The following is a 144,179-nucleotide window of genomic DNA, read 5'->3' on the forward strand; positions in this document are numbered from 1 at the left end:
TATGGACCTGGTAGAAGGTAAAAAAAGGTGGTCCTAGGGGATATTTAAATGCAAGTGTAAATTACAGATGGATGGTGACATTTCATTCGTTTGCAACCCGATTAAAACAGAACTGACATACAAAAATCCAGTGGGCATGTATCAAAGAGATTTGACAAGGCCACTCCAAAACATCACTAAAAATAGAGAAATAGAGAGAGAGAGAGAGAAAGAGAGAGAGAGAGAGAGAAAGATGGAGAGAAAGAGGGAGAGACAGAGAGGGGGAGAAATTGAGGGCGAGAGAGAGAGAGAGAGAGAGAGAGAGAGAGCAAGGAGGGGGCAGGGAAGAGTAACAAGAAAGAAGGAGGGGATAAAGAAACAAATAGGGAGGAAGGGACGGAAGAGAGAACAGATGGGAGAAAGTGAATAAGAAAGACACGGGGAAAAGGGAGAGGGAGAAAGAGAAAGGGAGAAAGAAAAGGAAGAGACAGAAAAGGATGGGAATTAAAGAGAAGGGAAGAAAATGAGTGAAAATAGAGAGAGTAAGAAAGATGGAGGGAAGGGAGAGGTATGGAGAGGAGAAAAGTGGGAGAGAGAGAAGGAAAGAGAAGGGGGAAGGGGAAGGGGGAGAGAAGGGAGGAGAGAAGGGAAGGAGAAAATGAAGGGAGAAGAATGTGAAGGGAGGGGAGAAGGTAGGGAAAGAAGATAAAAGGCTTTGCACTTTGTCAGAGTTTTGAACTTGGCATGAGATTGATGGTGTAATCGTTGGGCAACAAACACAATCGACAATTGAGGTAGAACTCTAAATGGGTCTGGCAGACGGTCCTCTGTCCTTGATTGACATGTCAACCATAATTCAACGGAGGGACGGACTGCCGCGCCCTGTCCGACCCCATCACATTCCCCATCCCTCACAATACCCCTGCGTCACACAAGATGGACGACGGTGTCAATCTCAAAGGACCTGCACAAAAGACCAGGCTGATCTGATGAGGATGTCAGCGGTGGGATGCTCCACCATCAACACAGACTCACAGAGGCACCATTTGTTACAATCAAAATCTATTTATTGCCTTTCCCCTAATTTTGCAACCCGAATCAGGCCGATTTAATCATAGAGAATGAAACTGAACTATAAAATAAAAAGAGCTATAATTGACGGACAGAGTTCATTAGTTCATTACTTGAAGATCTAACTTTGCTGATGTCCTGATTCAAAGCCCTTTCTCTTTTGCCTTTGACTATAATTGAGAATTCTAATCTCTGGTTTATAATTTCATTTCCATATAAATGAGAAAAACACAGACCTTTCTCTTGAGGGCACCTTTGATAGGTCGAATCATTAACATATTAATACAATGTAAGTTTAGGGACTGCTGAGGGCTCAATGCCACTTTGCTCTCGGTTCAATAGTTACTGCTGATATTAAATCCCCACCGCACTACTTATAGCTACTTGCGCCCTCTATATAGCAAACAATGCCTAAGCGGTACATGTTGATCCCCCATGGTTCCCTTTTTCTTATGTTAATTGAGAGCTTATTTGATGAGATCACCACCTGCCAGTGACCATGCTGAGGGGTCTAATCCCTCCTGGACAAACTAGTGCAGATAGGCTTTAAGTAGTCAATTGCATTGCTACATGTAAGTCAATCAGTGGGACCAGTTATTACAAATATTGACATTAGACATTCCACAACAAACATTTAGGGGACATGTCCTTTCCTTCAAGGTGTATATAAAATATGATGAATTAAGGAAATCTAACTTTTTAATCTTCAACTTCACCAGACCCTGACTCGTCTTTAACAAACCCTTAAGGCTCGTTCATATATGATGCGGTACAACGCTGTACTTTTGAATGAATGGAAGCTGCGTGCATCAAACGTCTTACGCATTTTCACTCTTTATCAATTATAGCTCTGTTCTATACGATAAGAATGTGAAGTGCATTACTCTTTAAGTCATCATAACTTTTTTTGTGGACAACCTGGTGGTTTACCAATGCACATCTGAACAAGGCTTTAATGGAGACATCCAGTCTACAAACTTGTATAACTACTAAGATTAACCTACTTCAATTTCAAGATATAAAACAAGCTTTCTTCAATTTCATGTATTACAAGATATTTATCAGAATGTGGGTTATGAAAACCACCTGCGATACTCCCAGGGTTAACTATTGCTTCATGCATTGTAGTATCACAGAATGAGTGGGTTAGGAGCATATCCATCAATATATCCAAGACCTGTCATGATAATATAAAAGTCTACCATTTCAGTTTACAACTTAAATTACCAACAATGATTATTTATAAACTCCTCATATAAAATAACACCTTGCTCTGTGCATCACTCATTTCAAATGAAAAAGAAACATAATTAGAAAAATATTAGATTGAGCTGTAAGGATTTTACGAGTTTATGTGTAGGGTTTGACATACTTGGATATACAGCATTCACATTTGGGTTCTAAGTTGTCAAGGAGTCTGTGAATCATACAAAATACTTAGTTAGCGAATGGAGGTGTATAAAATAAAAAATGTAACCTGGTGAATATGCTTTGATTTTGTTAAATCTGGCTTTTTCATAAGTAAAACTATGTATGTTACGACACTTTATTCCTTCCACAAGCACAGCTTGAAATGCTAGTACTTTGGAGAAACTATTAACAATTTGGCTGGGAAAAAAATTAAGGTACTTTACTGTCTGAGATCCATACATTACACCACATTATCCTCCATAATGCACACCTCATAACACCATTATCCTCCAAGATGTACACCAAATAACACCTTATACCACAACACTCTCTAAAATGTTCCGCTCAAAGCACCTGATCCTTAAAAAAAATGATTAATACCTACTCATACTGTACATGTATGCTCCATGATGTTCCTGCTACATCACATCTTTGGAGGTCTTCCTTCCACATACAAGCCCATTCAACAAAATAATACTAACCCACCGGTAATAGAGGGCCCCATACCTTAATCTATAACATACTGCACCCAAACAGGCTGCTACAGTGTACAAACATGCTAAGCATTCATCTATATTTCAGTAGTTACCTCTGTTTCACCTCTATGCTAATCTTGCCTTGCTCGGCTAAGCCTCAAACATTACCAAAGCATGTGTGGGTGTCCTCCCCCAAAGCCAGAAATATATATCTGGATTAATACGACCAGGGACCTGTTTCACAATGCCTTTTTTCAATGATAAATGACAAAAATCAGTGACAAACCTGCTGATAACCAATCAGAAGCAAGGATTTCACTAGCTTTTAACAAAAAAACTGTCATTTGTCACTGATGACAAGTTTTGTGAAATAGGGCCCAGGGACATATCTATGATGTAAATTGACTTCATAAAAGGAATGCCACTTGGCAGTATTCCTCTGCCCATACTATGATAAATGTGTCTTTACTGATAATAAAGTCATCTTTTAACACATCCAATATGACCTTGCTATCTAAACAGATCAAAGGTATATTGCGACACAATTTCAAATGAATGGAATGCCATGACTGTAACTTGTCCTTTAAATGGTTCTTGTGATGAATATGGTGAGACTACTTGAATGGACACACAGATATTCATTCTTCCAACCAGGGCCGTAGCCAGAGTTTGATGTTTGGGGGGGGGGGGCACATACATGTCATTGATCGACGTCCTGGGGAGGGGTCTAAAAAATGTCAACCGATCTTGAGCTATCTCAAAGCTATCATTAACAAAATCTTCGGAAATAAATCATCATTTGATTTCATTTAATATTATCAGGATGTTTTGTAAAGGTCTTGGGTACCATAAATGTTTGCTGAATAGCATGGGCTCAAGTAAAGAGCGCTACAAACTTGCTCAGTAATAAATGATCTTGCCATTTTGAGAGAATGTTATTGGTAACAAAAATATTTATATTTGGGTGTGTCCTTAGGATGTTTACATAATGCAACAGAGATTTCTTTTCAATAATTTGTTTCCCAGGCAAGCTAATTTCAAACCAGATGGGATTAGCTACATAATTTAAACAGTGGAAGGTTATTAAGTTCCAATATTTTTCTCCCCAGGCAAGCTATTTTCGAGCCAGACAGGAGTAGCTACATAATTTAAACATTAGCAAAAGATTATTGAGTTCCAATACTGATTGCAATCTTGTATCCGACCGATTTGGCATCCAACCCAAATACCCACAGACACAAACACATGCATTCCTAATTACAAAATTTCTTCTGAACCTGTAATAGGTTCTGTTCACAAACAAACGATCAAACACTTAGAATTTGCATACTAGAAGGAGTATGGACTGATGTGGGTGAAGTGTGAAATCCCGAAGGCTGGCCTGTAGGGTTCTTGATGTTCTCTGGTGCAATCTGAGCTATAAACTGAAGCATTTTCAAACAATTTCATGACTTACAGTTAATTTACATTTTTGCTTGAAAATGAATGCTAACCTGTCACTGTTTTTCAAACCTGTCATTTCATGACTAGAACCTGACGTTGCTATATGTCATAACCTCTTGTATACCACGTTGCTAGTGCTAGCCTTCGTTTACCATTTTTTCACATTTCTTCTCTTCTTACATTGACAGAGATATATTTTAAAGCTTCACTGTCTGGGCAGTATCATTGCAATAACATCCTGCTTGGGATATGCATATTTAACCAAAAGAACAAAAAAAACTTTGCAAGGACTCTTTACCAGTGTTGTTCTTCTATATCTAAATCTGAATCTTGAGACGATTCTCCAAATATACACAACAACATGTTTCAGTCATCAAAGTATTAAGCAAATTAACGCCCCAATACTCGCCAAAAAGTGTTTTGCTGAAGGGTAGTTACAGATTGCACCCAAACTTTCAAGATACAGGTCAAATAAGTTTCAAATTATTCAACCTTTGGCATTGGCATGTCTATATTGAACATACAACATTGAAGGTATCTTTAATTGAGAACATGGTTAGGTGTATGCTTCTATAATCTAATAGATGACTTCCAAAAGTAAATGCACACTTCTTCAACAACTGGGAATTGAGCAAACTTTGAAATTGAATAAAAAAATAATGAGATGTTATCTGACACTTCTTTTTCCTTGACAATGGTAAGGAAGCATCCCTGAGTTCATGGTCTGGACTTTCCTTTCTTCCATTCCGTTTTGTGCATACCATCCCGGGAGCTGGTGTCTCAGATCATCATCTAGCCCACCATCTGTTACCATGGCGACAACATCCCTACTAAGAAGTTCATCCACAGTTTGTTGCAATCCTGTGGGCGAGCCGAGCAGCCATTAAGCCTGAAGGAGATGATTATCGCCCACTTGCTGCGTGGAACTTGACGAAGGCGACGGCTGCTAGCTCCTTACAAAACTCTTCTAGGACAATGACACCTTCTAATAAATCAATGTACGGCAAGCTGAATGAGAGAAGGAGAGACGGAGAGAGAGAGAGGGTGAGAGAGAGAGCTTGGTGGTTAAATAATTGCCTGGGAGATAAATCATAGCATCTGGAACACAAACAAAGAGGGGAAAGAGTCAACTTGAAATCGTGCCATGACACCCACCTTACAAGGTGTGTGCTGGCTCGAACCATTCTCAGCCAGGCAAGTTTATGCAATGCTCAGGTATGACACTGAAAATAATAGTTGCTGTGACTTATCCTTCATTGTCTGCTGTGAGCCACGAGGGAAGTAACTAATATACTCTAACCCAGAGTTCATGCCCTTCTAGATATCAACAGATGATATTTGATGATATTTTGATTTCATTATGGATGCAGATGCGTCTCATCTCTTGACCTACAGGGACGTGGTTATGACACAGCCATATCTGTTTTTGTTTTTTTACATAACACGAAACCATCCTCAAGAACCCTACCTGTATCAATGTGTATCGCTGAACTGCCATTAAACTGTTTGCGTTTTAGGATTATTTCTAATCATTGTATCCAATCCAGGTGCTTGTGCTCATGTAATATGTGTGAAAAATGAAGTAAGGTGAACTTGCTCTAGAGAACATTCCAACTTGTTAGCCATTATTTCTGCAGTGGTAGATTTGGAGGGGGGATGGGGATGAAACTCAGTTTAATTTTCTTTTAATAAAGTACAAAACAAAAAATTGCCCCTTTTCAGAATTGTCCCCCCTTGTCCAAAATCCTAGTCCATCCGTACTTCTGTAACCTATTTAAGACCAAAAGGTTACTTCTATTCAGGCTTGGGGAAAACCTTGGACAAAATAATACCATGTATGTATATCAACACACATAAAGATATGTAAACTATACATGTAATATGTATGCCAGTATGTGTGTACAAGTAATGGCTTCATATTACACGGAGCTCATTTTAGAAACTTGGCTGTATTACAAGGTATATACACTTCCCACACACAGCTCTTTATGTTGTGCTGGATGAAGGTTGAATACCTCTTCAATAAAAAGAGCAAAGTAGATTGACAGAACTAGGAATGTTGTTTCTATCAATTTCATTCATCATAATAAACTTACCTGTTTCATTTTGCCATTGCATTCCTTGAATTTATTAACATTTATTAGGATATCAACATTATATATACTTGTATATATATTCTAAATTGCAATACGGCCTATGGAAAATGATTTTTAAAGACTGTTTACTTTAAAACAAAGGGCCAAAATTACTTAAAAAGTACTTAAACTTCCTTAGGAATGAAGTTATAATTTATGGTCGGACTGGTGAATGGACAACCTGAAGACATAATCATCTTCATGTCCCTTAACAGTACACAACTGCATCTCTCCAAAACATTTATAATGAACTTGCCTCAGATACAAGTACAGTACCTTCTTGATTGAATTTGATGACGAAGGCTATTAAAATCATACAAGATTCAAATAAAACATGAGCACTATATCAATACTATAACACAAAACATTAGATCACCTAATTCTTGTCAATCTTGGTAAATATATGCATGCACACGTTATTAATTCAATCATTTCAGCTTCTCATAAATGTACATGCTTGGACATATATCATATTTATTTTAGTAGTAAAATATATACACATGTTCATTAGTTGCATCATTTGATTTCCCTAAATTAAGTAGATAGCATTTCATAATCAGCAAAGCCTTATTACATACTTATCTTTCATCTTCAGTTTCACTTATGGTATAAGTGCTTAGTACTGACAATACTAGGTGATTTCCAATTTTTTTCATATTTCATTAGTATTTCCTCAAAATAAACTAACATGTATATATCTTTATAGACAGTACTATTTTCTTGATCACTCTCCATGCTCCAGACATGCAAATCATGAAACAAAACAAAAATTGACGATTGATTCTAATTCAAGTAATCACGATAGTACAGAATCAACATCTCTCCTTACATTCCTAAGCAAAATGCAGTGGCTTGCGAGTGAGTACCTGGCATGCAAATGGTATGATTGTTAGAAATCATAAGTACTATCATTGCAAAGAGGCATAATAAAGTTACATATACATGTATACCAGGATCTAGCCTACAGCTAGAATACACGCAAATCTCAACTTTAATTAGGCTAATAATGTTTAAACTGTTATTCAGATCAGTAAGACTATTCCCCCCCCCCCCCCCCCACTAAAAAAAAAAAAAAATTATGCCTCTTGCATTTTGGGTATTCCTTTACATACCACTGCACTTAACTCAGTTCTACATGTTTTAGATAGTTTATTCTCTGAATGCATGCATGAGCAGGGCTGTTATAAACGGAACAAAATAAAATCCTCAAAAGTTGTCTTTTTTTAACTATATTCTTTGACATTGGTATGATTAAAAAAGCCTGTTTATTCCGCTTTACAATGATGCCCCATTTATAATGTTTATATAATTATGGAAGGTGCAGTACATCAGAATGGAGTTACATCAAAAGTGAAATCTAGCAAAATGCATTGTTATTCCTTCAAAACACAACCCATCCTCCAAACGAATAAAGAAAGAATTTACAATTGACAATAACAATGCATCTTACAATATTTCACTTTTGACTTGACTCCCATATTCAGATGTACTGCACATTCCATGATTACAATAATCATTACAAATAGGGCATCGTTGTCAAGCGGAATAAACATGCTTTTCACTGATTTCAACGTCAAGTATGATAATATACTGACAAGAGAGATATCAACAATAAAACTTGAATTCCAGAACTATGTTGAGGGGCTTATATAATTCCTACATCTTTGTGATTGTCATTCTATTAAAGAGATGATCATTTTAGTGTTTGATATTATAGATGGATTCTCTTCAGATTCTTCGTTAACCATGTCTAGATCAAATTAAACAAAACAAAACAAAAACAAACAAACACAAAAATAGTTTAGGCTTTGCATACATGTATTAATGCATTGGCACAAACCATTCCCCATATTTCACGTATATTTGACATATCAATATGTATACAAATATCAATTATCAATCGTGTGATGTTTTATGAAATAAATACAAAAGATATAAATGTACGTAAATATATTTAAAGATGGTCTATGTGCATATTTTGTTGTTGTTGAAATAAATGAAAACAAATAAAAAGAAAGAATATAAAAGATCATGTTAGCATTTTCCAGCATTTTAAGCAACTTTTCCCATAAATATCAGTTTAAATTTGTCAATTAAATGTGTTGTTAGTAAAATGTTTTGATGCATATCAAATGGTTTTGAGGTGAGGGTGGGGTGAGGAGGGATACGGGCAAACACAAAGTGGGGGTGGGGTGGGGTTATGGATATATCAAAGGGATGCAGTATATTGTTGATACACATATAGTGTACATGTCAGGCAAGGTCTGACACTTACTTCATTATGGCACTTGCTCCACTCCTGTGTATAAATATATCACACATGTTCATAAGTCAAAATTGTATCAAATATCTTAAACACCTGTATAGTTTGACTTCAAGAATGCCTACATGTCCCAGCCCTCTCTCAGCCAATAGCACCAAAACATATAATATAATTACACAACCTGTATCTGGATTTTTGCATGTCATGATTAGAGCAACTTCATAATCTTGATCTAATTGTCTATTTTCAAATAAAGAACACCCACAGCTAAACAGCCTTGATAAACTTGTAATAATCGTAACAATTCAAGAAATACACAGCTAACTACCAAACATCTTTCTCAAATATTACATATTAGTGGAACTTCTGGAATATCCAGGAAATGAATGAAAACCAACAAAGAGACATTGCACATGGCAGGGTGCAAACAAATTGCACTGGTAGGATTAGTTAAGGAGAGAAAAGTCAAATACTTTGGTCATGTTAAAAGGCAACAAAGCCTCTTAAAGGATGTGTTGGAGGGAAGAGTGGAAGGAAGTAGACCGAGAGGGAGACCTAGAATCAACTGGGAAGAGAATGTCAAGAACTGGAGTGAACTAAACTGCAAGAGTGCACCAGAATGGCAGAAGATAGAGTGAAATGGAGAGATGTTGCAATCAACCTCCGAACCTGGAGAAATAGCAATTGCACTGAAATCCTCTTTTTTGTATTCATCTTCTCTTCCTTCTGCTATTTCTTCTCCTGCCATGCCATTTCTTCTTCCTAAAAGTTTGACAAGTCTCCCACGACATTACACCCATTGGATACAAAGTGATTTTTAATACATATTTTCCAAGGACCCCAACACAGGTTATCTCTCTCTCTCTGTTTATTCTAATTAGTGATTACTTGCTCATTATTAAGCATATGTTAATTAAGTTTACCTGTCTTGCTCCTCCACAATGCCCATGAGCTGCTGCCTGACCAGGAACAGCTGCTTCTGAAACTCAGGGATGGACCTTACTCTTACACTAAGATCATTCACAACCTATAACATGGGAAAATAATTGAAGAAAAAACAAAGAAAAAAATGAGAAACCATTAATGTTCAAGGTTGACATTTATATCTTCATTTAACTTACCGGTAGCTGTTAAGAGAGACAGAATACAGTTGTAGATAATCAACCAGTGGGCTTATCAAAGTTACATGTAAGTATCATCCATTTGCCTTGGCAATTGATGATAAATGCTTTACCAACGGACACTAACACCTTGATTTGGGTTTGAAGGAGGAAGCTACCAGTTCTAAGACCACTTCTCTATCTGTTGAGCTGTCACACCTTGTCTGTGGAAAACAGGAGGTCAGCTTTGCAACCATATGACATTATCAAAGATTTCATCAAGGTAATCACTTTCTTGAAGATACTGAAGATTCTGACCTCCTGGAGTGGCGGATAAGAAGGGATCTAGGAGATACTCATGGATGTGAACAACCATACTAGTCAACAATTTTATTGAGGCGCTTACCTTTTCGAACACACTATGTAGATTCCTACATCCTGTAGCTGTAGTTAAGAAAGAATCTGGGAGATACTCACTAGTGCGAGGGAAAGAACAACCATACTAGTCAGCATTTTCATGGAAGTACTTACATTTTCCAACACACTATGTAGATTCCTACATCCTGGAGCTATGGTTAAGAAGGGATCTAGGATAAACTCTTGGATGTAAGAGAAAGAACAACCATACTGGTCAAGATGTTCACTGAGGTACGTACCTTTTGCAACACACTATGTAGATTCCTGCATCCTGGAGCTGTTGTTAAGAAGGGATCTAGGATAAACTCTTGGATGTAAGAGAAAGAACAACCATACTGGTCAAGATGTTCATTGAGGTACATACCTTTTGCAACACACTATGTAGATTCCTACATCCTGGAGCTGTATTTAAGAACGGATCTAGGAGATACTCGTGGATGTGAGGGTGAGGAAAGAGAGCAATCTTGGCCAGTAAAGATGTCACTTGGAGGTTGACTTCGTATGTCTGCATCGGTAGAGGGGAAAAATTAAAAAGAGAGAGAAGGTTAGAGAGTTTTACGATATTACAACAACAACAAAAAATCAGTTTGGATGCCATCATCTATTCATTTGAACTTAACAAGCGCGATTAAAAACTCTAAACATCTACAATTTTTTTGATTGTTCTAAAATTTAGTAATGAAATATGGAAATTCGAAAAACAAATATAACAGATGGTTACAGTGTTATGTAGATTTTATCTTACTTTGACGATCCCATCACTGCACATAATGTTATTTGAAATTGATGGTTAACTTCAGGAATTACAGAATCCTGGGCCCCGTCTTACAAAAGAGTTGATATCAATCGCAAATATGTACATAAGAGATCGGAGACTGCAAACTTGCTTTGATTGGAGGACTTACGATTGATTTGGATCAATCGCAACTATTTGTAAAACGGGGCCCTGATACCAGAGTCAGATCACAAGTTAATGCCCTTCTGGCCCTGAACTGACAATATATTGTAGGGCTGTTGGAACCAGCAAAATTTAAATCCAATTACAAATACTTACTAATAAAAACTCAAAGAGAGAAAGAAAGGCCAACACAAAGATGCACATTTGGGAAATATATTCTCGACTCTGATATCTTGAAGTGAACTTGTTAGGCTTATTTAAAGGCCATCTGTACTAGTTTGGCCAGAAGGGATCAACTCAGCTCTCAATTAACATAAGAAAAAGACGATCACGGGGCACCAACAGGCACCGATTAGGCATTGTTTTATATATAGAGGGAGCAAGTAGCTACAAATAGTACAGTGGGGCTTTAAATTGTAACATGTACCTGGTCCAGCATCCTGGAGAGTTTATCAAAGAGGATCTTGATGAATCCTCCCTCGTAGAAGGGGTCAGACTCAGGGCATCGCTCAAGAGGGGTCGGGTAGTTCGGCCAATCATATGGAAGACTGTTCACTGTACACTCACGGAACTGTCATAAGAAACAATTAAATTTAAAATGGGTAAATTTACAGTTATTACTAGTATTGCAAATTTGCACCTGATGATAAATAAAATACATGCTCTCTCTAGCAAACCGAATTATCATATAATATGCTTAAGGCACCTACATTTGTGAATATGATGCTTTTAAACACCTCATAAACCCAGTTATTTTTGGACAATACATAATCGTTTTTAAAGTTATATATCTTATACATAAAGGAATCAGAAGAAGGGATTCACAAGAGTATTATTATCAAATACAATGCAACCAGGTTATGTATACTAGAGGTATGAGAATATCACCACACAAACTTTCTGTATTACCAGTGCCAAGGTACTACTGACATAGATGATATTCATAATATGGAAATTAAAGATTATGAGGTGCTATTGGCCACATATTTATTTATTTGCTTTTTGTTTTATTTTTACAGGGTAGCATTGTCAGCTTCAATGTAAATTATCTGTAAAATTGAAAAAAGAATTATTCGTAAAGTTTAACCTGCTGACAAGTGAAATCTCTAATTCCCAAACACATAACACGGGAGCAATGTGGTTCTCTAAATTAACTCGATGAATACCTCATTCTCTAATTCCATAGGCTTAATACAAGTAACACTCCATTCCCGTGGACAAAGGGTTAATGTGTTTAAACTATAGATAAACTTACATTTCGATGTGCCTCTCTGAGATACATGTCGTACCCCGTATCACCGGTCAGATAGGAAGACTTGTTCTCTTCTGGTATCAACCCTAGAAAACTGTGATGACAATCATGTATCAAGAGGACAAACATTAATTGTGTAGCTAATAGGTCAACATGTTTGGGGTGTGTCGTGTGAATTACATGTATATTCCTCCAACATCTATGCCCAAGGAGAATAGAAGACGGCGAGACCATTAAAACTCTTTAATATGATTGGAGAATAATGACTTATACACTGTAAGTGTTGGATGATAAGAACATATATAACACTTCACTGTAGTGTTACTTCAGTATATCAAGATTTCCTTCAATTTGGCAGTAGGCAAATAATCATAATTCAAATACTGGAATGATAACATACTAATGCTCTTCTGTTCTTGGGGGTTCTACATAAATTCCTACATCTAAATGGAAAAATAGAGAAAAAATAAAGAAATCAAGGAAATTGTTCATTAATTATGGATACCCAACTTTTTAAGAATGTAAGTTGGTAATTGGATATCAGGTAAATTAAATCAGCTGCTATCCAATTAAATGATTACTTACCAGCTGACAACCCTGTGCATATTATGGTCTGTGTCCTCTCCTCCTTCCCCATGAGATGTAGGAGAACCTGGTGGTGACCCTAGAGATCTAGGCGACGTCAAAGATAACGACGGTGATGTCCCTAACAGCATGGTCGACGACAGCGGGTCTGGAGTTGATGATAGCAGTTGCGTTAACGGTGAAGGCACATTCGTTACAGCCGAGCTCTGAGACACAAGTGTTGGAGCTCCTCGTGGAGGAGCGGGACTTAACAACAAGGGTACCACCCCGATGAGACTGGGGGTAGCTCCAGTCGCATCAAAGGGCGTGGTCAGACTTATAGCACTGTTTGTATTGGGTGTGTCGGATAACGGGGGTAGAAGGGATGTTGGTTGAGGCACTGAGTTGGGTAGACCTGAACGTGAAGTGTCTAGCCCTAAAGAACTGTCACTAAATGAATCAGGGTTTGTAGTATCAGGCTCTTGATCACTAACAGGAGGAGTTCCTCCCCCTTCTCCCCCTTGCAGCAGCGGACCCTCCGGTATATGGTTCTCCTCATCATCCTCCGGTATATGGTTCTCCCCATCATCAGCACCGATACTTGTCGGACCATTTGTTAAGAACAAGTCACTGTCTACTGTTAAAGATTCTTCGGCTGTCTCCCCCCGGTCTGCCTCAAGATGAGATCCAGGGCTAAGTGGAGATTGAGGAGGCGATCCAGGGCTAGATGGAGATAGAGGAGGCGATGCAGGAGCAGGTGGAGACGGTGTGGGAGGGTGGCGGTCAAAATATGATCTTGTCTTGAGATTGCGTAGCACCAAGTTATTGACGATGTGGACGTGAGATTTCTGGAGGAGTACTTCGAAAAGTTTCAGTGACATGATGCAGATCTGAAATACAACAGAAGAAATATTGGACTTTTCATACCTACCTTTAAATATACCTTAACGAAATGTAATTTTTCTAAAAGTACTTGGAGTTTGAAGCAAGAATCAACTAGTTATAGTTCACATGTTTTTGATAAATAATTTACACATAACAATATCTGGTAGAAGGATTGCTCAAAATTGACCTCTATGTCATAATATAACTCAAGATGGAATACATCTAACTATGGAATTCAGAGGGTAATTTTAACACGTGTTCATGTTGGGGACTGAAAAGAGTCTTCAAGATTATCAACTACACTATTACTTGCCTCATCTGATAAATGATCGCATCTCTCAATGAGTCTATGTCTAATCTTATGATCCGCATCACCAGGTTTCTCTGGGCTCGTGTTATCACCGAGGATGAAGTAGACAAACTCATTCAGGAGCTGAGGAGATGAGGTCATCTTGACAAACTTAGCCAGGTGGGCTGTACTCGTTAGAATACCAACTTCTGACCTGAACATTGTAGTAAAACAAAAATAAATATGAAGAAAGTTACCAACTCATGTTAAAGGACCTGAAAAATCTCAATTTGAAGACATCTGAATTCAGGAACATGATTAATAGGGATTCCACAGCTGTACCTTTGGTTTAAACCTAAGGACAGAATAGTCAATGTCATGCAAGGAAAGTTAATAAAATGAGGATCATTGACATATGACAACCACTTGCCTTTCAAACATTATGAAATAACTTTAATTCTGAAATGTTAGACTGAATAAAAAATATTATGATAGTCTTCCCAAACGTCATATCTCTGGATTAAACCAAGGAGATACACTTTATATGTTCGTCTAAAACCAAAAATATAATCAGTTATCATCAGTTAGATTTGAGATCTATACACAAATAACTACAGTCTGGGTCATTTTGGCAACTGAATAAGTAGATTTTCCACTTCAAATATGAGTTGATTCCTGTTGATGTGCAGCGCTGCATACAACTCATATTTTGTTATTCAAACATCTAAATATATTTCATAGATTTAAAAACATTTTTAAAGTAATTTTCTCAGCTAGCCGCCCATGCATGAAGCACACCTTAGCAATATGGAGGCTTTCTTCAAACATGCCACCCTAAGATTTGAAGAAATGATTACAAAACCAGTGATAATCTCATCACTTTAAGTAGAAGCAACATGAGGAAGGTTTCAGTGCTTCTCTCAACCACGAGAAACAGCAAGCTGACAACATGCTCGCAACACTATGCTTGATAAACCAGTCATTCACTTCTTTCAAATATCCCACAATCTGTGAGCAAGACTAACTGAAATGAAATCTGATGACTTACGTCTGGAGTAGGAGTTGCTCGATGATTGGCACGAGGAAGTTTTCTTTGACCTGGGTTGATAGAGCCTTGCCTATGATGGGATGTCCTTCTTTGATGATCTGATCACAGTAGTCAAACCACGACAGGAGAGAGATCAACTGACGCTTACCACCAAAGTTATTGGTGTCATCAGAGTCACTGTTCACATCAAGGCTGTTGTTGTGATATAAAACACAATCTCATTGTTTAATAATAATAAAATTTGTTTTTAATATATCTAGTACTCTTCGTAAAAAATATTAAAAAAATTAACAATTTTAATATCAATTTTGGAACGTTTTCCATTTTTTGGAAAAATAACTGTATATAAATGAAAAAAAATTTTTAGATCTGAAGAAAAAAATTGTGATGCATATATTGGAGAGAAAAAAATTGTTTCAAAATCTGCCTAAAGTTTAAGTAGAAACTACAAACTACAACTACTTGTCCCTTCAAATAATCAATGTTAAACCTGGCATCGGCTGTTTTCACTTACCCCCACTTTGCCTCGACGCTCTCAATATCCACAGGATCCATAGAGAGAGGAAGTGCGTTGTAGAGTGAGCAGAGTCGTTCAGCTAGTAGAGTACAGAACTGAGTGTTTCTCACCATACATTGAGCTGCTTGGCTTTCTGGTAAACTAGCACACAGCATCAACCCCTCACAGGCCTTCACGGCTATCCTAGAGTCCTGGTGATACATACAATCATTAGAAAGTGACAGTTTTGTCTTTTTGACATCTAACTGAAAACAGAGTACAGAGTTTAAAAAGTCCTCTCCATCACAACCGTGAGGGTTGGGATAGTTTTCTTTTCTTTTAGATGTTTAATAAACTGAAAACAATTGTACAGTTATACAAAAAAAACGGACTTCCTATTCATTACAAATTGGGATTGTTTTGTCTTTTTGACATCTAATAATCTAAAGACAAGGTACATAGCACATTAACAAGAAATAGATTTCAGGCACTACGGAGGAACTATCAAAAAATCTTTAATTGTAGAGAAAACCATGCAGTTTTAAAGTGAAAGCTGTATTCCTTTACTTTCCTAATTCAATACCCCCTCCTATACACCCAACTATCTCATCCTTACACCCATTAAGTTCTCTTGGAAATACATAATCCCCATCTCTAAAAAGGAATCATCTCCATCAAAACCATTAGAGTTGGGATAGTTTTTTGTCTTTGAGACATCTAATAAACTGAAAACAATTGTACAAAGTCAATTAAAACAAGTGATTTCCTGTTCATTACAACCAGAAGAATTTGGATAGTATTGTCTTTTGGACATCTAATAATCACAAGAAAGGGTACAAAGCACATTAACAAGAAACAGATTTCACACACTATGGAGGAACTATCAACAAATCTTTAACTGGAGTGAAAATCATACAGTTTAAGTGACAACTTTATTCCTTTACAGTCCTAATTCAATACCCCCTACACCCAACTATCTCATCCTTACGCCCATTAAGTTCTCCTGGAAATACACAATCCCATCTCTACTCTTATTTTGAAATTGTTATACCCTATGGCATACTGGTACAATGTTGACAGAGGACTAGGTATTAGGTACTTACTGGACTCTGCACCAGCTTTAGCAGAGAGTCAACCACACTGAACTCAGCTTGGCTTGGGTCTGGTTTGGTTCTATTAGATCCTCTCTGCCTACTGCTGCTTTGCCTGGGATCCTATAACACACAAGAACAAGTGTTAACCACAGAATCATAGACATTGGAATCAGATTCACATTTATATCTCCTCGTACATGGCAAAACGAATTATTTTATCAACGCAAATCACAGAAACTGAATATATGCTATGGTTTTAAATCTTTATAATTAGAAGTGACAAATTTACTATAAAAAATTCCTACACATGAGAGAGCAATTTCAAATTCATTAATTCTACTTTCAGTTTCATGTACACTGTATATTTCCAAATGGTACCAAAAATATTATCTTATTTTCCTGCTCTGATACATTTTTGTCTTTTCCCCCCACTTTTTATATTACCCTCTTTTTCTATGATCTATCATTCACTATAAATCATTGCAAAAGTCATGAGCAAAGTCAGCAAACATTACACAAATTCCAATACATGTTTTTTTTATATACTGACAAAATCATAAAATTCACAATTGTTACATGATCTAGGGTTTATGTAAGAGTAGGGTCCTCTCATATTCTTTCACATTTCAATGATCAATTGAATAGATATAGTGGGTTACAGAGGTCATGTTTTTATATAATCTATAGATATAATAAAGCATCAATATCAGAGTTTAGTTAAACCTACCTCGAGGAAGAAGTTTGCCAGATATGGGGCTTCTCTGAGCTTGAAGCAGACGACACAGAGGAACTGGATCTCTTCCTTCTCGGTTGGACCGGCTCTAGTCCCTCCACAAACCTTGACCAATCTCTATCAAAATAAAAATTATAACAAAATAATGAAAATATTTAACATTAGAATTCATCAATTAGACAACACTCAACCAGACAAGAGCACTCCTATATATGTAATTACTTTGAATAATGCTCAGTTGGGCATCAGTGCCTACAAACATTCTCTAAATTCTGTATTATTTTGTTTGCTTCATGCGAAAGGTCTAAACACTCTCCCAATGGAGTGGAGAGTGTGCAAAGCAAATCGCAGAGTAACAAGACACTGCAGATTGCTTTGATTAGTTCCTGTGCTACAATACTAAAACTATGACTACATATATACTCTGGGCTACAGGGAACTACTTCCACAGTGCTGTCTGACTTAGATTTAGTGCTTGTTCAACTTAGCTCCAGGTGTACTCACATGAACAGGTTTTTAGACATCGATATGAGGTAAGAGAGTGTACTCACATGAACAGGTTTGTAGACATTGATATGAGGTAAGAGAGTGTACTCACATGAACAGGTTTGTAGACATTGATATGAGGTAAGAGAGTGTACTCACATGAACAGGTTTGTAGACATTGATATGAGGTAAGAGAGTGTACTCACATGAACAGGTTTGTAGACATTGATATGAGGTAGGAGAGTGTACTCACATGAACAGGTTTGTAGACGTTGATATGAGGTAAGAGAGTGTACTCACATGAACAGATTTATAGACATTGATATGAGGTAAGAGAGTGTACTCACATGAACAGGTTTGTAGACATTGATATGAGGTAGGAGAGTGTACTCACATGAACAGGTTTGTAGACATTGATATGAGGTAAGAGAGTGTACTCACATGAACAGGTTTGTAGACATTGATATGAGGTAAGAGAGTGTACTCACATGAACAGGTTTGTAGACATTGTTATGAGGTAAGAGAGTGTACTCACATGAACAGGTTTGTAGACGTTGATATGAGGTAGGAGAGGCTGCTTGATCCTTCCTAAGAGGTTGGTGAAGAACATCAGAACCATCTGCTTCATACCTGGTGGACACTGGATCAATCAAAGGTAGAAAAAATACTCACATTTAAATCTTCCTCAAATATATTCCATCTCTTCAAATCTTGGTTCATGTAAGTGGTTTGTGGGGGGCGGGGGGCTGGTGTTACTAGGCAATCTGTAGTCATACTCCTGGGGAGGGGGTGAATCCCTTTCAGAGATAGTCCTCATTTGATTGCATTTACATCAACAAATCCCAAATGCTACAGATATCCTTCAATAAAACTTACATCAGCCTTTCCTAGAGTCCACAAGGTTTCTAGGATCTTGTGTTGCAGGAGATGCTCCATACATGGCCCTGTTTGGTTATCTTCCATCTGACCCTCTTCTTGGGTCAGAATCACCAGCATGTTGTCAAGGTGATTTGGGATGTTGCTGTCCTGTACCGGTTGCTTGTCATCTGGAGAAAAAAAAATTGTTCCAGAAGTTGTTCAATGAACTCTACATAACTCTACACATTTTTAATAGTTATTTTAATGGATGTTTTTGTTAAATCAATCTGCTTGCCATCAATTTCAATATCCTGCAATAGTTTGACTCACTCTGGGTATTTTGTACGATCGACTCTTTAAGATTATTGACTCCTTAGGGTTAATTAATCAACTCCAAAAATGAAGCTCACATAGTGTCTTGCATTTAGACTTGACGATGGTTTATCATCAAAGCATGTATAGAAAGCCATATGGTAAAGAAATCTCCAAAAGTTATACCCAATGATCCTACATCAAAATCTTCTACTATTTTGTTTGCATGTTTGAAAGCATCTTGTCAATTCTTTTTCAAAATTCAATACAAAATGAAACTCAGAAATTAAGAAATTCTTGTAATAATTTTATTATGTGCAAAGTTTATTTGTATAATTTCTTGAAAAAATTAATTATTTATGAAATCAAATGTTATATCTTTTTTTACATTTCTGTTGGAAATGAAATAAATATGAATATATGAATACATGTAAGTGGGTGTACAACAAATCAGACACCATACTAAATGGCTCCATTGCACTTAATCATGCAAATGATCTTATAACAGAGAAAATATCATTTACATTGTGTTAAAATTACCTTTGTTATTGATGAAGTAGTGTGTGATTGCTTTCCAATGAAAAACAAAATCCTCCAACAATGTCTGCGTTGGAGCAATCTGAAAATAGACAAAAAATAGACAAGAGTATTTAAGTTATGTATAATCTTAAAAACTAAATGCAAACACAAAAATCGTCATGATTGCTTCTTTCAACAAAAAAAACAGGTCCCCTGAATGATGACCTCCACTGGTGTATAGAACCTTGAAAATTGTGTTCTTTGGTGACCAAATTATCCATAAATTCAGACAAATTTGGAAATTAGCAGCTGTGATTATCTTCCCGCGGAAACATATTCAACATTTCAAGTGTTTTTCCAGCCAGAGCTAATATATTATATTGTCAAATCCTGGCGATGAGCCGCTTCATATTCATTGTGTACACTTCTTAGTCGCCAAGAGCGTTGAATTTCCATGTTTACTCGATGTACACAAATTCAGTCTTTAAAACTTGATCCATATCTTATAATTTTGATATACCCTTAGGGCAATTCCACGGTAACGGAAGGACACTCAGACAAGATTTTTGAACTTCAGGTTCATACTAAAAGAACTGTTTTATTAGTATAAGATGTGAAACAGTACAGATATGATACCTATATAAGTGCCTTTAATTCTCCCCCCAAAAATGTCATTATAGTTAAGTAGTTTAAGAATGTGCATATTAATTATCTCGGTAACGGAAGGACATAAAAATGGACATGGTTTTTCCAGTTAATTAGTGTTTATCCAAACTTTGTGAAGTTGATGAAGCTTTCCACTTGACTGAAACACATTTTGTTCCCCATAGTTTAATACATACTAATAAAACATTTCTTTTAGTATGAACCTGAAGTTCAAAAATCTTGTCTGAGTGTCCTTCCGTTACCGTGGAATTGCCCCTTACCATGTCACGCATTTGTAAAAATCTGTAAATTTAAGATGGTGCGAAATGGTCAATACCTTTTCTAATGTTAGACCTCATGTAATGAAATATTGTCTACGACTATGCTGAATTCTCATTTAATCTAGACTATAGACTAGACTGTAATCAGTAGGGGCGCTGGTACGAGAATAAGGATCGTCTGCATAAACAAAAATCGTCTTCGTACAAGCGGATAGTAAGGCTGTGCATAACCGTGTAATGAGATACTTGAGTACACTCCCAGGCTTACAGGCGAATACTCAAATATTCGGACACCATGTTTTGTTTTTTAATTAAAAAAAAAAAAACATCCCGGTCGACGCTTACCGTGCCATAATTAATTAATAGCGTAAGTTTTCGGAGACGGACCTGGGATATTTCTACCGTAGTAGTATGGTGGTGGCAATTTTTTTATTGTTTTTGTTTTTGTTGCCAACACCATACTACAGTAGAAATATCAGGGAATAATTTTCCTCAAATTTTTTGATTAGCAATTTCAGCCGATGGATAAATATTTCAAATGAAATTCTGTACATTTCTATGGAAGAAAACTGCTACACAAAAGATATTTTGTATAGCAGTCATGCAAAAATGCATAGCAAATTGCGATGCGATACCAGGAAAATTATTCCCTGAATATCCCAGGTCCGTCTCCGAAACTCACACTATTTTACTTCAAGAGGACACTTTTTTTTTATATTTCTGATCCACCCGTTGGCGATGCAAAAAACACATCCTGTGATTACTTTCTTGAGGCATTTCTTCTTCTTCTTCTTCCTCTGTAAATGTTACTTCATACAACGAAGATTACGCACTGCAGTGTGGTGTGTGCCATGTGAATTTGTAGAGAGACTTTCACTTTAAGAGCAATAAGTCCTCGGGGAAAACTCGGGCAACCCATAAAACTAAAAGTAGACAGTGAACTGGGGCCCTTTTGGGGGTATTTAATTTCGCGTAATCCGCTTTTCGAAGTGCCAGCGCTGGGAACCCTAGTCCCTACACCCGCAGAGCACTGAAGAAAAAAACAACAACGATCCTTATTTTTTAGGACACAATTTATGCCCGTTTACAAGGATATAATTTTTTTAATGCGTACGACCCTCATTTTCGGACCAGCCCTCTTACTAATAATTTATTTTTTCAATAGTCTAAAAGTTAATACAAAATAAAAAAAATAAAAACAAAAACAAAGTCTGCACAACTTTGCTTTGTGACCAAGTCTGACTAGGCACATTCATGGGGCACTAGAGGGCGCTTCGGTCGCGTACGAAAATCTGAATGGCCTTGCTGCGGTGGGTCGGCAATAATCAGCCCAAAACTTGGATATGGGAGGTTGGAAGGATATATCTTTTTTATAATGTTATCCGGTCTGACCCTTAACCATCCTATGTTTAATCTATGTAGAAATAACATGCGAGTATGATAAAAGAAACATCGGGACCATTACTGAAGTAACTCTTAAAATATTAGCCTAGAAATGACCACCAAACGGAAAAAATTGACATTTTTTCCCGACAAATCTTCATAAAATCTGAGTTATAAACAAGTCACATCTAGGTACACTAATAAAAATACGATTTTCTGAAAATTCAGGTATGATTTTTGAAGTTTCTTTCAAGTATATTTCTGCGCATTGCATCGCCAATATTCTTCACTGCTTCAAAATCACCCTTGAATTTTTTTTTACAACGAATTTGATACGAGGTCCGCGAGTGTTCCCCGTTCCTTGCGTGTTGAAAGTTTGGTAATACATAGTTTGCATTGACTCGCGCACGAAAAAATGGTCGAAAACAAAATGTCAAATGAAGAAATAAACAAGCTTTTGTACAGTTATAAGAGTTCTACCGAGGTTTCTTTGTCAATTTAATTTATTATATAGTCTCAATTAGAATTCAGAATTATCTCCCTGAAAAGTTAAGAAACCGACGATGTTCTCGATCGTAGTTATTTTCATTTTGCCAGCAGCCGGTCTAGCGTTGTTTGGGCAAAAAGCTAGGCTGCTGCCTTCCCACCACGAACCTTTCCGAGTCCCGCTAAAATGGGGCGCTGCGGAGCTCCGAAGCTGCGTTGGTATCGCTGCAAACTCTCAGCCGGCTAGCTCCCCACGACGGACCATTCGCGGTATGGCGAGAGTGTGTGTGTGAGGTATGATTTTGGATTCGAGAACGCACGTAACGCAACCGTGCGCGTCATTTTCAGCTGTCGAATGTGTACGACCAATTTTACATGTACGATTTTTAGTACAGATACTTGGTCAGTTTTCTTCTTAAATCTTTGGTTTTACAACATTTAAAAATATAATTTCTTCAAATCTGCTCCTGACTCGGTTCAGACTAATTGTCTGATGTGTTTTCAAGTCAATTTTTTGAATAGACTAGATCTATATTTTTTTGCATGAATTTGCCTAGTCTGACTGAAACTTAAAGACAGAAATAAACCACCAAAACACAGTCAATATCACACACTGAATAACATTACCCCAAATATGGCACACGTGTGAGTGGGCTAGCACATAACTAATGCGTTTTTATACATTTTGATCTTAATCTGTTGCTTGAGGTTTCTAATATGAACTCAACAAATCTTCTGATCACCGGGGACTTCAATTATCCTCACATTGATTGGGGGTCCTATGCTGGAAGAAGTGAGGTAGATCAAGAGTTCATGGAAACTGTAGCCGACTGCTTCCTATATCAACATGTCAGTTTTCCCACTAGACAAAGGGAAGGTCAGAGAGACAGCACCCTGGATTTGGTGTTTTCAGATAATGAGTTCTTGATTGATGAAATTGTTTCGTTGCCCCCACTGGGGCTGAGTGACCACCTTGGGCTCTGTTTTACTATCACCTTATCGGCTCCAGAAGCAGACAGACGACCTCCAAAGTTTCAATACAACATTGGGAGATATGATGACATTTGTGAGGAGCTTGAGGAAGTCAAGTGGGAAGAGACTATGAAGGATATGGATACTGAACAGGCCTGGTTGTTCTTTCACACAACATTAATAGAAAAGATGATGAAATGTATCCCGCGTTCTGCTTCACGCCGACGAAAGAAAAAGCACTGTTGGATGAACAAACAAGCGCTCAAACTGCAAGCACAGAAGCATCGTGCTTGGCGACAAGCCCAAACTACCAAGCACCCAGCAGACATATCAAGAGCTAGAAGACTGGCAAAGTCACTCCAATCTTTCACAAAAGAGCTGCGCAGTAACTTTGAGAGGGATCTTGCAAAGAATGTTAAGAAAAATCCAAAAGCATTCTGGAGATATGCCAAAGATAATCTGAAAACAAGAGGTGGGCTACCTGACCTCAGAAAGACAGATGGAACCTTCGCTACATCAGATGAAGAGAAAGCAGATATCTTGAACACTTTCTTTGAGACAACCTTTACTGACGAGGACACTTCTGCTATACCAGTTCTGGATTCTAGGCAACCTCCCGAATGCTTATCAGCACTTGTCATTACTGCAGATGATGTACATCACAAACTTAGTTTGCTTTCCAAGTTCAAAAGTGCTGGACCGGATGGTATCCATCCCTGTGTTTTACATGAAACCGCAGCATCAGTGTGTATTCCATTGGCCATCATCTTTACCAAGTCATTTCAAGAGGGCAAGCTTCCCTCAGCATGGAAAATTAGCCACGTTGTTCCTGTGCACAAGAAGGGGAGCAAGTTGGATGCTAACAATTACCGCCCAATAAGTCTGACATCAGTCCCCTGTAAGATCATGGAATCTCTCATCAGAGATAAGGTGGTTGAACATTTGATGTCACATGATCTTTTCAGTGATTCTCAGCATGGATTTGTCCCAGGTAGATCATGTGTTACACAACTGCTCCACACTCTTGAGGAATGGACTACCTGGCTAGATCAAGGAAAAATGTTGATGTTGTCTACTTAGACTTTCAAAAGGCATTTGACAGCGTGCCCCACCAACGACTGTTGTCAAAACTTGATGCTTACAAGATCCAAGGGAACTTCAAAACATGGATTGCTGATTTCCTTCATGGCCGAACACAGAGGGTGGTGGTAAATAATGCCAGATCTCAGTGGTGCAACGTGAAGAGCGGGGTGCCCCAGGGCAGCGTACTCGGCCCAACACTGTTTGTTCTCTACATCAATGATCTTCCTGAGGTGTTGGACTCCACTGTAAGAATTTACGCAGATGACACCAAGGCTTTCTCATGCGTCTCTACTCCTGACCAACGCAAACTTCTCCAAGCTGACCTGTGCTCATTGACAGACTGGTCCTCAAAGTGGCAACTCCAGTTTAACGCAAGAAAATGCTGTGTTTTACATCTTGGATCTGGAGACTGTCAGGAGCGCTACACAATCGGGAGTTCAGCCCTGAGTACAGTTGGAGAGACAAAGGATCTGGGGGTACTTGTTGATGACAAACTGAAGTTCCACAGCCATGTGTCGTATGCCATCAACAAGGCCAACAGGGTTCTGATCAGCATCAGATGTGCCTTTCAGTGTCATGACACATCCACCATTCCCAAGCTGTTTAAGGGACTAGTGCGCCCCCTCCTTGAGTATGGAAATGTAATCTGGTCGCCAAGGTACATTTCAGACGCAAAAGCTGTGGAGAGAGTACAGAAGAGAGCAACAAAGATGATCTCCACAATGAAACACCTACCTTACATAGAGAGACTTAAATGCCTAAACTTGCCATCCCTTGAGTACAGGAGAAGGAGAGGAGACATGATTCAGGTGTACAAGATTATTTATGAGCATGACAGACTCAACCCTGACCACTTCTTCCAACTAGCAGACACACCAACAAGAGGGCATAGTCTCAAGCTTTCAAAGCCGAGGTGTAGGACAAATGTAAGGAAGAACACATTTAGTCACAGAGTGATTGACGACTGGAACTCTCTGCCTGAAGAAGTAGTTCAGGCTCCCACCATAGACGCCTTCAAAACCAGGCTTGATCGTTGCTGGAAGGAACAGTGTTATATCTCTCAATACTCGAACTGATTTTTTCAATTTCTTTGCTCCTGGTAGGGAGGCCAATGCCCGGGCGTAAGGCTTCTACACCTACGATTTGTGCGCTCGTCGCCCACTTCAAAAAATTAGCAAAGGGAAAAAAATGATGTAAAAATAAAAATTGAAGAAAATATGAAAAGAAAATACAATTATACATTTCACAACATACCTATAATCACGGATCTGTAACAGTCTTTCACCATTTGTTGACAATCTTGCAGATTTTGACGTTTTTTAATCCAATAATTGTGGTTGCAGACGACCTTGACGCACTCGCACCACCGACTAAGAAAATCCTAGAGGGCGTAGAGGTTTGCTCACTAAAAACCTTCTCATTGGCAGAAGGTAGACCCTAAAAATATGGGATCCGTTTTGAGTAAAGAACTTTTGATAGAGATCAACATTTCAGATGTTCACAATTGCCACTTCTAACAACTAGAAAATATAAAGAAAAAAGATTATATCTTTTTAAATAGATATTTTTACAAACTGAACATTCGAAAGTAGATAGAGTACGATGTTTCTGTCAATCTTGCGTTGGTTTGAGCCCTATAGCTACATCCATCTCAAAATGAGAAGGAAAACAGTGAACAGTGACGTCATTGTTCGCGCCAAAAATAAAGGGTATTGCGACATAATCTGAGCTCCGGTCAGAGCGTGCCCAAAGCGTAGTCTTATTTATAGACCCTAGTACCTTATTCTCACAGCACTAGATACGAGTGTCGTGCAGTAATGTATGAGAAGTGTTAAAAAAGATATTTCAGTAAAAAAAAAAGTCTACGTGAGCAGTCTATACTCCAATTGAGAATTGAAATGAAAGCCATGATTTGAAGGTGTGTGTTGTATATGATACATGGTTAGTGAGTGTGTATGTTACGTATAGCGAAAGGGAGAGAGAGAGAGAGAGAGAGTGAGAGAAATATTAGTACACGTACGTTGCATGCATGGATGTGCGCTATGATTGTGTTCGCTGCAAGATGGATTTTAATTGGACCTCGTAACTTCTCGATCGTTGATAATAAGGAATACTCATGAGGAAATCAAATTATTGGAATACACATCTAAGGTAAATATCAATGAATTATATATATTTCTTTCCTTTTTTGAACCATCGTCTTCGGCTCGTAGTAGTAGAAGATGTAATCGTTCGCACATTGATGGCTGGACTTCAGCCTGCATCGGGGCTTGCCTGTGTCGGTGGAGGGATCAACTAAGAAGAAGAAGGTGTGTACGTGTGCGACCGATTCAAGGCTAGCCGCTGTTGAGTGATTGCACTTTCGCGCGAAGTTTTAAACTTCATCATGAACTTTGTCCCTCGGGCCTGTCTAATTATGAACGTAACTTTGCGACATGAAATATAATTGTTTCAAGGCTCTTACGTACGGAAAGGCGTAGAAGGAAATGGCTACAAACCAGCTGGATATCTCCTATTTGATGGAACCTATGGAGTCGGCAGATGGGTGGATTTTCTTAGTGAAAGTAAATGCTTTCTTTTAATCTTAGTTTTAGTATAAACAAATTAGTAATTAAAAAGTTAGATTTGGGCATTGGCCTCCCTACTCCTGGGACATTGTACATGGTACATTGTCCCGTCAAGATGCAACCTCTTGCCCCTCTGCCTCCCTTGCATATAATGAGAATTATTATTAAAGAGTATGAGTACAAGAAGATAGACCAAGAAGATAGACCTGGAAGCTCGACTGCTGTCTCAGCATTCTTCCAGTATTTGCGGTAAAGAGGTAAAGGTAATATAAAAACACATGGAAAGGCCAACACAGTAACCAGCAGGTGGGACTGGGCCTTGAAACCTTCGGCACAGGATTGAGAAAATGTAACAAATGCTTTGGGCTTACCGCTTCTACTGCTTGATGTAGAACCGCGGCAAATCGATTGAACATCTTTATAGCTTGTATTTACTTCTCATAAGAAAGAAACATATTCTCCATTAAATGAAAAACTGTCACACATAAACAAGCGGATGTTTGTCGTCATTCATTCTCAGACTGAGAACTGCCAGCTGTCAATTTGCACTGCGCATGCGCCAAAGGTGTTTTTTTTTTTTTTTTAGGGGGGCGGGGGCTGTTTATTTATTGTTAAAAAAGAATCGTCATTCATGTCATTGCAATATGTTGGTTGAGTTTCTCATCATACCTGACTTTATTTGATTTATGGGGGGTATTGGATCCTTTGGCTTAATTAACTTGTCTCCCTCCGCTCCGGCTCTACCTATATCTCCCTCTCTTTCTCCCTTTTTTCTCTCTTCTTCTTCTTCCATTGGAGTACATACCTCTTACAGAGTATTGTCGTACTCTCTCTCTCTCTCCCCTATCCCATTTTCTGTCCCTTTCTGTCCCGTCTGTTCGTCCTTCGCTTTCTGCATGACATAAATCTTACAGGTGATGATTTATATATTACCTCTTGAGAGCCAGACAAAAAATATAGACAACTAAATTATTCATACCCTTCAGTACAAAGAAGTTATAATTTAAATCCTAACTCCTTGCCCTAACCAAATGTTGTATTTCTATTTTACAGTACCGGTATGTGAAAAATTGATTTGTCCCGATTTTCTAAAGAATGTGACATATTAAAACGTACATTTAAAAGTATTCAATAAAGGCCGAATTTCAACCAGTTCACGTTTCATTCTTGAGTTGGGGAAAACACTAAAAACATCAAATTTACAATGGGTAAGATTAATTTAGTCGTTAACTGTATATAAATAAATGTATATATATAATATGCACTTTTTGGCACTCAGCAGTAAGGTAAATTCAGACCAACGACTTATTTTTTAATTAGTAGAAAAATGTAGCAGAGAGAGAGAGAGAGGGGGGGGGGGGGGGGGGAGAGATGGGGAGAGAAGAGAGAGAGACAGAGAGAGAGAGAGAGAGAGAGAGAGAGAGAGAGAGAGAGAGAGAGAGAGAGGTGGGGAGAGAGAGAGAGAGAGGTGGGGAGAGAAAGAGATAGAGAGAGGGAGAAATAAACAAACACAAATAAAGAGATCAAGTTCAATTAAAATGTGTTGAAGGAAATAGTTCTTAAATTTAATAAAATTGTGAAACAATTAAGCATTGGAACGTTTTTAACAGAAGGGTAATTGGAGGAGATATATCATCAACATTGCAAATACATGTACATTTAAATGTCAATAATCCTAAATTGTTCTGTCTTATTATTTTTTTTTAAAACTGTTAATCCCAGACAAGTATAAGTATAATTGGTGTAATACAGAACGAGTCACAAGGGAGACCCAAATTCAAAACTAAATATTGTTGCGATCAGAATATCTTCAATTATCCAACTACACTCATATTGTAGCCTATCAAGTTTTCTTTTATTTGACATCTCGATCACTGAAAACCCTGCATTTTCCTGAATCACGTACATCAAATTTGCCTCTGCCCAAGTTTTTAATAGAATAGTTGGTCAATCAAATGTTTAGTTGAATGGTCTCTGTTTCATTGGAATGTACTCACATACAATGAAAGTACCAGATAATTCTTGAACACCATCATCCCAAATTTGAGCAAAGATAATTTTGGCATACTTAAAAAAAAAAATGATCAGCCGAAATTGCATTGCAATTAAAGAAGACATTAACAACTATCATACCACTATTACATACTTCAGCTTTTTATACAGCTTTTATGATATTGGAGCTTGAATACAATTTTTTTTTCTTTTCACAGAACTCACAATGTAGTTATGCAAATATATATCCTCATTAACACACCTAAAGCTATCTTTGTTATACAAAAATTGTCAATTTGGTTTAAAAGAAAGGACGGAATAAAGTTACTGGTAAGGTTTACACTTAAGCGATGCTCATAATTTAAAAAAAAAGTAACACCAGTAATACGATGAACATATGTCCCAAAAAGATGGTAAACATATTTTTTTTGTATTTCTTCAGTAACAAATCAGAACTATGACATTTCTTGCAACATTAATGCACAATTTGAAGATTCTCCTCTAAGTAACATCCTTAAATCATCATTCTAATATCAACTGGCTCATTTATTGAGATATTAAACTAAAGTGCCCGAAAAATAATCAAATTGCGCCGTAATTAGGGTTGCAATGACTAATATGATTTTTCTTTAGGATTAGTGTCTCCTACAACACCCCTCAATAAGCCAGTTCGTAAATAGCTTTGGAATACATTACCTCCAAATATCCACAGATCTTTTACACTATGGATACATCCCACTTGTGCATTTTAGAATAATCACTGTCGAAGTGATGGAGGTGCTTCATGAATACCTTTTGTTTGCCCTCTTGAGAAGAATACTTCCACCTGTGTATCAGATAATTGTACTGTCAGTACATAAATGAATACTAATTACATAACTTTCATGAGCACGATACAAGTATTCGTCTCAATGGTTTTACAATTTGGCAATGAATGACCTTTATTTGCACATGCACAAATCCTAATTACGATCTCGCTTATTTAGACCAGTCGTTATCTCATTAATAATGAAGGGTTCGAGCTCTGTAATTATACAGCTGAAGTGGAATTCATATCATGGAATTTCTGAGTAAAATTGGGGAATTGGGGGAAATTAAGTATTAACAATGCCGAATTCACAATTAACACTTTGGATGGATTCGAATGTAAGAAGACTGGACAGAGAATAATGAAATTAAAAATGAAATGAATGTGATAAGACCATATTTATACTCTCTACACAGCAGACCTACATGGATGGAGAACATTAGTTGGCTGATTGTTTGTGCAAGGTCTCTGTCTCATACAAGGTAATTTTCTACACACATGTTTCACTTCAAGTTTGTCAAAATGACAGCACAGCAAAAACTTTTACAACACAAAGCAAACAGATGGACAGAAATATATCTATATACAAAGTAAGTGCAAAGAGAGAAACCTTTTAAAAATAGATTACATTTTTATATCAAAAGAGAATTAAAACATACATCAAAAGGCAGACGGTCAATGAAAAAAAAATCAATGTAAATTGTGTGGATCAAATATTCAAGTAATAAATTTCAAAGTCAAAATATGTACATACCAACCACCTGGGAAGGTATTCTGAAAACCACATTCATGTTAACTTTCATGTTAGTGAAAATATGTTTATTATCATAACAAACTGAATTAGGACAAGTCAATGATAAATCTGTGCGCAAAGCTAGCAGTATACGTATAGAGTTTGGACAAGCATCTGTGCAAGCATCAACGGTTTTACTTCATACACTTTCAAATTTCAATTTTGTGCAACAATTATTAAACATACTTTCCACTATTGATAGAAGACACTAGTTATGTAGTTTTCAGATTACAGACCCTGCGTAATTACAATAGTCACAACATTTCTATCAAAGTGATTTTACAGATCATAAAATGAATCAATATCAATTTAAGTTATTTCCATTAAAAAAATACACCAATTCTACAAACTACAATAAACCTTTATTCAATTACAAAAGAATAACTGCATTCAACACAAACATGATGTACTAATATGATATACAAATTAGAATGTATAATCACTATAACAAAGCAATGATGAGTGCAGCTAGAATATTTCATCTATATATATCTTCATATCTCTTTCACATATTTTTACATCTCTTTCAAATATCTTTCTTATATATCTTCATATCTCTTTCACATATTTTTACATCTCTTTCAAATATATCTTCATACCTCTTTCATATCTTCATATCTCTTTCATATATATCTTCATATCTCTTTCATATATATCTTCATATCTCTTTCATCTAAAGCCTCACAACTCTTTCATATATATATACATATCTTTCAATGAAATAGATTTAATAGTTGAACATGAAATATCATTCAAGGCTACGCCATCACAGGTTTGAAAAAAATAGTAAAAATCTATAAATTGAAAGACTTCAGGTTTTATCTATTCTAGTTTTCATAGTATTATCTTGGTATGCCTGTATATCAATATATCAATATGAAAAATGAAATATCATTCAAGGTTACGCCATCACAGGTTTGAAAAAAATAGTAAAAATCTATCAATTGAAAGACTTCAGGTTTTATCTATTCTAGTTTTCATAGTATTATCTTGGTATGCCTGTATATCAATATATCAATACGAAAAATGAAATATCATTCAAGATTACGCCATCATAGGTTTAAAAAAATAGTAAAAAATATATCAATTGAAAGACTTCAGGCTTTTTCAATTCTAGTTTTCATAATATTATCTTGGTATTCCATTCACATCCTACATTGGATGAACAGTATCTCTAGAGGAAACCAGAAGGTCAAAGGTCCTTCTATTCTTGGTTAATGTCCTTTCTTTGTTTGGTCCACTCCGAGCACGGCATGGTGTGTCGAGGCCAGTCGGTCGATTGACATTGAGGACTGCAGTAAGACTGCTTATCACACAGAGAGCATTGGAACTGACCAACCAGACCACATACGCACAGGTCAGTAGAATCTGAAATTCAATCGATCAAACTTGATTCATTAAATTTTTATTCCATATTGCAACAACTGTACACGAAATACATGTAAAGCAAGTAGGGTACCAGATAGGATGAAGAACAAGCAATTTAATTTAAAAAGTAGGAGGGGATTGACACTGAGGGATGCAGACAGACTGCTTCTCATTCAGAGTACAACAAAAGTGATCGACCAGATTACACGTGCACAGGTCAGAGGAATTTTAAAAACAGTCATTTAATTTTAATTAATTAAATGTTATAAAGAATTAAAGATAACACAAATCAGGGGCGGATCTAGCTTTTTGCTAAGGAAGGGGGGGGGGGGGGGGTTGGACCAGGGTTTTCCAAAAGGGGGGAGGTCAAAATTTGAAAATCGCGCCAACCAAAATTTTGCTTGGGGGGGGGGGGAAGTAAATTGAAAATGCATGTGGAATAGGTTAGAGAAAGGTCAACATGCCTTTTGAAAGCACTCATAGTTAGAGTGAACAGCGAAGAGGTCAAGAAAGGAGGAAACAAATAGACAGCAAGGCAGAGAATATCAAAATGAGGAACAGTATAGGGAAAGATTTAGAAATATATGATATGAAAGAACAGAATTAGGAGAGATAAAAAGAGGAGAAAATAGGGAAAGGACACCTACTGGCCCCCTGGACATCCACCCCCGGATAACCACCCCCTAGGACAACTATACCCTCTAGAGCAACCACCCTCTAGGACAACTACCCCCCCCCCCCCCCCCAGACCTGCCAAACTCTGGAGTTCAAAAACTGTATTCTTTAATCCCAAAAGTTGTATTTTGCTGACAAAAGTTGTATTCTTAAAAATAAACACGGATTGTTACGCGGATCAATGCCTCTTACAGTTCCTACATACAGGAAGAATTTTTTTTATGGATCATTGGTTGAATATGCATGATTTTGTCATGACTGGTGTGTTCGATGAACCAATGAACATCCCCAAATTGCCGATGTGAGATGCTTTAAAGGACAGAATGGGCAATTTGCCATTGAAAATGGCACTCACACACACAACATACCAACAACAACAAAATATATATATATTTTTTTTGTTGAAAATCATATTTTATTGAGGAAAATCGTACTGTCGTATTTGCTTCTAACAATCGTACTAAATATGACTAAATCATACTGGTTGGCAGGTCTGCCCCCCTAGGACAACTACCCCCCAGACAACTACCTCTAGGACGACTACCCCCCAGACAACTACCCCTAGGACAACTACCCCCTATGACAACCATCCTCTAGGACAACTACTCCCCGGACAACTATCCTAGGGGATAGCTGCTTTGGGGGTAGTTGTCCAGGGAGAAGTTGTCCTAGGGGATGGTTATCCGGGGGTGGATGTCCAGGGGGTAGGTGTCCGGATACAGATTTTGACATTACCTTGTTCAGTGTACCAGCGAATCAGGATGAGGCCGCCAGTTGAACCATACGCTTCAGAGACAGATACACGCTTCTCTTCCAATGTCTCATAGTCTGCCATATCCTCTACCTTCAGGAACACAAACGGCTTCTCTTGGACCTGCCAGAACAAAAGATAAAACATCTCAATTTTTACTTTTTTTGTCCAATTGTTGCATTGCATCAACATAAATCATATTATCTCTTTGTTGAGTGTGAAATTTTGCTATAGACATGTATGTCTGCTTTTGCATCAAATACTGTAATAAAATATCAAGCTTTCTGCTTGAAAGATTAATGATGCTAATATCTGTTACTTGGCTTGCACGACTTACTGGATTTTCTGACAGTCCGACAAATAATACAATACATTTGATAATACCAACAAAGATGCATACCATTATACAGTATTTGATTTTGACATATCAACAAACTCTACATGAGGTGCTATAATGATTAACTACACACACAGAGAAGTGTAGGGAAGCAGCAGTAATTATTAATGCTGGTGTCCCAAGGGGACTGGGTCCTTTTTTAAAGTTATGACAGGGTTGAAAGTGAGCACTAAAAAAAAACTATGGCGTTAACCCTGGCGTAAACTTCAATGTTAACCAGGATGTAAACCACGGCGTTATCTATGGCGTAAACTACGACGTAACGTCCGCTTAATTCCCATGTGCACTCCAATACCCGAGGTGTCGAGTGTACAGTAGTCTGCCGAACGTCGACGAAGATTTCGACCACATTAGACAGTCAACAAGTTGACTTCGGTGTTCATCACCACTTCAAGTTTTTCAGACCAGGTTCCATATTTAAGCAGAGTTAAGGAATTGAACTGAAAGAACTTTTGGACTTAAATTTGATTTAAAGCAGTGAACTGTATTTCAATGCATATATGGAAGTTGCTATTGGGATGTATATCATTTGAATGCTTGATCCATTTAATGTTATGTTCCGTAGTGAACGCTAACATTGATATTTCTGTACTTTGACCATGTAAATATTGTTTGGAGACTGGAATTAAACTTAATTCCCTTAAAATAATGTGTCACTTGTTACTTTGTCTGAGTTCTGTATTTAAGCAGTTGTCACTGGACCAACAAGCCATCACCTCCTTCCCTTGGTTGTGAGTAAAATTTAAAAAAAGGATTCAGGGAGAAAAAAATGGCATCTAACAACATTCCCGAAAAATCAGGAAGAAAAATAAAATCTGGAGAAAAAAATCGGGGGAAAATTTTTTAAAAATCAGGAAAAACCAATTTTAATTGTGTAATTATCAGACCCGTTATGATTAATGACTTTCAAATAGATAATAACATACACATTTTAAAATATGTTGATGACCTAATTAACAATGATCAAGTGCCGCAAACTTGCCCAAGAATCTCAAAAGCAGGAAGTTGCTGATAACCCATCTGTCTGGGCTAAGGTTAACAAAATAAAATAAAATCCTATAAAATGTTTGAAAATGGATATATTTGTTTCTCTAGGGCACCGGTTATTCAAACTAGTATAACATTAGAGAATTGTCTATTGGTAACAGTGAGTGAAGTTAAATTGTTAGGAATTACTATACACAATGATTTAAAGTGGGATGCTCACAAAAAAGACATTGATAAAAGGGCAAGTGCAAAACTATACATTCTACGTTCTTTGGTGAAATATGGTCTTCCAAAGGATGACCTTATTACTGTTTTTGTTGGTTATATTCGCTCCTTACTTGAATATGCCAGTCCTGTTTGGAGTGGAGGACTCACGCAAAATCAAATCAAGAGATTGGAGAGAATACAAAAGAGAGCGTTGCAGATAATTTTTTGTAGTGATTATAATAACTATACAAATGCACTTGCACAATCTCAACTACAAAGATTAGATGAAAGAGGCCAATATTTATATGTTATGTTCTTTATCAATTCAAACAATTTCTCCCACAAAAAACATTGTACTAGAACACTTAGAAATTCAAAGAAAATTTCGGATTTTAAATGTAAAACCAGTCGCGTGCAAAATAGTCCTATTCCAAATTTGATTCGCCTGTATAATAACAGTTAATTTGCTCATGTTTATATCGTATCTATTGTAATGATTTATCATTGAAATGTCTTGATTCCTGTACATTCTATTAATTATTTTGTATATCATACCAGTATGTTTGAATGATATTGAATTGCTATTTACTTTTAAATTTGAATAACTATTTCAAATACTACTAAATGTTCATAACACTGCTCTTGCCTCTATCCTTGATTATTTTACCACTATACCCACAACTGCAATATTGTAATATGAAGAACTGATGTATACTTTGTCTTAGTCCATATGTTTGCTTATAATTATGTTTATACATTTTTATTTTGTTTTCATTAACTGTTTTTTAATTGTTTATGGTATTTAGGCAGTAATAACATGACACGATTAAATAATTTTCAACTAAATGTTCTGTAAGTTTTTTTTACAATGTATATATCCAATTCGTGTAATTCATGTGCAATTCAGTTGTGAAACTGCCATTCATGAAAGATGCAATAAAATACCATTAATCTATCTATTTATCCATTATCTCACTTACCTTTGGAGGCAGAGAGTGGGATTTCTTGAGGTCATGTCGGAGGTCACTGAGCGTGCCCACTTTGTTTGTGGATACCTGACCTATCTTCTGAAAGGTTCCATCAGAGTTCTTGATGTTGACAGGCATGTCGGTACGATCTTCTTTCTCTGGATGGTATCAAGAACAGCAAATATGTTTCAGTCTTTGATAATCATTTGATAATCATAATAACTAATACTACAGTGTACACAATACCGGTAACAATTTTACTATAATACACAACAGTTATAAAACAATTTATAATAGTAATGACAAATAAAAGAAGACAAATTTTACGTAGCTAAGCAAAATGTGGTGTCCACAAAATATATATGCAGTTAAATTTTAAAATTCTGTTTTTGTCTTCCTCAAATGTATAAATTAATATTAATATTTGTTTATTACAAATGTAACTATGTTTTGTATACATTGCACATCGTATTCATTATTATGTATTGTATTTTGTTGGAAATGAAAAATAAAAATGAAAAAATGAAATGAAAGCCATAATCATTTACGATGTTGACGGATTTACAGTTGCAAATTGACAGGATGGAATGAGAGTTTTGATATGATTTAGCCTAATTAAACTTGTATTGTCTAGAATTACTTTACAATCTCCATGTTATATGGTACTATATGTACCTCTCATCAAGAGAATTATTAATTTCTTCAATTAGGCGTTTCACTTTGAATTATTAATTCCTAGAGTTAGGCGTTTCACTTTGTGGATGTGTCTTTTCTTGCCGGTACTACCGGTTTATTTCGCCATTTGACTTACCCCTCTCTATTTGTCCTTCTGTGAATCCTGGAGGTAAAGCAGTCACCTCAATCTCTGGGGTTCGTCTGGGGCTGTTAGGTGATCGGCTACCAGATAAGGAAGCACAGTCACCCTCATGTGCCAACAAATGAACCTGCTTGTTCATGGGTCTGAAAAGGACGAAATCATGGTTCAATTCAATTCAATTCAGTTTATTCAATTCCAATAAAATATACAAAACAGAATATAATCATGACAGAATAAGAGTATAAATCGATCAAATAAACAAAATAAGGTAAAATGATAAAACAATAAAGCAATAAAGCAATAGGTAAGCGATGGTAATCACAAGATTTGTATAAAATCTTTAATTGATAAGAAAAAGAATGATAGGAGACAAAACTTTCTATTGCTTTGTATGTTTTGGGTTCAATACTACAGAGCTCATCAAACTTTTTTCCATTTTATTTTCTATTAGAACTGGAGGTTCCACAGTAATGTTCATGCGAACCTCAGCTGCGCAGGGCCAGCTGATCATGTATTAACTGTGCACAGTAGGCCTACCAAGAACTCCAGTCACTGTGCATGGTGAAACCATGCAGCTACCCTGCACAGCTATTAGGCCTTAAAAAAGATGTTGTATTGCCATTTAGGTGCCAAAACATGGGTCGGTTGGTCAGAATTTTTTAATAAAAAAAAACAAACTTAAAAAAAAAAGCTGACCGTAGATTTCAAGATTTTTGGGTCGGTCGCAAAGGGCAAGACAACACTATTGCCCATAAAGTTGGAATAAATTTTCTTACCTCTTGTCATAAAATAATTGTGAAGTTATATTTTAATTCTTGATAGATACAGTCTACATCTTGTCAGAACTTTAATGATAAATAGCTATGACTCTAGATCTTTAGATTGATCAATAAATTCAAGGGAAGACTAATTAAACTGTGTCTATCAAGCATAAATCATATTGTCATGATGCATTATCAAAAGAGATAAAATGATTTCACCATTAAGGGTAACAATGTATTAAAGCTACATGTACATCGTATGTGTCATTAATTCGCAAAGTCCACCAATGAAATACATGAACTTGGGTTATAGGCAAAGCAAAAATAAGAAGACTAGCACGATATCAAAACATATATGTACATGTAATTATAAAGATTATTGCCATTAACCTGTTATCACTAGTGAACATGAACTAAGTAACATGAAGTAAATGGAATGTTTTACAACATAACTCATTTTAGACTTGTAAGTAGTTTGAAATTGATCATTCATCTTATCTCGTTGATTGAATAAGTCTGGCTGAGAAATATGCTTGATGATGACCACAAAACAGGTCAGATTGATGTACATTTGAATCTACTGAATGCTATTTGAAATAAATTTGAAGCAAAAAGAGGTCACTGTTATTTCAGATCTATTGTAATCTTCTTTTTTTTCATCAAAGTGCAAAGAGACATACATTCTTGCGATATATGTTATACAAGAATTGCCTCTTGATATCATTATTATATATAGCTATATAAAGTAAGTTTGGCTTTTCACTATTGTTATAAAGGTTTGTAAATGTGGTGGCAACATAAGGGTTAAATAAAGCAACGGGTTGTAGTAGGAGACCAGCCTGTAGGTCCCGTGACCAATCTCGGGGAACAAAGGTTTGAAAGCGTTTTTGTGTTCCCTGATGAATACCGAACAATTTTGACTTGGGCTGCCCCCTTGAAAATCCCAGGCATTTTCGTGAGGGGGCAACAAATTAAAGGTCATACAGGGTAGAAATTAAAATATATTCCAATCGTGTCGATATGCATATCAAATTACTCGTCTGGTCATGAGGATTAAAAAAATGTAGTTTGCTATACCTCCGACCTTAAATGAGGGCGCTATGGTCAAAAAGGTCAATGCACTTTAGACTGGTGGTCAAAATCACCAACACAATTAACATCGTCCGATTCTAATGATTTTAGTGTCTAATAATATGTTTTCTGACATAACAAATTCAACTAAGCAACTTTTAAAACCAAAAGTGGTTGCCATAACCTTAAAATTTCCCTCAAACCCATGAAAAGGAAGTTATATATGTTTGTCACCGAAACGGCAGCCATTTTGAATGCACATGGTCAAGGTAAGCACTTTTACTTTTGAAAGTTGTATAGTTGAATTTTGCCATGTCAGAAAACATATTATAAGACACTAAAATCATTAGAATCAAATGTTAACTGTGTTGGTGAATTTGACCACCAGTCTAAAGTGCATTGACCTTTTTGACCATAGCGCCCTCATTTAAGGTCGGAGGTATAACAAACTATACATTTTTGGAATCCTCATGACCAGACGAGTAGTTTGATATGAAATTTGATAAGGTTAACCGTGTTGGTGAATTTGACCACCAGTCAAAAGTGTAAAAGCCACAAATATATTTAATAGTCAAAAGTGTGTTGACCTTTCAACGTTTTTGACCATAGCGCCCTAATTTAAGGTCGGAGGTATAGCAAACTATACATTTTTTGAATCCTCATGACCAGACGCGTAATTTGATATGCATATCGTCACGATTGGAGTATATTTTAATTTCTACCCTGTATGACTTTTGTTGACCCCTCACGAAAATGCCTGGGATTTTCAAGGGGGCAGCCCAAGTCAAAATTGTTCGGTATTCATCAGGGAACACAAAAACACTTTCAAACCTTTGTTCCCCGAGATTGGTCACAGGACCTACAGGCTGGTCTCCTACTATTGGAACAGATAATGAGGGTCGATTGGTATCCACCTGTCAACATGAAACTACTGCAAGCATGATAGGTTGATATCAAGACAACATAAATAGAGGTCAGCAAGTCCAAGGGATTTATTCTTTGGGTGTTCAGCACATAATATGTGTCAAATGTGTAATTTCAATTTATATTTGGCAGGGCTCCACACTAAGTTATTTTGTATAAGGTCCAGATGAAAGTAAATTTTGGGGATCTATTAAGCTCTATTTTTAAAATTTTGAAATTTTGGGGGGTCCAGACCTAGATTTGGGCATCCATGTGTCTTGGGTGCTTGCTAGTGTCGAGCACTGAATTTGGTCTGATAAAAACTGTAGTAGGATATGAACTTCATAAAATCATTGATGTGGCCATTAACGTATGAGACAAAATTACTTGGACTTGCCTATTTTTAGAGTCATATGAGTTTTTATGAGTATAATGTTAATGGTGGATGAATAGTAAGCAGCTGGGAAATGAATTGTGGCTTTTAAGCATAATATAAAGCTCTTTATAAATGAAATATACATGTGTATCGTTGATGTACGTTTCGTTAATATAATTACTTGAAATCGATGCTCTTCTACGGATGGAATATCTAAACAAAGATTGAATGTGTACCAAATACCAGCTAATGATACAATACACATCTCGAACTAGCAAGCAATGGGTAATTAGCAGGGTGTATTGAGCAGCAGGGGCCAGGTTCTCTATACCATCATAAGTCTAAGTTTATAGACATCGCATGGAAACGTGCATTGATTCTATAGCAACGCATGTTTCTATGGGGAGTCCACAAAGTTGGAGTTATGACTGTTTATGGAAATTAACTGCCTCCTGTCTACCTGTAAATATATATATACATAACGGTATACATATATATATGTAGAAATGCAAAAATGACTAAAGCTGATATATGCAGTATTAATGCACTAATTTCTAAAGCTGATATACATGTATGTAGTATTAATGCACTAAATGCTATAGCTACTACATGTGGTACTAGTAACACTCAAGATTACCGGTCTACTTTGCTTGATTTCGGTTTGGGACCTTTTTTCCTGTGAGAAAGAAAGGGTTAATAATAATACCTGTAAAGCGCTTGGAACAGCGTTTCGTATTATGTGCTACAAAAAATCCAGATCTGTTTTTATTATTATAAAAGGTTTCAAGTTTTGAGAGCTGAAAATCATTTTCATTCATTTACCTAGATGTACACTATAAAATATGTACCCTATAAACATTAATCTGCAAATCAAATGTTTTGTAACAAAATTCATGAAAAACATTAGGTACTTTAGGAAGTTCACAGAACATAAAATGTAAATATTTGATTGTCTTAATACTCGAAAGACAATAATGCTTACTTCTTGAAAAATATTTGTTCAAAAGATTGCCATTTAATAAGACCACCACCTCATAAAACATCTGGTTCATTATGCATTGGTTTTCCAAACAGATATGTATACATACATGCCAACATTTGAAAATCAGAAATCTGTACAAATTATGCTATTTTCAAAAAAAAGAGAAACAATCCTAACTCTCCTATTCAATACTACAGACAAATTTGTACAGGAAGAGGAACACCTGCATTAAAATGATAATTATCTTCTCCCAAAAAGAGGAATGTTCCTCTTTAATCTGAACAGTTGGCATGTATGTGTATATGTGAACTCATATATTGCACAAAATGAGGGGGTGGAAGGGAAAAGGGGATTGAGACAAGAAGGGGAAAGGAGTTGATGAAGATTTTGCACCACATGCTAGCATTTCATTGATTTCCTTTTCATTGGGAGGGAGGGATGAAGGAGTTAATATGGCATTTGTTGGATATGCAAGCATCACAAAGTAATTCTCTTGCACACTACAGGACTGAGGAAAGGGAGGGATGAAAGGACTGATATTAACTTTGTTTAATATCCTAGCAATTTAGAGCACATAAGTTATTTCTAAATTCGTACTAAAAACAATGACTAAGACATTTTTGTATTTCATAGATTTCAGACGGTGAGTATGCCTCGGGCCTTTTGCACACAAATTTATTATTCACTCCTCTTGGCATTCATTTACAAGTAAAGCGTTTTCATTTTCCAACTGCATATTTTGAGGCAGTGCACCCCCGGCCCCCCCCACTCCGAGAACGGACGGACCCCATGCGTGTTACCAAAATGTCCGGTAAAGGGGTACTTTTCGTGCGACAATTAAAGTCTGGCCCGAGAGTTGTAAAAAAAAAGTGATGTATTAACTTTTCACCCGGAGATTGTGTCTTCACCAGAACAATACGCTCATCACAAACCCACAAATTAGCCCACTATTTCCCAAATAGCAGAATATTTTGAAAACAAGACCAAGATTTCTCAGGATATTTTCTTGACCAAATATCCAGCTAATTACAACTGCTGGCTGATGAAGACCAAATTAACTGGCTAATATGACATCGGGCTAGTTAAAAAAATAGTGGGTTATATGCAACTTCGGTTGCATGAAGATACCGGTGTGTTGGCTCAGTCAGCACAGCGTCCGCCTTACAACCGGAAGGTCGTGGGTTCGAACCCCAGCCGCGTCATACCAAAAGACGTTAAAAGACGGGAGTTGCTGCTACCTTGTTTGGCGTTCAACAATAAGGGATACAGTAACGTCGATCTGGCGCTGCTCAATGGCTGCCGACGGAGCTCACGATCAATTGGGCAAAAATAATTTCCCTTTTCGGTTCAACTTAATAAAATTTGGAGTGGACTTTAAAAGATTATTATTATTATTATTATAATGACATCCAGATCCACCCTGACTATTCATTAACCAGTTGACTGCTGGGTTCTCCCATTCCCATAGGTTTAATACAGAGACCACCCCCTTCCAGTAGGTAAGGGGTTAATAATGTTGGATGTGAATACTTACTTCTCATCCCACTCCACCCCTTGGGTAGTGAGCAGAGTAGTCCGGCTCCCGGTCGGACTCACATCAAGAGACGTGTGGTTGACAATGGTTGGAGTGTAGGTCTTGTTCTCAATACCATCTACCATTGATAGGGGCAACCTCTCCACCTGCTGTATCTTGGAATCTACCAATCATATCAATCATAATAGTTCATATTACATAACCTCATAGAAATGAATAGTATTTCAAATATCACTAGCTGCATTTAAACTGCAAGTGAAAACTATTGGCTTTTCACTCGCAATCCAGAGTTTTGTCGGAAGTCGCTTTGCAACTACCCATAAACACGACGATATACCCAAATAAAAAATCAACTTCTAGAGTGTAGTTTCTTTTAATGCAGTGTGAATACTCGCTCTCAAAATACCCGTGAACTATTCTGGGTTTTGTGCACATGATTCTCCTTGCTTCCATGCTAATGCATGAAGAGCAGCGACAAGTGGCGCATGCATATAAATCACAAAAAAACAAAAAACAGAATAATTAAGCAAACACTGTTTTTTATGGGTTTTTCCAGTAGTGTGTATGGTAGTTTAATTTTTTTTCAAATGGATGTTTATACAATGCAAATGGCGCTATAGCGGGAGTGTCGTGGTCGAGTGGTTTAAGGCGCTTGACTGCAGATGCGAAGGTCGAGGGTTCGAATCCCGACACGGCACTAATATCCTTTGGCAAGATATTTACCTGCACTTGCTACTCTACACCCAGGTGTTAAATGGGTACCCGGTAGGATGCGAACGTTCATGTGGTTGAACGAGCAAGTGAGCACCTGTAAAATGGCGACTGGCTGGAATGCTCCCCAGGGAGTGGAAAATGTGCACACATTGTGTGCGGGTAAGCCTGAATCCGATGACCGGGGTAATAATATATCTGTAAAGCGCTTAGGTACATCGTTGGATCGGTGTATTGAGCGCTATATAAAAAAACAGATTATTATTATTATTATTATGGGAGTTGTTGTCCTTCCCAATGTAAGAGGAACCTCGATCCAAATATCCTTTAAAACGGTTACAATGTTTCGTAAATACAAGAGTTTAGGAGACAGCATTCATATAGCTGTACACTACAGGATCAACACCTTACCTTTCTTTAGACAACACTTGAAGAAGATGACGAGTAAGATGATGACCAGCATAAGGAAACCAATGATTGCAACAACAATGATCGCCCAGAGAGGGAAACGGCTTCCTGGGGCCTGCATAAGAAAGAACAAAGAACTCATGTACATCCACTCCAATAATCCGCGTTCATAGATAATGACTACACTTAGAGAATCCACTCCAATACGATAAACATAATCTACATTGAAGATGACTGCAATGTGAGACGGAACGTCAGAGAGCAATATTTTGAAAGGGCAAATAAATGCAATGTGAATGCAGACAAACCATAAAGACCAATGCCCTAAGAGAAAAAAATAAACATGTAGTTTAAGTACTGCACATGATGTCTCCTACTCTTTGCAACAAAGAAAAATGAAAAATGTTTAATGATAACTGCACTATAGTACCCACAATCTTTTCTCACCAATATATGACACTAACATTTGATAAAAATAGTTAATAAATATGGCTACTAAAAATTGTATGTGACTTGATATCATAATGAAAATATAATTTGATTGATCAAATGGATTGAAAGAATGGGGATGATATGACCTGTTTTGTTTGCGAAGTTCATGAATCGTTGTAATATCATTAAAAACTGAGATGACAATGCCAACATATTGTTAGTAGCCTGTGTTGATCATCGTGAACAGCTTCTGTAATACCTTTTCCATGCAGTTCTTACTTTTGACATTGTCACTGTATTAAGCGCTATATAAACTCATATTACTATAATAATTATCATCATCATTAAAGCCCCACTGCACTACTACTTGCGCCCTCTATATAGCAAACAATGCCTAATCGGTGACCGTTGGTCCCCTTTAACTTATGTTAATTGAGAGCTGATTTGATAGAGATAACCATGAGTCAGTGACCATGCAGGGAGGTCCAATCTCTCCTGGCCAAAATAGTGCAGATAGGCTTTAAATTTGTACATGGTTAGCAAAAAATATCTTTACATGAAACTTGAGGATGTTGCTTGTAGCTACTCGCGCCCTCTATATACCAAACAATGCCTAATCAGTGACCGTTGGTTCCCCATGGACCCCAGTTTAGCTGTATGATAAGCTGCCATCAGGATTATTTCTACAAGGACTGTGATTTTATCTTGATCTCACCTTCCTGGTGTGTTCCTGTCCATTGACAAGCAAGACAGGATCCGCTTCCAGAGTGGTTCCTTCAAAGACCACAAAGATATCACCATTCTGAAGGTCGTCATAGAGCACCTCCACCGTGCCCTCCGTGTCTCCGGCCATGTTGAAGGTCAACAAGATGGAACCTGAAAAGGTCAAAGGTCAGAGTGTAATCATTTCTCAGGGGGAGTACAAAAATGACAAGTTTCATGCAATGAACTAGCTACGACACCTACTCCTGCACACTATTACTCTGTGGTCAATTTCCTTCATGATCCAAAATCCAAACAAACTCTGAACCCATCCCATACATTATGGGGTTGACTATGAATAGCTGTTAATATCAATGAAGTATGTAGAAATGTTTCCCTGAGATAAGGTAAGGACAAATTTTTTTTTTCTTCCAACATTGAGGACTTTTTTTGGAGGTTCCTTCATACCATATGCAATAATGTGTGTAACTTAACGCAAGAAATATTGTCCACTTATTATTTAAATGTAAAATTGTCACATGACATTCAAGTATACTCCAATAGAGGCAATACACCCTGGAGATCTTTCTATGTAACTGCAAAATACCCCATCATACTAGTAACCTCAAATATATAACCATGGCCCCAAGGCCTCACACAAGGCATCTACATCTAAACATGACCCAGACCATAATCATAACAATTACCCTAAACATGACCCAGACCATAATCATAACAATAACCCTAAAAATGACCCAGACCATAATCATAACAATAACCCTAAACATGACCCAGACCATAATCATAACAATAACCCTAAACATGACCCAGACCATAATCATAACAATAACCCTAACCAATGACAATGACAAATATTTTAATTTCTTTAATGGCCCTTTTTGAGGCATGGAAGAAATACAGTTGAATAGTACAAATATAATGTTCAACAATGATATTTATAAAACAACACAGAAAATCTTTTACCATGACCCAGACCATGATCATAACAATGACCCTAAACATAACTTTACTTCATTCTTGTTCGACAAAACAATGTTATTATGCACATTGAGTTTGATACTGACCTTTAGATACCTTGAAGTCCGAAAGGGATACATTTGTATAACGGTAGCCGACCTTGTTCCTGAAGTTAGTCACAAAAGCACTCTCCTTTCCTTCAACAACGGAATAATCAGTATCGAAGCGGAGGGTGATCATAACAGATTTTCCAGTTGGTGGGACTACATCCCTTGCAGTGACGTCAAATGGATCGAGCTGAACGGAGAAGGAATATTCTTGTGTGTCGACGGCGAAGACATCAACACTGAGAATGTATCCGTAGCCAGTGATGTCAAGGACCAGGTCAGAGAAGGTCGCGACCCCTGTCGAGAGGTCAACAGCCACGGTCTTCTGGCCTGCAAGCTGACCACGGTAGTTAGATGGCAAGTACAGTGAAGCAGTAGCCTTCCATGTGTTGTACCCCTGCAAATGAAACGAAGCAAAGACTTCAATATGAGTACATGACTGGTGATCACTATAAAATCATTTGCATACCATTGGAAGATATAACACCATCACTTAAAGCTATATGTATGTGTAGCACCTTTAAAGTTGGCAAGCACACAAATTTAACTTTTATCAAGTGCAATATTTATTTTAAAATCTTGCATCATCTCTTTATACAGAAATGATACTTTGGAGCTGATATTCAGAACCTAAGACACCAACAAAGAACCCCAAACATAGAGAGCAAAACGGTTCTTTGGAATTGGTGCCATTAAACACAGCTTTGATTGAAGCATAGGTAAAATACAAACAAACTTCTTTGCGTAGTAATTGCAAAGTTTTCCTCTGAGTATTGACTCACCGATTCCTTCAGGTTTGTGACCACCTCTCCTGATGCAGCGTCCCTGACCTCAACCAGAACCTGGAATGCTTCATTGGCATACACCGTGCCTGTCTTGTGAGATTGGGCTCCAGTCAGCTGCCGAGGAGTGATGGGGAAAGCAGTGGACCTGGCAGAAGAGACGGTTGTGCTCTGGGGATGGGTGATGGCAAACTCCAGCTCGTAACCACTGCCTTGCTTTGTGATAGCCAGATTGGTGAAGTTAGCCCAGCCCTCATCAAAGGGAAGCGTGACGTTGCCAATGAGCTGCGCGGTGCTGCCGGCTGGACGCACCGCTAGGGTGGCTGTCACCAACCAGGGGTCTGAGGAATGGCCGAGGGCTGTCACCAAGTTACCCTGAAGGAGCAAAAATGAGATACCAATAGGAGAAGAAACCATCAAGAGAAAAATTGGGATAATTTACTGAAATAATACTGTTGATAACAAGAATACTAAAAGAGCTAGGGCATGATAACAAATTGTGTCTACTTGAGGGACAATTGCAATGAATATAAAAAGCAAACAGAATTGTAGGCATACCTCTTGATCTACGACTTTGACCGTGGGTTGGGTTGGGAAGGGTGCGTACTCACTGCCCTCTGTAGGACTGGTTCCTACTACCAGATTTGAAGGGGTCACATAGACGACAGGTTGGCTCAGTTCTTCCTGTCTCGCTGCATCCACCTCTAATTGTCGCTCAGAAAATCTACAAGATAACAAGAATGAATCGGACATTAACCCGTATGTACTTTACTATTTGTCTCAAGGTCCATTTGTATTTATTCAATATTATCTCCCTCTAGAAAGAAATATACAAGTATGTTGTAGAACCAATAAAAAAGGACTTCCCCCACCACCATTTACAGAGGCTGCTCGATAATATTTGTTCCTTTAAAATGCAAACATGTACCAGTCAGTGTCAAATTTCCTTAAAAGTGAGGAACATTTGTAATGACCTGAATGACTTGAAGCTATTTTGAAATCCACACTTAACAAGATCAGAATATATCGAACAAACAGACAGAACTTTCCGAAGAAAGAGTCAACTTACGTCTCATCTCCCTCGGCAGGCCCACCGGTCTCATTAGTAGCCTTGACCCCACCAGTCGGGTCAACAGGTGGTTCCACCGGGTCGGTCATCGACATGGAGTCGATGGTAATGTTTAGGTTAGCTCCAAGGTTTCCCTGCTGCTGCTCTGTCACTAAAATAGCCTGAATCTCATGGAGCTCCTCCACAGCACTAGTTTGGTCTGCAAGAAGAGATCAAAAAATGTCTGAAAATATGTTGAAAGTACTAGACCAAGAAGAAAACCAAGAACTAACTGGGAGGAGAACATTAAGACATTTACAAAGATTAAGAAAATTACACATTTAATCATGAAAGGAGAAGGATATCCAAACAGCCATTAAATACATGTCTGGGTGGTCTTTCTATACAGGTTTGACTATTGATATGCTTACTGCTTGCTGATGTTGCGTTCCCTGCCACAATCTCAATTTCAACGGCTGCTTCCCCCGCTGCTCTCCTCCTCCTCCTGCTGTCTTCCCGGATGATGTTCACGACTCGGATGTTTTCAGGGCTGATGTTGAGAAGTTGGGCCAGGTTGCTCCTCAGGTTCTCCTCAAAGAATTCATCCACATCGATGGAAGGCACTCCAAAGGTCAAGATCACAGCAGGGGTCGTCTTGATCTCTACGATGTTTGAGCCACGCACCACCAAGTACAGCGTTTGCCGGTCTCGGGCAAAGTAGTTCTCCCCGTTGATGGTGGATGAGACGGTTGGACGGTACTGGAGGGGTGTCTGTGGCCTCTTCCAGGTGAGCCTGTTGTTGTTGTCGTATTCAGCGTTGTTCGGAAGGATGTAGGCATCGTTGCTGTACACATCCAGTCTTTGTGGATTAGCATACCAGATACCTACCACAATGGTCTGATCAGAAACAACAAAACGATATGTTGAAAACAACATAAATATCTATTTCAATGTACATCTACATGTATTCTGAGGTGCATAAAAATGGAAGTATATGGAACATTGTTGATATTATCCTGGCTTTATCAAACAGAGACATAGTTAAGATCATAGCCTTGAGTGGATTTCTCCCAACCAACTTCAATTTATGGAGGTCAATACTACAAACTATATCGGAATCCTGTCTGAACTGTGGAATTGTTTGCCCACAAGTCGTTTATAATGCATAGCTCCATACATCTTCATCAACATCAAAGTATGAGAGATTACCTGTGTGTCATCGGCATTCAAGAAATAAAGCCTGAGTCCCTGTGGATTGGTGCCTGTGAAGTAGAGCTCGTATTCTAACCCTGTGGCTACCAGGGTGTTGAAGGTGGAGATCCTTTCCTGGCAGGTGTACCCCAGACACCATCCATGGTCCTGAGGTCCGTTGATCAGGTCCACATAGCCGTCAGCGAGAAGTGCCACAGGGGATATCCTGCGTGTCTCAGTGTCAGCATCCATGCTCTCTACCATGAACATCATGTGGTCTAGGTTGTGACATTCAAAGGCCTGCCATGACTCTGTCCAGGTACAGTCAGAGCTGCTGGTTCCAACAATACCTGAAGAATAGAACAGTGGTTTATATCTTTATTTCACTTTGTTTATTTATCATTCAATTTTATCATATTCATTTACTTGTAGTTTTATTCATATGGGATAGCTCGAAACCCTGTGGCAGACCTTGCAAAACTTGCGGAAGGAAAAGCCAGAAGAAGATATGAGATCGTCTGGACTCATCCGTGCAGATAAAGAAGATCAGAAGGCTCGGAGAAAGGCCAGAGGCTAAATGAAATGTCTGACCCCACAGCGTTGGAAAAACAGATATTAAACAGACATTAAACAATCATGTAGTATTTTCAGTTACAAGATCATTTTTTTCCACAAGGGCCCTATTGGCCTATATTTAGTACATATCCATAAGGTACAGGATTTGAATCCCTGTCGCATGACATATGTCCTTTGGCAAGACATTAGTCTACATGTGTCACACTCTATCCAGGTGAGGTAAATGAGTACCTGGCAGGGATTCATTCCTTAAAATGCTTCAGTGCTGTAATGACAGCCGTGCTTAAGCCGGGGTAAGAATAATGGAGCACCAGGAGTGGAAATGTGCCAGACACATGCAAGCACTATAAAAGACACTATTATTATTTGTTATTATTAATGTTAACTGCACATAATGACCAGCTGCTTTATATAAAGACCACAAATTTGTTGTTTCCCTAGAAGCAGTGTTCCTATCAGAATATTTACTAAAGTAAACCACACATGATAACCTGCTTGTTTCCCTTGAGTGATCTTTTTCTTACCTTTATTTGGAGCTTTATCAGCAATATCAATTTGGTCGCCAGTGATATGATCAGTAAGAGCCATCCTTGGGATGCGGTAATCTCCAAGTCCTCTCCTTTGATCGCCGTCCCATTCAAACGCAGAGTCCGGGACGACCGTTCCGACGGATCCCAGCATGGACCCGTCAAGATCACGAATGAGCGTCTTCTTCATACCATCACAGTCCATGTCCACACAGTCCGATGGGTTCACCTTACTATTATGGAGAGAACAAGGCAACAGCCATTAGCTTGCTGAGACCGTATTCTTGCCTCTTTTATCAGGTTACGAGATCTCACTCCCCTAAACCATTCCTCGACTCACTACACTGGCTTCCTGTAAGACATCGTATAGTTTTTAAATTACTATTGTTAGTCTTTAAATCCCTTGATAAACAGGTACCTCAATACCTGTACGTGATTGTTTGACCTTATACACCCCTCCCGGGAATGTATGAGCCTCCAGTGATCCACTCCGTCTTACATACAACATCACACGGAAAATAGATGGAGGTAGGACTTTCACTATAACTGCATTTAAATACTGGAATAGGCTACCTTTAATACTCAGGCAATCACCATCTAGCTCTTCATTCAAAAAGGGACTTAACACAATTCTTTTTTGTAATCCACATTTTTAGGATTCTATAAATTCTCATTTTCACTTTTTGTAAGATTCTTCTTGTTGTAAGCGCTTTGGGCCACTCTGGGAAAAGCACAGTATATAAATAATAATAACAATAAATGATACTCTTGTCTCCACCTGTTGGGTAGTATGACAATGATAACTTTGGCTAGGGTATATGCATTCAGTTAACAACTTTTTGTTTGTAAATCAAGAATGAAAGGTGGACTAGTTTAATTAGGGTCTTTGATGAATACTTTAGATTTAAAGGTAAAGACCAGTAATGGTCATGCGATTGCATTGTTAAAGAAACGTTGTGGAATCGATCAGAAAAGGTTGATCATCTAGCATCTAGCATCTGCAAGGTTCTGGAATCATCAAAATAATAAGAAATTTGGCCCATTCTTCGTAAAGTTACAAGCACTATACACAGAAATATGTATATGGGACTACCCTATATCTCTCACAGACCATGAGAGAAACAAATTTACCAAATATATGAATTAGTAGATGGTTTTCCGGCAAATTTTTTATCATCATGTATTAGTCAAAACATATTCTTTCACATGATTGGTAATGAGAGCTTCCATTTCATTTTTTGAAATTGGGGCGTTTCCAATACTGGTCTTTACCTTTAAGCTTAAATATTTCACATTCTCAAGAATAATTATTGGGACAAGTCAATTTTGTACATACTTAAAAAATTACAAAACTTGGTGAGGGTATGAATAATTTAGTTGTCAACTCTGAGCGTTGTACCATTATCAAATCAAGTCTAGCAGGTTAAGTTCTTCCCTGTAATACATCGTCTGGCTTTTAACTATATTCTGAATTTTTTTAAAGAGATAACTGGTATAAACTACGATTTACTTTGAATTAAAAAAAAGTGATCAACAGTATTATGAAAACAAATCTAAGGCCATACTATTAAATTCTATACCATCACCGCTTCGTAGAGACTCTACAAAAACACATCCGTTTTGCTGATTTTTTTCATGGATTTGTCTGAAGCAGGCTGCAGATAAAGCAATTCTCAAAATTGGTGTGACACAATAAATGTTCAAGGAACTTAATTTCCTCAAAAACAAGAGGTGCCTCAACTTACTTTAAGGGTGGTCTGTGAATAAAGATTAGACTCTCCTTGCTTGTCGAGATGAGATTTATATTCTGAACCTCAGTCGGGTGGGTGGCATCATCGCTGAATGCGTTTGTTATGAAGACGCGGCCCTGCCTTCCACAGTGGTCATCAAAATTGATGAAAGACACATCTGCATACAAGATGAAATATTTTATCTCACAGCAGTGCTACAATTATATTTGAATTTTCTTTTTCTTCAAAGGAATTAAGGCCTTGCTTGACATTTAGTCTGTAATGCAGTATGGAATAAAAGGAACAATATTAAAAGGACTGCGCGTTGTGGCATGTGCCTGGAATCCAGCTAACAATGGAAGTTACAAACTGATTCAGCCGAGGACGCAGGTTCGAAACTGAGTCACGTCTTTCGGCTGGTGACGTTTAAAGGTCGGTCCCTAGACGTAAATAATCATATATGATTGATACTCGTCTGTAAAAAATACACATTGGAAGATCAAGACAGCTCTGATAATGTTAGTGGATTGAAGCACCATCTATTGCCATTTGAGTAAAGAAAAATTTGCTATGCTCTCATTTTGGTATTTCTTCAAGTCAATGTCTTTTGTTTACGTGGTCTTTAACTTATGTAAATGACCTCGCAAGACTTAGAAGGGGACACTAAGTTGAGATGAAACGTTCAAGCCAACAGCGTGGGAAAAAAAGGTGCTAAACGATGATGATTCTTCACTAAAAAAAATTAGACATGCTCACCAGAGATTTGGTTGTTTCCGCCAATGGATGGGTAGCTATGGATGCTCCTGAAAGCGAAGAATGCAGCTCCGTTCAGAGCAGACATGTATGTGGTGAGGACAAGACCAGCCACGCCCTCTTCTGGTGTTAGTTCAGCTCTCTGCTTGCTCTCAAAGGAAGCTACTTCAGGGGCCACCTAAAAGAAATTGTAACAAGTTAACGCAAGCGTAGCATCCCCTTGCAGGGTACAAATGGACTATATACATCAGAACAATTACCTCCATTAGACTATACAGTGCGTCCCAGAAAAAACGAAACCGAGAAGTATCGATGTTCTATCATAACTTAATCACAACTAAAATTAATGAATGATACATATTTGGAAAGCTTAGAGTCTCCTCTTTCATGTGATGCTACTCAGATGATGCATATTTCACGCATGAGTGATTTAAAGCAATTTGAAGGGAGGAAACCAAAAAGACATTTGGCGGGCGGTATCTGAATTTCGAAGAAAAATGCACATTTCTAGAAAGTTCATTTCCTGCCCTTTCATATGACACCTCAATCAGGTAAAATGAGCCAGGAATAACAAAGTTCTGTTTGTTTAAAGTAATGCTTGCATTTCCATTATTTCATTAAACGAAATCGTTTTCAATGGCTGCCTGCCGTAGCAACAAAGATCGGCTTGTAAAAGCCATGGGGCTCCTGACTGACCTCAAGGTTTATAATTATCATTGCAGCATGAGCTAAATCCAGGATTTTGTTTCAGAATCTGAGACAAAGTTACCGGATCCCTTTAAATGTAGTAAGGGCTATATCAATGGTAACAATAACAGTAACATACATGTAGGTGTAGAAAATGAGTGTCACTCATGAATGTATGCTAATGATTCCTCAGCATCGATTCTATTTTTATTGTTACTGATATTGTTGATATGTGGCCCACCCTTAAGTCAGTTTGGAGGAACAATCTGCGTATAAGGAGACAAAGGTTATTTGTATCAAATCTTATAGCCAACTACAAAAAAATGAAAATGGTGCACATGGGTTGATTCTTTTCAATGTAAATCTCTCTCTTTAAGGAACTTCTGTAACTTCCAAAGAGCTTTAGATTGTTACCATGTCACTTAATCCATATCTTACGGGAACCTGGTGGTCCCTGTGTTCTAAGCTTATTGGACCTCTACAATTCAGTAGTCAACGGGTTGAAGAGTGTTTTCCTCTGTAACCTAGCCTGCGTCTATAGAACAGGGGAGCGGCATGTTAAAACACGATGCAGATTTCATCAGTCATCTGTCTGGGCTAGATTCGAACCCACAGTCTTTGGTTCGATAGGCTAGGCATTTTATCGCCTGAGCCAACTCGCCTCCTCAAGTATACACATATCTGAAAGTGCTATATTTACCTCATCCAAATCACAGTCAAAGCTACTGCTATGTCCGCTGATGACAGAGTTAGTGAGTTGGAAGAGTCTGTCCTGTTTCTTGTGGGTCAGGGCGTGTGGACTGTAGAACATCGGGCAGATGGCATTCTTGTTATCTGCTAGAGTCACGTTGGTCACATGAAGATCGGAATTAATCTGAACAAGTCAAATTTATCAAATTTAAACCATTAGTTCACATTAAAAATGAAGTGTACATGTATATAGAAAGCAGCATACAAACACAGCAACATTTCCATGGAAATATAAGACATCTATTTGAAGACATGTGACATGCATCGTACACCAGATGTAAAGTGTATATTATATATACATGTATAGTTGTATCACATGCAGTGCACTATTAAATAGGGTATTTGCAAAAGTCACAGTTAATAAATTGTTATGTATGCACGAGTGTCCCAGTGGAAGAACTTTATTTGTGATAAGATACTGTTATTTTCACACAATATTGATTTAGTTCATAAACAACCCGTTTATCATTTATTATCACGGCTTGACATCATATTGTTGGAATTCGTATCTTGGAGTCATAAACGAATAATATGTTTATTGCTATTAACAGGTCCTCGTTTCTATTTAATTATTTCAATTTTGGTTATTTATTGAGGTTTATTTTGCCTTGCAACTTGCATATGAAATAAAATGAACCACAACACAAGGAATGGTGTCACCTGTACCAGTTTCCCCGTGTTACACATAATTATAACATCATCTGAGCTGCAACCAACCAATTTGAAAGTCCTGTTTGTGACTCTCGATATAGGGACTGCTGGTATGACCAGCTGTCAACAATTAGATACATGTATATCTGTTGATATTGAAATGGCTAATGTGGTTTATACTGTACATAAAAATTGAAAAATAAAACCCATAAATTACCTGGACATATATGCCATAGTGATAGCAGCGATATATGAGAAAATTAGCCACTGAGGAACATTGTGGCTGGCTCCTTTTAAACAACATCACACCCTGTAATCAAAGAGAAAGACATCAGCATGAGTTAAAGTTGTTCTGGTTTATTCACAATTATGAATACACAAATATTGACTGCTTAGAGAGGCATTGTTAAAACTATTTCTCAAGATAATCTGGAAACTGTGCTGTTCAAATTTCGATTTTAATGAGGAGTAACAAAAAAAAGCAAGATTATCTGACCAATTTTTAAATATCTGTTTGTAAATTGACAGTTACGATTACAACATGGAACATCCCTTCCCAGCAAAGTGACACTGGTTCCTGACTCACCTGTAAGGCCGAGTGTACAACGTTCTGACTGAATCGAGAGTCTACCCCACACTCTTCTCCATCCATCATGATGCCTGCTTTCTCTGAACCAGCTACGGCATTGTCACGCATCACAAGATTGTCTGCAGAGTCAAATGTAATGCTGCCAAACCAGTTTAAGTTCTCCACCTGCCAGCGGTCTTGGTACGTTGCCTTGGAGATGGATAGCATCACCAGATTGTGCTCTAGGAGGATATCTTCACTTCCCTCGATGATGATGCCTATACATGGAGGATGAGGAAGAGCCAATTAACCATATGATCAATCAACTGACCCAACTAATCAATCAATCAATCAATTAATTAATCAATCAACCAACCAACCAGCCATTCTATCAATCAAAAGATCAATCTATCAAAAGATCTTATCACATCACTCACTTGCTCCAATAGTACGATGAACAACGACGGATAGTCAACCTGTTCGAAACGTCGAGCCACTCCCGCCACCCATCCTCTCCAAGCGCTATAGTTCTCCTTAGAACTATAAGCTAAGAAAGATAACCAACAGTCTTTTTCAAGACTACACCAACAGTCCTTTTCAGGACTATACACCATCAAGAAAGATTACCGAGAGTCCTTTTCAGGACTACTCAATCCTCCCTCTCTCTCACATGGTGCACCCGCAAGCCTACTGTATAATGTTATCCTTGATAATCAATTTGCTTGAGCTGTACGTCCCAATGACCATACTGATCCTATCAACTAACCAACAACAAACCACCAATCTACAAACCGAACTACGTACCAATGTATCAATCAATCAATCAACCAATCAATCAACCAACCAACTAAATAACTAACAAACCATGCTATCAATCAATCTATAAATCAAATATGTCACCTGCTCCAATAGTATGATGAACAATGTTATCCTTGACAATCAATTTGTTTGAGCTGTAGGCCCCAATGGCTGTACTGAACCAATCAACTTACCAACAAAAAACCACTAACCAACCAACTAACCAACAAACTCACTAACTAACCATTTTGTTAATCCATTAATCACATCACTCACCTGCTCCAATAGTATGATGAACATTGTTATCCTTGATGATCAATTTGTTTGAGCTGTACGTCCCATACCAAGAACCAACCAACCAATCAACCAACCAATCAATCGACCAATCAATCAATCGACCAATCAATCAATCGATCAATCAACCAACAACCAACAACCAACTAACTTACCATTTTGTTAATCCATTAATCACATCACTCACCTGCTCCAATAGTATGATGAACATCGTTATCCTTGATGAACAATTTGTTTGAGCTGTAGGCCACAATGGCTGTACTGATCCAATCAACTAACCAACAACAAACCACTAACCAACTACTAACCAACCAACCAACCAATCAATCAACCATCAACCAACCAACAAACTAACCATGTTGTTAATCCATTAATCAAATCACCCACCTGCTCCAATAGTATGATGAACATTGTTATCCTTGATGATCAATTTGTTTGAGCTGTACGTCCCATACCACGAACCAACCAACCAACCAACCAATCAACCAACCAATCAATCAATCGACCAATCAATCAATCGATCAATCAACCAACAACTAACTAACTTACTATTTTGTTAATCCATTAATCGAATTACTCACCTGCTCCAATAGTATGATGAACAATGTTATCCTTGATGATCAATTTGTTTGAGCTGTAGGCCCCAATGGCTGTACTGAATCCATGATGGAAGCTACAACCAGTCAATGACGATGGCAACGTATTAAAGAAGGGGTCACGGAGGTCAAGGAAGGCCACTGAGAAACGAGGATCGTAGCTCTCGACATAACCCTCCTGTCCGGTGTGCTTAAACTGAACATTGGAGATGTAGGCTCTCCCTGAACAAAAAAACAAACAAAAATGAATACAGCAGATTGTATTCATGATTAGCAAAATGTTTGTCTCGTTGTAGAGCTATAATCACATAGGTATATGAAACGAAACCGGCTCGAACTACTTTTGATATTCTCTCCTAAAAAAAAACTAAAATAATGTAACCATTATAATCATTATTCTGTTATAGAATTAAAGTTATGCATCACCCATTCAAGAACTTTGGTGGAGTTAAAAGGGGTAAGGCCGCAGCGCCGCATAGGCCACACCCCCAACTTTGACATTTCGTAGAGGGGAAAAAACAAAAAACAAACAAAACAAAACAAACAGACCAAACAAAATAATCGTAATTTTCTTGTAGAACACTATTTTTTCTACAAACTGATACCAAATTCATCAATATTCTTATAAATCTACAAGAAGTTTACCTAAAAAATGTTTGTAATTTAGCAGATCTTCATCAATTTTTAAGCTAGTACTGTATCGCATGCAGATTCGGCATCCTTCATATACCCCTACCACGATGTGTGATGTAATCCGGAATTGCGACTTCGACCTGCGCAGTTGCGTTGCACGGCAGCTAGCTCCGTAAGTAACGGTCTGTCCCTTCTTTTACTCTTTTGGCGATGCAATGGTACGGACTTATAGATCTAGATCTATCGGCAGATTTTATTAGAAAAATAAGTTATGCTGCTTGTTTTCGTCTTCATGACACTATGCAACATCAAATTGTTGGTAATTTGTGTGGAGTTATTTTAGAATTGTCCTGTACCATTGTCTAGTCATCCTAGTCCCATATTTTCAAATGGACGTGCTGTTTTGAACGCTGAATTTGGTTGTTGTTGCGCAAAGGCCGCACCCCGACTTTTTGATATTTTTCTTCCAAAAATACTGCGGCCTTATCGCCGGCAAATACGGTACATGTATTACATCAATAAAGTACTTTATCTAGGAGTCTAAAGCAATAGGAAATGACAAAAACCAACTGTCATATCAATCTTGAAGTAACTTTCAATAGCATTCTGTTGACACAAAACACATCTCGCAAAGGGTTGCTTGGATACGTTATGACGCACAAAATATATTCATTTGACCATGTAGTCAATATACCCAATGAAACTAACCGGGAGTGATTACAATTCTCACGTAACGGGCTGTGGACCAATTACGCCTTTATTTCAGTAAGAGATATCCAATGTAACCTCGTCCATTGAATATTAAAGTGCAAGTACCTTGAAAGAAATCCTGATCTTGATAAAAACTTCCAACCAACACCCTAGCACCAAACAACTCTGTAAATATGCCATCATAGCTTGCACCCTCGATGACGATGTTCCTCGTGAAGAGTCCAACTTCAGCTGCAATTCTGTACTGATTTTGGGTATTCTCATGTTCAGTTGCAGCTGCAGAGGAAAGAAGAAAGAACAGTGATACAAAACAGCTCAATGCTAATAAAATGGGGTCTGACATACATTGGTGTGGTTTGATGGTTTGTTTTACCTGACTGCTCAGTGGGGAGGCGCGATAGTTCAGTTGGTAGAGCAGTGGTCTCGTAATCCGGCGATCCAGGTTCGAAACCAAGTCAATGCGCTAGTGCCCTTTGGTAAGGCATTAATCTACAGTCTTGGGTCCTCTGGTTGCTTACTAACAAGCTTTTATGCTTTCTTAGCAGCCAGGTAAAATAACCACCACTACTACTAAAGCATGTGTATGCTTGCAAGTAAGGAACCAGGGAACTGACGGCTTTATGTCTTCTCTGAGAGACTTAATGAGGATTAATACCTTACCAGAGGGCACTAGGCGCATTGATTTGGTTTCGAACCCGGGATCTCCCAGTTTTGAGACCATTGCTCCTGTGATTTCAGGGTCCATGACGAAAGAAATTCACACTTAAACAGATGCGATAAAACAAGGCCTCCTATTTAGAAAACATCAATCAAACTGAGCCCATGTATGTATGTGGAGCCTTAATTATAATAATAATAATAACAATATTTAATTTTTATATAGCGCTTAATACAAATGTCTCTATTAAGCGCTTCACAAATATACTATTACCCCGGTCATTGGATTCAGTGCTTGCCCGCACACAATGTGTGCACAATCTCCACTCCCTGGGGAGCATTCCAGCCAGGCGTTACATGATGCTCAAAAACTGTTTGACCAACAATGACGGTCGCATCCTACCGGGTACCCATTTAACACCTGGGTGGAGAGTAGCAATCGCAGGTTAATATCTTGCCAAAGGATATTAGTGCCGTGTCGGGATTCGAACCCTCGACCTTCGCATCTCTAAGTCAAGCACCTTAAACAACTCGACCACGACACTCCCATGCATATAGGGTTGATTCATGTTTTCAAAGAACTTATCTTCAATCAACAATCATTCACATGTGCCTAAAGTACATGTAATAATTTGTTTTTAAAGTACTAGACATCGTGTAAGTCACATGATATCCACCTTCCTCCTATTGTGATAACACTTATTTCATCAATACTGTCACAAAGGAAAGTACTGGAGTTAGTCTAACCTGTGTGTAGATGCTGAAATGTGGCATTAAGGACAAACGTCCTTGCATCGGTGACCTCCTGGATAGCAAAGGTCTCCGTGTGCCAGGTCTCGTAATCTGTGGTTGCCACGGCGATTTCGTCTCCAACTTTCCAGTTTGTGTCCTTCTCTAACGAGATGGAGTTGTCTCCGGGACTGACGGTCATCGCAAGACGCGTCCAGGTGACCTCAGGAGCTTTACCATGAAGATCCAGGACTCCAAATACACCTGCAAGACAGCAATGTAATTATTCCTCCAATACAAATCAGATTCAAGGGCCGAGTGTCCATGATATAATGACAATATTTATCACTGTTTTGTACAGTAAGTCCTGTTATCTGGAAAAGTCTAATTTAAGGGGGTTTAATACATATTTTATCCAGGTTTAAACAAATGCCCATGTTATATGTATGTAGGTGCAAACCATGGATTAAGAAAAGCCTCACTGATGAATGCTACAAGTCTTCATTAGGTAAAATCTAGGACAGTTTTCAAAGGGTAAAGAAAGCATGAACATGACCATCAGTTTGATTTTTCCCATTTTTTACCACTGGGGTATTATGGTTGCCTTCCAGAATGACTTACCTAGTGCCTTTGAGCCAAGATTGAGATCACTAGTCAGTGGTAGGTCTGGTGTGTTATGATTGCCCTCCAGAATGACTTACCTAGTGCCTTTGAGCCAAGATTGAGATCACTAGTCAGTGGTAGGTCTGGTGTGTTATGATTGCCCTCCAGAATGACTTACCTAGTGCCTTTGAGCCAAGATTGAGATCACTAGTCAGTGGTAGGTCTGGTGTGTTATGATTGCCCTCCAGAATGACTTACCAAGTGCCTTTGAGCCAAGATTGAGATCACTAGTCAGTGGTAGGTCTGGTGTGTTATGATTGCCTTCCAGAATGATGTGGACATTGTGGATGAAGGGCATTGCTTCACTCTCACCGATGACCAGATGACCACCCTGTATGAGGATGTAGGTGGCTCTCAGAGTAAAGTCCCTGACATCGGCCAGCTCCAAGGTTCCATAGATGAAGAGCTTGTTCATGACGGGGAGGCTGTCATTCGCAATGATGTATAGTCCTGAGTGAGATATTTATAGAAGTATTTTCAAAGAATTAAACATTAAAGTACTATAGTCTCTCTTCCGTTGTAAAACCCACACATAGTTCATCATTGTTAAAGGACAAGTCCACTCGGCTAAAAAGGTTTAATGATTAGATAGACAAAAATCTAAAAAGCCCAAATATAACTTGGTCTTGGAAAATGGAGCTCGGACTTATTTTAAATTAATTGTTTTAATGAGCAAAGAACAAGTTAGTGATCGAGCCGGTTCTCCCCCACAATGCATCGCGCGACATTTTTTGTGACGTAGGGTCCTCACAACACAGAGCTAGAGCTAGAGCTAGAGACGATGCCCATTCGCGAACGCGAACCAGTCAGACCGCAGCGCTCGCCAAATCGCACGTATTTACTCAAGTCGTATGCACGTTTTTGCTCCTCATGAATACGTAATAAGCAAAAACATGGCACAGTTCTCATCTTTCTGCTATGCTCAGGATTCATTTAATGACATTGAATTCGTCATGAATATTGAGCAAGAACTATAAACATTATAATGTACTATTCAATAAATAGTGAGTGAAGTTTGAAAATGTGAAAAAAACACCAAATAAAACTTGCAAAAAAAAATATTTGAAGAGTCGGATATACTTGTTAAATAACCATTTTTATTGGGGGTGCGTCTCGCTGAATTTTGGCTTACCACATAATGTAGATATTTTCCTAACATAATATTATACTTCCTGTCAATGTTTGTCTCAATACCAGTCAGGAACTAGCAAAGTAGTAGCTGATGCATAATAGACTTCGGCGGAAAATACGACATGGCCGATCGACGAGCGTTTCGCATCGAGATCAACCGGGGGATACCACGTTATATATAACTCTGCGTCGATTCGCGGTCCAACCAGTCTGCGCGCTATACGTGATCACGCACGGAAGATAGACGAAGATTAAGGATATTCATGAATTACTCTCGTGTGCGTAACCCCGGTCGTAGAGGCTTTGCATTGCCCCCACATACTTATTATTGTGTACGATATTCATGCGCTACATACTTGTAGAAGTGAACGGAAAGTACAAAATGGACACAGATACGCACACAAGTACAATCAAGTACAATATAGAATACCAGCTCTAGGGACAGAAGAGGGGATTTACGGTAAGTGTCTATATAGGCTATTTTTGGCCAGGCTTTGATATCATTTTAACAAAGAAGACACATTATTTGTATGAAATGTATGTTTGTGTAAATACAAACTTCTTTCTTTTTTTTGGGGGGGGGGCAATGTGATTTAAAATTGAAAATATGATTGTTCCCATCCCTGCTAATAATTTCATGGTTGTAAAAGTTCTGAAATGTGTTTTTATATTTGTAAACCATGATCTAATGAGAAGAGCCTTAAACAGGAATTTCTTTTGGTAATTCCCAGACATTTGAGGATGGTAATATTTTATTTCATAGTTCTTTTGTCAATTGTGTTACTCCAGTTCATGTGTATTCCTGGAAATAAAATATTACAAAATTCTTTCCCTTATTCTTTTTTCTGTTTGATTTTGTTTTAAAGTGACCCGCGGAATATATATATCTGAAAATTTATTTTCGGGGTTTGTTTGACCCTCGGATAGAAATATTAGTGTGCGGTGGGCTGAAGGGCTCACATATAACTTGCAGAATTCTAATTTTCATCTTCAACATCATTATCACAATCGTCATCGCCATCACAATCATTATCATCATCACCATAGCCATCATCGCCGTCACCACCTACATCATCATCACCACCATAAGCATTGCAATCAATTCACAACCATCATCGTCATCATCATGATCATCATCTCCATCATTATAATCACCGTCATCATCATCGCCATTATCATAACCATGATCATTATCGCCATAATAATCACCGTCATCATTGCCATCACGAATCACGATCATCACCACCACCGACATCACCATTAACCCTTACTGTACTGGGCTATTTTGAGCACCCACTGACTGGGGGGGGGGGCCTGGGAGGCCCCCCCCTATGATCTCGGCCGTCGATTGTCCGATGAACACGAAAATTTGCATGTTCGTAGATATTTACGTAAGGAACAAGATGGTATAATTAGTTTTTTCCGAATATGCAAATTTTTGTCGTTAGCCTAATTAATTATGCAAAATGCGCTAATTTTATGCATTTTACCGAAAACGTGTCAAACTCCACTTTTTGATTGTTGAAACTCATTATTCATATGAAACTTCTTTTCTAACACAAAAAAGTTATTTTAATGTAATTAATAATGATAATTTATGCAAATTTTGATGCGATTTTCACTTTTTTTTTTTTTTTTTTTGATGACATGCGCATACTAATTGTTATGTAACTCCTTACAGGTATATCCGATTTCGACGAAAATGGTATCAAAATGTGCGTAAGACTTGAGGGAAAATAGTCATGAAACGACAATTCAAAATTCCAAGCGGTTGCGGCGCAATCTCCGAAAATGTCGAGGGGGGGGCCTCCCAGGCCCCCCCCCAGTACAGTAAGGGTTAATTGCCATCATCACCACCAACCGTTAACGACCAGCATTGCCATCATAATCACCCTCATCATCACCACCATCAGCATTGCCATCAAGATCATCTTCGCCATCATCACTATAATCATCGTCATCATGATCGCCATTACCACTGACATCATCACCGTTGCCATCATCATAATCACCGTCATCATTATCATCATCACCATAGCCATCATGATCAATCACCTTCACCACTGACATCATCACCATCATCTCCACCGTCTCCATCAGCACCATCACAATCACCATCACCAACGTATCAAAAAATGTCAATGCTTGACTATTTATATTATGTTTACCCTGTGTAGGTACTATTTCTGGATGAAATACAAATCTGCAAAAAATATCTTTAAAAAAAAAAAATTGTTTTTTCTTTTGTGGGGGGCTATTATTTAACAGGTCTGTGTAATTTACATTCTTTAATCAAAATTCATGCTAACTAACCCAGAAGAAAACCAGCTCTGGTTTCTTCTGAATAGCCTAGTAAACAGACAACGGTTAAACAAAAAATGTATTATTTAACACTACTTCTAATAATAAATGCGATAGGACTAGGAATAAAATTTGCATTTTATAATATTTATATTTTATTTATGAACTGACTTTGACATTTATATTGAGACCATCACACGCATAAAATGTGTCGCTGAGAATAAAAGTATTATTAGAGTTCAATATTGTTAAATTGTATAAAGGTGACAGTTCTTCTTTCTTCTTCCTCGGTAAATGCTACTTCATACAACGAAGATTGATGTCTGTCAATGTCCCGCAAGCTTCGATGGTTGAGTGCGTCTGTCAGAAAAACAACAACAAATGATTGTTGTTCAGTCATGTTTCTATTAATATAATAAATGCTTTGTTCGTGTGAAGCTCTGGAATCCCACCTTGGAACTTTGGGAGTATCAGAGATTTTTGTTTTATTGAAAGGATTAAGCTGAACAAAATCCTTCTCGTCCTTCTCCCAAACTCCCCGTTCAAGATTGTTTGTTGCAACGTGAAGCATAACTGCTGATGAGTCTTCAAATTAATAACCATTAAAATGAACAAAGGCCTGGAGTCCACTCAGTCCAGCAAATGTTGATCCAGGAATGCAATGGAGACTGATGTGTGATGTCTGTCAAAGTCCCGCAAGCTTCGATGGTCAAGTGCGTCTGTCAGAAAAACAACAACAAATGATAAGAAGAATAAAATGGCTTAGTTCAATGTATGGGGATTTGAAAAGAACTTATCAAAGTAGCTAGCCATTTATGGTAGCCAAAACTGGCTTGCTCTCAAATTTATTTTTAAATGAAAACAAGTTACAGGTGTCAGATTCATGAAGTTTTCCCTTCATTTTTCAAGATGTGCACAAGTTCTAAAATGTAAGTGTTTAACTTCGGCTTTTTGTTTTAATTCTGCTCTGTTCATAATCATAATATATACAACTCGCACAAGGAATTGTTGCTTATTTCTGTGGCTGGCTGTAAGGTTTGAGTTGACCAGAAGGCAGAACCAAAGTTTGAGAATACCAAAATAATAAAATTAATTATCCTGTAATTTGTCATTCTAATATCCAGCTCAGCTCTGCTAAGGATTCCAGTTCTTTACAATTCGACCACAGTTATCAAACCCCTTCATTACTTGTCTTAACATGTTTAAACCCTTGTAAATATACATTTAAAACATATCATTTGTTCTAGATTTATAATAAATAGCAATGACTAATGAGCAGTCAGTGTCAGCAGTCGATTTATTTACATTGCTGTCGATTTGCGACAACAAAAACTAAAAAGCTGACACAAATAAATACACTTGGGACTACTGTATGCACCACACAATGGAACAGCGACACACAAGAAACCCCGCCATTCCTGACTAAAAGGCCGTAGCCATAGCAATTTCCTGCGGTTTCGAATCATTTTCCGTCTAGTTCCGGTAGATTTCCAAAATATAGCCCAATAATTTGAGCCCAATAATTTGGGCAAAATGTCTATGAAGTACATTATTATTTTTAAATATAGATTCTGAAAGACATTATTTGTGTTTAATATGTTTTTCAAATAAGTTCATCCCTAACTGTAGTGTACTGAACAACAGTACATAAACTTGTGCATTTAGGGATTAGCTTCTTTGAAGAACACTGAACACAAATATTGTTGATTCTTGTGTCATGTTCATAGTGATTTAGTGAATGTGATATTATGTGAAATGGAATCATTTAAACTGGAGGTGAAATAATTAATAATGCATGCAAATAAAATAAACACTCGTCGCCAAAAATAGATGACTAATTGACAGTTGACTTAAAGCTTGTCTTCCAAAGATCAGACATACATCCAAACCAAATATTTTCATCATCTTTGTCATCATTAACACGGTCCTTATTTATTACTAATAATATCATTAATGTTTCAGGTTATTATTACATCTACAGACAGTATTCCACAGAAGTAAGTACACCCTCACAAATAATTTGCGCTTTAGTCTGGAAAACATCTACAATGTATCTCAGGAAAGCTAGTATTTTGTCATCTGTCATCTGTTTTGTCATATTTACCACAGCGCTACTAAGGTCAACCTATAATTTAGACGAGTGTAAATGATCATTTCTGGCGCATTGTTTGTACCGGTAGGTTACTAGCAGCAACATGCACATGGCACGGCCGCACGCATAGACCTACGGCGCTGTAGATCTACGCCTGAGCGGCCCGGGCACGCAGGCATCGCGTACGATACGGTTACTGAATGAAGCCAAGATCTACGTTTGTGGATGTACTTTTTAATTGTTTACTTCATCATATTTTTGTAAGAACATTACCTTTTGACGCTCAGACTCTTCCCGACGTCGTGTTGTTGATTTCCTCTTGGATGGTGGTTGAGGACGGTGGAAGAAGATGGTAGGAATGGCATCGGGTTTTAGTAGTCCTAGTTTCATTCGGGCCTCGTACTTCATCACCTTCGGCCGAATTCCTGAAAACAATCAGCCTCGAAGTGGTCCTCGCAAACGACTATTTTTTTGCTAAATTGATATGTCCGTATATTAAACTTGTTCGTCCCAATATTGTTCAACCACTGAGAACATCTCTCCCTGTCTTGCAATGGGTTTGGGATGCTAAAGAAACTTTTTTTACTCCCATACCCTGGCCGATTGGAACACCCGTATGCCTGGCACAGCGGCATCTTGACTAGTCAGAATGTAAGATATGCGCTTAGTTGTGAGGACCATACGTCACATCACGTGATCAACAATCTGACATCGGTGCGGCAAATTTAAATGTTTTGCTAGAAATAACCGAAATAGAAATCGCTCTTAAAAATCAACCGATTGAAGTACAGCAGTGATATTTGGCAGTTTTAACCTTTGATTTATTTACAACATGCTATGATTTTTGAAAATTCGAGTGGACTTGTCCTTTAAAGATAATAATGCATGTACAGTGTGGCTAAAATGGGGTCAAGAAATAATCTGATATACTTTCCTGATTTTTTGATAGACCTTGGAATGTGATAAAGAAAAAACTTAAAGGTTCTGCTCCAGAATGGCTGCACATTTGAGGAATACATCTTTAGAATTTATATGTCTCCGCTAAATTTCTTGTGTCAAAGTGGACGCACTCAGTTGTTTAAAATTTTAATTATTTTCTGACAAGTCTATGAATGTTCATAATCGCAAACTGTTACGCAAAGTACAAGTAAACAGAACTTATCAACTATTATTTTTCCCCTTAAAGTATTGATCATTGTCATTAAGCTCTCCACCGCACTGCACCCTCATACATACAAGACCTAGTACACCTCTATGAACCACCACGACTCCGCTCTAGCTAGCTGAACATATTATGTAAAGGTTTAAAGATTCCCGTTTTAAAAATTCCTTGGTCTTGATCATACCTGGTAAGATCTGCACATCATCACCATCCTGAGGCACTCCTCCTCCATATCCACCCCATCCCTCAGTCACGTTGGCCCATGCATCTGGGTTAGACCAATAAAGAAGGTCCTCCGGTCGACCAGTAGGAGGCGCTTCAGGCACCGGCGGGATGCAATCATCAAAGTAACAACGATACACATCCAGGTCCACCTCGATGTTTACTGGCGTATCAAGCCCCTTCCCAGATACTATACGAGACAAAAAGATGCAAAGTCAAAACGAGAAGGGCAAGTAAAGGCTTGTTCAGTTACGCCGCAGAAAACTGCAGCAGTTTTGTTTTAATGGCAACTGCGCACAAAAAGGTCCTATGGGTGTTCACTTACCTCTGTGTTATAAGATACACAAATGCAAACATTTCTTGCAATACATCATCATAAACAAAAAGTTGCATTTTACCACAGCATATCTGACCGAGGCTTGACCGGTAAATTGTCCTATATGAAAGATCTGAGTATACCTGATGATTGTATGAAGGCCATATGACCTTGGATTAGATCAGAGTATCGAGGAAAATAACATTTTTTAATGATATTGATCTTCCTTATTCCATGATACTTGGTAGTGTACGTATGGGACATAAATGACCACATAATCTTGGACCTACCAGAAATAAAATACTGAAATAAAAAAAAAATTATGTGTGTTCTTCCAAATCTAACTCACTTTTCTCTCACAAGAAATTCATCATCAATGCAATCAGAAATAAATATGTTTTGAACCCACGACCTTTACAAAACCAGTCAAGTGTTCGAACCACTTAGCTACAACAAACCCACATTATTAGCAATGCATACACTACCAAAATACATGTACTCTGTACTCATACAGGGCTAAATAAACGTTTCTTTCAATGAACTTATGAATAACCTACCCACACAATAGACATTTTGACACAGCATTGGGTTGTATAAAAGTAACATAAGATTCTAGCACCATTGAGGAAGTATGTGTACTTACTCATATACGTCAAATCATTTGTCAAACTATCTATGTAGTAATCCCCATTCTCGTTGTCTTCATACGTCACTAAGGTCTCTGTAGAATTCCTGATCTCTCCTATCACTGAAACCTTGTCCACTTTCTGGGTCAGATTATGAGAGATCAATACATAATCTCCATCCTCAAAGTCATCAAAACGTCCGGTGTATGAAATGTTTGTGAGCTGCTCGTTAGTTAGGAATGACATGATGTAGGTCTCTCCATCTATGAGCGTCACCATCCAACCCTTCGGATGAGTGATCCTCTTCTTGTGGTAGTTGACGGGAGTAGCTCCATGAGCGTTGGTGAAGATGGCATCCTCGTAGAGAAGTGATTCGGGGACAGCATGGTTGAATGAAAAGCGGTGGAGCGCAATGCTAGAATCACACACGGCACCAGGCACAGAACCAAAGTTATATGCTGAATCATCCTTCGTACAGTGATCATCAGGGAGGTTGTCGTTGACTGGTGTTATGCTAGTAGCCCCATCTGTGCCTGACAAGCTGCCATCCATATCTTCAAACACTGCCTCATACAGCCACTGGAAACCTACTTTGTTATCAGCATTAGCAAACTCCATGTTTCGGAACCTTGTCGTGAAACCTCCTTGCTCAAATCTGCACTTGCTGCATGCTCTTAAGGTGGCACAGGTGTCCCGGTCAAAGTTGATGAACTTGACACCATCCAGGGTCACGAAATGGCTCTGTGGAGACACAAAACCACCTATGGTACAGGAAGCATTTTCACCTGTCCCTGATATTCCATCACTCCTCCCGATGACAACGCTATCTTTGATGAGGGCCCCTTCTGCCCCGTCATCACCCAGCCACTGTATACTCGTTACCTTTTGGTATTCCAATCCTGACTGTTCAGTGTCTGAGGTGACAAAGTTATGCAGTTGAACAGCTCCACAATCAACAACTTCAGCTCCTCTTTCTGTATTCCAAACGGTCAAATTGGCAAAGACAGCAGGTGTAGATTCGAAATCATTGCATCCTCCCGTCACCTTTGGATGGTATTTAGGAAACACCCAAAGTCCATACCACCCAAAAGAGTGAGCTGTGTTGTTGTTGAACTCCCCGAGTGGCACATGTCTAGGGCACACCTCTGTGGTGAACGAAGGGCCTCCCGGATGCTCAGGCATGTTGTACCAAAAGCCAAAGTGGCTTCCGCCAGCCGCGGCATTGTGGCGGACGTAGTTGTCGGGATTGGTCACCCAGAAGCTTGCGGGAGTGACATCCACATTGAGAAGGCTGTTACTCGAACGGACAAAGACAGCCAGGTTATACTGGATGGTGTTATTGGTTTCTATGCCATCCTCCATGAAGTAAGCATGGCCCATGATGTTGTAGGCCACGTTATGCTCTACCAAGAGGTTATGTACACCATGGATCGTTACTGCTCTGTTGAATGTGTGATGGACGCTGCAGCCACGAACGTATGACCCTGAGACATCGCCATTCATGTGGTAATGAATCGGGTATCGTCCAAGTCGGAAAGCTTGTCCCACATGAGTCAATTCTACGTACTCCAGGTATCCGTGGACAAGGTTGGCGTCCATCTCCCTGGCAAATATCATGATGTGACCGCCAAATTGATCGCTTGCTGTCTCTTCCCCGAAACGACCAAGGAAACAAGTCTGTGTATCAAACATACCTGTAGTGTAGGAAAGACAACAAAAAGATACAAAGATGGCATTTATTGTATTATCGTAAGAAAAAAACATAAAGTATCAATTGACAGACTGAGAGACTCATAAAAAAATGGTACAATTAAGTTGAGAGTATTCAATGCAAGTGACATTTCATACATGTAGCATTTCTTGCACTTTGAAATTTACAATTGTATATTTAAGTCATCATAAAAACATAGCCGCTGCAATTTTGCCGGGTCATATCTGAATGAGACCTTATTCAGGAGATAATGGGTAGTGGAATTCTGCCTCACCAGTATCGAAAGGTGCCTCACAAGCTTCAATCTCCTCTGTCCAATCCTCGTTGACATTGCCTCTCACTACCACGTTGTGAGTCAAGAGACCAACCTCGGCCCTTGTCTCTAGAATTACACCCGCTATGTCCTGAACGATAGAGATGTGCTGGTATTCGATGGGAGGATCGACGGTCAGGGTCATATTGTCGTCAGAAACAGCTGGTGAAGAAAAAGATAAATTATTGTTTTTGTTTTAGTTTGTGAGCAAGATGGTGCACAGCAGCCATTGTAGTATATATAGAACTTGAGGTGGGTTCTCATTATGGAAAACTACATTGGAATGAAACACTTGATGAGTTTGTATCTATTCTTCATTTGCTGGCTATCAATGAAAAACAGCAAAGACCTGTTTAATCTGTTAATATTTTGTGCAGATTTTGAGCAATTGAATTTTAGTTGAAAGTTCCACATTTGAAAAAAATATTTATTTATTTATATGTATTCATTTATTTATTTATTCATTCATTTATCCATTTGTTTTATATTTCTAATTACTTATGTGTTTATTCATTTTATTATTGTTTATCAATTTTGCAGTTGATGTTGATGTTGTTGTTGTTGTTTTTTGGGGGTGGGGGAGGAGAGAGGGGAAGTGTAGAAGGTATTATGGGCTATATAAGTACCGTTCTAATGTTAATATAGTCATGATCAGTCAATCTACCTGTAATAGTAACGACCTCATTCTGGTCGATGTCAAGGCGCCCTCCTGTGGTTGCAATCACTATCTGGTCACCCACGTTCCATGTGACAGGTCGCATAAGGGAGATGTCAGTATCCTCAGGATCAATGGTCTCTGAGAGGTGTGTCCACATGATGGGTACAGGTTGACCTGGAGGGTAAGAAAGGGGGAATGCACAGTTAAAAGCCCCACTGCACTACTTGTAGCTAATTGCACCCTCTTAATAGCAAACAATGCCTAATCGGTGACCATTGGTCCCCCATGATCCTCTTTTTCTTATATTAATTAAGAGCTGATTTTGATGAGATAACCACCTGTCAGTGACCATGCAGGGAGGTGTAATCCCTCCTGGCCAAACTAGTACAGACAGGCTTTAAAGGGAGTGGGTCGTCAGTATCCATGTGCAGAAGGTCATAATTTGCTGACACTAGACTTGGCGGAAATACCATTAATAGGTGTTTCAAGTCTGCACACAGCAGACCTGTAGGCCAATCAAGAAATACCCCCTTGTCTCTCTGAGAGTCTTTGGGTTATGCAAATGTTAGATAATGACTTTACCATAGGAGAAAAAGTCAGAGTATTACATTAAGCCTGTCGGTCATAGAACTGAAGGCTTACCTTGGTGATTGACAACACCTCCTATTAGGTAAACACTCATACAATTTCAAATTTTCCATGAGACCCCATTTCTCAGTGTCTTTAAAGCTCATGTACAGTAGGTAGCATAAAGTAAAACAGAAAGAAACATGTTAAATATAGCTTCATGGTGTCCACTTTGTATCAAAAGATGTATGTACGAAACGATTCTGTCCATAAACTTTGGTGAATTGTGTGAACACCTGCAAGGTATAAGTTTTACATGTGTGTGTAGTGCCGGTTGGAATTGATAGAACTTACATTTCATGATGGTATCTTAATTTTGTTTTACCTCTTCTCTCATTTCTTTAATATTCCACTTGATGAGGGAAATAAAGTTCACAACAGCTTTATATTGCTAGTATCTTCCTAATTATCGTGCAAAATCAGAGAAATCTGATGTTTCACAGTGACTTTTTCTCAAAGTGTGATGGTAAACAATAACAATATCTCTGTTACAGGATGTACAAATTACCATGCAGGTCAAGAGTGCCATTACGAACAGCCAGGACTTTAGCGCCATAAAATGGCAGTTCTGTAGACCGGACGTTGCCATAGAGTGTGATGATGCCCTTGTGTTGGAACGGCTCCTCTTCGGTTCCTACGCTAAGGTGGCCTCCGTTGGTGACGATAATATACTCTGCTTTCAACTCAACGTCCTTTTCATCAAAGATCAGCGAGCCCCCTTCCAGATTAAAAAGATGATAACAATAATATTACCACAGTTAGAATACTACAGAATGCTGCTGCAAGTGTATAGTGACCTCTCCGACAAGCACACCTGTTCTTAAAGTACTCCATTGGTTGCTTACGCATACTGTGTGAAATAAGATAAAGAACTGTGGAGTGCATTACGCTCATTTATTTATTTATTTATTTGTAGTTTTATTTTTATTTTTTGTTGTCATTAACAAATCTGCTTTCCACCTTGGCCTTATTGACCTAGACAAAATTATATGAATAAAGATTAAAATTATAGACAAATAAATGGCTAAGGGCAAACTTAAAAAATCTGCCTTGGTAGACAGGTGAGATTTCCTGCCTTATACACTGTATGTGACCGAGCTTCTAGGGTCTAGACAGGGGTGATAGTGAGCATCTAAAAAAAAGATTTTTGTTTTCCCTCAAAAAAAAAAAGGGGATTAAGGGGGGGGGGGGGGAATGGCATCTAACAACATGCCCCCTCCCCTTTTGAGTAAGAAAATTGGGGAAAAATAGGAAAAATCAGGAAAAATCAGGGGAAAATCAGGAAAAAAGGGGTAAAACCGGGAAGAAAAAAAATCTGGAAAAAAATATTTATAGAAGATGCTCACCATCGATGAGTAAGATCTTGAGGACAGGTGTATCCGTATCCAGCAGGATGGTCTGCCCCGCCGAGATGGTAACAAATGTGCCTGCACCAGGGGGGTCATCTCCACCCCATGTAAACCTTGAGGACCAGACATCTATGTAGAAGTAGTCTGCTACTCCCTGTAACAAAGTGACAAATAGGTACGATTATCCCGATTTATTCGTATTATTATCATGACATAAGTATCTGGCATCACCTATGCCTGGGAGATGTAAGGCAAATTGAATCACTGTTTCCTTCAGGTCTCTCCTCCCCGTATAACTGCTTGAGGGTGTGCAGGTGGTCCATTACACCGGGTTAACCCCCTACTTTTAATCAAATAATACGTGGGTTCTTAACATGCAGACGACTAGGTCCTGCTTTCTGCATTGATGTACCTCTCCGCTACACAGGGCCATCCTATCCGAGAAACATAGTGTTTTCCACTGTAACATAGCCTACGTCTACAGGGGGAGGGGTACATCGACTTAGTGGTCTGCTTAGGTTGCATTAAAAACCCATGATCTTTGGTTCGACAGACAGACACTTGCTGACTGAGCCAACTAGTGTTCTGGTAATGATAAAAAAATAATTTCTCACAGAATCAAAAACAAACTGTAATCCACACAATAAAATGGTTAAGACTACAAATAAATTACTTGTGATATACAGGTACGACTTTGGCAGAAAATATATTACCGGTAATAGCCGAGTTAGGAGCATAAGACACAACTCGTTTCCCCAAACCACGAAAATGACACACAATCTATGTGTGCAAATGGGATGTGATTCCCAGAAGGTTTTCATGTTTCCTGTATCCTTTTGATATGGGAGTGTCGTGGTCGAGTGGTTTAAGGTGCTTGACTGGAGATGCGAAGGTGGAGGGTTCGAATCCCGACACGGCACTAATATCCTTTGGCAAGATATTAACCGGCACTTGCTACTCTCCACCCAGGTGTTAAATGGGTACCCGGTAAGATACGACCGTCATTGTTGGTTAAACAGTTTTTGAGTGTCAAGTAACGCTTGGCTGGAATGCTTCCCAGGGATTGGAGATTGTGCACACAGTGTGCGGGCAAGCACTGAATTCAATGACCAGGGTAATAGTATATTTGTAAAGCACGTAGAGACATTGTATTAAGTGCTGAAAGCTAAATATTATTTTTATTTATTATTATTATTACCTGTTGTGCAAGGGCTGCTCCTTGTGACCCTACTTCAACTTTGACCTCTGTCATCTCGTTCTGATGAGACTCTGTCACGCAGACGATCTGGGTCTCTGACTCTGTATCGATGATGCATTCTGTCCCTCCTATGGTGACCTGATGGTTACCTGATGAACTGTTTGGATATGATATGGAGAAGTTATGATTAAAAAGAGATCTTGTAAGCATCATTAACTTTAGGGCAATTGATAATACAGATCAATGATACATCTGAATTTATATAGTGCTTAATAAGAAATACCATGATCTCTATTAAATATTTAGATATTATTATTTTCCCGGTCATCAGATTAATTCAAGCTCCCTGTGAGTCTTCTATTAGTGGAGGATATTGACTACAAAGCCATTTTAGTTGGACCATGAGTGGTACAACCGCAAGATCATTATATACATTGTAAATGCAGGGACACCTGCTATGTAGTGACTACCTGCATAGGTTAGAGCATGTACTAAAAGTACTGTACATAAAGACCACCTGCCCATAAAGACCATTTCAGTTGTCTTCTTTGAACGGTATTTATTTAATTACTCTTAAAATTTGTTCATCACAAAATATCAAAGGCGAGCTCATAGTTTTAAACAGTAACTGCATTACTCACAGGAAGCCGGTTCCATCGATGGTGACTGTTGTACCTCCTGCCGTTCCTCCCCTCTGGGGCTCTACAGAAGTGATGGTTGGGGTCAATGACCTCTTGTAGGTGAATGCACCCGTGGAATTGTCCTGTGACCCGCTCGCAAGACTGATCCTGACATCGCACACCAATTCATCAGCTTCATCTAAACATCAAGAATGCATTTCTAACATTACTACGATAGTCTTCTAGCAACCCTCTACGTTTGATGTGATTATCACTCATTATTAAAACATGAATGGGCTGTATACAACCTGTAATAATGCATACAAATGGAAACAGATCTTTCATGGCATCAGCTCCGGTCATGCTCTTTGAAATTCTTTACTCTTATTCCTTACCCTTAGGAATACAGTAAACAACTAAATTATTCACAACCCTTGTAAACTTGATGTTTTTTGTGTTTCTTGTGACTCAAGAATGAAAATTTGACTGGTTCAATGAGGGCCTCTGTTAAACACGTTTAGAAGTAAGCTTTAACATGTCAAAATCTCAAGATATGTTAATCTGTACAAATCACTGTTTCCCTTAATTGAAAAATAATTTAACAATATAAAAAATGCTTACAAATTAAAACAGTGACACTTCAAAGATGATTAATAGCTGTTTGTAGACTTAATGGCAAAATAAATTTAATATAAAACCATAAAACATCAAATCAATTGCTTTTAACTTTTTGAGATTTTCACCACTTAAGAGAGAGGGAAAAGGTCACAAAACGTAAATAGACCCATTTACTTTACATTTTACACATACTTCTTGAAGAAAGGTTATCTACAGAAATGACATTGTGTAAAGCATGTGAATCAAATAGTTGGTCACAGCTGGGTTCTAGAAAGGTGCATATATTTTGATAAATATAGTAGTAAAAAAGGTATATATAGAGTACCTAAGTGCTAACGACATATTCACTCCTTGTCCAGGTTACTGGTTCCAAACAACAGAGCCTGCACATGAGGCTCACCGCAAAATCATTCAAGCAACGGGATGGAGCAGGGAAAATACAGTGTTTGGCGCTGGTATGATCAACATACCATTGTTACGCACCATGCAGCCACCTTGACAACTTGGCCAGTATGACATCACATGACTATTTAATGATCTTACCAAAGTTTGGTGGAACCTCACACATGATGGATGATGAGGTGGCCAACGTGTTGAGACACAGATTATCACAGACATAAACTTCCGTAGTCGTCTCATCAAAACCTGAGCCACCGATTGTTAATGTGAGCCCACCTCCAAAACTTCCTGGATTGAATAGCAGAATAAATACGTTGGTATATATGAACATAGTTTTCTTAAGCTTTATCAATTTGTTTGCATGTGCATTTACAGAGAAAAAAAACATCAACATAGAAGTGGAGTAGTATGGTATTGTAACTATGCATGAAATCACAAATATTTGTATTTTAAAAAAATGTGACAATTGTAGAAGAACCTCAGAAGATATTGACCCCCTAAAAATGGGCAGTACATGTTGTACTGAGCGAGACGGGAAGTTCAATAGCCTTGTTTTCTATCAAAATTTGCTTTAAACAAAATTTGATAACATACTTGCTCATCTATATTGTTTTCAGAGACACTACATTTTATTTTATCAATGTAGCAATTAAAGAAAATTTTATGGTTGCCAATTAGAAGAAAAATATGTGATCTATTTTTTCTAAAACAGTTAAAACTTGGAGAAAGGGAGTTTCATGTGCATATAAAATTGAAAATGTTGACTTTTGAAATATGTCATCTTGGTGCTGACAAAAATAATCTTGAAAAAAAACTTTATAAAAATCATTCTATTTATCCAAGGTAAAAAACAAATTAGGAAATGAATTTGATAATAAAATAAAAAGAAAGTATACTGCGTACACTGTATGTCTGATAATCAGTGGAGCAATCAAGAATAGAAATAGTTATTATTAACTTTTGCATGCAGTTTGAACAAAGATTGAGAACACAGGTAAAGATCTAAGATCATATGAAGGTGTACCAATCGCATAAAAATTGTATAGCTAGAATTTTTGAAATAAACCTCAAAACCTTTTACGTGGCTCTCTATATGGGTTAATGGTCAAAGTGTATGGGAAAAGAAAGGAAGGAATTTTTTTGTTTAAATGCACAAGGAACCCGACTTCGACTTGGGTTCCGTGCGGGCTCTTTTTTATGCAACGGTGTGGGGGTGTTTCGAGAAGTCTACTCAAAAGTTGCTGTTGGGCTAATCTAGGGTATGTTTAAACTTGCAATATCTCTTTAAAGTAATGACATTCAAATTTTAAATTTTGAAAATTTTTATCAAAATAATATCCTTAAGAAACAGAGAAAATGTTTTTGATGATTGGTACAATTTAACTCATAGTCATATAATCCTGGAATACTTCAAAAAGGATGCCTTGTTTTGGAAGGATGTGGGAATCAAAATGAATTATGTGCTTCTTAATTAAAAATGGAAATGCATTCCTTTCAACTTCCAAAGTTATAAAAAAAATTGAAGTGACTGTGTCAATAGTGAAAAAATGTGTAAGTAAAAGGCAATAATTAAATAAATTACCAGAAGTGTGGATGTGAAAATTTCTCAATAGTGGAAATAATCTTGAATCATTATGTGTAGAATTAAAATATCTGAAGCCTTGTTCACTTACCTGACTTAGATTGCATCACTTTTTATAGAAATTATGAAAATAATTACATTCAAAATACAATGTTATTCACCCTCTATTTAATATAAATTAAACGAATGAACACTCAAAGAAAAGATACAGGTAGTATACAAATATATTTCCAAAGAAGAGCATGAAATGATCTTTCATCATTTCAAAAGACTTACAAAGTTCATCTACTTGTCTTGGGCTGGAAGGACGAATCACTTGGACAATATGGCTATTGATTTGAATATCTTGAGACAAGAACATCAATTTATTCACATATTCACAACAAAAATAATAATCTTTTAGTTTTCCTTTTCATGTGAATTTTATAATGACTGTACTAACTAAAACTAGATGAAAAGGTAGGAAATGCATATGGAGAAGACAAACTAGATTAGCTATTGCCTCTTTAGAGAAAATGTTATCTCTCCCAAAGCACCCCGTTTTTGAACCAATATCAGCAAATAACGATTGCAGTCTTATCAAGTCATCCATTGCTAAGTGTTTACTAAGAGATATCAATGAATTTGAACTGGATATGCCTAAAATTAGGCCTTTCAGTGCTCAATTCCATGTCTCTTAATAATGGGCATATGTGATGGAAATACTGTTGGAGTTAATATATATTTATGTTGTTCTGGCAACTTGCTCTGAGCTTTAACCCATTAGCAACTAGAGATTTTGTAAAAATGCCATTTCACTCACTGGAAGATGTTGCGATATTGCTCTTATTTTGACATTGTTCTGAACAATATGAAACATTTATTCTTTTTCTATGAAGAGTCCTACTGTAGACATTGTAAGGATCATGCACGTATAACATCATGGGAGACCCTACAATGTATATTATAGCACGTTGAAAACAGACTAAAACGGACAGGCGGTTCAATGAGTAAAAGGAGGGCAGTTACGGGTGGTTCAATGAGTAAAAGGAGGGGCGGTTTCGGGAGGTTCAATGAGTAAAAGGAGGGCGGTTTCGGTGGTTCAATGAGTAAAAGGAGGGGCGGTTACGGGTGGTTCAATGAGTAAAGGAGGGGCAGTTTCGGGAGGTTCAATGAGTAAAAGAAGGGGCGGTTTCGGGTGGTTCAATAAGTAAAAGGAGGGGCGGTTTTGGACGGTTCAATGAGTAAAAGGAGGGCCAGTTTCGGTGGTTCAATGAGTAAAAGGAGGGGTGGTTTCGGGTGGTTCAATGAGTAAAAGGAGGGGCGGTTTCAGGCGGTTCAAGGAGTAAGAGGAGGGGCGGTTTCGGGAGGTTCAATGAGTAAAAGGAGGGGCGGTTTCGGGAGGTTCAATGAGTAAGAGGAGGGGCGGTTTCATGAGGTTCAATGAGTAAAGGAGGGGCAGTTTCGGGAGGTTCAATGCGTAAAAGAAGGGGCGGTTTCGGGAGGTTCAATGTGTAAAATGAGGGGCGGTTTTAGGTTAAGTTGCTAATGGGTTAATCTGTCAATTATACAGGGTTGTTAGGTGAGGTGTAGGGCTGGGGATGTGGTTCGTGTATGTTATTGACAGTGGAGTGATGTTCGCTAGATCATGTGTTGCAGAACTGTTTTTCTAGTTACATTCAAATCGGACTCCCCAGTCAAACATTATAATGGTGGGGTGTTAAGGAAGAATGGATGAACTTACCTTCATTAGGGGTGACAGAATCCAGATTAAGAGAGTACTCAAATGTCACGCTGCTGGTGGCAATCCCCTTTCCACTGACATGGACTTCCAGGTCATAGGTTCCAGCAGAATGACTACCAGTGGTGCACTCAATGGATGTAACCGATGAAGACGTGACGTTACACTCCACAAAATCAATGATTACTGTCACTTCAGATGCTTCATCAGAGAAAGCAGTCCCCGTTATTGTGATGGTGTCGCCCGATTGGCCGGTTGATGGCAACAACGATGACACAATGGGCGTCATAGCAGCCGTGTATTTGTAAATGAGAGTGGTGTAGGTGTGCAAACCGCTTGTGACGGTCACTGTTTCAGATCCCTCTGCACGGGGTGGTGTAATGCATATGATCTGGGACAGTGTGAGTGATTGGATTTCACATGGACTATCATCAATCAAGACCTGGATTTCCTCCGCGACGAAGCCATTGCCAGCGATGGTGACGGTCTGTCCACCCTCCAAACTTCCCGAGGATGGGTCAATGCTGTCTAGTGTCTTGGAACTCCATACAGTGTTTCCAGATTCAAACTGAGCGTTACCAAATCCAGCAATGTGGAAGGAAATAGTTTGGGTACCAACAGGAACATAGCTGACATCACACACAACAGAGGCATCACTAGTCTGGTTGACAAGGCAATCAGTGCCTCCGATGTCAATTGTAATGAGACCAGTATCATTCGTGTTAAGAAAGGAACCATTGAAATTGATCACAGTGCTTGCCCCATAAACAACGGCATTGGCTGAGGTAAAGGATGTCACTACAGGTGTGCTTTCATCATTGTAATTGAAGATCATGAGATCAGGTGTGTTCCATTCGCTTTCAAATTGGCCCACACGGACCTCTATCTGGTATGCACCCTTTTGATTAGGACTTGTAATGCAACTGAAAGAGGTGTAGCTAGATTCCTGTATGGTACAAGGTGCACCTCCAAGACCTCCCATAGTAACCACTGGCTCTGACGAGAAACCAGATCCTGAGAATAGTATCTCAGTTCCACCGGCAATCGATCCCTGCTGGAGTGACACCGTATCCACTTGAGAGAAAAGAACAAAAGAGCGCTGCACAGGGACCTTCGGCAAGATCTGCGCAAATCCAAGGTTCTTGATGTTAACAGACACTCCCTGCAGGACCCCCGTCTCTAAGACGTCTCCGGCTTCTACATTACACTGGACTAAAGTGGACGATGCCGAATCAACACTGCATGACTGGGTCCCGACCAAGACCTCAACTTGGCAGGACATGCTGCTCAATCCCGTTCCAGTGATGTTAAGCAGAGCTCCTTCTGTTCCGGTGTTGGGACTGATCATGCTCACGGTTGGCGTGTGGCAGGTGGAGTAGGTAAATGTGAAGACGTCCTCAGAGCTGGTATCTCCTCCATCATCGGTGCATCCTTCGATGGCGGTAGTATCTCCTGGACAAACTCCTCCTGATGAAGGATCAGCCACACCTATGTAGGAACACAGCGACAAGAGAAAGATTTATTGATTGGCATTGAAGCACGTTTACCAGGATAGAGATATCATAACAAGGGAAATAATTTTTGAAAAGCCTAGGATCAAATTCTTCTGTCAGCAGAAACATTGACTCAGGGGTGATAGTGAGCACTAAAAAAAAAGTTTTTTCCCCCCCTCAACCAGGCCCCCCCTTGAGTAATAAATAAAACTAGATGGAATTCGACTGCGCGCAGTCGAAAATGATGCCTCCTTCATAGACCAATTTTACAAACCGAAACGGAAGAAATTTTTCAAATTCAAGTTCAATTGTAATCCATTAACATGTTCTCAGAATATTGTGATTACAAGCAATTTCTCATATACATATATGACCCTTTGATCTTTGACCTCATGACCCTAAAATCTACTCAGTTCATTGGCTCTGCAAGATGTCCTGAGTTAAATAGTAATCTATCTGTCAGTTCTAATGAGAATGCTTTCACAAGCTATTTTTGCATACATAATGAGCCCATGACCTTTGATCTTATGAACCAAAAATCTACTCAGTTCATTGGCTCTGCAAGATTCATAAATGATCTAAGTTGGCAGGAATCCATCAATCTGTTCTAATGATAATACGATCACAAGCTATTTTTGCATACATAATGAGCCGCATGACCTTGACTTTACCTCATGACCCCAAAATCTAATCAGTTCATCAGCTCTGCAAGTAACATACATGACCTAAGTTTGGCAGGAATCCATCAATCGGTTCTTGAGATAACGCGATCACGAGCTGTTTTTGCATACATAATGTGCGCTGTGACCTTTGACCTCGTGACCCCAAAATCTTATCAGTTCATCGGCTCTGCAAGTAACACACATGACCTAAGTTTGGCAGGAATCCATCAATCGGTTCTTGAGATAACGCGATCACAAGCTGTTTTTGCATACATAATGAGCCCTGTGACCTTTGACCTTTGACCTCGTGACCCCCAAAATCTAATCATTTAATCGGCTCTGCAAGATACATACATGACCAAAGTTTGGCAGGAATCTATTAATCGGTTCTTCAGATCACGCGATCACAAGCTGTTTTTGCATACATAATGAGCCCTGTGACCTTTGACCTCATGACCCCAAAATCTAATCAGTTCATCGGCTCTGCAAGATACATACATGAACAAAGTTTGGCAGGAATCCATATATCGGTTCTTCAGATAACGCGATCACGAGAACGGGACGTACGTACGGACGGACAACCCAAAAACATAATGCCTCCGACTACTTCGTAACAGAGGCATAAAAAAGAGGGTTCGGGGGGAAAATATGGCATCTTACAACATTCCCCCCCTTGAGTAAGAAAATTAGGAAATAAGAGGGGAAAATTGGCAAAAATCGAGATAATCAGGTTAAAATTGGGAAGATAACAAAATTATTTTAAAAAATAAAAAAATTGGGAAGAAAAAAAAAATCAGGAAAAAAAATAAAAATTGGGAAACCGATTTAAATCGAGTAATTATCAGGCCTGGTATATTGTGGTGTAACAAAAAAAGCATAATCAGATTTTCTTATATATGAGAGAGCTAAGTTTACACCCACCTGAATCTAGATCGTTTTCAGCCTCATATCCAGTAACTGTTACTGTGATAGGTAGCGTGGTGGATGTCCTGGAACTGACTACAATGATACCCGTCATGTAGATAGGATCATCTGGATTCTCATAGTTGACAGGATCACTGGAGTAGTAGTACGTACCTGGGGCATCAAACTTGTAGGAGAATTTACCTGTCGATGATACAGGAGGGAAGAAAAGAAACGATAATGGTCTGGTAGGAGGTTTTATGTGTAGTACCGGTACTAATAAGATGTTGCTCACACTGGAACCTGTGGAATCGGTCTACAAAGTAAACTTTACGGTTTATGGTATTTGTTTTTCTTGCATGTTTTAAGTGGAAATTAAGCATTTTAATTTCAACAAATATAATATTAACTGACTGCTAAGATAGCAGGCAACCAGTGGACTTAGAACATTAGATCCTATCTTTAGAACATGGTTATTGACAACTACTGCCTTATTAGACAAAAATACAACTACACCAAATCTAAGACCTTGGTAGCTTTTCACGAAACCGTCATAACTTATTCCAAAGCGTGAATTAAATTTATCACACATTTCAATGGATGTCGGTGAACTTGTTCTCTTGATGGTTTCGTGAAACAAGGCCCTGGTTACAAAACTACTGCTCTATTGCTCAGCTGTCAAATTTTTTCACTTTTTTCAACATTTATTTTGAATACCATGTCTTCTCAAACAAAGTTTCAAACACACCAGTGCCCTCTATCATCAAAAGCTACAAAAAAATTAATCAGGTAGGTACAATGCATGGTAAGATACATTTAATTGCAGGAAGATTGGAAATACATGTACAATGGATATATCATTGACACTATGAACATGGCAGACAAAGAAAGCGGACAAAATATACAGTTCCTCAGGTAGACAAAGGAACATCCCTTCACTGCTATTATGTAAAAATGTGTAGAACAGGTGAATATGCCTGTGACACCTGTTCCACACATTTTTACATAATAGCAGTGAAGGGATGTTCCTTTGTCTACCTGAGGAACTGTATATTTTGTCCGCTTTCATTGTCCGTCATGTTCATAGTGTGATTGTAAAAGGGATCCAGTAACTTAGATCCTTTAGAAATAATCCTTGATTTAGCTCATGCTGCAATGATAATTATAAACCTTTAGGTCAGTCAGGAACTCCATGACTTTTACAAGCCGATCGCCTGTCTGATTATCAAGATATTAGACGAGGCGTCAAAAGTATCGATACCAGCAGGCTTCCGCCTCACGTATTGGCGCATCGAGGCTGCAATTACGGCCGAGGCCTGGCTGGGGCAATTATTTTTCAATTATTAGCCCAGCCGGCTTGCGCCAGGCTGGGATCTGAGGCTCGGTTTCCATTCGAAAGGCGGCAGCCGGCGCATGCTTTTGAATGCCATTTCCTACCGCCAGCGGTAGCCGGCTGAGCTAATTTAAAAAATGCAGCCAGGACGCACAAGTGCAGTTAGCTGCCGCTGGCTGGTATATTTATTTTTGACGCCTCGCCTTAATGATTGGAATTACAAATTTTGAAAACCGTTTGCCGAACGGTTTTCATAACACTACAGTCTATTGGGGAAAACAAGTATGGTAAAACCGGTCACTCAAAGATTTTTACTTTCTTGAGGCACTTCTTGATCATTTTGAAGCTTTTTTTAGGGCTTTAATATTACACCATATCACAGACACTGGTAACATGTAGGACCGTGTATCTCAGATTTAACATTGTTAAATGATCCCTTTAAGTCAATATTCATGTCACAGGGCCCAGGTTTATTACTTGAGGCCTCGTCGTGCCTTTGAACTTACCCGCAGTGCCAAATGGTCCGCTGTTGAAACCGGAGCCATCATACAAAGTGTCTGCTGCACTGGATGTTTGATGGACAGAGTACTTGATGCCACTGACATACATGGGTATAATTGCTGTCCATGTAACTATATCTCCTGCTGCTATGTCGAGCTTAGGGGGATCCCAGGCATAACCGATCCCATAGGCTTTGTAGGTAAAATTAAAAAATAGTAGTAATTAATAATAGCTCAGTCACCAAATAGACCTGATCTGTGGATTTAAATGCATAAGTTATATGTACAAATTTAGCTGTAGATCATTTTTTAAATGTTTAAAAAATAGCAATGTTCAAAATGTTTAAAATTACTTTATAATACCCAATGCTGTAATTGAATGAATAATATACTGGTCCAGGGAGGTGTTACACAAATATCCTAAGTTGAACTTATCGCTAAGTTGGACTTAACAATTATGGAAAGCCGTTAGCAGCTTTGAAAATATTTTGTAAAAGACATTTTAAAAGGCATAAAATGTTGATTCAAATCATTCATATTTTCTATAATCAAGGAGATTTCATGTTCTTGATGTAGAATTTATGAAAAGTCTAAAATACTTGAATGGCTCTTCATGACTTTTAAGTCCAACTTAGAGTTTAGTTTGACTTAGGATCTTTGTAAAACACCCTCCAGGACAGCACCAAAGACTCACTTTCATGCTTTCCAAGATGGCTAATCGTGTGATGAGAGTTGACTTGTGGGCTCACACAGGTCATGAGGTCATCAGCTACCATGCTAAGCGCACAGGCCTCGTCTCCGATCAACACCTCAACGTCATCTGCAGATGTCCCAAATCCTCCCCCGGTGATGGTAACCGTTGTACCTCCGAACAGGGATCCCGATTGTGGAAACACACCGGTCACAACCAGAGCATAGCTCACTGCTAAGTTCACATCCTCAGACCTTGGGATTTATGCAAGAAATATCAACAATTTTAAGCCCGTCTGTACTAGTTTTGCCAGGAGGGATTACACCACCCAGCGTGGTCACTGACAGGTGGTTATCTCATCAACTCATTTCTCAATTAACATAAGAAAAAGACGATCATGGGGGACCAACGGGCACCGCTTAGGCATTGTTTTCTATATAGAGGGAGCAAGTAGCTACAGGTAGTACAGTAGGGCTTCAAGGGAAGAACTATCAACAATTAAAAGTTTTGGGTCAGTTGGTTAATGCCAAGAGAGAAAGAAGGAAGTTTTCCATGTATTAATTTATGTCCTCAAAGGGGTATTTCCAGGGGGTAGATATCCTGTTGTTAGGAGGCACGTGTACATGTTTATGATTGTCTGGAAATAGTTGTAAGGATATACCTAATCTTGTTTGGGCAGAACCTCAACCACCCAACAAAACTATATAAATGAATACATAATTAACCTATTTTTAGAACTAACCTACAGAAAATTACAATTTTCCTTTCAGAAATACATTTTACAAAACTTTGGTGGTTATACATATACCATACCTGCCAACATTTGAAAATGAGAATTAAGAATTTTTAGCACGGTATGTCTTCGAAAAATAAGAAATCTGTTCCCTTAACAGGTGTTCGCACAAGCAGCGGCAGTGTAACTGGCCAGGCCATGCGCTACACACACACACACATATGCTGATCTCTACGGTATAGATCAGTGGCACAAATACGCTGCAAAACCGTCATTACAAGCCAAATGAGCTTCCGCTGCCATCAACACACACAGTATACTATACGAGAGTTCTCACACAAATCGCGGCAAATGGTAAAACAAGCCCAATTTGGCTTAAATTTCCAAAATGCGGAATATCCCACATTTTAAGGTCCTAAAATTCCAGAAATTCAGAATATTCCGGAAAATGCGGGAGGGTTGGCAGGTATGCATGTACAACCTCATTTCTTTCTCTTTTCATCATACTATAAATTAAATTAGTTTTTACATCTTCATCTTTCCATTATACTTCTTTTTCTTTCTAGTTTCATCATTTTAATTCAATTTCATTCCTCTTTCATCTCTTAATTTTGACTTAATTCTTAAAATATCAATTTTACAAGATCCTCTGTTTTGGTATCAATGCATGGAGCAAGATTTCTATAAATAACATATTCTTACATAGATGATTGAATAGCCATTCTTCTCAATGAAGCATAGCCATAAATCGAATAGATATAGAATTACTGTATCTGCCTATCAAATTGACTTTGCTACTGCATAGAGTCATGTTGTAATTACAAACAACTTACGCTTTCTTGGCATAACCAACCCCAGCAATGCTGACAAAGGCATTATGAGCACCATAAGTATGACTAGGCAGAACGCAGACAATCTCGGTGTCACTTTGAGATGAAATCTTGCATTCCTTTCCTCCAACATCCACGCTCGCACCCGAATCACCAAACTTGGTTCCTACGATGGTCAGATCGGAACCACCTGGACATAACAAAAAATAATAGTGAGCTCCCTGTCAAAAACCATGTGAATCTCCAAGCGTTGGGATAATAAGAAATAATTTCCCCCACAACAGAATTAAATCCTTGGTACCCCTAACAACCACAGACTGAAATAATGTACCTAACTGCAGCAAATTCTCGACAAAGATACAGTGATAAGTTGAAAATAGCATTCCATGGTCACCTTTTGGGCAAAATAAAGAATAAGCCAATCCTCTCTCTCTCTTTCTCTGTGCAATTATCAAAATCACACCGTCCCTGTCCATTAAACCTCTTAACCAGTTAACTACTGAATTCTTTAATTCTCACAGGGTTAATACATTGATCACACGGTTCCCGTAGGCAGTGGGTGCTGCACAGTATCCAGATGATAGAAGAAGTCATCATGCATTCATTTCATACTGCTTCACAATTATCCAGATATTCTATAAGGAACTGGGGTGTAATGAATTTATATTTACATCACAAGAGTTGCTTTGTATCTCTTAAATGTATGAGTTTTGTTTATGCATATCATATGAATTTTGACCCCCCCCCCCCAAGAAAAAAAAAAAAAACCCCAGAGAGGCTAAAAAAGGAACCAAAGCGTTAATGGGATCACATGTGAAGGAGGCTTTATTGTGGAAATGGGTCTGTTCAGACATACCTGTTACACTTGATACAGTTGGACTGATAGATGATATGGTTGGTGTGATGTTTTCTGTCAGTGTGAACACATTGTCTAGACTGGCAGATTCACCATTTGGTATGAACACGTTCACTGAAGTATCATTTCCTTCACTGCTGGACTGTGAGTTAAAACAAAGAATACATCATTTAGACCGGCAGATTAAGTGATGAGTATGAACACACTTAAAATGAACTGTCACTCCAGGCATTCCTTGACTCTGGGTAAAACTAAATTTGTGAAAATGTTCATACTTTCTTCACCACAGGAAATGATATGAAACATATACATATATATGAATGTGTTACATATTATTTGTATATTGCCGTGACGGAGGATTATCAACATCAAACTATTTGTTCTATACATATATATATATATATACATATATTAATATCTGTCTAGAAGGCCATATATATCAACAATAATTCAATATCTTCTATTGGTAAGACATAAAACTAGTAGTTTTACCATCTCATTTACAAACATTAATCCATTGAGTACTGACTTGTCTATCTTTAAAAGGCTTTTAAAGGCTTTAAAGACATTGTTTAACAATGTTAAATCTGAGATGCATGGCCCTACGTGTTATCAGTGTCTGTGATATGGTGTAATATTGAAGCCCTAAAAAAATTGCGCTTCAAAATGATCACGAAGTGCCGCGTAAAAGTAAAAATCTTTGAGTGACAGGTTTTACAATACTCATTTTCCCCAATAGACTGTAGTGTTATAAAAAAACGTTATGAAAACGAAAAATGAAATTTTGATTTCCAATCATAAATATCTTGATAATCAGACAGGCGATAGCCTTGTAAAAGTCATGTGATTCCTGACTGGTTTATAATTATGATTGCAGCATGAAATCCAGAAATTTGTTTCAGAGTCTGAGACAAAGTTACCCAATCCCTTTGAGAAATGGTACCACTTAGTTCCTGTATCGAAGCCATGGATTAAATATTTCTATACCAGTTGATGGAAGAAGAATGGTATCCTACCTGAACTTTGCATGTAATAATAGCATAAGACACAGAGATGATATCACAAACTCTGCCTGCTACTGTGACCTCCATGTTGTCACCGAAGCCATGTCCATTGATAGTTACAACTGTTCCACCTACAAAACAAAAACAAAAAACAATAAGATCAAGCATATATACATGCATGTAGTCATAGGTAAGATTGTAGATGAATACTACAATGGGTGGTATAATTCTAATACCGGTATACAAATAATGATTGCTTTGAGGGGCATGGTAAAAAGTATTGCCTGAAGTGACCTTGAAGACCTGTGTCCTGTAAGTTGATAAAAATCAATTCTCAATTCCTGCTACAACTGATTATATTTTGCAATTGATTTTATCTTTCTGTAATACATAAAATTGATTATAAGTAACTTTTCATTGTAGAGATACAATGGAATGGAAAGGGTACAATTAAACTCAAGGGAGACACAATTGATTGCAACTCTTGTTTATGTTATGGTGCTCGGGACTGATATCAAAGACCTCTGAATGATATTCCTTATACTCAAACAGGATCCAATCCTCTCTATTTCAAAATAAATTAGAAATAAATTTAAAGGAAAATAATTTTTTTTTTACCTGCAGTACTCCCTACAGAGGGACTGACTGATGTCAAATCAAATGTATAGATGAAACTGACAGCACCTGAAAAATGAAGAGAACAAAAAAATGATAATAAAAATAATCTGGTTTTATATAGTGCTTGATACAAAGATTTCCTGAAGAAATGTGAAGCACATTACACTTCACGTCATCATAAAAAACAGACGTGTTGCGTCATGTCTGAATGAGCCCAGTGATGTTAACACGTCTTCATTCAGAAATCTTGGGTCTTATTCACACAGGACACTGTAACTGCCTTAGAATACTAGCTGCCGCAGTGTAATAAAATGGCTCAAATATATAGCTTCACTTTTCGGTATCTTATGACAGTTAGACAAGCAAGTTGCTTAAAAGTGACTTTGATTGTCAAGGCTACCTTTTCTTACCCCTCTTGGCATATTCAGTTACAAGTAAAATAGTTCAATTTTACATGGCATTTAAACCCCCCAAAAGACTTTTATGTTTAATTTGTTAACATATTTATTCAGGATAACAAAGATCTTATGATACAAATACATATAATTTTTTTCACATCTTGAGTGGCAAAAGTAGATTAGAGCCCTACTGCACTACTTGCGCCCTTTATATAGCAAAAAATGCCGAATTGGTGCCTATTGGTCCCCCATGATCCTCTTTTTCTTATGTTAATTGAGAGCTGATTTGATGAGATAACCACCTGTCAGTGACCTTGCAGGGAGGTATAATTCCCCCTGGCCAAACTAGTGCAGAGGGGTTTTAAGATCTTGCCAAATGTAGAGTAATTATGTCTTGACTAATAATATCACAGCCAGACAGGAATCAGAAACCTCAGATTCTTGACCAAAAGTCAAGTGAATGGGTACTATCAGTTCAGATCTTGAGTTGTCTTTAATCACAAGCATAATCCCAGCCAGTGGGAGTGTCGTGGCCGAGTAGTTTAAGGTGCTTGACTGGAGATGGGAAGGTCGAGGGTTGGAATCCCGACACGGCACTAATACCCTTTGGCAAGATATTAACCTGCACTTGCTACTCTCCACCCAGCATCAAATATTTATTTATTTTTTTTTTAAATGAAAAAATAAACATTTTTGGGAGAAAACAAATTTAAAACAAAAACTAGATGGGACTTCGACTGCGCGCAGTCAAAAATGATGCCTCCGTCATAGAGCAATTTTACAAACCAAAACAGAAGAAATTGTTCAAATTCAAGTTCAATTGTAATCCATTAACAGGTTCTCGGAATATCGTGATTACAAGCAATTTCTCATATACATATATGACCCTTTGATCTTTGACCAAATGACCCTAACATCTACTCAGTTCATTGGCTCTGCAAGATGTCCCGAGTTAAATAGTAATCCATCTGTCAGTTCTAATGAGAATGTGTTCACAAGCTATTATTGCATACATAATGAGCCCATGACCTTTGACCTTTGACCTCATGACCCAAGAATCTACTCAGTTCATTGGCTCTGCAAGATACATACATGATCTAAGTTTGGGAGGAATCCATCAATCTGTTCTAATGATAATGCGATCACAAGCTATTTTTGCCTGCATAATGAGCCGCATGACCTTTGACCTTGACCTCATGACCCCAAAATTTAATCAGTTCATCGGCTCTGCAAGTAACATACATGACCTAAGTTTGGCAGGAATCCATCAATCGGTTCTTGAGATAACGCGATCATGAGCTGTTTCAGCATACATAATGAGCCCTGTGACCTTTGACCTTTGACCTCGTGACCCCAAAATCTAATCAGTTCATCGTCTCTGCAAGATACATACATGACCTAAGTTTGGCAGGAATCCATCAATCGGTTCTTTAGATAACGCGATCACGAGCTGTTTTTGCATACATAATGAGCCCTGTGACCTTTGACCTTTGACCTCGTGACCCCAAAATCTAATCAGTTCATCGGCTCTGCAAGATACATACATGACCAAAGTTTGGCAGGAATCCATCAATCGGTTCTTCAGATAACGCGATCACGAGAACGGGACGTACGGACGGACGGACAACCCGAAAACATAATGCCTCCGGCTACTTCGTAACGGAGGCATAAAAATGTCAATTTTTATCTAAAAAGATTTTAAATATATTGTTTTCATTAAATTAAGATTTGAAAAAAAAAATTGATTCAATTCCAAAAACAAATTTACATTTTTTTAAAAATTCCCAAATAGTAAACCAAAATAGTACTCTCATATAGTACTTTCTAAAAATAGGTCAAATATTTCTGGTCATGTGACGAGCTCTCAACCAATCAAAAGCCAACAATTTTTGTATGCAGGATATAATAGTATATATCTGTAAAGTGCTTTAAATTGAGACATTGTATTAAGCGCTATATAAGCGAAATATTATTATTATTATAACCATTTGGGGTTGAAGCCAATCCTAGGCCAAGGACCTGAACTTTGACCTCGTACTCCTCAGCAGGTGACTGTCCTACATTACAGGTGATTTCAGTATCGGTTGATGCCATGACCTCACAGGTAACTCCATTGATAGTGATGGTATTCTCAGACGACTCGGTACTGAACATGGAGCCAGTAATGGTGATTGCTGTGCTGTCAGTGGATGAACCTGTAAAATGATAACAAGCGTGGTGTTGTTGTCAATTTTTCTGGCCTGCAAAACCAGTGGCGTAGCTTCGCCCCCCCCCCCCCCAAAAAAAAAGGGGGAAAAGGAGAGATAGGAAGGAGAAAGACGGAAATACAAGAAGAGAATATGAAAGGATATCCCCTCCCTGCATGCTGGCTGCTTTTAATTGGTGGTCTTGGTGATCCACACTTTGTTCACAGAGTAACCTGGTGCACCTAGGTTAGTGAAAATTAGGCAAATATTACGAGTTTTTCAAATTAGTGAAATTACTATGACAAAAACTAATTGTATCATATCTGATCGAATGTCTAATTCTTGCAAATTCTGCAGTTTGTTAATGTGAAAATGGCTGTCATTGACAATTGGCAAAAGCTTTAGGTTTTAGTTAATTATTTCCCGTATCCAATGAATTCCTGGTCTACAATCCCGATGGCACACATACCTTCAGTAGGTGTGATTGATGACAAGGTGGGCGTGGCCTCATTAGTGTACTCAAATGAACAGTCACCAATGCAGGAGGCTAGCAACTTCTTAGCTCGTACTTGAACCTGAGAACAGAAGAACAAAAAGTTTCAATAAAAAGGATGAAAGAAAGGGCGAACTAACTTTGCTCCTGAACATCACCTCTGGGCTTTACTTCATCTAAGATGTAAGATTTGAGTTACAGGAGCGATTAGATTTTAGGTTATTTCTGGGTAATGGGTAAGGTATAGTGATTGGTTCTGGGTTGAAGTTTGGTATTCAGTAACTGAAGTAAATTTGACTGCACTGTACCACAATATTTCATATATTATTAAAACTTGTGTTAAACAATATAAGAAGAACAATATTTATGTTGGTCAGTCCTATTTGATGTATACTTTTCACTATAAAATTTCAAGGCAAAAGTGACAGCTTTGTTTTTTCCTTGTGACAGCTTGCTGCCAAGATGCCAATGAACCACAGCATTAATGTCCTTTGGCAAGACATTAATCTACATTTGCCATACTTCACCCAGGTGAGGTAAATGGGTACCTGGTAGGAAGAAATTCCTTGAATGCTTGAGCACCTTTTCATGGTAGCTCGGCTAAAGCTGGGGTAATGATATGATCGCAAGGCCCCTCAGGGAGAACAGTAAGTATACTGATGAGGCTACCCTGGGTAAACAAGATATATTATTATTATTATCATTATTATTAACTCTTCATGCCATACCATACCTGCGGTTTGTCGTGAGGGGTCCTCAGAAACTCTCCAGGGATGGGGTTCAGGAAAAGATGTCCGTCCATCTGCTTTGTGACTTGAAGATCCACTCCAGACTGCTCATTGGTGAGGGTGTGGCTTAGCTGCCATAGAAACAGAAATCAACAAATACATGTTAAGTGGGATCCATGATACATCTACATTTCACTAGATTTCCTGCATCATGCAATTAGCTTTTTAAGATAGCATATATTTTCCAAAATCTGAACTAGGAATTACATTTCTGTATTAAAGTGATTCTGATTCAATAATTGGTCTTTTCATAATCTGATAATGACAATAATACATAAGATTATTGAGATGCCAAATCTACTTGAAATCAAATGATATAGGCGCACTAGTGTACTTAGCATCCATTTATTTGTCTTTTGTTATCTCACTCACCAGGTAAGATTGTAAAATGGCACGCATGTGTTTTGATGGTCCAGATAATGAATCATTTAGACCAAACTGTCTGGTCCTATCATTATACTCACTACTGTGATCTGAACCTAGGACCTACAATCAAAGTGAAGGTCCAGATAATAAAACATTAGACCAAACTGTCTGGTCCTATCATTATACTCACTACTGTGATCTGAACCTAGGACCTACAATCAAAGTGAAGGTCCAGATAATAAAACATTAGACCAAACTGTCTGGTTCTATCATTATACTCACTACTGTGATCTGAACCTAGGACCTACTATTAAAGTGAAGGTCCGGATAAAAAAAAACCATTAGACCAAACTGTCTGGTCCTATCATTATACTCACTACTGTGATCTGAACCTAGGACCTACTATTAAAGTGAAGGTCCAGATAATAAACCATTAGACCAAACTGTGTGGTCCTATCATTATACTCACTACTGTGATCTGAACCTAGGACCTACTATCAAAGTGAAGGTCCAGATAAACATTAGACCACAATGTCTGGTCCTATCGGTAGACTCACCACAGTAATCAGAGGTTGACTGCCACCATTCCCAGTAAACTCTACTTGCCAGGAGTATGCAGAGCAGAAACCTAACCTTGTCACTTTCACAAACCCGGTTATCAGCTCCACCTCCAGATATTGCTTTAACCTCTCCTCCGTAACCATGGCATCGATTCCTGTAACATTCAACGATTAGAATAATGATAAACATTACAGTGCATAAATTACTGCCAAGTCACTCCATTTGGACAGGGTTCTTGGCAAGGATGTTTTGAAAATCCTCGGTCCTTGTAGCAACTTTTATCTGAAGGACTAGTTTGAGAAGACAGGATTGTTTTCTTGTGTGTAATGAGAGCTTGCAGTGACATATATATTACCCTAGTCAGTGATAATTTACCCTTGGTGTCTGTTGTTGTTGTTGTTTTTTCTTCTTTGTGGGGGTGCTTTTACACTTGAGATGAACATGTGTGTTATGTGGAAGTAAAACCCTACACACATACAGCGCACGCTCTCCTTTCCCAAAACCACTCCTGTCGATCACGATTTTATACAGTGATTACAGCGCTAGTGTTTACTTAAGGCTATATAACCCCAATCTCAGCTCTAAAAGTGGTTTAAAGTCAAATAGGGGTTTCAATTTTAAACGACGGGTTTCCGTCATGATATTCATCAGAATTCAAACAAGTGACAAAATATGATCCAACCTGTGGCTGTTTTGCCATCAAATTGGAGGTCAAAGCTCCCGGCAACAGGAGGTGTGGCTGCCTGCTCTCGTTCTACCGCTATGTTGCTACCCTCAGGCCATCCACTGGATCCATAGACCACCTTATCATCATCCTCCGTCACCACATCAGCACTGGTGATCTCAAACAGAGGGAAATCGTAGCTGCAGTGATCGCCGATCATGGTAATGCGATATGCATTGCCTGCGTTCCCTTCGATCAGATCCACATCTATGTCTATCACGAAGATGTTATTGGGCCTTGCACTGGGGTTCCTTTGAATCTCAGCTGAGCTCCCTGCAAAAAATCAATCAAATTTTCAAGATAGAAATCAACAGCGAATTATGAGTCAATTACTCGAACTAGAACTACTTAAGGTATTACTCTGCAATGTTTTGCCAGTTTCTACCAGCTTTTTTTATCAGAGTGACTTTACTAATCAGCCAATTTGAAGTTTGCAAATTTTAAAACTTCATGGCTTCATTTTTTCCCCCATTTCATTCAAGCTTTCACCAATCTGCTTCTCTGATTTTTTTGCTTTCTTTTGGAGTACTAAATGCTCAACTCTGGATTTCCCTTTAACACCACAGTACCACAAATGGCCAGGGACAGGTCAGTCTGGAGTTGATCAGGGGGGTGTTTCACAAAGAACCTAAAAATTAAGGAATGCCATCAGCATCTTTGAAAATATTTTATAAAAATTATTTTAAAAGGCATGAAATGTTGATTCAAATCATTCATATTTTCTATTATCAAGGAGATTTCATGTTTTTGATGTGGAATTAATAAAAAGTCTAAAATACTTGAATTTTCACTTTTGAATATATCTTATTTTAAGGCTATAAATGGCTTTCCATAGTGTTAAGTCCAACTTAGAGTTAAGTTCGACTAAGGATCTTTGTGAAACAGGCTCCTGGGATCAGTTTGAAGGTGTGACTGGGGTTTAAACACAAAGCAACATCACACCTACCACTTGTTTTACGGCCGATGGATACATAATCAACATAGCACTCATATTCTGGATCATAATCTATTTGTATTCTATATGCCTCGTAGACAAAGTTGTTTAAATCATAATCATCATCATCATTGGCAATGTCATAGAGGTTGAAGCAACGCCGTTCCCATCTGCAGAAAACAGGAAAAAGAGAGAAAAAACTTTACTATAACATTTTTTAAAACCTATCATTACACTTTAAGGTCATTGAGGCAGGAATTCTTGCCGTTCCAAGATAAAACGGGGAAAACAAAATTGTCTTTCAAAGGGTGACCATTTTGGGGGTAAATAACCATCATCATCATCAGTAGCAAGCACACTTGTGTTGAAACCAGTTACTGCCATAGTGCTCTTTTAAAGTAACACATTATTTCAAGTACATGTAATAAGAAAAACAATCTTACAACTACAAACTGCCCCCAAAGTTGTGTTTTCAAGGCCTTTCTGAAGGTAATAACTGATAAAGACTGTCTAATTATAAGTGGTAGAAGATCATTCCAATATTTTGAGACAGATACATGTCCTATCACCGGCTAATGTGCGAGTGACTGAATATGTGAGATGGAGAGGATCACTGGCTGACCTCAATGCCCTGGCAGGTGTATATAAATTAAAACAGGTATCCAAATATTGTGAAGCTTGATTAATGAGTATTTTGTAGACAAACAAGAGTAATTTAAAAATCATTCTTTGTTTCAAAGGAAGCCAGTGTAATGATCTCAAGATGTGGCTGAGATGGATGGTCCCTAGAAACCTGAAATATCAATCGGGCTGCCCAATTTATTTTGTAGCCGTTGCACATGATCCAATTTAGTCGAGGGAATGGTCGAGAGAAGCCCATTACAATAAGGTATAGAACTAAAGGACTAAAGAAAGTATCAAAGAACTGCCTTAGAATGAGCCTCAACATAGACAAATCTCAAGAATCCTATTTGTGTATTACATGTACAAAACAAGTTAGACAAATTATCACAAATCAGAAGAACAATTTAGGGAAAGAATTACTAACGTGTTTGATGGCTCTTCCTCGTCATTGAAGAAGGCAATCCATTTATTGATATAGGAGACACTGTCATCAGACGGATCCCTGGAATGCACGACATATCGCACCTGGAATCTACCTCGAAATCCTGAACCTCGGATGCCAAAACACAACTGCATGAACATTGAATAGAAAGAAGAAGAAAAAAACACAGAACAATTAACAACAACAATGACAATACTAATAATAATAATAATCATAATAACTACAGTAATGATAGATATATTAAAAATATTAATAATAATAATAATAATAATAAAAACTAGAAATTTAATTCGTCACGAAGACGAATAAGGTGGTCTGTCTATGTCTTATGATAGATTTGAGAATGGGAGAAGCTATATAGACATGTAAACAATGATGATCATGATGAACATGATGATGATCATAATAGAAAAGGTGATGATGATCATGATAATGATAATGTTATATGATGATAAAAACGATAATGTTACTGATGATGATGATAATGATCATGATCATGGTGATGTTGATGATCATCATCTTCAGACCATGATGATGATTATGGTGACATTGATGATAATGATGATGACGATGATGAGCATGCATGAGCATGATCCTGACATCTGATTGAATAAAAAGGAAGTACTTAGATAGCAAATAGTCCCAGCTACAACATACTAAAATTTGGGAGAAAACTGTTGAATAATAACCGAGATACTGGTCAAAACACATTGTCATGCAGATACATGTTTTGACAAAAGTGACCTCCCATAGACGTAACACGCAAATATGACAAATTATGCATTGTCGCCTTTAATAGAATATTTCACTATGATGACGTCATTCAAATGAAAAATAAATGGCATATTTCTGGTAGAGAATTATCTCAGCTACAACATATCGAAATCTGGGAGAAAATCCATCACTGATAAGCGAGGTAATCTCAATTAAACAAAGACAAAAATGACGTCATCAACAAAATACATTTTCTTTAGTTTAGATGCAAATATGAAGATTTTGTTTCACTTTGTACGAGTCAGGGTGGTATGAAATCATATCTCCAACTCATGCTCTTTCCAACCATGATATAAAAATTGGGGGTCGATGGACTATCTGAAGAGCTATTTCGATTTTAATAAAGTAGCATGTTTTTGATCAAATTTACATTATATTGCACATAGCAGCACGCGCGGAATTTGAACTTTGACGCGCGCTCACGGCCTTATGAAAGGTCAAGAGTGACTGAAATTCATGTAAATTGTCATTTACGGTAAGAGGAATCTAAATCATGTAAACAAATTGAATTTGACCTTTTCCGCGCGTTGTGAGCGCGCGCACCGCGCGCGGGGACAAGTACGGACGGAAATTTTTGAAATGCTTAAAATGACCTGATTCGTACTCTCGTTTGATAGTTAAGTGATTTTGAGCATTTTAAAATTTTGACGCGCGCGTACGTGCGCGTCATGACCTTTATGTAACCTTTGATGACATGAGTTGTTGACCCTTGACCTGAAGTATATGTGATATGAATATGAATGACCTTTGTTTATGCATCATAAAGATATGATGGATAATGTGATTTCACAAAATGGCGCCTGGATGACGTCATGATGACCTGATGACCTTGAAAAGGTTACTGTCACGTCTTATGGCAATGACCTATGACTGTGTCAAAATTGAATGAAATTGACGGAACCGAACTTGAGTTATCTATGGCACAAAAAAGTGTAGGAAATAAAAATAAATAATAATAATAATAATAATAATAATAATAATAATAAAGAAAGAAAATTCTGACGAAAACAATAGGTGATCTGTCGTTGACAGACCACCTAACTAGAAATTTAATTCGTCACGAAGACGAATAAGGTGGTCTGTCTATGTCTTATGATAGATTTGAGAATGGGAGAAGTTATATAGACATGTAAACAATGATGATCATGATGAACATGATCATGATCATGATAATGATAATGTTATATGATGATAAACACGATAATGTTACTGATGATGATGATAATGATCATGATCATGGTGATGTTGATGATCATCATCTTCAGACCATGATGATGATGATGGTGACATTGATGATGATGATGATGATGTTAATATTGATGATGATGATGACGATGATGAGTATGAGCATGATGCTGACATCTGATTGAAAAAATGCGGAAATATTTAGATAGCAAATAGTCTTGAAAAAAGTGACCTCCCATAGACATAACACGCAAATATGACAAATTATGCATTGTCGCATTTAATCGAATATTTAACTATGATGATGTCATCTAAATGAAAAATAAATGATATATTCTGATAGAGAATTATCTCAGCTACAACATATCGAAATCTGGGAGAAAATCAATCACCGATAAGTGAGATAATTTCAATTAAACAAAGACAAAAATGACGTCATCAACAAAATACATTTGTTTGAGTTTAGATGCCAATATGATGACTTTATTTCACTTTGTACGAGTCAGGGTGGTATGAAATCATATCTCCAACTCATGCTTTTTCCAACCATGATATAAAAATTGGGGGTCAATGGACTATCTGAAGAGCTATTTCGATTTTTAAAATGGCATGTTTTTGATCAAATTTGCATTATATTTCCCTTAGCAGCACGCGCGGATTGTGAACTTTGACGCGCGCTCACGGCCTTATGAAAGGTCAAGAGTGACTGAAATTAATGTAAATTGTCATTTACGGTAAGAGGAATCCGAATCATGTAAACAAATTGAATTCGACCTTTTCCACGCGTTGTGAGCGCGCGCACTGCGCGCGGGGACAAGTACGGACGGAAAATTTTGAAATGCTTAAAATGACCTGATTCGTACTCTCGTTTAATAGTTAAGTGATTTTGAGCATTTTAAAATTTTGACGCGCGAGTACGTGCGCGTCATGACCTTTATATGACCTTCGATGACATGACTTGTTGACCCTTGACCTGAAGTATATGTGATATGAATATGAATAACCTTTGGTGACGCATCATGAAGATATGATGGATAATGTGATTTCACAAAATGGCGCCTGGATGACGTCACGATGACCTGATTACCTTGAAAAGGTTACTGTCACGTTTTATGGCAATGACCTATGACTGTGCCAAAATTGAATGAAATTGACGGAACCGAACTTGAGTTATCTATGGCACAAAAAAGTGTAGGAAATAAAAATAAATAATAATAATAATAATAATAATAATAATAATAAAGAAAGAAAATTCTGACGAAAACAATAGGTGATCTGTCGTTGACAGACCACCTAATAATAACATAATATCAATAATGATAATACTAATATCAATAATCATGATGATGATGATGATGATATATCAGCTTTATTAAAATTTTGAGAAAAATAATGTCCTCAGCAGTTATAAGCAAGCCACTGTATTTCTCAACATTACTTTAATATTACAAACCATTTGCCAATTTAAAACAAAAAAATAGAATTTGTATTATAAATACTTGGAATTGCGATGTTTATTAGGTACAATTGGTAGTGTCATGATAGTTTCTCATTACTCATTAAATATTTTGTTATTTCTTGTCACGAAACTACAGTATACCTAAAGCACTATTCTCCCTCAGCTCTCCATTGGGTATCAATTACCAACAGAAACTGGGTGGCTCCAGTATTAAAGCTTAAAGGTAATACAAAGTTTTGGTATGGGTCATGAATTTGGTTCAAATGAACATATCGTTGTCGCAGTTGAAATCGAGTTTAAAGTGATGAAATTGTAAATAATAAACTATTTATGTTGTACAGCTCCCTCTCAAGGTCAAGATATTAAATTAGCTATAAAACAATATTTCTTGACTAAAATCGACCGATTGGCTATTCCCGTTTGGAAATTATATATCACAACTACATATTCTGAGATTTTCATGGTCGCAGCTCCCATTGTTTGGCCTTAGGCGCTATTTGAAATTTATCGGGAGCACTGGTAAATTTTGATATTCAATTTTTCTCGAAAGCAGAAGTGTTTTAGGGGCTAATTTTTCTGGTGCTTATAATACAACCACCGGGGCATCCAAATATATCAAATTTGTACAGAATCACTATCCAACCAATTTTCAAAATTTCCCCCAAATTTGTATTACCTTTAATATCATGAGAGAAGTCAGAAGTCAATGGGTTGATATAACCATCACTATCGTTCATACTAATCATATCTGTGTCATTACGATCATCATCGTCATAATAATCTTATCTCGATAATACTTCACCTCTTTATTGCTAGAGATGTCAAATCTTCCCTTGGTATCCCCATCGGACGAAGGGGTCCTGCTCTCTCTGAAGATATATTGTGGGTTCTTGAGCGATGTTCTGCCACAATACGCTTCCTGGCCCCTCACACGCTCACCATATTCCCTGGTGTCATACTCATCGGATTCATAGTCCTGGAAAAAGTAATAGAAGTCGGGGTCCAGTTCTGGGGAGCAGCGAAACCCAGTCATGTCTACCAGAGCATCCTCCACCTACAATTTTACAAAAATATGAGAGCATGCAAACTGTTATATCATACAAAGCAATGAGGCTGAATAGGATAAGCGAACACAGCCTCAACGAGAGCAGATATATCAAATCATGAATCACAGATCAGTGTTCATATGAGGGTTTCAATCTCACTTTTAGGTTTGAAGGACCTGCATGATTTCATTTAAAATGTCTTGGATACACAACAATGACAACAACAGCGACAATGACAACAAGTACGACAAAAAACTACAAATAAACTTTACACAAAACGTATCACTGTCTGTGTTTAAGGAGTAGGAAGGTAATAATATTCACTTCAAATATATTGGACAAAAGTAGTTGAAAATTACACTGAGGTATCCCCTGCTTACCTCTTGAGCAGAAGAGGAGAACGATAATGGGGTAGACTGAATTCCGGCATAAGTGATGGTGAATTCATCCGGTGCCACTCCCGCTGTCCCTTCAGATACTTCATCCACCGTGATGGAAACGGTTTTGTCGCCGGTGTATGTCAGAGCAATCAATTCAGACACACTCTCTAAAGGTGTTCAAAATCAAATTAAAAGAATATTTATTATGGAGGGTTGTCATTGTAAAAGATCCTGTACAAGCCCTATAAGAATACATTGTTTTGGTTCATAATGGGATTGATATGCACGAGTCAAGTTTTCAAGGAAGAAAACAAAGTCAAGTCTTTAAAAAATATTTAATAAAATTACTGACATCATATGAAAATAATTTAAATGACATACTCAAAATAATTTTCTTTCATATACAAGATGTTGATATTTTGGTGAAAGCTTATTAACACGGGACAGATGGAGGTGTGAAATATGGATAAAAAAAGGGAATTTTCTTAAAGAATCCAAAAAGAAGGATCAGGACTTTAAAATGGTAATATCTAGAAATGTACATCTGCTGGTAATGCATCCTTTTACCCCCTTCTGCTGGGCAAACACAGGAACAACAATAAAAATTATAATAATAATAGCTACATTTACATTAATATTAATATTAAAATTAATATCAAAAAGAAAGGCGTTGGTGATAATAGTCAGGTCTTGACTGATTGCCATTACAACAAAAAACAACAACAACATTGCGCACCTACAAAGTCGTATTATTACCCTGACATTAGCCTAGGGGCCCCGAGGTGCTAAAAGCATTCAAGGAATCAATTCCTACCCGGTACCCATTTACTTTACCTGGGTGGAGTGTGGCAAATATAGACCAATGTCATGCCGAAGGAAATTAGTGCCGTGGCAGGACTCAAACCATGAACCATGTGATTCACAGTCTGGTGAAGTATCCACTAGACTGTGATACCTCTATGATTGGGGATTAGCCTCGACAGGCCCCTGGCCTTTGCTGGTCCCCCCATATGTTTTTTTTTATATCTACATGTATTTAGTTGTTCTGTGTTTATGGACTTTAGATTTTGATCGCTATTTGTTTCTCTTAATATTATTTTTTGTTAATTTTGTATTACTTTGCATTTTTATATGTCTGAACATGTATGTATACTTGTTTTTTATGAACCACTTGAACTTGAATTGTTTTTATTATCACTATCTCACCTTCCTGGGTAAAACACACTGTGAAGTTGAGAAACGTATCACCTTCATCCAGAGTGACCACGACTTGGTTTGTCTCTAGGGTTGATAGGCTGTTGAGAGCATCCTCAAGTTCTTGACTCGTACTTAAGTTGGTGAAATCTACAAACAAGACAACACCAAACACCCATCAACAATGATCAGTATGTCAATTTCAATGCAAGGCACTACAACATAAAAACTATTTTTCCAATGTTCCAGTGCAACATAACTTGCCAATCGGGGAAGCTGTATCAACCTTCCACACTTCTACCTTCCACATAGATCAAGTCAACGGGAGGCGAGTTGGCTCAGTCGGTAAAGCATCCGCCTGTCAAACCAAAGATCCCGGGTTCGACTCCCACCCAGGCAGATGACTGAAGCCTGCGTTGTGTGTTAACGTGCCCCTTCCTTTGTTCATAGACGCAGGTTATGTTAAATGGAAAACACTCCGTCCCTCGGATAGGACGTTAAATGGAGGCCCTGTGTAGAGAAGAGACACTACCTTTGCACGTTAAGAACTCACTGCACTATTTGTATAAGAGTAGGGGGAAACCCCGGTGTAGTGGTCCACCTGCACTCCCCCAGTATAGTACGATAATAATCTGTTAAGAGGTCTGGACTCAAAAAGGAAGAAGAAGAAGAACTGTCTGCTAGTGCATTTTCATATTTCATGAATGTTCTGAACTTCATATTTTTGGCAAGCAGCACACAATAGTATCACAGGACACATGTGCCGTTATGAAGGGTCTGAGGCCAGTTTCGAGAAACTGTCATATGTCTAAGTTCATGGTCATCAAAAAGAAACGTTTGTTAATCTAAAATGTGTTTCAATGGGTGCTTATAGATTTCTGACAGTTGAAAGAAATTGGGTGCAGGGGTTAGCATAACTTGCTTACCTGCCGAGACTCCATCATATGCTACTGTGAAGCCTGTGAGAACGCAATCTTCTGTTTCACACGATGAGATGTCAATATTTATCAACTGGACTTCCTTTTGGCCAGACACCCTGATAATCTAAGATTCAATTCCATGAAAATGTGCATACTTAATGAATATTAAACACATCACCATGCAAAACTTAACCATACAGGTTTATCTGATACAATTCAATTTAAATTTTTTAAAGCATCTTGATTAATCAACACACCATTTTTGTCATTTTTTTTCATTTATTCAATCAATCGTTTGGTGCATTATTCAATTCAATTCAATTTCGGTTTCATTGTGAAAAAGACATGGCAAAGTCAGAAGACTTATATTGTCATATTTACAGCAAAATACAAGAAAACATGAAATATGGTTGTAAAATGTACATTGACATAAAATACACTAATAATAACTTAAAGATGTTCATTAAATATATACCATGTTCAATTAACATAATCCACTAAATTACTCAAATCAGTAATTCGTTCATTCACTTTATTTATTTTCAGTCCATTGATCTTTGTATTTCATTTCTTCTTTAAATTCATTAAAAAGGTCCTAATTTCTATATGTACCTGTACTTCTGGGTTAGAATCAGCCACAGTCTCAATCAACTGCACGTCATTACTGGCTCGAGCCACATCCTTCTCCGTCCAAGTGGTCTTGTGCAGACCTACACCCAACTCTATGTTGGAAGCGGAACTGTAATCATAATGACGGGCCTCCAGGTAGTACAGTCGATCCTGATCCAAGGTCAGCTTATGAGATCGTTGACTATCGCTGACAAAGAATGTGTTTGTTTTCCTCTCTGAGTACGCTATCTTGACCTGTATGGTAGGAGGACAGAAGTAACTGGTAGGTCAACTGAAGCATTATGCGCAATTCCAAGCATTACGGATATATAATCTAAAAATGAAGATTTTATTTAAAAAAGGAGCTAAATCCACTTTTGATAAAAATTGAGTTATTGATATCAGAATATTGTTCCCTAAGTACCTGTCTTTGAACAAAATTATTTACCTAAAATTTAGGGGCAATTATGAAAACATGCACCTTCTAATACCACTTTCCAATAGACGCCTCTACAAAATCTAGCAAACAAATTCTTTTTTCTCTGAAATGACGAAAAATGGATTTAGCTCCTTTTGGAATTAAACCTTCAAATATATATACGAAATAAATATGAAGTACTTTCATGACAATTGGTTAATGGGTTTCCTATACACTATTCATCATACGGCTATGTTTAACGGAATGACCATGAAATCATCTTCAACGTCACTCCTCAACAAAAAGCTTTGTATAATTTGAAAATTCATTAGTATGATAAATGGTTGATAAAAAAGTAGGGAACTGAACTGTTTTGAAAGTACTTCATATTAGTTTTCATATCATATCATATCATTTATTTGTAGATATTCATTAAACTTCTCTTTCTCTTCCTGTTGATGCCCATAAACACAAGAGTTGATATTTACATCACATTGAAATGTAGATCACTTTTCCATACCTGCCAACAATTGAAAATAAGAATTAGGAATTTCTAGCACGGTGTATGCCTTAACAGGCGTTTGCACATGCAGCGGTAGTGTAACAGGCAATACGCTGTAAATCTGTACAAAATAGTTAATACAAATTTGCTGCTCGATCATGCACGCCATACATGAACTCTCAAATTGCGGCACATCATAAAACAAGCTTAATTTGGCTTTAGCAACAACAACAAAAAACAAATTTCAGAATTTTTAAAAATCAGAATATCCAAATTTTTAGGTCCTAAAAATCCAGAAAATCAGAATATTCTGAATTATTAGGAAGGGTTGGAAGGTATGCTTTTCTGTCCTGCATAAAATATGCTAATCAATTTTTTTTTCCTTTTTTATTTCTTAATAGGATCTTACCGCATTCTCAGGGTTGGAAGAATTGCTAAGCCACAAATCAACTACATCATCTCCTCGCACATAGAAAGTGTAATCTCCAGTTTGAGGAGGCGCAAAGTACCCAGAGAGACGTGAAGCAAACTGGTTATCATTGGGTTCCTCATCGGTAAATGCTGCATCTATTATTCCTCCACGAACGTAGACAGAATCACTGGTGTTCCAATGAAAGTCATCCAGACTACATGTAGGAAGAAAATGACATTATGATAATAATAATGATATTCATTTCTTGTATAAGGCAAACCACATTATATGACACCCCCATGGGCTTCCAAAAATTGGCAATCATCTTTGAATTTATTTATATAAAGATCAATAATTATGAATACACAATATCATGAAAATAGTATGATTCTTCAAAGTTCATATAAGATTTTGTGAAATGTCATGCACGCAATATCATACAAATCATTTAAGCTGGGCAAAGGCATTGGGAAATAAAGTTTTGGGTGATAAAAAGGGAAATTAATGGGATTAAAATATATAAAGCAATTGATAAATAGTAAGGACATGACGTCACAAACTGATAATCAAATTGGCCATTTGTGTAGTGATTTCCATTGTTCCATACTTTTTCAAAAATTCATAACTTCCATATTAGTTATCCGATTTTACTCATTTTTTTGGTGCTCTGTTTATCTTGTTTTAAATTATTAAATTATCTATTAAATGCAAATTAATTTTGGAGTGGACTTAGTCTTTAAAGCAGGTTTGACTGTATTACCCTTGATTAGATGTTTGATCAGCCCACCACTCCAACAAAAGGCCTCTGCCACCGGGGTAGAGATCCGAATTCTCAGGAGCTGGGCTTGTAGAACATGTGATCTTCTGTGGCTCTTGAGTCACAATGTCACAGGGTTCACCTAAAGGTCAAGAGTCAAACCATCATAAGAGAAATGATTGGTGGGATGCAATTAGGACTTGGACCTTATCATATGTGTACAGGTGTGTGGGTTTGTTGGTATATGTGTGAGTTTGATGGGGTGTGCAGGTTTTTGGGGCTGTGTGAGTTTGAGGCTGTAAGGGTTTGAGGGGCTGTGTGGGTTCGAGAGGGTGTGTGGGTTAGTGGGATGTGTGGGTTTTAGGGGCTGTGTGGGTTCGAGAGGGTGTGTGGGTTTTGGGGGCTGTGTGGGTTAGTGAGATGTGGGGGTTTGATGGGGTGTGTGGGTTTAAGGGGGTGTGTGGGTTTAAGGGGCTGTGTGGGTTCGAGAGGGTGTGTGGGTTTTGGGGGCTGTGTGGGTTAGTGAGATGTGGGGGTTTGATGGGGTGTGTGGGTTTGAGGGGCTGTGTGGGTTAGTGGGATGTGAGAATTTGTGGAGGTGGGGTGGGGGTTAGGGGTTTGTTGGAGAGGGTGGTTTTGTGGGAGTAGGTGGATTTGATGGGTTGTGTGGTTTTGAGGGTTGTGTGATTTTGAGGGTTGTGTGGGTTAGTGGGATGTGAGGATTTGTGGGGGTGGGGGTTAGGGGTTTGTGCGAGAGGGTGGTTTTATGGGAGTGAGTGGGTTTGTGAGATACAGACACAGGTTAGTTATATATCCTGATTAAGTTCTGATCAAAATTATTCCGCAGGAAATATATTGCCCCTCAATTACATAATTAGCAAAATAACATTTTACAAGGCATATTGAACTAGATATTAATAGTATTCCATTTAAAATAACGGACCTTCTTCGAGAAGTTGCATACTGTAAACCACTGAAATTCATTGGTCATCACATACATACAGTATTGTTTGGTGGAGCAACATGTGATTAAAATATCTAGTCTGTGTGTACTATATGTAACACCAGCAAATCAATTAAACATGAACATGGTATTGTATAGGTAATGTCCTACTTATTCTTCTTTTTCTTTTTCTAGAGTAACTACACCAAACCGTTCACTCTTAATTAGATTGTCCCTATCCAGTGTTGGATGGATTGCAATGTGCAGGGGGTCAGTGCTTCCTGGTGGGCATTTCACAAAACTTGCCATCAGTGACAAATGACAGGTTTTGTTTTAAGCTACTGAAATCCTTGCTTCTGATTGGTTATCAGCAGATTTGTCACTGATTTTTGTCATTTGTCATTGAAAAAAGGCTTTGTGAAAAGCCCCCAGATCATCTTCGGTGCAAGGGTCCGCTTGATGTGATCAGGCTAAGAAACGTCGGTAATATCCTGAGAAGTTTTGGAGGATGACCCATCACTTACCTCCCACGAGGACATCATTGACGAGAAGGAAACCATCGCCCTTGACGGTCACAAGAGTACCCCCCTCTAGACTCCCACTCTGTGGTGAAATACTTGTGACCACTGGAATGAATAGAGAAACAAAGGCAATGACCCACATTAACATAATAATGTCAGTTTGGGTTTAAACCCCGACTAAGTGGGTTAAGCTCTTTCAATAATAATATGTCTTATACTTGTATAGCGCACTAAGATATAACGTTTCTATGCGCTTCCAAAGGACTTTGGATTTACATGTAGTTCTGCGATTCATGGAGCTTCAAGTGTCCTTCTGTCCTGTAAAATTATCATAATTCTGTAGTTAAATGAAAAAATGATATTACGTCAAGGTGTAAACAATTTATAAACTTCATTTCATAAGTGGGTCCATTTAGTTTATTAATTTAGTTTAAGAATTTATGAATCAAGTCAATGTATACAGGCAATGGCACAGTAGGCGTAATACATTCAGTAATTGTTTTTGTCATGTTCAATACAGGGCATGGGTTAGAATGAAAACCAATACTAGATATAAAATCGCTTTCCAGACCAATCATGTTGAAACTATTCTTAATATAAACATGATTCAATCAAAGTTTCATATTGGGTGCCATAGACGAGGTTTAACTTATATTTTTCTTTGAACTGTACTTGACCTTGTCCTTGCCACCGTATTTCATCTTAGTTTCATAAAACTGCATTGCACTTTAGATTCATTTTTCTTATTTTCTATTTTGTCAATTATAATTCATGTGTTAGTACTTTCTTTTCTATATTTTTGTTATTGCTCTTCTTATAGGTACTACAGTATGTCCCACTTGCAGGCCAAAAAATGAAAAGGTTAAATTCCAAAGGCATTTGAAAGATAATACTAATTTAGAACTTCCATCAGAATGAAACGGCTTGAAAATGTCTTCTAGTGGGCGAATAATGACCGTTAGTTGTCAAATCAACTTTAGTGATGGCAATCATTTTACTAATAGTCTGATTTTCAGACCCTTGTACCGCATGGTTGTACGTTTTGTGCTGGGTAAATATTCAATCAGTTTAATTTGGGGCCGTTACAAGCAGTAGGTTATTGATGTAGACAAATGCTCGTGTTTGTTCTCAGCAATGTTCTGTGTGGTTTTATATACTGTAGTTTATATTTTGTATTGGAATGTTTGAATGTGTTATACTTTGTATTGGAATGTTTGAATGTGTTATATTTTGTATTGGAATGTTTGAATGTGTTATATTTACCATATTTTCCATTTTATACCATATCTCAGGTGCGTACGCAGGGGAGGGGAGGGGGGGGGGGCAGGTTGGGGTTTAACCCCCCCCCCCCCCCCTACTGAACGAAATATCGGTCGGCATAATTTTCCTATTTCCGGGACAAAAAAACAGTGTTTTAAATAAAGGAATCAATCAATACATTCAAAATAATCAAAGATTCACCTGCGTATTGTTGGTAGTGATATCGCTTGCCCTGCCCATCCACCATATATGTGTCACTAGGAGCATATGCATTACCATGATCATGAGAAATCTGCACCACCAACGGATAAGATCCTGAGAAAATAACCACAGATAAAATTAAAAGGACAATTCAACTTTCCTGATGAGTGCATTAGTGTGATAGATGAAAAATAATAGAAACAGAACATGGTAAAAGTTTGAAATAAATCAAATTATGAGAAAAATCATGAAAGTTTGAAATATGAAATCATTAAGTTAACCAACAAGTGAATCTCAAGTTATGCCGTATTCACGATCAACTCTCCTGTTTGTCGTGCACATACTAAACAATTACGTTTTGTTTTCTCCTAAATCCATATTCTCCCTTGGGGCACCACTCATAATACATTATAGATAGCATATTGATATGGGTCCTCCAGAAAGAAAAGATCGTGCTGAGTAATCCATTTTGAACATTGGATTTTTGATGGTGTGTGTGTGTTTGAACAAATTAGAGAGTCGTCCATTACTTCATTACAGTGACAGTACTGATTCAGCCAATTTTAATACCCACCTGTAAACTGATTACTTTCAACTATTCATAAGAATCATAACTCTCTTTTTCTTTGTCCAATTTTGTTCACACCTTCACCAATTTGCTTCTCTCTTTTTCTTCTTTCTTTAAGAGCATTTTGCCATGAAGGTTGGATTACCCTTTAATACTGTAGCTTGTAACCCAAAATCCCAGTCTGGTCTGGCTCATCACCATATATAAACTATTTGCTAAATAAAGTTCTAGACGGGTTCAGTAAACTCATTTAGGAATACAGTTAAAACCATCATGAAAATATTTAACAATTTTTTTTAAATTTCTGCTTACGGTTGGTACTACCTCAATCCAACCTCAAAATAATAATGGTTCTCGTTCAAATTGCAGCATCATTCTTACCCGGCACATTCGTCTCTGGAGAGCAGGCAACATAAACCCAAGCAACAGTATCCTCGTACTGGTATTCCAAGCGTATTCTGCAAAAAAGAAGCAAATAAACTCTCTATATGGAAATTCCATATTACATCCACGGTACTTTTGCCCTACTGCAGTCCATTCTCCCATCAGGGAGAATTGAGTGTGGTAAGAATCTAGCCATAAATGGGTTGTCTAAAGGACAACCCTTGTAATAAATTCATTGGTATGGAAGCAGAATCTGAGTTCCACAGGGTAACGTCATCGGCCCAATGTTATTTCTGGTGTTTATCAATGACCTGCCAGAGTACCTGTCTTGTGACGCCACTGTTAGACTCTTTGCAGATGACTGACTAGTCTATCGCAACATTGGATTAGAAGCTGACAGTGTACAACTCCAGGAAGACATCAACTCACTGGAGCAATGGGAAGCCGACTGGCTAATGGAGTTCAACCCGAAAAGAAATGCCAGTTCCTCCATGTTTCCAACAAACGCAAGCCCATCATCAAGTCATAGCCTACATCATTTATGGACACACTCTGGAGAATGCAGACACAGTAAAATATCTAGGAATCCGTCTACACAAGAAGCGTAGTTGGAATTACCACATCGACCGAGTAACAAAAAAGTCTAAATCCACCGAGCCTTCCTCCAGAGGAATATCAGATCATGCCCATGTATAGTCAAAGTCTGCTACCTAACCTTGCTTAGACCAGTCATGGAATACAGGAGCATCATCTGGGATCCCTTCACCCAAGCCAACATCAGGAAATTAGAGATGATCCAAAGGAGATACGCATGCTTTGTTTGCAATGACCATCACAAAATAAGCAGTGTCACAGTCATGCTTGACCAACTTCAATTGCCATCTCTGCAAGAAAGGCGAGTCCAGACGAAGGTACAAGTTGTGCAGGTAGCGATGATGTTCTGCATTAATGAAGAACTCACTGATTTCCTATTTCTATTCCCCTGGCAGCTCTGACTCCATCGCTACTTGCTTCGGGAAGAGGCCATGACCAGAGACTCCAAGTGCCATATGCCTGGACACAAGTACTGCAAAAGAGCTTCTTTCCTGATGCCACCAGGCTCTGGAACTTACTACCCTAGGCCGCCGTCACCTGTACCTCTCTACCAAGCTTTAAGAGAGGTACTCGAGATCCAGCTCTGTTAAGCTACAGATGTCTTTTTAGCTGCACACAGTTGTTTGTAGGCCTTTTATTGAGTCAATATATACATATACATCAGTATGAGAATAGACCAGACGGTAGTCTGTACTTATAGCAAAGAAGAAGAAGAGAAACAGAATGGCAAAAGTTTGGATTATATCACTAAATCCATGTGAATCTCATTTGGCAATTTGGTTAATGGATTGTGGCGTAGTCATGGGACAACTCTCCCGTTTTCGTGCACAAAATATAATTAAGTTCCCCTTTTCTAATGCACATAAGTGCCCTCTCCCTTGGGGCACTGCTCAAAATATATATCATGGATATATATTTATATATAATTTTAGGTCCTATAAAAAGAAAGGATCCTCCCGAATCATACATTTTGAAAAATTGACCTTTTAAACATTTTGTGTGTTGAAAAAAAAAGGAAATTCATTGCAGTGACATTACCAATTCAGTCAATTTTAAGTGTTCAAATGTATAGAATATATAGTAGTGATCACGGCTTTACAAATTTTGAACTCTTTTATTTTTTCCTAATTTCATTCAATCTTCACCAATCTGCTCCTCTGTTTTTTCCTTCTTTAGGAGTAGTTCATGATTAAGGTTGGGTTTCCCTTTAAACTTAAAAAAAAAAGGTTAAAAATGCAACAATTGGCCTTTATAGAAAGCCCTAAAATCCACCAGCTTCAGGGGGCTCTGCACTCCGGCTGGGACTTTGCCCCTGTACCCTGCTTGGTGTTGGCTCGGTCGCTACGCTCCCTCGCAGCACAGTCAAACATACAGGTTGGCACTTCAACTGAAAATTCTTTTTGTTTTGGCCCTTCTAATAAACTAGTAGAGAAGGCTTGCAATAGATGATTAGCAAGAATATTAATAGAAAAGTACTCACGGTTCTCCTGTTGTGCCATCGATAGGATTACATTTGTAAGGTCCCCAGGTTATTCTGTAATTAAAGTTAAAAAATAAATACATGAATATTGAATACCAGTAACTATAGTCTTAATACCATGGGGAGAGCTTTTGGGGAGAGCTTTTGGGGAGAGCTTTTGGGGCGGCGGGAGAATGAGCGTGGTGGCGTGAGACTCCCTCCAATGCGGGAGGGTTGGTTGACAGCCCTGAACTGAATACGTATTGACCTCTAGCGCTGCACTACGTACAGTAGTACGTGTTAAATAGGCAGCAATTGCACACATGTATAGTCAACAAAGACGACATGTCATGATGTGGCTGATCGGCAAGTATATGACAGTAGACTCACGATTTGAATTTTCAAAATATTCTTTCTAACATCGAATCAATACAACAGGTGTACGAGTCTAGGCCTGGAATCTATATCTAAAACATTTCTAGCTCAGCTCTGCTCAGCGTGTATAGTCTATGTTGGCAATAGCCAATACACGACGCGACAGCGAGACGACACGGCGGCGCGGCAGTGCTGCTGTCAAAAAAACGCGCTCGCGTTATCGTGTAGCACACTATCACACACTTGCCATGACACAGTTATCATCATAAACAACGATGTAAAGAGCTTAATCAATTAATTGATAAATTCATTAATACCGTTACCGTAAAATGGCGAGAATTTGCTGAAGTGGTATCCTTTACTGCTCTAGACCAGGGAGGTGAACACTATACCCTACCCTAAACCTAACCCTAAACCTAACATAAAACCCTATTGAAACCCTAACCCTAACCCTACATCTTAGACGAAATAAAGCCCGGAGCAATTGTCGCAGGAGCAAATGTCGTGTCACCTAGCAGACATCGTAGCTCTGTTGTATCGCTAGAGGGAGACAAATACTACATACTAGCAATGCTTAGCGCTTCTAAAAACAAATCAAAACACATACTATAAAACTTGCCTCGAAAGAGTTGCACGACAACGGTGTTCCGGTTGTTGGTCAAATTATCCTACACTAACTGAATTCTCTACGACGGGAACAAACACCTAACCCGACCATAAAGCATATAACCCTTTCATTTATCAAAAACCCAAACTGAAACGTTACCCTATACCATAAGGAGCAATATTGTCAATGTAGCATGGTGGAGCACCATGCCTCTATTATAGAGAAAAGGATCAAAGTCTTACTGGACTATGTATAAAGCGTTGGTGACGTCAGACAGAGAACTGGCAGCGTTTTCGTATACGTTAGTGTAATACCTCCCTAAGGTAGTTGTGCTTGAGCCTGTACAAACAAACGGACAAACGGACAAACAAACAAAAGAGTTTCACATTATATATCTGCACTATAATGATAATAATAATAATATACACTGCTGCCAATAAAGTGGACCAATTCTGTCTTACCTCTTTTCATGAAATGATTGTGTCAATTTATACCTTCTCAGCTTGAGCTTTGGTTTTTATCCATCTTCACAGAGATTGATCAATAAAGTTCAGAGAATATACTTTATCATGAATAAACCATATTAAGAAAAAAGAAACAAATGCTTTATGGACAACGTCACTGACGTACTGATGGGAGGGCCGGGTGGCCCCAAATAAAAATCAAACTTGGTTTATTTCTAATTCGATACCATGCAGTGATTTACAAATGTTGCTGAAATGGCATGATTTTCCCAGAGCTTCCGAAGGCTCTGCCCCCTGGACCCCACCAAGGGCCCTAAGGCGGGCACCTGGATGCTCATCTGATCGTAAATAAATGCTAAAAAACCTTGAGCTTCTGGAGGCTCCTCCCCTTGGACCCCACCAAACTCCAATTAGTGACCTTCCAGTGTTACAAATATGGTATCAAAATATGTTCGATTGGGCGTTACCTCCCCCTTTCCCCTCCCTACCCTGTTGTGAATCATACAAAAGTCCATATATCCTGCTGCATAATACTTTTTCCTTGCTGTGCATGAGCACAGGGGCGTTTTTTTTCCAGTTTTTTGCTGTTGCTCAAAGGGGTATGGGGGAGGGTTGTTGAGTAAAAAAAAAAAAAAAATGCTCCATATATACCCCCCCCCCCCCCCCCTCCGCTGCCCGTTGAGCCAGAAGAAGAACAAAAATAGGGCTCACTGCCAAGGAAATGGAGGTTTCAGTATAGGGAAAGATAAGCATTATCTTTAGAGCATAATTTTGATTACCCCCCCCCCCCTCCCACTTGAATTTGGTTAAGAGACTTACCAACCGGTCCTGCATATGAGGTAATCTGCGTCAATTTCTCGTGATTGTTGCCATTTCTATACTGTGAAGATAGAACAAATTAAACATAAAATTAACACAAAGATATATTTTATGTCTATATATGCGGAATATAATGCTTCTTGTAATATTCATGTCCATGTCCATGTGTAAGGATGGAACTACTATATATGTTTTATATATAATGCAATAGAAAAATCGGAAGCTCTTGAAGCTCCGTCGTCGAGCTACAGTATAAAACTTTTGTCATTTCTTCAAGTATAGGTTTTCAAATCTTAGCCTTCAATAATTGGATGGTTTTTGAGATATAAGAACCTGCAGTTGGTGTGGATGTTGTTGTTGCGTGTTTGTGAGATCGTTCGTTTTTTGTGTTAATGTTGTTCTTTTGCTTGCTTGTTTGGTCAGAGATCTTTTGAGATCTATGCTCCCGGAACAAAATCCCTTTGTTTCCTCCTCCCCGGCTTAGAACTTTTATCACATGATAATCTGACCTTAATAACAAATTGCTCTAAAAGAATGCAGAACAATTAGAGAAGTAAATTGGTGGTGAAGGTTTGAACGACATCGGGCGAACAATAAGAAAACTATGACCTTTTAAAAGTTGTAAGCACTACACATTATTGGAATTTCAAATTGGCCGAATAGGTAATGTGACTGTGATGTAGCGGCGGAAAACTCTCCAATTGGTTCCAACATACAAATTTACTAAATGTCAATGTTTCATGATGAAAATGTTATTTTTTAAGAAAATATCACAAGAGTATCAATATTATTTATCAAAAAATAAAAATTGACAAAAATCAACAAAGACAAATCAAAAAGTTGAATTCCCGTAGACAGTAAAGCGTTTAACTTACTTCAAACTGGCAATAACGAGTTCTTCCGGTACATTCTGGTATCTGTGTTCCATCCACCTCCACAATCACTTCAAACAAGCCTACCTCACCAGGCCTGTAAGAAATAATACATTTTGTAATCCAACCTCACGTTTTGTTTGCAATAAAGAAATAATGATAAACCATTCACTCAATTACCTCTACTGTGCTGTGACCCATGGGTTTATGATCATGAGCCAATATTTTAAGTGGGGATGAGCTAGCGCCAGGAATATAGTACATGTACATACGATTCGGGTATTAGATTGGGGTCCGTTGATTATACAGGGATCGGGGGGGGGGGGGGCTACAACCCTGTTCTTCTTAGAAGAAAAAAAACAAAGCATTTCTTTTTGCCTTTGTATTAAAAAAATGCATGATAGCGAAGCCCTTCATAGTACATTTTATTTTGCCGGATCGAGTAGCAAGCGTAGGAGAAATAGTGTGTTGGTTTTCGTAGATTTAATTTACTTTTCATTTACAAGCACTTTAATCAAACGGGCAAAGAAAAGTATGAGCTTGATATCGCCCTACTTTCTCCTCCTAGAGGGATAAGCAGCGTTAGATCATCACTTTTTTTTGAGAACTTGTCTATTCGGTGTACGACGTCTCTCCAATTAAATGATATTTAGAGTCTTTATCATTACGATTTTATATACAGATCTTCTTCATTTTAGAATGAACGTGTAATGTCTATTAGGGGAGAAATCGTAGCGACCGGGCGAGATTTGAACACACTATAAGGCCCTCTATACCGAAAATTCATCTGATATTTAAAGTTATGTAAGGTTGGGTTCTTGGCCTCGTCTTAATATCGGTTGAATAAATGAAAAAATCCTAATACAAATAATAATACAAATTTTAACTATTGAAATAGTTAGGAAATAATAATACAAAGATAAATAAAGAATAATCCATTTAGGAAACATTTCTTTCATGAATTCCCTCCAGAAGTCAACCTTCTCATAAAAGGGAAGATAATTGTTCTTACCTGGTCACGCAGACGAGTCGACTGGGGTTGCTACGGTATGGTACTACGTCACACGGTATTTGAGTATAACCATTCGTAAGGTATACCTTGTTACCCAGAGAATCATCATCAAGTTCAAACACCTGACTGAATTCTGGAAAAAGATGCAGAAAATATTTCGTTTCATTTCATTTTTCCTTTTTCATTTCATCTCTTTCGTTTCATTTTCATTTCATTTCATTTCATTTCATTTCATTTCATTTCATTTCATTTCATTTCATTTCATTTCATTTCATTTCATTTCATCTCATTTCGTTTCATCTCAATTCGTTTCATCTCATTTCGTTTCATATTCCATTTAATTTGTATTTCGTTTCCTTTCTCTTCGAAACATTGGACGTTTGCTCACTACAAAACCAGACATTTTTAGCTGCATGACTTGTGTTCCAAATCGCGTTAGTTTCATGCCGATCATTAATTTAATCAAATGAAATAACACAGCATTGATTGGTTCGTGCCTTGAAGTTTTTCACATTATTGCATATCAAAGAAAGTTGTTCATAGTGATGCGAAACCAGAAAAGTTCTTCTTATCAGGAAAGTCCTTGAAAGTTTTCAACATTTTTACTTGCTCCTGAAAGAATTATCCATTTGATATTTTTTGTACATTCATGGGTGTTGGGGAAAAAACATGAATTCACCCACACTTCCTAACTACAATTTGTCTTTTATTAAGGTATGCTCTCAGTCCCACCCCCCCCCCTTTCCTTAGGTACGCCCCTAAGGTTATACGTCACCTTGTCCCAGCAAGGCTATCTCTGTACCGCCTGCCAAGCTACCAGATAAGATAGACGTGAGTCCGTTAAATGCAGGCTCGCTTCTCACCAGCGTCACTGGAAAACAAAATAACAGACGAAAAACAATAATATTTTTTCATTCGACCTAACGTATAGAGAAAATTGAAAGCTTGAAAATAGATGTTAATAGCGATCTGTTTTCAATTTAAAGTGACATTTACTGTCTACCATTCACCTTCCCTAAATTTCACTTTATTTATTCACTCATTCATTTAGTTACATATCTATTTATTAAGTATATATAAATAAATCTATATAATATACACACATATATACATATTGATTTATTTATTCATTCGTTTATTTATCTATTTATCATTCATTTGATAATCTAAAACGATTAATATTTAATAATCTATTTTTTTAATTTCGCGGCTTGTGTGCGGAATTACAGATTCTTTTACAAAGGATAACATGACTTTAGCATCAGTAATATTAAAAGTATACGCATATTTGTATTGTATTGTATCGTATTCAATTGTATTGTGTTGTATTGTAGTGTGCTGTATTGTATTGTCTTGTATTTTATCGCATTGTGTTGTGCATATCTTTTCAATGGTTCCCTTTATTCTTCACAGACCACTAAAGCACTGCCTAAATGTGTAGGCCTATTATTTACAAATAAACGAAGACGTGGTTATACTATTTTGTTTTAAATTTACAAATGATCTACCAACAACGATGAGAGACCACACGAGATCGAAGCAGTGATTGATCAAAGTTTAAAGTATACAAACCGAGCAAGCAGTCATAACTAAAACATGTTGAAGCCTCGGCGTTCGGGTGAGCCCCCCCCCCCCCCCGGCTGCTTATAGATGCTCACCAAAATACATCGAGTAACAATGCAAATGATAACCTCAAAGTTTAAAACCTCGAGCTAACTTTTTTTTTCTTCTTCTTCAAATACCAAAAGCTTATTAATGTTTTTTGCTTTGTTTTGTTTTGTTATCTTTGCTTAACATTATGCTATGAACGCTTTTGGAGCTACGTTTGTACAAGGCCTAAGGGCTTTATCTCGATAGTTCCCCGTTTCATTTTCAAAATTTGTTTATTGTATCTTTCGTATCAATGTAAATTTTAATCGAGAATGAAATAAATGAGAATTGATTTTAATTGAATTAAGTTTACGGACTCTCGTGTGAACCTTAACGTACTTTATCTTTCATCACCTCCGCTTCTCCTACTGAGCGGATAATATGTACCATAATCCACTTTGCATGATGGCGTCGGGTAATAATGTTTGATTTCATGCTCTAAATATCGTATTCATCGGTTTATCTGATTACAGCCGTCTGCGTGCATCCATGTGATGCAATATTCGATGGGATCGACCGTTTTATCGCCTGATTAGATCTATTGTTACCCAATTAATTTGCCTCACAGCTCGAAAAATAATTTTCCTTTTCTAAAGATATATACCGACATTGATAAGGGATGGGTAACTTTTTCGGGACGGGGGACCGGGAGAGGGAGGGGCGTAATCTGGTCTAGGAGAAGGGGCTAAATAAAAATACAAGTACCAGATTTGAAAGGGACAACTATTTGTTTAAAATAAGAATAGGTTTTATGAATTGCGAATGGCGTAATTGGCCAATACAAGAAGAGGCCTTTAATTGAGGGTTGATTCCTGACTCCGCGCAGATCCCTTTAACAAATCGTCTCTAATGACCTTGGTTTCCGCTGTTCTCTCTCCCTTTCTCACTCTCTCTCTCTCTAATCAATATCAATAGTTGGGTGTAGCGCACGGGAAAGCTTTCCACTAATTAATTCATTCGGAATAATTCAGTCTACTCTTCACAATGGGAAATTGTTTGAAATAAAGTAAATCCTGTAGGCCAACCTATTGTCACGTAACACCTGGCCTTGGCTTGAAGCTAGTTCAATTTATACAAGGACCACTAATACAATGTATATGACAAAAGGTGAGTTAGTTTTCAGCGCCAACTTGTACTTTTGCTAATAAATTTATATTGATTACCCTTTAATATTGCCCCTGGTAGAAGAGAACCCCTTAAAGGTAATACAAAGTTTTGGTATGGGGTCATGAATGTGGTTCAAATGAACATATTGGAAGCATATGCGATCCTAGATATTCAGTGATCGTTGTCGCGGTTGAAATCGAGTCTAAAGTTATGAAATTGTAATTAATAAACTCTTTATGCTGAATAGCTCCCTCCCAAGGTCAAGACATTAATTAAGCTATAAAACAATGTTTCTTGACTAAAATTGACCAATTAGCTATCCCCGTTTGGAAATTATATATCATAACTACATATTCTGAGATTTTAATGGTCGCAGCTACCATTGTACGGCCGTAGGCGCTATTTGAAATTCATCAAAATTTACCGGGAGCACCGGTAAATTTTTATATTCCATTTTTCTCGAAAGCAGAAGCGTTTTAGGGGCTAAATTTTCTAGTGCTTATAATACATCCAAAGGGGCATCCAAATATATCGAAATTGTAAAGAATCACTATCCACCCAATTTTAAGAAGTTAATTTACCAACAAATATTTAAACAAAAATTGTAGCAGTATCATTTAAAGGAAATAAAAACACACATATTTAACACGAGCGTAATACGTTTTGTAGGGCGCTCGCGCGAAATAAAAAGAGGAAAATTGTGATCACAAATTAAACACAAATTAAACACAAACAACGGGATATATCCTGAAGCAGGAGACATGTTTTTAATATAGTGATGAACGCAAGGGCTAGGAAAATATAAAGCGCACATTAATAAGTGACTCAATGTACTTTGAAAACAGTGGCATACCTAGGGGGGGGGGGGGCATGTGCCCCGTGTGGCACTTGAAGCGGCGCAAAAAATGCAATAGAAAAAGGGCGCAATTCTTTACGTCATTATAAATTCTTGTTCATGTATTCTATATCTTAATATCTAAAATCTTTAATTTTTGTGTAATTTTTGCCAGCTGAACAGGCTACTTTGTGTAAATATGTGATTTAAATAAAAAATAAAAAATAAAAGAACTATGCACCTTCATTTTGAAGGGTAAATTATAATAGAAGATGACTTCTCGACGGTTTAAAAAATTAACAAGCTCAGTCGCTTTCCTACCTCGCATGTGTTGCTTAAAAGTTTTAAATATTTAATAAAAGGGCTTTTTTTTTATTTAAGTATTATTTGTTTTTCATAAAACAGACAGAGCAACTATGAACTGAATGTTGTTTTAGATTTGAAACGAATTTCTTTAAGAAGAATGCAACGCAGCAGACATGAGCTCATAATCTTATTCAAACGCTAGTGAAGACATAAATCTGAAATCACTCCTGTTTGTTATCCGATTAAGGAAAACATTTTATCTAAACTGTATTTTTTCCTTGATAGCGATCCTCCTACGGGAGTCGCTATTTTGGAGGAAAAAATAGATTTGTTCAACTCCGTCTTGTGAAATACCCACTGACATGTGTTTCAGGACACTCATGAGTGAAATACTAATAACGGTTTATTAATAATAAAAGTGCATTGTGATATTCTCTCATAACATGTTATGACAAAATATTTGAGTCAGCTATTCGGACAATTTCGTTTGTTAAGAAATATTTGGCATGAATAAGATGCTGCTCGTTCAGACCATGGACCTGGTAAGAAAACAATAATTCCGACGATGCAGGCAAACACGTAGACAGAACTGCTCACAGAAATCAACCGGAGGGGTAATAAGATGGTTGCCGTTTAGCCTCGATGACTATGGTAATCTGGTTGTACAATTGCCAGTCATTGTGTAACACCATATCCATTCTATCCAGGTCAATTGATACTTTCAAACTCCGATATCACTCTTTTAATCAACATGGCGACTCCATGGGAAAATGGGAAACTGTAAGGAAGTGCAATAATAATCAAATAGGACTAATTTTAAGAACTTTTAAAATGGCTTAACATTTTGAATATATTTATCAGCTGTTAATTGGATTTGATTCCATTGCTTGAAGTACGATAACTTATTAAACATTTCAAAAGCAAGTCAATGAATAATCATTACTCAGCAGTAAATTGCTTTTGAAATGTTAAACATCAACTTATTGAATTGAGTTAAAGGTCACTTGACTAGAAATAATCCATGTCGGTATAATCATGATAATCCTTGAGCAAAATTGAATTCAAGGTGGAAGCTTTTAGGAAGAAAGAAAAAAAGATTATATGCAGGCATGAACGCATCCCATATAAAAAGAGTATTTTCTGCATCTATGAGCCGTAACCATTAAGCAACAAACCAAACGACTCGCTACTATGACAACGTATACACATTACACCACAGAGGCGTTCTGTTGGCATAGGAACGGCTATTACAGACAAGATAACAGATAGTACAGTGTACCTCTATATGTTTTGTCTCATCAACTCCATGGAAGTAGGTCGGGGTGCGCGAGAACTTCTTTCGCCAGATGAGATTTCTTACCAAAGGGACCATGCCGTTTTGTACTTGGAATTCTGGCCCATAGCCCCTCCGCCCACCACTAGTATATCCCACTCACTCACACACACGATCACACCACACCCACACACACACACGCACACACACACACACACACACACATAACGCACTCCCTACATACTTTTTTTTTATTTTTTTAACGATTTTGTTTTATTTCTCCAAATGTGCAATACAAACCATAACATACAATTGAATAAAATAAACGAGTTCAATATTGATGCTTTTACATAAACATAATTAAACACAAACTTATTTGCAGTATATATAACTTAGCAACAAAGTAAACATATAAGTACCTACACACAATATGTCAATTGTAAATGTTGTACACTTATATACAAACAAAAAAAACTTAAACAAATCTGGAGGTAATTTTACTGGAACAATCCTGCCCCCTCCCTGCCCCCCTCCATCACACAAACATACTCACCCACCCACACACATACTCACCCACCCACCCCCCACACACACACCTCTCACTCAGTGGATGTCTGCTAACATTCTCAACTCAAGAAAAATATACTAAATAAGTTATCCAGGCCGCAAAACAGAGTTACCCTTTTAACAGGCTCACGGTGGAAAAGAAGAAAACAATCTTAATTAATCTTAAGCTGCTCCCACTTTAAGAAATGTGATCCCAGCTTTCCCATTTTAATTGCTATTTTCTTTTCCTCATCCCTATACTTAAAATTATTTTTTTTCCATCTTTTCTAAAGTTGGTACTCGCACCCCCGATCTTGACATAAATGTAACATACTTCACCATGAAAATGATAGTATTACACATTTTTATTCTATATGAACTACCTACCAACCCAACAAATATATCTCGCCATTCTAAATCTTTAATTTCATCTAACTCGAAAAGTTGTATTAAAGCCCGCCATATCCTTTGAACGCTCCCGCAAGATAAAAATAAATGTTTGTACAGTATGTTTCTATTTCCTGCTTACAAAACGAACATAAATTATCACCTACAAAACCAAATCTATGAAGATGCTCATTAGTGTATATGGCTCCATGTAGTAATTTAAATTGAAATTCTCGTTGTTTTCTAATAAGTATAGTAATTTTTGGTCTAACAAATATTTCTTTTAATTCTTTATCTATAAAATCATAATCATTTTGCCCATCCCTTACCTGCAAATCATACGTTTGCTGCAGTGCTTTGATAAAATAATCATAAATTGTTCTTGAACCCACATCCACAAACTGTATTTTTTTACTTGAAATATGGAAATAAGTATTAAAGCTTATCAAATCAACCTCGAGGAATTGTATTAACCCTGAATCATCCTTCCATAACCTGGGTATCGCATCATAAATATTAATTAATCATAAGCAAATCATTACCTTTCATACCGAGGTTCATAAAATATTTAACAGACTTAACATGGCCTTTCTCAACCAAGTGATTCAGTTGAACAATCCCTCTTTCAAACAAGTATCTATCAAATATACTTTTTCCATTTATACATTATATTCCAAATAATTGGATTAATATAACCCTCCAAATATCTTAACTTACTTGTCTCTTGCCATGCTTGCAACATTCCCATATAGTATGGTGAAATATCTAAAACGAGTTTAATCTTTTTTAATTCATAATCACATAAAAAAAAATTAATCTACCATCCACAAACTATTTCCATCCCAAATTTTTCTCTCCATATAAAAGACGTTTTATCCACATTATGCGCTATATTTTAACAGACATTTCAAAATTAATCATTCTTAATCCTCCAAAGTCATAATCCTGATACATTATTGCCCGCTTAATTCTATCTTTCCCCCTCCATATAAATTCAAATGAAATTTTTGCAACTTCTTTGTATACCCAATGAGGGACAATAACGAGAGATGAAATATAATTTAATTTTGAAAGCGCATAAGTTTTTAACAAATGTATTTTACCCATAATAGTTAAATCTAGTAGTAAGCACATTTTTTTTTTTTGGTTCTCCAAAATTTTCAAATTTGCACCCCCCCCCCTTGAGCGCCAGGGGGGGGGGGGGTGAAATTGTGCGCATATCCGTTCTAGCTCTAGCGAATGCTCGAGACGACTACTATACTTGCCTGGCCTGGCTCTGGCCTAGTTGCCTTTAGGCACTGAGAATATTCAACGAATAACCTCTTCCTTTCCCAAGTACAAACTATAAACCCGTTCACTACCCAAGACTACTGCTATTTTTCATTGATTTGTTCACTATTTCATACATTTTTCACAGTGTGTGTATACCAGTCAATATAAAGGTCTTCGGGCCCATGATGAAAACAAAATAGCGACGATCGAACAGAGACAGGTCAAGGATTTGTTGGTCAATTATTTATTCGAAAATCAATTTCAATGGGAGCTGAACATGATATAAATTAATAAAATTTTGATGAGCTTAGATTCAGACTAGGCTCACTATAATTATATGACCTATATTTTACTAATTAATTAAAGCCCCATTGGTTTCATGTTGGAAAAAAATCCATTTCTAAGTAACATATTATACTCTCTCCCTCCTTCCCCCTTTCCCTCTCTCTCTCTCTCTCTCTCTCTCGCTCTCTCTCTCTCTCTCTCTCTCTATCTATCTCTATCTGTCCCCTTTTAAAAATCTCTTTCTATTTCTCTCCCTCTCTCTCTCTCTCTCTCTCTAGTACATCGATGGATTTCTCTCGTTTTTGGAGAATGATTGATTATTATGCCAGGGGAGCCCCCTCGGAAAATTGTCCAAGAATGACCACATTTGGTTATGAGTCTTGGATGTATTACGCCAATGTCACGTATTTCCGTGAGCTTCGAGATATTTCTTTTGATGTAGATAGCATTAACATATCTGTGGAAACTATATTTCGTTTATAAGCTCTCAAAAACAGTCATCATAAAACAAGTCATGAAATATTTCTTTCTAATCGAATTATAAAATTGTTAATACCGTTACAATGCGATGATCAATGCAAGTTGTTTTGAGCTCACTGACAATATTACACGTAAACATGTTTCATTTTCTTACACGTTCGCCTTATTGTTACATAGCAGGTTTACATTTATATTGTTGCAATGTAATTTCATTCCCTCCGGTGTCAATATGTAAGATATACAAAGGCCAAAACATGCCAGGTGAAAAGTTCAGTCAAACTGGTAGTGAAACAATTGCCTGAACGGACCCATTCACCTTATAAATCTTCTTATCCCATTCCCCTCTATTTAACAGCCACTGTACATTCTTGATATCACAACGATGCGGGGGCATTCGTTTGGGATAGATATACGGTACGATGTTCAAATTCAAAATAATCCACTATTCTGTGTAAAACCAGTATATTTCCAACCCCTTTTTCGAAAAATAACGGAAAAACCCGGGACCCACCACAATGTGTATAGACACTTTGATAATGTATTGAGAAATAACGTCACATAATGCTAGGTCAATATCAATTACACAGATTATATACACTTAGACGTCAGCACATCTTGATTAAACAGCAATCTATTGTATTTTTCTGATCCACTGCTACAAAATGTGTCTGTGCCGTTCGAAAGAACATTTCAAAGTATCAGTCTCTTATTTTTATCGGAAATTAAAGCAAATGGTTACAAAAGGTGATGTAAACACTATTTAATTTGTTTTCCCCGGATAAATTTCATCTACTGCTAGAGAATGTTTTTCTTCAGACACGGATATAGACGCTGTTTTCAATAACGAAAGATACACCGTGAATAAACAAAAATATAAAGACTACAAAAGACCAAGTGCCACATGAACTTTTAAATGTACACATGCCATTTTAATTCTTCTTTGATACTGTAGAACTCTAGAATGTTCTTAATTTCTAATAAACAGTCATTCTAAGGATTTTAAGAATTACTTCCTCTTTCTATTTCGAGTTATTTTTTCTTTTGGGCTTCTGTGCAGATTGGTACTAACATTCGATTTTTTTTAAAAGTAGTCACTACACGAAGTAAAATGTCAATAAAATAACATCTCATTGAATGAGTTATACTGAATCAAGGTTGCCACTAATAGGAAGGAGGTTGACATCTCTCTGACTAAACATCAGCAAACTTGTAAATGTTTTGTTTGGTGTTGTCAAGCCTGGGTGTTGTTGTTCTTCCTTGTCTGCAAACGATACAATTTAAATTCATGCCTTTTTCTTACCGGCATCTTTTTTTCATTGGATACCCCTACCCCACCTCTTTAAAGAAAGACCGGGCACGCATGGATGACGCTGACGGCCCTCAGGCTCCTCAATCATTTACATTTTTGCGATGTCATTGCAGGGTAAAAAGTATGGTTCTCAAAAGTAGTAAGAATATATATCTCATTGATGCAGTAACAACTTACGATGCTTTGTTAATGATAGAGTGACGTTCGCCTGGGGTTGATTCAGAGAGTCTTCTAAGGGAAGGGGGATGGAAAACGCCCTAAAAACCACCAATAACAACATCAACAATACATATATCATTTCCTACCAGTTTTGATGCGCACGATTGTCAGCTGACGTCAAATGCTTTACAGTTTCGGTGAATTAGAACAATAAAATTTTGTTTTCTTTCGTTGATCACGTAGGCCATAGACCCCCTGGACTGATATTTTAGAACTAAAGATTTAAATTTGCTGGCTCCGACCCACATACATCCAATGCACTGCACTGTAAACCAGTATGCGAAGGGAGGGGGCAAAGTGTCAGCGGGCCTGAGGGCAGAAACCGTTTTCAGCAGGATTTTAGCAGAATTTTACCTAATGACGTATATCACGGAGCCAGTTTCTCGGAACTCGTCTTAAAGTTCGTGAACATTCCATATAAACGTGTGTAGTTTTATAAGACATATTTTGTTGGGATATCCAAAAGGTTCGACCGTTTGTGGGAACGGCTGGGCCCAAGAAGTGTATCAGCATGGAAGGGGGTAAATATACGTAACGTTGGGAGGGGGGGGGTCGTATGAATTGGGGCATTAAGTGGGCTAGGCTCTGATGCACGAACCAAGGTACCCTTAAACATTCCACAATGTATTTTTTTTTTATAGAATGGCGTACTTGCACTGGGTGACCGTAATATCAATGCAACAAATATACAGAATATGACATGGAAATCATATTTTGTGAAAATAAACGTGTTTTTTTTTTAGGGGGTAAATATACCTAACGTTGGGAGGGGGGGGGGGGGTTCTGGGTATGAAATGGGGCATATTTAAGTGGGCTACATTATGATGCACGAACCAATGTACCCTTGAACATTCCACAATGTATTTGTGTTTTATAGAATGGCGTACTTGCACTGGGTCACCGTCATATCAATGCAACATATTTACAAAATATGACATGGAATCATATTCTGTGAAAATACACATTTTTTTAGGGGGGCTAGGACGGGGGTGGGGGGGGGGGGGGACATGCAGCGGTAATGTGATATGCTGGATGCGCCAATGCTTTACCAAGCAACAGTGTAATGGAATCCGTAGGGAATATTGTATTTTCAGAACATTTTGGGGTTAAGTTTTAAAGAAGAAATATTTAAGTTACTACGTACATATTTGCGTCAAAGATACTATGCCTTTCAGCGAGAAAGTGTGTGTATGTATGTGTATGTGTGTATTTTTTGGTGATTTTTTTTGTTTTCGTAAGAGGTGAAGAAGATACTCGATATGCTGGGTTAGATAGCGGTAAAATCATTCACCTCGAATTCTGAATTTTGAAAGAGAAGAGATCTAGCACAAATCATTTTGCTTCATCATGGGCATACCGCCATGGTGTCATTTTATTAAATGACGAGATTTGTCGTTTAATAATGCGGCTCATAAAAGTACAACAATCAAACAGCTATCAAACAGACATTACATTAACAGATAGACTGTGTTATTCATCACCCATGGCAGCGGGACGCGGGGGAGAACCGCCATTGAAATTGAAGGTCAGCAGGTCAATTTATCATAATGATAATAATTTTGTGTCACTGAAAAGATTATATGATGCATGATATAATCATGCCAATTGGATCGGAATAATCACCCGTGCGAGTTGATACCAGCCAAAATCACATATATGGTCTTATAACTATACTCATGGCAAGTGTAAGTGTTATTGACACAACACATGGACATAAAAGTTCGATTCCATACTCTGAGGGTTTTCATGGCAAAACATATTTGTTATGCAAAAGTATATATTGAATATGAAACACTATGAGAAATCTTGAGGTAGAGAGAGAGAGAGAGAGATGGAAAGAGAGAGAGAGAGAGAGAGAGAGAGCGGGGATTTACTACACTATGGTTTGCAATAAGTCATATACTATATTATTACTGCCCACTTCACTTCAACACGATTTGAGCAATGACCATGATGATTGTAAGGATGTTTTAACAAAGGTTCTTTTTTTTTTACCAGTGGCGCAATGACAGATGTTACCTGAAGTTACTTTTGGGGCATGTAATATACAAACATAGCTGTTTAACATGCCCTACTATTAAAGAAAAATATATCACGAAGGTAAATACATGTAAGAAATACATTATTAAGCTACGTAAAACATCATTCATACAAAATGATAGAAAATTATACAAAAAATATAATTTTGTCATGTTAATTGTTGTTATGCACCATTATCTAAAAATATTAAATAAACGTATCTGAATCTATACAATGAACTAAGATGTACAACATGTAGTGTAAATATAACGAAGTTCACATTACGCTATATTTTTGTGAGTATCAACATGAATGTCATTGCAATTTTTAAATATGAACTTGGAAAATTAACAAGATCATCCATGTAATACACAATTCAAGCAAGTTGTGAGATGAGAAGAATAGATTTTAAAAAAAGAAGTGTGTAACATCTCCATTAAGTAAGAGAAACAAATAACGGAATGGTGATGGGGGGAGGGTGGTGGTGGGTATTTCTTTTAGCTTACAGAGATACCAACAGATAGGAGATGGGCGTGTGGGGGGGGGGGAGGGAGACTCTCCGGTCTTTTCCTCTCCACCTTTTATCGCCACACATTTTTGGGGCACGTGCCTTTTTTGGGAAGCCATCGAATGTCTAAAATAGGAGTCTTTGTCTTTTTGTCTTTTGTGTAATTATCATTATTTGATCATTACTTTCGGTAGACGCGTTAACAAGTTAACCTGTATACCCCTTTTCTCCTCTATTCTGTTTTGCTTCGTAAATTGTTAGTCCTTGATGGTTTCTTCGTGTGGGGTAGCTTGGCAACTGTAACCAAGCACAAGTTGATTTGCTAATTGTTGTCACCACGATTGCATTATTCATAGAAAAATATGCTTTACTGACATGCAGCTACGTGACCTGACTGTTAAAAAAAAAAAAACTTTTTCTGGGGTTTTTGTGTTTTGTGTGGAGAAAAAAACAAAAAGTGGAAGTCACGTTTACAGGCGATGAAACCATGAAAAAATATCAAAACATCTTTTAAAAAATTACACCCACGCAGTCGCCTAGCAACAGCAGCAAGTTGCATGTCGGTGACAGTACCACTCTCTTCATCCTCCAAAACGGTGCTTTTTAGACGTTACACTACCCTTCTCTCTTCTCAACCATGGGGCCTATAAAAGCTGGATTTCTCGCTTAAAATGGATTGGTCGCCATCTTCCCAATTAATTTCCCCCTTTCTATTTCAAGCTAGGCAACAATCTTATTTTTTTTCTTGTTTACAGAGGCAGTCCAAACGAGCGACTGTACTGAACAAATACCACGTTGGCCAAAATGCAATTTTTTACGTGAACACATAATATTGCCCCAAAACAACAACAAAAACTCACCATGGGGGGGGGGGGGTGGATATTAAGGGCTCGATCACCCTTTGTTACGCAAACGAAAAAAGGGGACTCTCAGAGGAATCACCCTTTTGTTACAAAGGATTTTAAATACGCCATTGACTGACAAAGTGTTGTAACGATTAATGAAATGTAAATGTAAACTACTTTGTCACGCCACAATATTTTCACAATCAGAATCTTTCTAACATATACAGTGGTGTAGCTACAGAAACACGATGGACTCTGATACAGAAACAGAGAGGGAGAAAGGGGGATAGAAAGAGGGGGGGGGGGCAACGCGAAAAACACGACCCTTTTCCTCTACCTCCATTCAAAGGTGTTGTTTTTCTACACTTCACCTACGTACTAGGACAAATAACGTGCCCCCATGTTGATACAGCCCCCCCCCCCCCAGAATGGCTAGACCCCCGTTACGCCGCTGCTATCGTTATGTCTATAATTAATCACGGAGAAGGAAGTAATTTTCCACTCCATTATGAACAAGAATGTAACCTTGATTATGAAATTACAATTATTTCAGTCTCTTCCTCTTTCTTTCATAGCTTAAATGCGAATGATTGTCCCGTGCAAATATTTTAAAGTTCGTTTAACGAGGATGTTAAACTGTGCATCAAAGCATCAACTTTTAATCTATCAGTGTACTAATGCTGTTATTCTAATATTAGTAAACTGTTTACGTGGGAAAAGCGTTTAGATACCCCCAATTGCTTTTAAGTAACGGGTGACTCTTTACAATCAAATTCCTTTAAAATCGATCCGACTTTGTTGGTCAATTGAGAACAGAGTCGAAGTTCATTAAAAAATAGTCATGGATGAAATTATACCTTGCTTGTTATGGTTTTAATTATATTTGTTCATCTTCATTAAACAAATTGTAGGGGACGGGGCCTCCGGTCTTTTCCTAGATAAAGGCTTACAGTGACATGGGGGAGGGGGAGGGGAGGTGGTAAACAATAAGTTAAATACCATTGGCTCGCAGCATATCGTATATACAGTCTCAGTATTTTGCTCGCTTACTAGGCCATGAAAGGAAAGTACTCAATAAACTGGATGTGATAAATTTAGATCGAGAAATGAGGGGTACAATATCTATTTGCAAAAATATATGTTATGTGCTACTTTGAATGAATAATACATTTGGATTCTGGACAGCTGATATTCGGACAGGAGACGACAAAAACGGGACAAAAAAGGACACCCCTCCCCCGGGCAAAATTGTGCCCAAAAGATCACGCTTATTTATAACAATTCAAATACTCCAGTGCCATTACGCAATGATACATATTCACCAGGTTAAAAGTGGGGAATTAATTTCCAATGAGCAAAAACAAACATTTGATTCCACCTGATTCGGTAACTACGACGAATTCGTTTTACTGCCGAGACAATTAATCACCCATGTACAAAACAATGAAACATAGAAGAAAAATACATTACATCCCCGGCCCCCCCACTCAGTGTTATTTGGGGTACGCATATGCTCGTACCCTCTTTTTGAAAGCACCCCCTATCTGAGGACTGCCAACATTTCCGAACCCCCCTTTCGCGGGCTTTTCGCGGGCTTTTCCTTCCTTGGAGACCCCCCTAAATCAGGGAAAATGCTCAATGTACCCCCCTAAATTCAGAATAATTTCTCAGGAGTCCAAAGAGATGAGAGAAAAAAAGAAAAATACCCCCTTTTTAAAGAAATCTCCGGGTGAAAAGTCAAATACACCCCTTTTTTTTACAATTCTCGGGCCGGACTTTGTCGCACGAAAAGTACCCCTTTACCGGACTTTTTGGCAACACGCATGCGGTCATTCCGACCTCTGAGGGGGGGGGGGGGGGGGGGGGGGGGGCCGGGATTACATCCTATAAAATCGAAACAAAATAAAACACCAGGACCGGTATATCAGTTGCTAATAACTTTAACCCCAAAACCATGAGAATATATTGGTGCCAGTCACTTTGGCTGTATAAATGCACTTAGCTGTTGAAATTGTACCCGTCTTAAAATTTGCAGCACATTTTGTAATCACACCAAAAGTTTACAGTTTATTAGCATCTATATTGTATTGTCCTGTGGTGGGTTTGTACGGTAATACGTATTTTTAAAACAAAATATGTCATATATTCTTAATCATTTATGCCTTTATATTACTCTATTATCTTTTAAATCTTTTATATTATATTGAATGTTCAATGCAACTTATTTTACCTTTATTAAGGGTGGTCGTCTCGACAAATCCTCATGTGTTTTTTTATGGCTACCCAATTCTTGTGTTGTTATCTGTTGTATTGCTTTATTGTTTTATCATTTTACCTTTTTTTGTACTCTTGATGGATTTTATCCTGTTATCCTATCGTAAATGTAGTCTGTTTTGTATCATTGAATTGCATTGAATACGGTGTATACGTTTCTACATCAAAGAATTACCTATAGTCTGATAGCAATGGCAAGGCCATTCTGCATCATCATAATTTGTAGCGCGAAACCTTGACCTGTGATAAATTACTTTCGGAGTAATACAAGCTTCAAGCCGCTTCAAGCTAAATGCAATATAGTCAATCAATACGCACAAGAAAATCAATAATATAACGAATTTGCCGATGGTTATCTGTTCTTGAGTATAAGCATTTTATCAGTTGATATTGTTTGATATCAATTCCGCGGGTTGTCTTTCAATAGTACCTGTCATAGGATGATTATGGCACACAATGTGATAATGTATCTGTCTGAAGTTTCGATTTGTTTCTATTGTGTTTCTGTCATGTTGTAATTTCATGCTACCACTGATGGCTAATTGCTTTACAAAAGGTTGTTTCAATACACGCACAAAGATGATGGAACTGGCGTTCAAATGTCATTTACTGTGTGAAACTAATCAATGTCTGAATGGTATTTATTATCAACACCATGTAAAAAATAATTACCGTTGATAGTGTGGTTTTATACTGTATGGTATGTGTTAACATTGTGGTATAGATAGTAAGCGTTCACACTGTGGTGTGGATAGCATGCGTTCGCACTGTGGTATGGATAGTTTACGTTTCACACTGTGATGCGGATAGTACAGAATGCTTTTCTCACTGTTGTGCATAGTATGTGTTCACATTATGGAGTGGATAGTATACAATCAAATTGTGGTTCGTTGATAGTGTGGTTTTATACGGTATGGTATGTGTTAACATTGTGGTGTGGATAGTATGCGTTCACACTGTCGTGTGTATAGCAGGTAACCACACTGTGGATTGTAAAGAATGTAATTTACACTGGTGTGTATAATATGTGTTCACATTGTGGTGTATAGTATGTTTTCACACTGGTGTGTATAGTATGTAATAACACTATGATGTGTTTAGTCTGTTATTCTCCTTGTGTTCATTGTTTCACACTTATAAAAACAGTGTTTTTTCACTCAGCAAACACTTCGAAATCTTTCCACTGCAATTTAAGATCGCGCAATGTTGTGACGATAGTGTGTTTGACACTCGGTGCTGCTGCCGCTGGTAACAAAGTATTTTCATTTCCTTTACATTGTGAAAATACGGAACACTTCTTGCACATTAATTGTCAACACAATGAATCAATTCTAATATCAGACTGTACTGCGCACTGCATATTTTTTGTTTGTTAGTGCAGCGTGTCAAACTGTGAAAATAAATGATGTAATGTGGAAAAGTATATATACAATGACTTTAAGCTGTCACCACTATGGGAATATTCACAATTCATTCTAAGATAACACTGTCATGTGGTGTGTTTAGTATAAGCGAATCTTGGTGTGAACATAGAGTGTTGTGTAGAAAGTGTGAACAGAGCTGTGAAATTCTCACAGCATGGAAGTGTTCAAAATCTCTTTCTCTAGGTTGTACTATATGTGACCTTTTGTCTCCCTGGTACTTGCATGAAAATCATATAATCATAAGAAATAAAAATATGAGAGGGGGTGTTTACTGCTTATTTCAAGTGAAGGTAAACAACTTATGTCACGATCAGAGATCCTAAATGGCAAATCAAACAAATAAAATGGCATTTACTTTCCAAGAGTACCTATTATAGTTGATTAGAGGTTCAAAGTACGTGAATTGATTAAACATATACAAAGACAAAGTGAATTTCAATGATGTACAAACAACATTATTCAATATATTCCTTCACCGAGTATCGAACGAAAACATATTTAGAAAATGAAAAATGGAAAGAGAGAGAGGAGAGACTGACCGCTTAGAGAGGGGGAGGGGGAACAAGAGGGTGGGTGAGATGAGGAGGGGGGGCGGGGTTGAAGAGATTGCAATAAATTAAAGATAAAGAGAGGTATTTATGTCGACAGAGAGGGGAACAAAATAAAACAGCCAAGGTTGGCCTTGCAACACTAGAAAACAGGGAAAATAATATATGCTTTTAAAGTGAAGAGAGAGAGAGAGAGAGAGGGAGAGGGAGAGGGAAAGAGAGAGAGAGAGAGAGAGAGAGAGAGAGAAGGGGGGGGGTAGGGGGCACGAGGGAGGGGGTTAAAACAAAGGGGTGTATAATGTGTGTCAGTACTTCTTCTCCTACAATACTCCTCAACGGGAGAGAAAGAGAGAGAGAGAGAGAGAGAGAGAGATAGAGAGAAAGAGAGAGAGAGAGAGAGATAGAGAGAGAGATGGGGAATCAGGAAGGGAGAGAATGAAAGTCAGGGAGAAGAGATACAACAGAGCATACTGTAATTGAGTAGGGATATAGTAATATCATTAAGAGACTTACCCAACAAGCAGGTGGCTGCTATAAAAAGCAAGCCATGTCCTGGTAGCTGGGCCGCCATGCTACAAGCAGTCCCTATGACACGCATTGACCAAAAACGTCCCTATGGTAACTTCAACACCACGTCAATCCACTAAAAAAGGGGGTACCTGTCGCTGAGGTTATCAGTCTCTTTCTCTGCAAAGGTAGAGAAAACAGAGTTATATAGGTAATTCGAATATGGCTTTTTCGCCTCCGTATAATTCCATGCTCCACTAGGCAAGATTAAGAAAAAATTACATTACAATGTTACTCGAACGAGTACTGAAATTGAAAAGATAATGGAGTAATGTAATGCACACATAGAGTCATGGCTTGATAATGGGATAAAAAATAAAAACGGTGCTTATAAAGCGCTTACCACCAAAAGTCTCGAAGCGCTACATGGATGAAAGATTTACTGATCCATAAATAATTGAACGGCTTTATTTCAGTAATTGATAGAGAGAGAGAGCAGGCCCACGCGATGTTTTCTCATCGACATCAATCAAGTTTCATATATCGATAACAAATTCCATAATTACAGAGGTACAATCAAACCTGTCTATTGGGGACTTCTATTAAAGAAGAGATTAAGTCAAAATTGTTAAGTCACCCAAGATAGAAAGAACAACAAAAAATCAAACAAAACAATGGTTTCATGTAATGGACAATGCCGTCCTCCCTTAAAGTGACTGAGGAGGAGGAGGAGGACGAGGAGGAGGAGGAGGAAGAAGAAGAAGAAAAAGAAAAAGGAGAAGAAGGAGGAAAAGAAGAAGAACAAAGAATCAAGTAGTAGTAATAGTAGTAGTAGGCCTAAAAGTAGTAGTAGTTTTGTTTTCATTAAGGTTCATACTAAATCTACTAATAACAATTTGTTGGCTACATAAAATAAACTAAATATATAAAATGACAGATTCACAGTGATATGCAGTTTTGCATTGGTTTTAAAGTTTTAGATTTTGTTCTACATATGATTTATTGATTCAAGAAATCTTCGCTGGCATCAAAACAAAATGCATTTAAAAAAAAAATAATTGAGATCGCAAAATATATTCATACGTATTAATTAGAAAATGTTAATGAATACAATATAAATAATTCATCACAATTTTGAACTGATGTAGATTACGTTAGAAAGTTAAAAATCATTATATGATAGTCTTTAGATGAATTATTAGTGGCTTCGGAAATTGGTGTGAAAACTGTCTATATGATTATGTAGAATAAACAAGTCATCAATAATATGTTTTGTGATTCATACTCCAGAGAAGATAACACTATTATAGAACAATTTCTATCAAAATTCGAAGAGTAAAAATTGTAAAGACATAATCAGAGTTTCAAAGTATTTTTATCTAGAAAAAAAAAGAGAAAGAAAGAATAGGTAATAATACAGGGGAGGGGAAAGTTACCAAAAACAAAGATAGTAAGCTTCTATACGTATGATGAAATATCCAGCCATTAAGATATTAACATAATATATAACCTTTGTTTGAAATTACCACGGAAATTACCACGGAAATTACACGTTTTCTCTGGTTATCGAATTTCATATTGGACACTTAAAATGAATAAAACGAGGGTGATTATGCATGCGTTTGACCCTTTTATGTCCAACTCCAAATACATTATAACTATTTAAGTGAAAAATTATTTCTCAAAAAATGAGCAAACAAAATCACTCGAGTTGGATGCACAGTTGACTAAATGGATCAAAATCATAACTACACCATATATTTTTAAGAGTAGTTGCATACCACGGGGATAAATACATGTATAGCATCCTTGTTTTTCATTAATTCTCAGCACTCCCAGAAAGCATGCTCATAATAACTGTCTCTCACATATAATTTTCATCTCAAGGATGTCCTTTATAGAATAGCTAACTTCATTTTACCGAAATGAAATGAACTAACCTGAATTGGTGCATTCATGAAAATGTAATAGCGGCTATTTGCCGAGTTGCGAATCAAACCATTTATATGGCAAAACACAAAATAGGCTATTTAGAATCATGAGATAAGTAATTAACAAATGATGATAAAAATGTTTGTAGTTTTAATTTTAATTGACAAACACAAAAAAATGACATACTTACTTATCGGCAATATCCTGATGTTTTAGAAAATGGTCTGCTCAGATGTTATGTTTTAAAAGTATAAACCTCGCTGTCGGATCAAATGATTCTAGTACTCCAGCAGCTTATGATGAATGGCTGTGTAGCGAGACAAACGAAATCGCCCTCGTTTTGTCATCTCGTGTAAGGTCCACACTGATTGGTTGTAAAGCTATGCGTAAGGTATCAAAGCCACGCCTCTTTGTGATCGCGTCACTTCATAATACAATTCCACTTATTGAAATATATCCTAGTTATTGTAATATCTTCAAAAAGGGATGCTTTTATATTGTTACTCGGTATTCTAGAAAACCGGCTATGAGCGTGTGCAAATCAAAATCTTATTCCTGGTTATAAGCGCCAACTCATAACAAAAATACATTCTCACCCCCCCCCCCCCACACACACACACACACGCAAACACAACACTCAACACACTACACACAACACATAACATTCAGTTGCTAAGAGCTAACATTGCTAATTAGAGCTATCATTTGAGCCTTAAAAGAACATTGGCGCCATATTAACGGGGAAGACCGCCCTGATATTAAGTTGGTTTTAATAGAAGCAGAACAACATTAATAATGGGAGAAACATGGCAGTGAAAGTTTGAGCAAAAACCGATTAAAAGGAGTGAGAATTGGAATGTGCTTTGTTGATTAATGCTATGAGTGTTTACTGTAGTGACGTGTGTGTTTTTTTTGGGGGGGGGGGGGGAGGGGGGGGGGGCGAAATGAGAGAAGTTTGTCAGAAGAACGTGTCTGAGAGTGTGTAAGAGCAAAGGGACTGCTTGCACATCCTTTGACCCACTCTTGTGTCACCTCACAATACATAACTTGATCTCATTTGAACCTTTTCTTTGTCTTCTACCTTTTGTCTGGTATTGCCTTAGTCATGTTGGTCATGATTTTTTTGTTATATATATATATATTATAATTTTGTGCAAACAGGATGTTGTTCTTTTCAAAGTTGATCCGTTTTTTAAACCACATTTGTATGTATTATTGCAAATATAAATTGTATATAATGTAGCCATTTGGTTGCGAAGTGCAATCATATAACCTTTTAATCAATCAAAACAAACCAATCAAAAAGTTATTAAACTTTTGAGGTGCGATTAATCATACATAAATTGGCAACTTTGTGTCGTATCTTGTGAGCTCCCCTCCCATTTTCCCTGTACTAAAAAACTTAAAAAACTTAAAAACCATAGTTTCCCTTAAAAACATGTTCAATCATACATACACTCTAAATACAATTATTCCACATATTTGTTCATACAACCCCTGTATGGACAAAAGCTATCCCGTCATCCTTACATAAGAAAATGAAAGTTCATGAAATTGTATGAACAAAGCTAATGAAAACTTAAACAAATCATAGCTCACTTATTTTCAATCAGTTATTGCTCAAACTTTCATATATTACTCTATTTTCTGCTTTTATTAAATTATATCACGGTGGATTTCCCCTTTAAGGTCAAATAATTATTCGTCTACTCATTGGAATAAACAAAATAACTGCTCTTATGCTTAACAAGAAAATCATTTAAAACAGAAATCCTAGAGCCCCATAATGACAGCCATGCTGAAGCCGGAGATATAATATTATTGTGGCACGCCAGGAGTGACAAGTAAGACAGACACACGCGCTATACAAGAACCCACTATTATCATTATTAATGTGTCTTTGTTATCTGAAAATTAAGCAAACAGAAAATTAATCAAAAATGCATTATTGAAAAGACTGATCATGATCTCTCATCCTTTGAAATTATTCTCTGAGCATCATCACGTTTGACAATGAGATTATATTTTTAGTTCCCCAACAATCAATCAATTAAAATCTTCCCTCAGTCTAATGACCCGATACGAAGCACATGCATGGGCAATCAAACCACAAGGTCGTGTTTTAATGTTCTGAAACTATGATTATTTGCACTGTTCGCTCTAGCTTCAAACGAACGCGATGGATGATGACAAAATGTTATTGTGAACATTAGAATCATTCATCTCACCAATTAGTTAATAAGCAAAACTTTCAAACTTGAATTTTTTACATGAATTGAAATATGTTTCCATCATCACATTATATGCAAAGATAAAATATAACGAATTGATTAAGTAGACAGCCAATGAAATCGTTAACTGGCCAACGATCAATTCTATCACTCACTCAATCAATCAAACTTTTAGTCGTCCAATCAACTAATAAACTGATGATGGTCAGCAACAATTCAGCCAATAATATGAAACAATCATATGAATTCATTTGTCAATACATTATTCGATTAATCAATCAACCAGTAAATTCAAGAATCAATACATTATTTCATGCGGTTCTAGGACACCTGTCCCCTGGACATCCACCCCCGGATAACCACCCCTAGTCAACTACCCCCTAGGAAAACTACCCCCTAGGCCAACTACCCTCTCGGACACCTATCCCCCGGACAACTTCCCCCAGATAACTACCCCCTACGACAACCATCCTCTAGGACAACTACCCCCGGACAACTATTCTAGGGGGTAGTTGTCTGGTGGTAGTTGTCCAGGGGTAATTGTCCTGGGGGTAGTCGTTCTAGAGGGTGGTTGCCCTAGGGGGTAGTTGTCCTCGGGGGTAGGTGTCCTAGGGGTAGTTGATTGGGGGTGGTTATCTGGAGGTTGATGTCAAGGGGTTTGGATACGAATTCATGCATACAAATAAATCAATTAAGCAATTTAATGAACAGATTATTCAATGAATCCAATAATCTATCAGTCAATAATCTGTTCATTCAATCAACCAATCAGTCTATCAACCAGACAACCAACCAATATATCAATCAATCAACCAATCAACCTTATGTATTAATGAATCAATTAATCAATCAATCAATCAAGCAATCAATCAAACCACCTATTAGTCAACTAATCAATTAATCTATCAATCAACAAGTCTTTAAAGACCGTCAATACCACTGGGCCAGAAGGGATTAGACCACACAGCGAGGTCATCGAGATGTGGCTATCTCATTAACTCAGCTCTCAACATAAGAAAAAGAGGATCATGGGGGACGAACAGGCACCGATTGGGGAAGTTTTCTATATAGAGGGAGCAAGTAGCTACAAGTAGGACAGTGGGGCTTTAAGTCAATCAACTAATCAATCTATCAAGTCAACCCATCTATTAGTCAACTAATTAACTAATAAATCAAACTATCAAACAAACTATAAATCAATCAACAAATCTATCAATTAACGAAGTCATGAATTAATCAACCAAACTATAAGTCAATCAACCCATCTAATAGTAATAGTCAACTAATCAATCAATTTATCAATTAATCAACCTTATATATTAATGAATCAATTAATCACTCAGTCAACCCATCTTATAGTCAACTAATCAACTAGTAATTCAATCAATCCATTAATCAAACCACCTAGCAATAAATCAATCTACCAATCAATTAACCCATCCATCAGTCAACTAATAAATCAACCAATCTATCAATCACCAATCATACTATCGGTCAATCAATTAACCGACCAACCAAGTAATCAATTAATCAGTTACTTATGCAAAATAAACCTACCAATCAGTAATTTATGCAACACACACCTACCAATCAGTAATTTATGCAGTAAACCAATCAAGCCCTTACTGTATGAATTCATTCATGTATCAATCAATCAATCAATCAATATGTAGGTCAATTGAGTCCTTTTCACACTATGAACTTTAAATTCAAATGATTTCATTTATTTGAAGCAGCGAGCTATTCCATTGGAACAGTGATGGTCATACATATCATAAATCATACACAAATAAACTCTCATCTAAACATATTGTACTATTATTTTGCGTTTCATTAATCCTGTACAGAACATGCACGGAACCCGTTTGAAAAAAAATCCTTACATCACCTATCACCTAAAAATAGCTGAATAAAACTTGTGCAGCCTTGTGTGAAGGTGGAGATGAAAGGTATAGCTGGGTGCATATGAGCTCAATGTACTGAAACAGACAATGTAGAGAGAGAATCATCCATTAATTACCAAGGCCATAGTAATAGTCACAGTAACTACGATAACAGAAGATAACAATAGACCCATTTCACATCCAAAACACCAGTTTGATAAATTGTTGATTAATTTTTACTGGCATTCACACTACTGGAAAAACCCATAAAATTCTGTTAATTTTTGCTCATACCAATATTTTGGTGAGTAGTGCGCATGTAGAGTCCTGTGACGAAGAAAAAACGACATTGTATTGAATCTTTGATTTAGACTGCAAAAATCTGTGACATTTTGGCAGGTGTTTAACAAAAAAACTCTCAAGAGGTGGATTTTTTTCATTTTGTTTTTTTCATCGCTTTTTTGTCGGTTTTGACGATAGAGACACCAGAACCTTAGAAAAAACAATAATTGCTTCAAATGATTATTCTTGAACCATGTGGACTCAATCATATTTTCTGTATGCATAACTTGACCTGGTGAATGAACTAAATGATATTGCTGTTTAAATTCATTTGTTGACTGTGATTTACTGTATTGTTATTTGAGTGTATGATCAACATGGAGTATAGAATTCCTGGTACTACCTACATAATATATGAATAACTGAACATATAAAAATATTTAACATATATCATAAAAACAAATAATATCTATCTTCTAAATACAACAACTGACACAAATATGTCAAAGAATAATAGAATACATATAAAGTATATACTTGAAGCATAAACTATAAAGGATATAAAACGATATCTGTCAAAGGAGCATTATGAGTGTAAGAGCGTATGAACATAAGTGTCGCGTAACACAAGACAATAATGGAATGAATGAAAAAGTGTACAAACATGTTATTTTGAAATTACTTCCTCTTACCCATTGTGACATTGTGATGTCAAGTTCCCCAATTTCTGTTTTTAGAGAAGTTGGCTTTTCAATACAAGAAGTTAATTATATGTATGTAGGACTGTGACAATCTAATATGATTCACTATTCAATGGATTCAACAGTTTACTTTGCTTCTCAGAAATAATTATTTGTTATATTTAATATTGGCTATTTTTTCTGATTTTGTGAATACTACATTTTACCAGAACTCAAGATTATCTTTACTATTTATGATTTACTAAAGATGTATTCATTAAAAAACATGTATGAAATCAACTGACAATGTCATTTTACTGTGTCAGCACTATATACAAATATGACTATCTAAGAACTTGTAAAACAGGAACACAAGAATTTGTCTGCTGGGGCCATAAGGGCGTAGCCATGTGAACATGTACCGGTATAGGTTTCAACGCCCTTCTGGCTCCAAGCAGATGATGTATTGGAACATTGCAACTCAACAGAAGCAAAGATTAGATGTGAAATTTGGCACATGCTCATGAAATCAAGAACTCAAAATACACTGAGTAATCGAAACTACTAGGTCTTAGTATGTACGAGAGCAATGCAGGCATAGTTTGTAGCGATTAATCAATCTGTCTTGACGTCCAAACATACATGTACCGGTACGTGCTTTAGTGTGTTTCAGTAAAGAGTATTGTGTACCTTTTAAAGCAAGTAGAGATTTACAATGAAATACAGCATGCAGACATATTCTCTGATACCATGAGTAGTATTTCATTGCTCCTTTGTTGCCTTTCCTTCAAAGAATCTGGATTTGAAAGCATTTCGTTTGTTCATGTTTGACTAACAGTCTGAATCAATCAATACCTGCATCATAGATAGAATCACAGACACTGCAAAGAACTGAACCTCAAATGTTCCACTTTTGATTCAATTAGCTATTAATATGATTTAAGAGTATGGCAGGAGAACACATAGTCACATTTCCCTCTGAATAATTTAACACCGAGTGGGAGCGACTAGCATGACTTGAAAGCGCAAAGTGTGTGTCTCGATTTAACGTTCAACGGCTGATAAAAGGATGCTTTAAAGGTACTATGTCCCATTTGCATCCAACATCAAATGCTGTAGAACTTTGCAGGAATTATGAATATGTCACGTATGTCATCTGTGAAATTAAACGACAGCAGTGTTTTAGTTTTTAATTTCTGCAAGGAAACCTGTTTACTTTCTAAATTTCACTGTCAGACACTATTGAGTGACTGACAGACTTCTTTTTTCTTTGGTAATAACATACATAAAATGAGCTGTAAAGGGTACACAAGCACAAACGTACGACTGTTCCGTACAAGGTTCTGAAAATCAGACTATTTCCTAAAAGGATTGCAATCTCTAAAGTCGATTCAACAACTAACGGTTATTATTTTCCCACAAAAAGACATTTTCAAGCCATTTTTTTTTGAGGGAAGTTCTAAATTAGTATTATCTTTCAAATGCCGGTGGAATTCAACCTTTTCCTTTTTTGTGCCTGCAAATGGGACATAGTACCTTTAAATACCCTGAATAAGACAAACAACAACAACACTTTGCCCTTTCAAGTCACGCTTGGCACTCCCACTCCATGTTTAATTATTCAGAGAGAAATGCGACTATTTGTTCCCCTGCCATACTACTAAATCATATAAAAAACAAGAATATCAACAATTTGGTTATATTGATAACCTTTTGGGGAAGCATCTTTATGGAGGGTTTATTAGCAAATTGAATGTAGAGGTGAAGAAACAATTATCTTTTCTCACAAGATCCTTTACACACAACGGCTACTCAGTCTTTGAAAAAATAAACTGCTGGAATAGTGCTCTCCAATGCCATCAAATATATACAAATAAATACTATTGAAAATAAAGATCTTGCAAAAATTAATCTATAATCATGACTTCCCTGCAAGAGGTAAAAAGTAATGTAACTGAAGTGATAGGTTATGCATGTAGTTTACAAAGAGAGTTGCTTATGATAAGATATTACATAATAAAACACATTTTGGTATGAATGCAATGTACAGTTACATGTACATATCTGTATGGCGATCTAAATGTGAATCTATTTGATCAGGTATGCCCTCACTTTCCTCCAAATACAGTATATTGAAGCAACATCAACCTATATACAAAACAATCTTCTTCCATCATTCAACAGTTTCTATTTACATGCTTACCTATTCTAAAGAGTACAAACATTAGGTATATAAGTGCCAATTTAAGGACACTTCCAACATTTAAAAATTTGTATGAAAAGTAAAAGTAACAGTATGAAAAAATGACAACGAAATGCAATCATATTAAGAAATATGTCTCGAACAATACTATGATGTCACTGAAAAGGTAAATATAAGAATGAAATATGATTCTACATTTCAACAAAATGTATTTGAATGTCATTGCCTACTCAAATTTTCTCAAATGATTCCTTAGAAACTGATTAAAAAAAAATCATGGGCCATCTATCAAAAAGGGGGCTAAAATAAGAAAGTGCCTTTTCAAAGCACTACAATCAATAAAGGAATAATGTCAAGGGAGAGATAGAAAGTACCAGTGAGTGGTAGAGCGAGAGAGAGAGAATGAGAGAGAGAGAGAGAGAGAGAGAGAGAAAGAAAGAGAGAGAGAGATGGAGAGAGAGAGAGAGAGAGAGGGGGGGGGGAGGGGATGGGGAAAAGTAATATGATGTCATTAATTCACACACATACACAGTACCCATCTCAGAATACATATGTACACAATTACATCACCATAAAATGTACAAACTTGATTAACATTTCGCTTAGCACCAGTCATTTTGAGTAAACTGAAATGGCAGGTTGAGCAAAGGAATTAATGCCTTGAATAATAATACCAGGCACCCTTTAAACAAAATTATGACATTTAAAAACAAGTAGCAACAGCTACAAAAACACATTACTCTAAAATACTCTAGATTCTAAATTACTGTTCTTACATTTGCTCTAATACTGATTATCTACATGTACCGGTATGCATATATTGCAACATACATTACACTCTTGCAAACTGAAACATACATGTGTGGAAGTTAAGAAAAATAAATTGAATTTTTCATAGCAGATTATCTTTCCCATCTACATGTACATTTGCAATCTATTGCAGTAGTGCCCTTTACTGAAAATAGTGACCAACAGTAAATTATATAAAGGGAATCTAGAGCGAGTTATTATGAAAACTTGAGTGAGAAAATGCATAGATCATCCCCTAACAGGTGGAGAAAAAAAACTTGCAGATATACAAGGCATTTTTACACTCAGTGGCAGTAGAAGAGTTTGTGCTGTACGAGTTTGTGTAATGCCATAGGCATAACATAATGATGTATTGAACTGAATGGTAACATTATCTCCCTACCTTATATATATAAAAAGACTATGAAAGTCTATAATATATACAAATTCTTTTCTTTTTGTATAAACATATTGTATTGGTTTATTGAGATAAAATAATCGAACCTGTAGCTGATAGCTGAAATTGTTCAATTTACAGAGTAAACAGTCCATGGATTAACATTACATTGATAACACAGATATACTTGTGTTTAGTGACAATACAAGCACGCTGCTATAGATTCCAATTAAAGGCACTCATCAAATGCTT

General features: G+C 37.6%; 3 protein-coding genes and 1 long non-coding RNA gene across 7 annotated transcripts in view; all 4 read right to left on the reverse strand.

Annotated features, from left to right (window-relative positions):
- Positions 1 to 1,028: 1,028 nt before the first annotated feature.
- On the reverse strand, positions 1,029 to 27,672 carry LOC593395 (protein FAM160B1). Of its 2 annotated transcripts, XM_030985311.1 has the most exons (16): positions 27,517 to 27,672; positions 19,750 to 19,828; positions 18,916 to 19,085; positions 18,575 to 18,679; positions 17,548 to 17,670; positions 16,830 to 16,940; positions 15,745 to 15,938; positions 15,231 to 15,422; positions 14,207 to 14,396; positions 13,030 to 13,898; positions 12,448 to 12,538; positions 11,620 to 11,763; positions 10,659 to 10,799; positions 9,701 to 9,804; positions 8,790 to 8,813; positions 1,029 to 5,387 (listed from the first exon to the last, which is right to left on the reverse strand). In XM_030985311.1, exons 1-16 carry the CDS (start codon positions 27,559 to 27,561, stop codon positions 5,282 to 5,284), a joined length of 2,688 nt encoding a protein of 895 aa, XP_030841171.1. In that variant the 5' UTR covers positions 27,562 to 27,672; the 3' UTR covers positions 1,029 to 5,281. The 2 variants fall into 2 exon arrangements, with proteins under 2 accessions (XP_030841171.1, XP_011670555.2); XM_011672253.2 differs by lacking the exon at positions 8,790 to 8,813.
- A 3,701-nt stretch (positions 27,673 to 31,373) lies between these two features.
- On the reverse strand, positions 31,374 to 115,898 carry LOC582056 (fibrocystin-L). The gene is made up of 64 exons (XM_030986388.1): positions 115,737 to 115,898; positions 114,728 to 114,821; positions 113,853 to 113,913; positions 112,812 to 112,908; positions 111,609 to 111,662; positions 109,532 to 109,608; positions 108,583 to 108,696; positions 107,125 to 107,226; positions 105,661 to 105,799; positions 104,898 to 105,114; positions 103,572 to 103,823; positions 102,966 to 103,083; positions 102,052 to 102,189; positions 100,846 to 101,012; positions 100,222 to 100,473; positions 95,984 to 96,129; positions 94,948 to 95,105; positions 93,960 to 94,274; positions 93,274 to 93,431; positions 92,296 to 92,421; positions 91,539 to 91,644; positions 90,869 to 91,078; positions 88,486 to 88,551; positions 87,880 to 87,998; positions 86,864 to 87,005; positions 86,011 to 86,197; positions 84,448 to 84,698; positions 83,760 to 83,945; positions 81,939 to 82,124; positions 78,866 to 80,350; positions 75,705 to 75,848; positions 74,565 to 74,742; positions 73,924 to 74,080; positions 72,723 to 72,879; positions 71,885 to 72,094; positions 70,756 to 70,923; positions 70,053 to 70,253; positions 68,085 to 69,761; positions 67,088 to 67,315; positions 60,389 to 60,667; positions 60,176 to 60,250; positions 59,573 to 59,818; positions 58,274 to 58,444; positions 56,810 to 57,046; positions 55,155 to 55,414; positions 54,786 to 54,878; positions 53,868 to 54,041; positions 52,484 to 52,658; positions 51,743 to 51,905; positions 49,995 to 50,230; positions 48,913 to 49,244; positions 48,135 to 48,600; positions 47,725 to 47,923; positions 47,214 to 47,379; positions 46,656 to 47,030; positions 45,874 to 46,270; positions 44,802 to 44,962; positions 43,658 to 43,769; positions 42,536 to 42,698; positions 40,657 to 40,695; positions 36,903 to 37,051; positions 36,104 to 36,249; positions 33,517 to 33,655; positions 31,374 to 32,106 (listed from the first exon to the last, which is right to left on the reverse strand). The coding sequence occupies exons 7-64, from the start codon at positions 108,626 to 108,628 to the stop codon at positions 31,943 to 31,945; spliced, it is 13,509 nt and encodes a 4,502-aa protein (XP_030842248.1). The 5' UTR covers positions 108,629 to 108,696; positions 109,532 to 109,608; positions 111,609 to 111,662; positions 112,812 to 112,908; positions 113,853 to 113,913; positions 114,728 to 114,821; positions 115,737 to 115,898; the 3' UTR covers positions 31,374 to 31,942.
- On the reverse strand, positions 63,781 to 66,631 carry LOC115923954. The gene is made up of 2 exons (XR_004064090.1): positions 66,015 to 66,631; positions 63,781 to 64,368 (listed from the first exon to the last, which is right to left on the reverse strand). It is a non-coding gene; the product is annotated as an uncharacterized LOC115923954 (long non-coding RNA).
- Positions 115,899 to 143,814: 27,916 nt separating the features above from the next.
- Positions 143,815 to 144,179, reverse strand: part of LOC593129 (cytosolic purine 5'-nucleotidase) — a 30,299-nt gene continuing 29,934 nt past the window's right edge. For all 3 annotated transcript variants that reach the window (XM_030985312.1, XM_030985314.1, XM_030985313.1), the window contains one exon: positions 143,815 to 144,179. This exon is cut by the window's right edge and continues 2,155 nt beyond it. The gene's annotated coding sequence lies outside the window, so the exon portion shown is untranslated.

The sequence above is a fragment of the Strongylocentrotus purpuratus genome, unplaced genomic scaffold, assembly GCF_000002235.5.
Source record: "Strongylocentrotus purpuratus isolate Spur 01 unplaced genomic scaffold, Spur_5.0 spur5_scaffold_15, whole genome shotgun sequence".
Classification (NCBI taxonomy): domain Eukaryota; kingdom Metazoa; phylum Echinodermata; class Echinoidea; order Camarodonta; family Strongylocentrotidae; genus Strongylocentrotus; species Strongylocentrotus purpuratus.

What these genes read in the sequence shown, in the direction of transcription:
- LOC593395 (XM_030985311.1), bottom strand. Translation starts at nt 27,561, where the DNA reads ATGTTCAATCGATTTGCCGCGGTTCTACATCAAGCAGTAGAAGCG. An exon ending in TACATCAAGCAGTAGAAGCG is followed by an intron (nt 19,829 to 27,516) that starts GTAAGCCCAAAG and finishes GTCTATTTTCAG; the next exon opens with ATTGCTCCAACGCAGACATT. An exon ending in TAAAGCTGGTGCAGAGTCCA is followed by an intron (nt 15,939 to 16,829) that starts GTAAGTACCTAA and finishes ATGTATCACCAG; the next exon opens with GACTCTAGGATAGCCGTGAA.
- LOC582056 (XM_030986388.1), bottom strand. Translation starts at nt 108,628, where the DNA reads ATGGTGGATGGGCAGGGCAAGCGATATCACTACCAACAATACGCAG. An exon ending in GGACTTCAAGGTATCTAAAG is followed by an intron (nt 44,963 to 45,873) that starts GTCAGTATCAAA and finishes TGACCTTTTCAG; the next exon opens with GTTCCATCTTGTTGACCTTC. An exon ending in GACAGGAACACACCAGGAAG is followed by an intron (nt 43,770 to 44,801) that starts GTGAGATCAAGA and finishes TTTCTTATGCAG; the next exon opens with GCCCCAGGAAGCCGTTTCCC.